General features: G+C 43.2%; 1 long non-coding RNA gene across 1 annotated transcript; it reads left to right on the top strand.

Moving 5' to 3' along the window:
- Positions 1–589: 589 nt before the first annotated feature.
- LOC143841855 (uncharacterized) lies at positions 590–93,441 on the top strand. Its single transcript, XR_013232899.1, has 3 exons — positions 590–733; positions 82,017–82,134; positions 93,367–93,441. It is a non-coding gene; the product is annotated as an uncharacterized LOC143841855 (long non-coding RNA).
- Positions 93,442–121,896: the final 28,455 nt, after the last annotated feature.

The following is a 121,896-nucleotide window of genomic DNA, read 5'->3' as shown; positions in this document are numbered from 1 at the left end:
TTAAACTAATTGGCCTTCATTGGCAGATTTGAACTGCTTGGCCCCCATTGCCAGTGTTCTCTCCCTATTGGCTGCACACTCCCAGGAAGGGCCAATCAGGTAGTTGTTTGCATGCAATTTGAACTGATAGTCCCTCATTGGCAGAGTGCAATTTGCATTGCTTGGCCCTAATTGGCAGAGTGTTCTCTCCCTATTGGCAGCACACCCCCAGGAAAAATCAGGTAGGGAGTGGGTTGACTGCATGCAACTTCAACTTTATAATATTTAGTGATGAACTTTTTTGTGCATGCACACTTCCTCAGATATAATTGTGTGTGCAAACAAAAGCTCATACTTTGAATAAAAATGTGTTGGTCTTAATTTGTTGGACTTTAAATTTGTTTGGCTGCTTCAGACCCACTTGAATCTAACCTCATGGAGGATGAAACTGCCATCTCCACATGGCTTCAATACAAATTGGGCCTTGTGTGGGTCTGCAGTTTGCTTTTTATTAGTGGGTGGGGATCTGTGAGCTGTTTTCTCTTTAAAAGTCGAAGTAAAGCCCTTACATGCATCAAAGCCATGGAAAGGAAGGGAACCCATGAACAGACATGTGATCAATACACAGGTGGTATGCAGTCTGATGGTTTTGTGCTCACTTTTTACCAAGACTTGATTCAGCTGTACTTTCTCTTTCCCTTTTAACCCCACTTATCTTCTCTGCAGCTTGAAGACTCCATACTGAGCACACAAGGTTTGTGCTATATAAAAATTTTATAAGCATGTGGTGACATGTCAGAATTAATGACATAGAATGACCATTTGAAGAAATGTAATAGCAGTGTCAGTTCGGAGGGAGCGAAGTCAAGTGTAGTTACATGGGTCCTATGTTGTAAGCTAGCATGAAATGTCTCCCTGAATAATGTCAGTGCTGCTCACTCAGCGTGGAAATTAAGGTGACGGGATTAACAGATTCACTTGTGCTTCAGAATACTGGGAAATTTTCTTAATTTGTCTGAAGGTGTTGTATCTTGATAATTTATTGGAGACATTTATATGGCCACTGTTTTTCTGAGCATCTCAGGAGACAAAGCAGGTTACAACAATACAAAAAGCATTTTATAAAACAAACATTAAAATAACATATATATTAAATTGAAATGATTTAAAAACACAATACCTAATCCCTCTGTGCTTGGGGAGGTCGTGGCAAGCTTTGTTCTCCCCATGACTCCATGCAAGCCAGGGTGGTGTATTAGCTGGAGGGTCGGTCTAGGAACTACAAGATCTTTGCTTTGCCCGTGAAACTGACCAAGTGACCTTCGTCTATCTGAGCTACCTCAATTGGTTGTTGGCAAATTACAATTAAGAAAAAAGGGACATTATGCTGAGGTTCTCACTTAGGAAGTGTGGTGGAAGTGTACAAAAAAAAAATAATGCTTGTATTTATACAGGCTATATGGCTCTTCCTCCTCTCTCCAGGGCATGCCTTTTGCTGCCACTTTTTCCATGTGCAGTATAGCACATATGGATCTGATGCTGTCAAATTAATTGAACAACAAGCAATTGGTTCCTCTTTAACGATGCCCCAGATATATCCTCTAATGCAGATGGTCCCCACTGCAGAAATTTTAGGGACAAGCCTGGTCCTTTTAAAACAAAGGCCAAAACAAATGGCTATACAAATAGCCATTCAGGCAAGCTCAAGGATTTGAATGCAACTGGTAGAATTTTTGAACAGCTCTCCATCCCATTCATTTCAAGTTGCAACTGCTTTGGAAGCGTTGCCATGTCAAAAATAGGCTTCCATGCAGCAGGCAGTGAAGTGGGGCTGAAAGGAAGTCTTACTGTATGCCTTTGGGTGTACCGAATGTGTTTTGCACTCACACACCGTGGAGGTTGGGTCACTCCCTGTCTGCTGACTGACTAGCAAAACACGGAGCTCATTCTGGGCAGGTGCATCATATGTGGGCACCCTCGCTGCGGCCACCTTAGACACAGACTTGCTCATGGCTTTGGATTTTATTTAGTTATTGAGGCCAAGTGTACATCTTAGGGACAGGGACCACCAGGTAATTGGAATTTGTTTGTATATTTGTTTATTAATTATTAAATGTATATCCTGCCTTCCTCCTTGGACTCAAGGCAGGTTACAAAGAATAAAAATCCCACCCTACAATAGTGTTTTCCCAAAAAGTTAAAATGGTAAGATCCCTCCTAGAATGCAATGCTCTATGGGGGCATAGTCAGCCAGGAAGTCCCTCAGTATGTGGGGCCCAAACAGCATTTGTCCCCCCAAGGTAAAAGGCATCCCCTGTGCAAGCACCGGGTCATGTCTGACCCTTGGGGTGATGCCCTCTAGCATTTTCATGGCAGACTCAATACGGGGTGGTTTGCCAGTGCCTTCCCCAGTCATTACCATTTGTCCCCCAAAACAAGGAGTCAATTGTCCCCACATAGTCGCTCATCTTTCCACTCCTGCCAAGCCATATTGTGATGGTGTCCTCTGTCCTAAGTCAAAATTCCATGAGTGCCTAAAGACTTAAGGTTATGCAGACACTCCCACAATACTTGGTTTTTTCTATTACCACTCTTTTGCTCTCTGAAATTCCTCAAGGATTGCACATAAGGAGGAATCCCCAAATTTATTCAGAATTTTGCTTTAGGTGAAATATTACCAAAAACTTCCCATAAATGCCACTATTCCTGTCACTTTTTAGATATGCAATTTATGAGATTGTAGCCTTAAGCCTCCCTTCGTTTCTTGTCCTCTATTAGAATCCTGACCTTTGAGAAGCCATTGAATATAAAAACAAGGTTATGTTGAATGGTAAGTTTGGATTTGTGGCAGAGATTGGGAGGGCTAGGAAAAAAAGAAGGTGACATACAAATTAAGACATGGCTTTGTTTTTATATTTTTAAGCCGTGTGGATATATGAAGAGCTCTGCAGTAAGAAGCATTGGGAAGCACTATGATCATGGCATATAAAATATTAAGCTTGCTGGAGGATGGAAATGATCGAGCAATCTGTCTTTTGATGTTGAATTGCATTTTGCTAACTCTCTCATATTTATTTCCTTTATCTATGGGGTCCAATAGAGATCCAAGGTGGTTTACATTGTTTTCCTCTCCTCCATGTTTTCCTTAGAATAACAGATATTTTAGGCTGAGTGTGTCTGATTGGCTCAACTTCCATGCCAGACTGGGGATTCGAACCTGGGTCTCCAAGGTCCTAGTCCAGTATAATAACCATTATACAATAATGGCTTTCATATGCTGCTGTTATTTTGAGGAGTTCCAGTAGCGTAGTACTGCCTTGACAGTAATTTAACTAGGAAATTAGCGAGGGAAGCAAGATGAAATCTGACTCATTGGGTCATCAGCTGGTATCTCAGGAGCAAGAGAGGCCTATAAAGGCAGTGATAGCAGTGGGCGTTTTTAGTGACGCTCTTTGGGAAATGATCTAAGACAGCCATCCCAAATCAATGGTTTAGATTGGTCCACCTGGAAAACCAGTTGCCAACCTAGACTGTTAATCTCAGAAGAAAGGACTTGGTAGAACTTTAACCTCACAGATACTGAGGCAAAATAATTCAAGTTACGCAAGAAACGAGGAACCATTTGAGGATCTGGGTTTTGAACCCCATTACAAGCAGCAGAGAATGATCTGACCCACAATCTATTTCCTTTCACCTTGATATTATCTTTTTTTTTTAAAGGCTTTTATTTCTGAAGCTGTTCTCTGTTGCATTCCTAAAATGGCCTTTTACTCTTAGATGAGTTCTGTAGCAAGCAGCGTCTTGTGCCTCTATCTTTTCAACCTAAATGAAAACCAAGAGCATGTGAGTGGTTGCAGTTTAGTCCTGAGAACTGACTTGTGTCCAAATTCCAATCATCTGCTCAGAAGAACACCTGTCATTTCTTAGAGCATCAGTTATCTAGAAAAAGCCAAGTATTTTATAGCACCCTAGCAGTAAGGGTTTTTTTCTGTGTGTGTGTGTGTGTTTTGTACCCAGTAAGCAAAAGAACTAGATGCCTTTCTCATCATTCAAGAGTGTTAAGAAGCATTAATGAGGCACTCCTGTTAAGTCGTGCAAATCCCAGGAATTGATTAGATGATTAATGAGCAGACACTGACCATGGGTGGAGAGTGTCTCTAAGCACCAGAGACCATTGATCCATAGCGGTGCTGACTTGCAAATTCTTATTGAGGTTCTATGATTGTTCATCCATATGCAGACACAGGGGTAGTCAAACTGCGGCCCTCCAGATGTCCGTGGACTACAATTCCCAGGAGCCCCTGCCAGCATTTGCTGGCAGGGGCTCCTGGGAATTGTAGTCCACGGCCATCTGGAGGGCCGCAGTTTGACTACCCCTGAGCATATCAAGAGGAAAGGCAGAACCTTTTTTTCCACTGACGGTTGTTTTTTCTATGTGAACGTTCTTGCATTGTTATGGGAAGCTACCAGCTGCAGAAAATAGTGCAGCCCTGACATAGGTAAGTGGGATGCAGTAAGAACTAAGCCTCCAAATACAAACTCACTGAAAGCCTGCTGTTTATTGGCAGGCAGCAGGAAGGGGTCACACTTCATTTGTTATGAGGGCTGGATCTGACATAAATATCGCTTTGTTGGGCTGGGCCATGTGCGCCATAAAATGTAATGCCAGGTACCAGAGATATAAACTTTATAAAGGACAGAGGCAAACCCAATTAATGATATTGTTTTTTGCTCAAAATATAAACAAAAGCAATTGATTCCTGGCAGGGAAAGCAATTAATTTATTGTGAAACCCACAAAAGCCACAATAAATGTATTTAATCATATGCAAGACTGGGTATTCACCCAAGAGATGCCATAAAAAGCGGCTGTATTACATTTTTGTACAAATTAGTTACTTTGTGTGTGTGTGTGTAGCACTTTTAGGAGATAAGTCATCTTCCCTGCAAGTAAATAAGGCAGTTTTTCTGCACCCCCATACATCCAGCCTCAGCAGCTAAGCTGATCAGTCTCTCATTCTTTGGGCCATTCCGCACAACTTAAATGTAGCTGAAGTCTTACCTTTTGTAAACTCTATTAATTTAACGTCTCGCATGACGTCGTTAACAAACCGCAAAAGTCCCGCCAAACTCCAGCAACAATTGGAATTTTATAGCACTTAGGGGGAAATCCAGAATATTGGATTCCCCCTGAAAAAACTGCTACACTTCTGAGTACAAGCCGCACCACATCAGCGAAAGACATGTGCATTCTCAAAATAGCTGTAGAAAGTATGTCCCTCCCTAGCTCTCGCCCCCAAACTTCCGGAGACGCGATCACCATTTCCCCCCCCCCCTTAATCCAGTGAAAGCAGGGAATAAGCGAGGCGTCTTCTGATGAAATCCCTCCACGAGCAATTTAGAAGTGCTTAACAGTAAAACAAAGCTCCCTTCTGCAATTGCCTTTAAAGTTTCCGAGCACAATACAGGCCCCTGTTCAACACTGCCCGTTATTTCAGCCAGAAATTGCACCTATTGGGGGGAAACAAATTGTTTTTACTTGAAGAGCTGTAAACGATTAAGCACCAGCTCCTAGGCCACCCAAAAAGGTCTTTCTGAGACACTGATTGAACAAATATTTGTTGCTACTGGTGTTTTCGGGTTTTTAAAAAACAGTTTTTAAAGAGAAAGGGGCTTTTGGGGAGCATGAACACAACAGTTCATTGGCTGTTCTGTTTGATTGATGGCCAGGGGAGGGAAGAAGTGCTGAAAAATATTGCTTCCTTTGTTGCAATTCCAGCGAGACTGGAAACCTGTGGGGAATGAATAGACCACTACTGGAACTTCAATATTCCGCTAGAATTGAAGGTGTGCAGAATTACGAAATTCCGCTATTACATATAGCGTTTCTGCATACTACAAACATTTTGCAATATTGGTCATTGTGTGGAATGGCCCTTTGTTTCCTCTTATCTCCTATGCTACTTCTGAGGATCTTGAGCAGACACACTTGTCTTCCCCCTCCATTTCCCCATCCCCAACAACTGTATGAGGTGGACCAGGCTGAGCAACTAGCCATGGGTACCCAGACAACAAGGTCCTGGATGAGGAGGGGGTGTCTGAACCTGGATCTCACAGATGTTCTCATCCCTCCTGTGTCTCCCCCAGAAGTAATTTTTTGGCCTCCCATGACCACTTTTGCTTCATGGGCTGAGAACAGATTGGGCGGTGGGGGGGGGGGGAGAGAAGCGAGGTTGAAATCCCCTATCTGCCCTGACACTTATTCTGCCTCCTGGCTCTGTGACTATTCAGATGTAAGGTAGCAACAGTGGTGCCTCTTTTTCCCTTTGTTCCTCCACTCACTTCCATGGCCAGAACATCATTGCCCTCAGAGTGGCATACACAAGACAGCCCAGGTGCCTGCCAGTCCACATGCTGGCCCTCCTCCTACTCCTCTCTACCACACTGCCCCCCTTCCTTCTTTGGCAAACTGCCTTTCTACATTCCCAGTCTTGCCAACCCCCCTCACAGCTACCATTTGAAAAAAACGCAATGCCAGTTGGTGTGAAACTGGCGATACTGGCCAACTGGCTCTGCCTCCCCATGTAGTGCCTTTGCCAATCCTTGCTGAGCTGCAGTCAGAGAAGGTGGGAGGGAAAAACATAATGCCTCCTCTTTCTCCTCCTTTGCTGCCATTTCCTCACAAGTATTTTACCTCAACTTCTTAGTCCTGCCCCCTGGCCTATTCCTTTCTATTTCTTGACAGCATAGACCACACACCTCAGCACATGTGCCTGCTTACCCCACTCCTCAAGTATCCTCTTGTGTTCCCTCCCTCCCACCAGTTACCTGAAGGCCAGAAAAGAGCCCTGGAGGGGTCAGTTCAGGGCTGGGTAACATTAATGGTTGGTTTATCTGTTCCAGACAGTTTTCCTGCCAGCATATGCTTTTGAAATAGTTTTTTTTTTTTATTAAATGCTTTTTTTGGAAAAAAAGATAAAAAATTATAATACTAAAGAAAGAAGAAAAAGGAAGTCTATCCTTATCCATTGTTGTTGTTGTTGTGCGAAGTCGTGTCCAATCCATCGCGACCCCATGAACAATGATCCTCCAGGCCTTCCTGTCCTCTACCATTCCCCAGAGTCCATTTAAGTTTGCACCTACTGCTTCAGTGACTCCATCCAGCCACCCCATTCTCTGTCGTCCCCTTCTTCTTTTGCCCTCGATCGCTCCCAGCATTAGCCTCTTCTCCAGGGAGTCCTTCCTTCTCATGAGGTGGCCAAAGTATCCATTGTTGCTCCTCTATATATTTCTGAAACAGCCTAGGGGGTGGGACGTGTCCGGCTGTCAAAGTTGGAATAGGGCCAATCAGGCTGCAGCCAGCTTTGCCCTGATTGGCCCTGCCCCTGCAGCTTCTGTCTTCCGGCACTGAACTCTTTGCTTTCAGACGCCTCAGTGCCTGGAGCCAGCAGCAGATGAGAAGGCCCTGGGCAAAGGGTTGTGGTGGAGGGCTGGCTACCAAGGGCCTCTTGACATGCTAGGCTGGGCCTGCTGATGAGGGCCTCCCGGCCTACTGACTGCCTGCTAAGGAGCTCTGTCTCGGCCCTGCTAACGAGCTGCCCAACCCCCACCCACCCCACTTGATTTGGCTGCGAGCTGCGGCCCAAAGGCACCTTAAGCTGCCTGGCCAGGGGAGGGGACCCTTTCAGTGTCTGTTTTTAGGAACGGGCTTTGAAGCTAGTACATATATAAAGCAATGTCAGAAACTTATCACTCACCCTACAATTATAAAGGGGAAAAAATCTTTTTTTAAATCATCAACGGCACAAGTCATAAGTTAATTTTTTGTCATGCAAGAAGTCTATAAAGATTTTCATTTAATAATGAATGTAGAAATTGCCTTTTCTCTAATCAAAGTAAGTTTATTCATTTCTGCAAGCTCCATCATCTTTACCAACCAATTCTCTCTTGTGGGGAATGTGAAACTTTCCCCTTTTTTAAGGCATATAAAAGTATTGCTGCTGTTATGATATATAAAAAATTAAGCTCCATGGCTTGTTTCTGATTGTCTGTCTATTAATTCTAAAAGAAAAGCCTCTGGTTTCATTTGTACATTAGTCTTTAGAATCTTAAGGATTAATAAATGCATTTTAGCCATTTTTTTAGCTTTCTTGTACATCCATGATAAAAGGTAAAATGTCCCAGCATGTTGTTCATATTTCCAATTTACATTTGAAATATTGTTATACATTTTAGCTAATGAATCTGCTGACATACACCAACAATACATCATTTTATTAGAATCTCTTTTAAAACTGGAGTTTTAATGTAAATTTAACACTGTTCAGCAACATAACCATTTCCACACGGAAGGGTAAAACACAAGTGGCTTCCTGCTTGCAAACACAGGATAGTCAATCTGTGTTTGCAGCCCTCCTCATGGGGAGACCCCTCCCACATTTTCCCTCTGCCCCATCACAGCTTTTTGCCTCTTTATGAGGTTGCAAGGGAAAGCAAGCCAAACTTCTCATTCCTTGGTTTATCGATCACTGCAGGTCACCAATCACAGCATAGCAGTTCTCTCATGGACTGAAACTTTCTCCCTCAGCCCATCCCTGTTACTTTGCACAATACCACAGCGCAGATGCATTATAAAATAAAAAATCAACACTGCCAGAACAATAACGCATTCCCTCCCCCTTTTTGGGGGGGGGGGTTCATGGTTGTTCAGAATTTATTTCTGTCTGGGTAGATTTCTGAGAAACTGAACATGGTCCCTGGAGCCCAAAAAGACATTTTGCGTAAATGGTTGGCTTTAAAACAAGGTACTCAGACCCCTGTATGATCAGGAGAAGGCAACCCAATTACCTGCCTCCCCCTCTTAAAGAAGATTTTATTTCACCTTTAACAATGTAGGTTTGCAGTCACACTGCAACATGGACCACACCATTTAAAAAATAAATTACCTGGATTCCCAAAATTGTGAGTTAAAAATGTCCAAATCGTGGCCCAGCTACTGGACAGCCTTGGGATGCAAGTGACGTCATGTGGAGGGGGCTCTAAAAGCCACCATCATTCAAAGGCTGTTCAAAAACGTTTTCTCTGTGCAGAAATGGTCCATAATTTCCTATTGTTCCATTTGTATTCTATATCCAAAGTTTTTAGCCCATGTTTTTATAGATTTTTTTGTTTGTTCTTTCTTTGTCTCAAGTTTATGCATTTTTGCAATAACTTGTTTTGTTCATAATTCTGTTTAAATTCAATCTGAGAGTGTTCAAAACTAGAATATCTTTTATCTGTTTTAAACCTTTGTAATAATTCTGCATAAAAGAACCATTAACAGATATATCCTTCTGTTATCAACTCTTCTCTTAATTTCATTTTACATTCCTCTTGGGAGAAATCTAATATGTCACGATATGTTAGCCCCTTAAAGTTATCGTTTTGTGTCTAAAAATGCTTCTTGTGTTGAGAGCCAAAAAGGGGGGTTTGGAAACACTCTAAGTTTGTACTTACTCCATATTCTCAAATGGCACATCTTACAGAATGTTTTTTTTATTATTCTCATTAACCTTAATTTGATCATGCCACAAAGAAACATGCCCTTCTAACTCCAATAATTTTTCATTTCTCAACAGTCATTTTATTATCCACTGACCTCACAGGGTGTCTGTTGTGGAGAGAGGAAAGGGAAGGCAACTGTAAGCCGCTTTGAGCCTCCTTCGGGTAGAGAAAAGCGACATATAAGAACCAATTCTTCTTATTCTTCTTCTTCCTCTTCTTCCTCCTCTTCCTCTTCTTCCTTTTCCTCTTCCTCCTCTTCCTCTTCCACTTGGAAGTAATATAGAGTAGGTATAGGAATCACCACAAACTATGGTAAAAAATAAAATAAAAAACAGAGTGTGTGGTGATTCCTAGAACTGCCCTATATCACTTCTGGGTTTCCTCTGGAAGTGACAGCGGTGCACATGATGTTGCCCCCCCCCAATGTCGTAACTCTGAATTTCCTGTCAGTTGCCAGGCATGAATTCTCAACCCTAGGGGTACTGACAAGTGGAGCTTTCTTTTGAATGCTCATCTTGCTTCCAGTATTCCACTTGTATCCTGCCCTTTAAAGTAATTCCTCCTCTTTTTTCCTTCAAAGGGTAGCTGTTGCAGTGTGGCTCACTAGAGAAAGGAAGGGGTAAGGGTGTTTGTTTTTTTCAGGACACAGGAGTTCTCAGAAATGGTCTCCCTGAGGAGGTCAGGAAGGCTCCCATCCCCTCGCTTCCTTCAAATTATACAACAATTAATTATTCAAGAGGGCTTTTCTGTGCAGGCAACAGGGTAGCACTGTACAAAAGACTTCACAAAATTTCTTGGATGAATCATTGGGGACTCTGATCTGTACTATTGCATCTATCTTGCTGTGGATTGGCTCTGGTTTAGTAACGTTGCATCATTTAATTTCATGTTAGCACTTATGCTTTGCTTCGATTTTGTACATTAGACTTCTGGTTGGTTCTAAAACCCAAATCCCATTTCACTCTTTATTGAATGTCCCATCGTGTTGATTGTCTTGACTCACTCTGTGTAATCCACCTCGAGCCACAGTGATAAAGATAGACTATAAAACACAAACCTTAATTGATACAGTGTAATTTTTCTGATCTAGGGATGCCAGCCTAAAGGTGGGACCCCGGGATCCTCCAGAATTACAGCTCGTCTTCAGGCAACAGAGATCAATTCCCCTGGAGAAAATGGCCACTTAGAATGGGACTATATGGCATTATAATCCAATGAAGTCCCTCCCCTCCCCAAACCTTGCCCTCTGCAGGCACCATCCCCAAAGGCTCCAGGTTTTTCTTAGCCCAGAGGTGGCAACTCTATTCTGGCTCCACATTTTCAATGTACTCAGAAGGCTTTTACTTGGCTTGGGATGACACTGTACGTTTCAAAAGCTTCTTGTTCACTGCAAATGCCCCAGGTTTACAACAAAATTGCAAGTTCTATTTTGGGCGCTGGTTTCATTTTCTTTTTCTTTTTGTCAGATTTCTTCCCCCCCCACCACCCTTTAAAATTAACATCACTTTTCCAAATGATATTTTTGCATCTGTGGCCCATAATAGCACCGAACACAGACCGCTGTCTATATAGCAAGACGATCGGACGACAGTGACAGCAACTAGGACAATATATGAAATTAAATCCTCTCTTTCAGCTCATCCCCATTCCTCGATGCGGAGATTCGGGGGCTTTGAAAATTGCTTGGCATCTAATGTCTTTTCTGCTTTAGATAAATTCCCCTGACAACGGTGACTGGCAGGCATTGATTGCAGCTTGGTAGATGAGACGAAGTAATGGATAAATCACGTTGCTGCGGCACGAGGACCATTGTGTTTAAAGAGATTGACCTGCAGCCGCACATTGCGTGGGTTATTCTGTTGGCAACAGCAATGAGAATGGCAATGGATGACCTCTGATGCTTCTATGCATGTTCGTGACTGTCTATTCCATTAATTCCTGAGAGATACGCCAGCATACCCTGAAGTCACACAAAACTCAAGAACTAAGAACCGTGAAGGGACTGGAATGATGCACTAGAATAGACATTCATCGGTTTGGCTTTTTTTTGTTCAAACCTTACCAGAACAATACTGTTCAATAAAAATGGCATGCTGCAAGTTCAACCCCCTCTCCTATTTGATCTTTCCCTTGGCTTACAGAGCTTTATAGTTAGTTGCCTCAGTGAGGGGACCTTTTAAGGACAAACTTTACAACATAACTGCATAACATTATTGTGACAGGAAAGCCATGTTACTGGAATATAATGCAAGGGGCTAGAAGCTACTGATATTCTGGAGGGCCACCATGAATCAGAGGCCACAGTACTATGTTGGACGGACAACGGAATGACTCCATGTGAGAAATCATTGGATGGTCAGATTTGTTGCTAATTGAAGATAACTTTCCCAGTAAGGTTTTGATCTTGCCCTTTCTCCCAAAAGCTACAGATGACTTGCTTAAAAAAAATCTTTTATCTAACTATCCGTCACATTTTAGACGATCAAGGTGGCATGCATGTTGGACCCCCTCCTGCTTGGCACCCTCACAAAAAACCCTGCAAAGTAGATTAGGTTGAAAGAAAGCAACTGTGGGTTTCATCACTGAGTTTTCTAAGAATGATCAGAGGAGAGAATGATAGCAATTTCCCATGAGAACTAGGGGTGTGCAGTCAGCATTAACCGACGAAGAGAATCTGATTGGCTCCCCATATAGCTGAGTCTGAATAAAGCCGATTGCCTCCTCACCCACCCAGCCATTTTTATTCAGGAATATTCAGCTATACTGAAGTTCAGCTGGGGTGGTAGAAGCGGAAAGCTCCATGCCGCCTTGGCTGCAGTTGGCTCCATTTACAGTTCTGTTTAAATCAGGGGTAGTCAAACTGCGGCGAATGCTGGCAGGGGCTCCTGGGAATTGTAGTCCATGGACATCTGGAGGGCCGCAGTTTGACTACCCCTGGTTTAAATCAAGCTGCAGGCCAGCCCAGGATCGGACAGGGTTCTATGACTGGCCTAAGGCCACCCAGCTAACTGCTTGTGGCAGAGTAGGGAATCAAAGCCAGTTCCCCAGATCAGAGGCCATCGCTTTTAGCCACATCACCAAATGGGCTCACCACCAAGAAAGCCCAGGGTTGCTATGCAGAGACAGGCAATGGCAAGCTGCCTCTGTTTACCTCTTGTTCTGTAAACTCCCCAGGGTCACCAGACATTGGCTGTGAGTTGATGTCCCTTTCCCCCACCCCCTGTTGGACCTGTGATTTGAATGAGATAGGCTCTCCTGAAAGATAATCACATCTCTGTGAGGGGCCTGCTGTCCTCCTTCCCCGTCTTCCTCAGTAATGCCCCTGACTAATTCTTCCCTGGAACACAACAGAAAGCTGTGGGCTGAATGCCGGGTCTGCTGGGAGCTGCCATCCTTCTTCTTTTCAATTAACGGCATCACTGGGTAGAAAAGTTGGGTTGAAATTGATTGCTTTTGAAAAATGCTATTACTTTTTTTTTTTGATTGAGATCATTAGCATGGAGCTCGACATGCCGAAAATCAGCTTAATACGCAGCTCTTGGATAGAAGCAAATAATCGCAAAAGGATAGCATTTTTAAAAAACTGCTTATTATGTATTGAATAACAGAATCCTGCAGTAATTTCCTCCAAACGTTCAGAAGCCAAATTTATTTTAATAAAGCTTGGGTTGGCATGCAGCCGAGCTTTCATTGTTGTCAACAATTGATTAGGAACAGCGTTTTTCTGGGGAAAGTTGACACTGGGAATTAAACTGACAGGGTGAGGAGAAAAAGGCATTTTTTTGGCTCTGTTCTGTGTAGGGGGTAGCAGGCCTTTCATATGTTGAAAATCTTCACTGCATGAAGCCCAGTTAGGGCTTTGTGTCATGACAGAGCGTTTAAAGTGAATAAGAATTTTCATAAATTTGACAAAAGGATATATTTGTAATTAGTTTTAGTTTACATCCTTCTGTTGGGATGCTCAGAACTTTAAATGGACCTTCCTTTTTAGGTACCAATGATGCACAGTGATGCTGCAGTACAGGTACTTTCTGACCCACCATCAATTCCATTTTGGGTTGAACAGAAATAACTGGTCCTGTTCTGTGGAGTTTTTCTGGTATGACTCCAATGCATGTTGAGGAAACTGAACAACATGGAAGCCAACAGTAGAACTTTCAAAAGGATTCTTCTGGCACGACACTGTTTCTGCTCACAATGGATTTGATCTCACCAGAACTTTTTTAAATAGATAAAAGTGCTGTTTTTTTTATACCCTGCTTTTCACTACCTGAAGGAGTCCCAAAGTGACTTACAAACACCTTTCTCTTCCTCTCCCCTCAGCAGACACCTTGTGAGGTAGATGAGGCTGAGAGAGCTCTGAGATAAATGTCACTTGTCCAAGGTAACCCCAGATGGCTGTATGTGGAGGAGTAGGGAATTAAACATAGTCTCCAGATTAGGGACTGCCACCCTCTAACCATTATTCCATGCTGGAACAAGATATGTCTTCCTGTCATATGTTGATAGTGATTATGGACACCTAAGAAACACATCTGCCCTGTAAAGTGTGAAGAAACTCATAGTGAAGTTTTCCAGCTAACAAAGACCATTACTTGCCCTGTTTTGCATGCCTAAACCATTTTGATTTATCCTGAGGCAGTTTCTGAACTTTCTTGGATTTGGCTTTGATTATTTCTAGTCAAAGGCCACCCTTTTCTGATACACTGTCCATCTTCTGTCATGAAAAACTTCCATTTAACCCAAACATGAACATTGCTGGTTTGTCAGGTCTGTACACTCTCTTCTCCCTCTTTGTGCACCTAAGAGAAACTTTTGAGAAACTTTTATTCAAGTTCCAGATAGCAATGGTATCTGATTGCATGTGTTTGGGGAAAGTATGACTTGTTTCCTCCCACAGACCAGGATTCTGAAGCATGGCTTACAATCCTGGCACCTGGGGAAGACAGACTTTGGTTTGCCCTCGTGTTTGGATGTCACCCAAACTGGAAACTGAAGGATTCACAAAACAAGGGGGTCTTTCAATCACACTCTGTATGTGAGGATGGAAGGAGGAAATAGCAATCAATCTCTGTTTGTGTACACTGCACACAAAGTTGGGTTTGTTTGGGGGTTTTTGGTCATGTCTGAATGTAGCCAACCTTAGCAAATTAACATGCGCTGCAATTATATATACTCTAGTCAAACCTTTTTGAAATCAGATTGGAGTTAACTCTGTCTAGGATTGCTAGTCTCTTCTGTGTAAGTGAACAAATTGGGCTGGAAACTAGATTCTAAATTGCACATAAACCATAATATACTTTCAAACTAACAAATACAGCAGTCAATATATATATAAATGTTATATACAGTGAGGTATATACACAATGAGGAACAAATTCAACTTCAGATTTCACCTGGAAATTTGGAGCAACAAAAGTTTGGATCTAGTCTCTCTCTCTCTCTCTCTCTCTCTCTCTCTCTCTCTCTCCCCCCCCCCCACTGTATGTGTGTGTCAAATACTGTCAAGTTCTTTCCAACTTTTCCTAGCATGATTGTTTTTTCCAGAGACGTCTTCTCAAAATGTGACCAAGTACAATAGCCTCAGTTTACCCATTTTAGCTTCTCGGGACATTCCATGCTGCTTAATTTAATCTTGATCCACATATTTGTTTTTTTGGCATCCATTCAGCTCTCGTCCAACTCCATATAATCTCAACCAGTGTCTCCAAAATGCATATTAATATTATGTCTTTAAGTAGATTAAAATGTGGAGTGATCTCCAGATGATCTCTTTCCCCAGGTGTACTTTAATTAATCATTCTGAAGGCTGGTTCATAAGTCTTTGAAGATGAATATTTATAATTGGAATATAAACAGGTTCCCGGCTCAGCAAACAGCGAATTGTATTATATAATTCTGAAATAAATTTCATTGTGTTCCATTAGTAAAACTGTACAGCATGATGAATGGTCGTACACTAGAAACCAAAAGTATTAATAAGAATTTAACCCTTTTGAAGTAAAGTCTCACCATCTTTGTATCAAATTAGTAAATACAGCTGCAATAAAATAAACTTAGTTGGGTAGCTGTGCTGGTCTGAAGCATCTGAACAATGGGTGTGAATTCAACTAATCTGAGCTAAACCCCACCCCCACCCCAGGTTTCAGCTGATTTTTTTTTTTGCTATTTTTCTAGCTATCCAAAATGGCCAGCCCCCCAAATCCTGAAAATTTTCAGGATTTTCCAGGACCGCTTGATAGCCAGAGTTAGAATGCATTTAAAGGGTTCCCAATGCCTTTATATGCCTTTGGAGTGAACTTTTTTTGGATAAGGCATTTAAAGAGACTATGAGCCCATTAAATGACTTTGGTGTTCAGGACTATTGCTGCTGCAGCTTGCAAAATGGAATTAAATTTTGAAGGGACTGTGATCCTTTTTTAAAGTTTAAATAACCCTTCTCTCTTCATTGGAAACAATGGAGTATTGGGGCAGCTTCTTTTGGGGCTCATGGAACTGGACCATCTGGTTCAATCTTTTCCAAACAGGGTGGTTTTTGAGGAGAGGTACCAGCAAATTTACCAAAAATGTGATACCTTTGTCTATAAAGGTAAAGGTAAAGGTATCCCCTGTGCAAGCACAGAGTCATATCTGACCCTTGGGGTGACGCCCTCTAGCGTTTTCATGGCAGACTCAATACGGGGTGGTTTGCCAGTGCCTTCCCCAGTCATTACCGTTTACCCCCCAGCAAGCTGGGTACTCATTTTACCGACCTCGGAAGGATGGAAGGCTGAGTCAACCTTGAGCCGGCTGCTGGGATTGAACTCCCAACCTCATGGGCAAAGCTTTCAGACGGCTGCCTTACCACTCTGCACCACAAGAGGCTCTTACCTTTGTCTATAGCGGTGCCCTATACTGGTTTAATCATTTAGCTCTAGAGTTGTGTGATTCAAATCGAATAGCCACAAATTGCTCCGAAGTAACCCCGCTTCAGAGATAGATTGCACAACCCATCAAAAACCCAGAGCAGCCTGCTTTGAAGCAATACAAATTGATTTGGAGTGCTTCTGCAGTAGCTGCTTAAAAGTTGAAGGGATGCTTACCTTTCCTTCCTGGGCCCTGGTCATTCCCACTCTGTTTTCCCACCCTTTGCCCAGGCTTGTTCACTGCCCCAGGCCCAGGAAAAGGGGGAAAAGCCAAAATTCCCATTAAATTAAATGGCACCTTTGACTTCCTGGGGCCCGGGAAAGAAAGGTAAGTGGCCATTTAAATTTTAAATGGCCGCTGCCGAAATACTTTGAAGCACTCTGAAGTGGGCTGCTCCAGCTCCATCTTTTGATGTATGGTGTGATTTGGACCACCTTGGAGCTTCAGAACAATTTTGACTCAATCATACAACCCTAGAAGGAAAGAGAAAAGGGGAAGAGGAAATTGTGGGAAAGGTAGAAATGAAATACCTCTTAGGTTCCTGCTTGTCCATGATGAAATGGAATGAGCTGGGAAAGAGTTGGGTGATCAAGTATCTTTCTCCCGATCATACATGGGTCTGAACACTTTGCTTTTAAGCCAGTTATTTACACAAAATGTCTTGTTAGGGCTTCAGTTACATGTCTACTCTAGAGGTGGAAAATGAGCTGGGAAAGGGGGGGGGGTGATTGGGCTGCCTTCTCCCAATCATACAGGGGACTGGGTGCTCTGTTTTAAAGCCAACCATTAGCACAATATACCCTTTTGGGCTCCAGGGACCATGTTCAGCATCTCAGAAATCCACCCAGACAGAAATAAACTGCAAAAGAACACAAATTCCAAAAAGAGGGGGAAATGTATTATTCTGTATTTCTTCATAGCAATGCAGCAGTGTTGATTTTTATTTTAAATTCTTCTTTGTTGTGGCATTACTGCATAGCAACGCGGAAGTGCCTTTGAAAAAATTTCGGAGCTGGTGCAGGGGAGAAAGTTTCAGTCCATGCGACAACTGCTGTGCTATGGTTGGTGGCTTCCTGTGATAGACAAGCCAAGGTGCAGAGGGTGAAGTTCGTCTTGTTTTCCCTTGCAGCCTTTTCAGGAGGCAAAAAACTATGATGGGGCAGAGGGAAAATGCAGGACGGGTCTCCCCATGAGGAGTGCTGCAAATGCAAGATTTACCATCCTGCGTTTGCAAGCAGGAAGCCCTTTGCATATTACCCCTCCATGTTGAAATGGTCTTAATATCAGATTTGGGTCCATTTATCCTTTGGCTTGGTGTTTGGGCTGTGTAGAGAATGGAAGGGCATTTTTAACATTTAATAGCATATATTAAGTTAGAAGATGAGCAAGCAAATGAGCCTGAGATGATGATGTTGATGTTAGGTTCAGTGGTTGCATTGTCTGGATGTATGTGGAAGCATGGTTGGCATCTGGGTTCATTGCAAGCTCTGGAAGCAAGGTCCATGTTCATGTTCAAGTTAGATATTGTATTATTGTGGGTGAGGAGTTGTTTAAAATGGGGGAGCTGTCTCTATGCAAGAAAAGGTTCCCCCCCCCAGTGCTTGTGAAAGAGAGTTGTCATTATTCAGCCGAAGTTACCAGTAAGTTATGATACATTGAATTGTTTTGAGTTGAAAGCTGTGTGTGATAACTAGTGGTGTTCAACCTTCCCAGACATTCAGTGGGTGAATATATATTTACTTCTTTCAGACAAATACAAGTTACAGCTAAATGCAAAGTGAAGTAAAGCTTCAATAACAGCTGTACCACAAGGGTAGAATCTGATTGACAGTTCTGCAAGTAGTATTTAGACAAGAAAAAAGCTGACCCCCAATTGGGACTGTTAGAAAAGTAAAATAATTCAGCAAAACAGGGGAAAGATGGGTGAACAACCCCTAGCATCTAAGTTGATAAACTCCTGTTCTAGTCTCCTCAGTCATTTTAAAACCTTCATTCTAACATTTCATATTTCAATAGTAGAGAAGGACGCATTAAATCCTAACAATTTATTCTCCATTAACTTACACTGCGATGATCTATGGGAGTCCATCTTAAAAGATCTGGTAAAGTCTCACAATCTAACAAGAATAATTTAAACTTTAAAGCAACTACCCAAACAATAAGTGAGGATATATGTCCCAATGAATGAATGAATGAATGAATGAATGAATGAATGAATGAATGAATAAGAATATCTGATTATGCCATTCTGTATATTTTCTAGGTGACTGAATTCTTTGGACCTGTCTTTGAAAGCTGGCATCCTAGTTCTGTGCTGTTGAGAATGATTGTATTAGGTCAACGACAAAGAGCAATGGTGATAGTGAGTTTCTTTAGAAAGTTCCTCTTTTGATATTAACTGTTCCAATTTCTTTTCCGTTCTCCATTAACCTGGTATTCCATTTCCTCATGGCAGTTCTGGTAAACTTTATTGCACTTCTGCTGATGCCTATAATTTCTAGCCTATAATTTTCAGGATCCATATCTGAGGGAGGGAATCAAATGCTTTCTTGTAATCAATCCAAGCAACATTCTGGTTGGTTATCTACTTTTTTACAATTTTTGAGGACCATTTCATTAATCAGTAACTGATCTTTAGTGCTTTTAGATTTTTGGAAAATTCCTTTTTGTTCAATTGAATTGTACAATTAAATTGAGCTGTAGATAATATTTTTGAATGGAATTGGCTGCAGTTCTTGTTAGTAGTTTAGAAGTTGTTGGGAAGCAAGTAATGGGGCAGAAATTGCTTGGCATTACTCCTTTCTCTTTGTTCTTCAGAATGAGAAATGCCCTGCCAGTTATTATCCAATAATCTCCTGCTTTAGATTAGAGCTCATCATTAAGCTGTTGCACTAGTTGTGGATAAAGACTTGTCAGCTCTTTCAGCCAAAAACTGAGAACTTTATTGCTGTCCAGTTTGTTTTTTTATACTTAAATTGTTTTTTTCAAGCTTTGCAGGGTTATCGTTAGATCCTCCATTTGATTTCCTTTCAGTTTGTTTTTCACATTTGTGATCCAAGTGGCTTTTGATTGTATTAATTTTGAATTTTCCAAAAGGTTGTTGTGTTGTTGTCTTGATCTTCTTGTCCATCTTCTTCTCAGTCTTTGTCTTCGCCATCTTCATTTATTCCTCTTTCCCTTCATCTTCCTGTCCTGTCCTTCTCTATCATCTTCCTCTTCTTCCTTTTTGTCTTTATCTTTCTCTTTTTCTTCAAAGATTGTGTTAACTCGGGGCAAAATAATAGCTTTTCAAGTGGGGTCCCCATTGACCATAGAAATTATTATGTAGGGAATCATGAGAAATGCATAGTCATGTGATATATAGGCTACAGTAAAGAGGGCAGTTAGGTAGGATTGAATGAAAAAGGTGGCTGGATCCAATCCTTTGGGGTTAAGCAACCATCTTTACAAGGAGTGCTGAATGACCTCTGAAAACAAATGGTAGTGCTTAAATACAGGGATGAACATACTTTCAAATTATAATCTGAATAATTCTGAGAGATAGGCAAATAAACTCCCCCAAGACCGAATAACCGTTTATGCACTGGGAATTTCACTGCCCCAGTGAATTTCACTGCCCCACTGCAGGAGTATCAGTCAAGGGCAGATGAGGCACACCAGGCCAAATGCTCCCCCATGTGGGCGCAGGAAGAGGTGAAGCAACCTGCCACAACTAAAACTCCTGCCTACAGCCTGGCATGAAACCTCAAGTGCATGAATGGTCATTGAGATCTGTCTCAGCAAACTGACAAGTGGCACAGGAGAACTCTCCAAAAGGTTTTTTTTTCTCCTGAGTCTAATCACACATAAAACCATGCACCCCTATCATTTCGTGACCACCCTGTCTCCCACTGCTCCATTCACCTGCAGGTACTGCTAAGGAAGTGGAGAAGTTCTATAGCCAAAGTCAGAGTTGTAATATTTATTTGCATATTGAAAGTGAGCATTGTGAGCTTCCAAGGTTCATAATCCAAGCCTAATAGGAACTTCAGTAGACTTCACTGGCATCACAGGTCAGTTTTGGTTCAGTTCTAAACTTGCCATTGTATCAAGGTGCTAAGAGTATTATCTCGATTCATCCCTAACTCCACCCTTGAATAGCAACTCTCCCGTTCAATTTGGTCCAACTCTCCTGCATAATTTGTGCTGGCTGGTAAATATGCCATCCTTTCCAATCTATTTCAAATATTTTTGCATTTAGTTTTGTTTTTAAGAGTGCCTCCTGCTCAGAGAGGAGTACCCCTCTCCCTCCTTTAGGCATTAATTACACAAGAAATCCTTGAAAGGGCTAATGAGGAAAAAAAATCAGCGTTTCCCATCTGAAAGGTATACAATGATTTATCTCTCCCATTACATTTAATACAAAGACCAAAACCTTTGCATTTAAATTATCCTCCTTTGCACACTCCAGATTTCATCAATTAGCAACTGCTGATAACACTCTCCAAAATGATAGTCTTAATAGTCTTGGTGAAAAAAAAGAACAATCAGTGTGGGGATTTACTTCCTTTGAGTAGTTCTGACCTGTCACCATTTCCACCTGTTAAAAAAGTAAAATATATGTTTCTACAGGACCCAGGAATAACTTTTTACTGATAATAACGTGCACACTTTAAAAAGAAAGGGTTATCTTTCTTCCGTGAGAAATGAGAATGGAATTGTTAAGATCCTCTACCTGAAGGAACAGTTATCAGTAGATCTATAGGCCTTAAAATTAGAGTAGCTTTTTCTTTGTTCATGCTTTTTGCATCCTGATTCTATCATGGATGTGTTTATGTTCAATGAGGCTTATTTACTTGTATTTAAACAATGGGACCTGGGGAAGGGGGCCGGCCATGTTAGGGTTGCTAGCTCCCCACTGAAGGTGGGGAATCCAGGCCCCACCCCTGCCAGTGATCAGCTGACCTTGCATGAAAGGACCCGACAGCTGCAGAAATCAAGAAGGAAGAAAATGTATCAAGCTGATGATAGCTGTGCTTTATACAATTTTCAAACAGATGTCAGTCTTTCAAATAAGTGTCAAAATGAGCTCCTAGGCATCCACTCGTTTTCGTAAGATTCTTCGGTGGCACTAAAATAATATAATATTTATAATAAATTAAATGTACATATCATGTATCATTAACATAATAAATAAAATCAAGTACAATGCAATAGTTTAAAATTCCACATTTGTACCTGTGTCAATTTCTCGGTGTTTACTGACCTTGATGAACGGCGGGTATGATTCAGCCTAAGGCACTTTCATGTGTTTAATTTCATTAAACTTATTTAAGCTTGGAATGGTTTTAAAAAGAGGATTTTTCATATACTGGCAATATGATCATTAATATTTTGTAATTCCTGCTTTACACAGGATTGTTGCTATGACACCTGTCCTTAGGAACTATGATTCCATACAGAAAGTGCCAGATGAAAATGTTTTTCAAAGTGCCGAGGAAATAGGAAGCAAGGCAATCATATCTTTTCCCATTACTTTCTTTCCCCTGGACTGAACAGGGCAAGGAAAGAAGTTTTGTGATTGGCATTCTGATTAATTTGCTTCTTTGTGTCATTATTCCACCATTTATGTGCAACTGGTATTGAAAATAATGTCATAAGCTTTGGTGGCTTGGATTTTACCTAGCTGTGAGTGCAAGGTGTCCCCACCCTTTTTTTCATGGTCCCTGAAAAAGTGGATCCTTGTGGACAAGATACAGAGGTGCACAGTCACCTGCAATATGAAGGAGAAGCTGAGTGAAATACTTCCCTTCCTCTTCCTTCACCAGAAGGCATCCTTTGCCAGCAGGAACTTAGGAAATGGAACAGATGAATTGAGCAGTAAGGCAGCACCAACACCATTTTTTAGTCTCTTCTGTGAGGCTGTGTGCTTTAGATCAGTGGTCCCCAACCTTTTTATCACCAGGGACCGGTCAACGCTTGACAATTTTACTGACGCCCGGGGAGGTAGTCTTTTGCTGAGGGAGGTCACTGCCGCCTGACCTCCTGCTCCCGCCAGTGCCCCTGACTTCCCGCCGCCCACTGGGGGGCGTTGCCAGCAGATGTGCAGTGCCACGCAGTGCCATGCCAAGGGGGAGCCCCAGCCATGGCGGCTGCTGGAGAACACCAAAGGTGAGCTGGCAGCAGAGTGGCAGGGCAGCCCCCAAGGCAGCAGCCAGGGAGGAGGACGAGGAGGAGCCGTGGCCCGGTACCAACTGATCTACGGACCGGTACCGGTCTCTGGACCAGGGGTTGGGGACCACTGTGGTATCTCTGCTGAAGCCTAGTCTTCACACTAGTCTTCTGTGTCCTTATCCATCATTAGCAGGGTAAACTGGGGGACACAGAGATACCCAGGGGGAGATAGGTCATGCTGGTGAGAAAGAGTGCTAAAGATAAAGTGAAAAGCATGGCTCATAGTGGCTTGTTCATTTCCCCCATTCCTGTAGCATGTCTGTCTCATTCATGTTTTTTAATAGCTTTTGTCAAAAATTTGCTACAAAACCTTCTGGTTTTGCTTTAAGTTGACTGGCATTCAGGTGCCTGATAATGATGGGATCTGAACATTAGCAGCGTGCCACCAAGTTGCATGGTACTTTTCAGTACAAAGGGAACAGGTTGTTGCAACGTAAAAATTACAGTCGTATTTTTGGCAGTTAGGCAGGAAATGAAATGGTGACATATGCTTAACTTTTTGGTTTTAACAGTATTTGCAACAAGCGTTAAGTATGTGCTATCTCACTTTGCTGACTGGCTGTTAAACAGAAGCACAATTAATCTTTGCTCTCTTGAGTCATATTTATGACTCATTTCAGTACCTAATAATGTGATACTCTGGCAAACATAAATAAATTTCACCTTACTAGCTAACGGAACCCGTGTAAAATCCTTTATTGTATTAGCTGGGATCTTTTTCTCAGTCAGGAATATCGAGATTGCTGATACTGCTTTTCCGTTGATATTAGATGGCAAATCAAATGGCCGTTCCATTTTTTACATTTTAATTTGTTTATTTAGATTTTAGAATTGTATTTGAACAAAATGCCTTAACAACTGATATAGAGATATGACGTATACCACCCTGAGCTGGCTTGATGGGTAGGGTGGTATTTAAATTAAATTAAATAATTAATAAGAGTGATGTAGTCTCTTACCAACTGCTCTTTGAGTCATTTGGAAAGTAAACTGAAAAAGAGTGTAGTTTACCAGTTCATTCCACAACAGTTCAGACAGGATCCCCAGTGTGGTGCCCATGGGTGTCATTGGGGCTGCAAACACCCTTTCCAGTGCCCACTAACTTTTTAAAAAGTCGGCAAGGCCAGGTGGGTCTTTTGCTCAGCGAGCCTCCTGATTGGGCAGTGGACATTTGATTGGCTGTGCATAGTTTTTCAAAGAAAATGTCCCATTGTCAGCAATTGTCACTACAGTGCAAGGATTTTCACTGTGTGACAACCATGGCAACCATCTTGTGGCTGGCTCTACCTCCTGTGGCAGCCATTTTGTGATTCATTTCACCAGTTGTGGCAGCCATTTTGTAGTTGCAGCCTGTCATGCTGTATTGGAATTCCAGAGGTACCTACAGACTCACAAACTTGGGGACCTCTAAGTTAGGAGAACATTCATGTACCCTGGCATACAAACATTGAAAATGCACCTACAACTCTTCTCAGTGCTTCTCTGTGCTTTGGGAAAGTCAGTGATCAGCTGCTTCATAGAGAGTTTGCTTGAAAAGGACATGGTGCTTCATAATAATGCCCAAGGATGGCAAAGAGAGTCTGTTTAGAGATTTCATCCTGTGCCTTCCTTTCACTATCTCTTTTGTCCACTGTCATAGACTTAAACCAGTGGAGACAGTGAGTTGGCTATAACCTTTCTGTTATAGGAAGTTAATTTGCAGTAAATGGCATTGACTCACTTACAAGTCATCCATTTGCATGGATTTAGGCTTGGGATGCCTTGGAACAGTTCTTTCTATGGCAGAAATTGCTTATGTGTCATCAACAGTTGCTGCAGATTAGCCTCCACAGGTGCTCCTTTCAAGAAAGGCTGTTCTCATGCTGTTCTGTAAGGCATTGAGAGGGATGACACTGAGTGACATGACACTGTGCAATGCATGTGCCTCTGTCTACAGACCTCTGGGAGATTTAAGCAGCCTAATTGGGAGCTGGATTGCAGTCCAAACTTCCAAGCTTTCAAGTCACAGGAAGGTGCTTCTGAGTTCCCTTCAGCTCACTCCTCTTTCCTAGCAATGGCTTTTAAGTTACTGGCAAAAATGAGAGAAACAGGCTAGGTTAGTTCAGATGGCCCTGGTTTCTTCCCCTTCTTATACCTTTGGACAAGCCCAGGCTTTAAACTACCTGCCAAAAATGTGAAGAGCAGGAAGAGAGGCTTCAGCTGGTTGAGTGTTTCCCATTTCCTCCTCTGTTCTTCTCAATTACCACTTTTTCTTCCTTGTTGTTGACTACTCAAAACTGCTTCCTTTCTGGAGAAAAAGACAGTTCTAGAGAATGGTAAAGTATCCCACCTCCCACCTGTGGGGACCCTGCTCCCTGCCTCTCCTGGAGTGAGCTGCAGGCTGGGATTGGGGGACGGGATGGAGCTGATATGTCAGCCCCACACTTCCCTCCCGAACCTTCAGAGGCCAGTTCAGCAGAGCCCAAGCCTGTCTGCTACCTTCCCTGAACAGTCTGGGTTGTGCAGGGAGGTCCATTTTAATGTTTCCAGAGCCACCAAATAACTGATATCCCCCCCCCCCAAAAAAAAAAGGCTTCTCTCTGGGGATCAGCTGTTTGTCGAGCTGAGAGTCTGCTATCCCAGCAGGATCCGTTGTCTTCAGCTGCTTCAGTCAAATCAGTTTAAATTTCCTGAACTGGCCAAACTTGAATTGATATACCAAATCAGTTATTCAGTTGATTCAAGTTGCACTGAATCAGGAAAACTTGAATGGAAAAAGTACCAATTTCTTTCCCGGTGTACATCCCAAGAAGCTAGTTCTCAGTTCACTGGGCTTCAGTTCTGATAACCACTAAAGATATACAATTTCGGGGAACCCAGTTACTAACACCATCATCAGCCTGAAGTTTGCCAAGAAATGACTGCAAATACTACTTTAATTCTCTCTGTAACTTCTTGCAATCTGTTTCCCAGCTCGAGGCAAAAGCAGCCACTACCAGAGAAGGAAAAAATGGAAGTCTATTGATCAATGACCCATTTTATTCACATATACCCCTCCCCCACAAGGTGAGTAGCCATTGGTGACACCTCTCCAATTCCTGTAGCACTCAAGTGGGAAGTAGACAAAATAGGGACCTCTGCAGCTGCGAGCATCCTAATTAGAAGGTGAAAGGATGAACCAGCCATTAGTAATGATAACAGACATGGGTTGAAGATCAAGATTACTATATTTTATGGCTCATTAATCTTAGCTAAGAAATGACTCCAGTTATCTACTGAAACAAGATAATTTTGGGTCAAGTTTGGTGCTGGGATTACAATTAAGAAAAACATAACTAATGAAATTGTGAAAATCCTGTTAGCACTATCAGCCTACTGTCATAGCTTCCTACGATCCCAATTTACAGCATAGCAGCTGTGGAAACAAGAAGTTCTCATGGAGGTCTCTGAATGAAACTTCTCTACCTCTCACTGACACAGAATTAAGCAAGGGTGATGTTCTAGGCACTGAGATATGTAGTTCTTCAGGCACATGATGCCATACAATAGAAAGCCCTGCCAAAGGGTCTTTCAAAGCAAGTGAGAAGCAGTATAGTTTGCCACTACTTTCCTCCACAGTGTCTTCATTTTTGGTCTGCCACCCAACTTTCAACCCTGTTTCGCTTCTGAGATCTGATGAGATTGGGATATAGCATGCCACCTTCCCTCCTGACATCCATTGTATAGACCAGGGGTAGTCAACCTGTGGTCCTCCAGATGTTCATGGACTATAATTCCCATGAAGGTGACTGTAAGCTGCTTTGAGCCTCCTTCGGGTAGGGAAAAGCGGTTAAGAACCAACTCTTCTTCTTCTTCTTCTTTTAGTCAACTTGTGGTCCTCCAGCAAATGCTGGCAGGGGCTCATGGGAATTGTAGTCCATGAACATCTGGAGGACCACAAGTTGATGACTACCCCTGGTATAGACCATACAGAATTCTAGGTACTAGCATGGGCTTATGGGAAGGATTTCTAGAGCTCTCTCACAAGCCTCTATGAACCTTCCTATAATGTCTGCTGTTACTACCTTACCAGTTAGTGTGGCAATGTTTAAAGGGCTGTTGGGGCAATGGGGTTCTCAGGGGCTTTGACCCTCAGCCTCATCAAGTCTGGGAAAGGGAGTTTCTTTTAGAAAGCGTCTAATTTTGAACTGAGACAATGGGAGTTTACCCATCACCAGGCAGATTTGATAGTCAGGTGTTTGGAAAATAATGGTTGTCTTGGAAACCTCCCTTTCCTTTATGTAATTATGGATCGCTCTCTGGTGTTGTGCCCTTCATGTCATCTGGAAGGGGAATTTAAACAGAATTCTTGAACCTGATGCTATAGCAATTACCAGCTAACCAATTACTTGGTTAATTGATTTGGACTTCGAGATGTGATAAGTAATGAGAGAGGCTGCTTTTGAGAAGCAATTTTTGAGAGATGGGAGCAACACACTCCAAAGAGTGAAAGCTTCCTGGGGAGGGCTTTCCTATGAATGCTGTGATACACAGCCCTAATTAAACAGGAGCTCATTTAATTAATTCTATTCAGAGTAATTGCTCTTGTAATTCTTTAGGGATTAATGCAGGAAGAAATTAATTGTTTATATTACCTTGCTGGTGGCAGCTACACTGTAATGTAAAACTGATTCGCTGTGAAATATTGTTAAGAATCAATTGAGGAAAGGAGGGGAAGAGCATTGATTTTGAGGTTTGTATTAGCTCTCTAAAGATAATGTTATGTACGTATGGGCCTTCACGTTGCAGCTGACTTACAGTGACCAGAGCAAGAGGCTTTCAAAGTACCTGAGATGGAAAAGTGGCTTGCTTTCCTCTGGAGAGTCTTCTTTGGTGGTCTCCCATCCAAGTACCGATCCTGCTTAGCTTCTGAGGTCTGATAAGTTCAGGCTATACCAGGCTGTCTTCTTGCCAAGGATGGCATTACATGCCTTGAAATCAACATGTGCAAAGCAGGAGCGGGCGTGAGCATGCCGACCAAGCCTCCCACCAGTTCATGAGTGCCATTTTGAGAGCATAGTGCCTATGAGCATAGGGTATACATTTGCATTTCTCTCAGCACATCAGGATGCAAAGCAGGTAGCAAGTGAAAGCAACAGGTGCAGGTATATTAAATAAGATATCAAATTGCATTCAAAATCACTTTTAGATAGCTTAGCACAGGCTTTCTTAACCAGGATTTCGTGAAACCCCTGGGGTTTCTTGACAGTCCTGGAAAGGTTTCCCGAATGGGTGGGTATATAAGTTTTTATATATATATTTAATTTGTTAAATGTTTATTGGGTGATATTGACCTTATATGGCCATGTCGACCCCCGAGTGGCCAATGATGGGCCTGGAGAGGATGGGAAGGTGGGCCTTGGTGGACCACAGGTGGGAATGGTCACACCAATTCTGGGGTTTCTCAAAGCCTGAAGAATGTTTCAGGGGTTTCTCAGTGGTAAAAAAGTTGAGAAAGACTGGGTTAGCAAGATTGTTGTTGTTGTTGTTGTTATGTGCGAAGTCGTGTCCGACCCATCGCGACCCCATGGACAATGATCCTCCAGGCCTTCCTGTCCTCTACCATTCCCCGGAGTCCATTTAAGTTTGCACCTACTGCTTCAGTGACTCCATCCATCCACCTCATTCTCTGTCGTCCCCTTCTTCTTTTGCCCTCGATCTCTCCCAGCATTAGGCTCTTCTCCAGGGAGTCCTTCCTTCTCATGAGGTGGCCAAAATATTTGAGTTTCATCTTCAGGATCTGGCCTTCTAAAGAGCAGTCAGGGCTGATCTCCTCTAGGACTGACTGGTTTGTTCGCCTTGCAGTCCAAGGGACTCGCAAGAGTCTTCTCCAGCACCAGCAAGATAGAAACAACCTATTTAACAGTCAGAAATGTTGCCTAACTGGTCACCAGAGATGTCTGCAATAACTGTGTTTTGTAGTCTTGCCGGAAAGTTAGGAGGACTGATACTCTCCAGACTTATTTCAGGAGGTGGGTCCAAAAACATGTTGGAACAACCAAGCAGGCCTGAGACTGAATGATTGCAGAAGTAACCCTGGAGTCATAACATTTTCTGTCATGTGTTGCTGTTGAAAGGAGCTCACACATCACATCCCTAAAGCACATCTCCAGCCAGCTGAGCATATGCATGAATTGGGTCATACTAACAATCCAGTGGCAGGAGAGATTGTTTGATACCTCAAATCTTTTAACAACAACAACAAATGTACAGTAAAGTGCAGCTCACAGTCCAATCCTTTTTCTTTATAAAAAGTATATGAAGGTGGTGGTATTAGCCAGTGGCATAACTAGCCTATTTAGCACCTGGGACAGATAATTTAATATCCCCCTCCTCTGTTGAGTGTGTGTGTTTTTTTTTGCCATCAACTCATGACTGATTTATGGTGACCTCATACAGTTTTCAAAGCAAGAGAAGATGGGAGGTGGTTTCCATGCCTGCCTCTGCATCAGCCCTGCTTAACTTCTGAGATCTTGGGGGAAGAGGCCGGCACAGTCAAATTAGGTGAAGGAAGAGAGTTTCCGGAGTGTCTTGAAGGTGTCTCAGAGGGACAGCGTGGTGCTTTGAAGAGCACAGCATCCAGATAGCATATTTTTAAATCCGAGAATGGACTGCAGTTAATCATCAGAAAGTGCAGAAAACAGCCGCTGCAATACAAAGCACATTTCTACTTCTTTAAACTGGCATATTTCCTGAGATCAATTTATTTACGAAACAGCTATTTAGGCAATACTATATATCTGCAGCACTCCAGAAGAAGAAAGGCAATTTATGGATCCTTGCTCTTTAGAAAATGCGGCTCACTTTATGCTTGGCAGTTTCACGCAGATCGGAAAGTATATACGGTACAAGATGATGCTCGGCAGCTGGCAGGCACTTTTAGAATGGAAGGCTTTTAGGCCCCTTCCATTTCTAGATGCAGGAGGGGGGGGGAATTGTGATGTTATATTTGTTCCATATCATGCTGTTTGGCAATTTGTCTTGAAGCTCTTTAGTAATCAGTTCTAAAAAATGGGTGGAACGGACCAGTTTCTGTAACCCCCACAAAATCCTAATCCTAATGATGAGGATGATGATGATCTTCATTCAGTCCTATGTTGTTACCTTTCAGATCTCCATTCAGTCCTATGTTGTGGCTCATTGCAAACTACCTGAACTTGAGAAGAAGTGGCAGGTTGAGCAGGGAAGATAGATGTTCAATATACAATTGACCTAGTGCGTTTAATGGGGTGGAGGAAAGATAGAATGAGTCTGTCTTGCTTTCCATGTAGGAATTGTGCCTGTGCAGAGATGTACAGGTTGTCATGCTACACCAAAAGAGATGGTGCAATTAACCACACCATGGTGCTAAAATGTATCATACTTTAGCTGGGAACTGGTCAGAGGCCTGATCCCTTAGAAGAATATGCTGTTCCCAGCACATTTACACACACACACACACACTCCGATGTGCTGATACCCTATTTCAGCCATTAGGGCTGTGGTGGACATCGTTGTAAGGAGAGGAAGATAGGCATTGCATATGATTAACCTTACCTTAATCTGGTCTATGTTAGCAACGATGCCTAGAATGCAAGCATAGTGGTTCAGTGGTCAACTCCCTCTCTGTTCTGTGAAGAACATAAGAAGAACATTGCTGTATCATCCTAGTGGTCCAGCATTTTGTTGCCCTGGTGGGCCGACACATAGAGTATAGAGACCAGGCCCATCCCATTCCTTCTAGCAATTTAATAAGATTTTTAAAATTTTGATCTCTCTCTCTCTCTCTCTCTCTCTCTCTGTTTGTGTGTGTGTGTGTTAACACATACACACTCTAATAAAAACAAAGATCTGAAATACAGACTACAAAACAATTAAAAAACTTCAATTTTACAAGCTCAACTTCTCATTCTAGTCTGAAAAGTATTCCGTTTTCCACCTTTATTAGCCATTTGGCCATATAGTGGACTAGTTAGTTTGTGTCGATGAATATATTCCACAATTTTTTCTAACCAGTTCTCTTTCTTCTGGATTATGTCCTTTTTGCAATTTTGAGCAAAATGTAGCCTTGCAGATATTATGGCATAAAGAACTTTTGTATTCCGAGTATAACTGCCTCTGGATGTGGAGATTCCCTTTAGTCACCATGGCTGTTAGATGGACCTATTGTCCCGGAATCTTGTCTAACCAATTTTAAAGCCATCTATGCTTGTGACCATTATTATAGCCCCAGGCAATGAGTCACACAATATAATTACTCACAATTAATAATACAAGTCTCTATTATCCAGCTCACCACTCTCTTTTCAATTTTGCTCTTTGGAAAATAGAAAATGCTTTTCTGGTTGAGTCGGGCTAGCCTGGGCTTGTGTGCCACGTTGAATTGTGTGTTTTTTGCTACTGATTTAAGATGTATAATAGTATGTGGTGTTGCAGCTTAAACAATACACAAACACACACATTACTGCAAATTCTCTTTAAGGTTTTACATTTACCAAAATGATGTTGTAGTTGTGTTCCCCCGTTCCCTGTTTTCTGGAAATGTGATACAGATTTTCCACTTCGAACCCCAGCTAACGATGAATGTGTGTGACAGTATTGTTCCCACAATGCTTTAGTTGTTTTAATGAGAGTTTGGTCAGGTCCAAATGAAACTGGGCCCTGTGCAACTTTGTTGGGGAAATCCATCAATTTGCATTTTCAATAAACACCCAGCCAGTGCATGATTTACTCATAATATTCGGGAGCCCCAGGCTGGGCAAAAGTTAAATGAAAAGCACTGTTGGTCTCACAGGGCAACAATATCCTTATCAGCAAGAATTGTACACACCTTGTCCCACGCTATTCCAATAACATTATGGTGTCAGAATAAGTTATAGATGATTGCTTTTTGTATATTGCTTGTATTATTTTGTAAGCCTTGTAGTTGCCCAAAGGCCAAAACAGAAATCTAATGGATTTTTAAAAAATGCTACCAGAATGGCGAGATGTAGCCATTAACAAGTAATAGAACCAAACCTGTATGTGTGTCCTCTGAGATATTTGTAGGTGATGTATCTGATGCTGTAAGCAGTTGGATGTAGGCCGAAAAGAAGGTGATCTTTTTAGCATCTCATAGAATGTACATCTGAGAGGAGTCAACATGTGCCTTAGCAGCTCAGTACTTTAATTCTGTGTAGGACCATCATGTAAAACAATGGCTGTAGTTGAAATTATCTACTCAAGTAGGGACCTGGGGATCCCCCAGTTATCAGCTAATCTCTAGGTGACAGATCTCCTGGAGAAAAATGGCTGTTTTGGAGTATGGACTGCATAGCATTATACTCCATTGAGGTCCCTCCCTGCCCCAAATCCCACCCACTCCTGGCTCCACCCCAAAATCTCCAGGTATTTCCCATCTCAGAGCTGGCAACTCCATACCAAAGTGACTTTGCTCCTTCCCTTCTTCTCTATGGTACTCTGTAAGTTGGAGAAGTTGCAAACACTTCTTTCAAATGTGAAACACATTCTGAGTTACTTGTAAACAGTAAGCATATTGGTGAAGTAGTATATAACCATGGCAGAATCTGGTGGGTGGGTTAGCAAGGAAGCAACAGAAGATCATCCTGTATAAGATTCTAACTTTTTGGTGTTTTCAATGTTTTTGTTTATTTTTAATCTAAAAAGGTTTTATTTGGTTGCCTGCCTTGGATCCCATTTGCTTAAGAGAAAGCAACTATTGTGATTAAAATCCTATATATTTTGGACTCCAGGGGTGTAGAAATGTTTTTTTACCCTTTGGAGTGTTCCAATCATTCTATTCCTCCACCACCACCTCACAGAAAGGCATCCTCCTCCAAATTCTCCCTTCCCTATTTCTCTTGTATAGCCTGTCTACGGAACTAAAGGGTGACTATGGCCTCTATGGTACAGAGGTTAAGCTGTACCTCAACTGTCCGATCATCTTGTTAAGATTTGAGGGGTATGAACTTTTGAGAACCAAAGATGTTGGTTCTGATGTTTGTTGTTGTAAGGTGCAAAGTCGTGTCCGACCCATCGTGACCCCATGGACAATGATCCTCCAGGCCTTCCTGTCCTCTACCATTCCCCGGAGTCCATTTAAGTTTGCACCTACTGCTTCAGTGACTCCATCCAGCCACCTCATTCTCTGTCCCCTTCTTCTTTTGCCCTCGATCGCTCCCAGCATTAGCCTCTTCTCCAGGGAGTCCTTCCTTCTCATGAGGTGGCCAAAGTATTTGAGTTTCATCTTCAGGATCTGGCCTTCTAAGGAGCAGTCAGGGCTGATCTCCTCTAGGACTGACCGGTTTGTTCGCCTTGCAGTCCAAGGGACTCGCAAGAGTCTTCTCCAGCACCAGAGTTCAAAAGCCTCAATTCTCTGATGTTACTGAATTTGAAATGAGCTTTGCTCCGTTTATAATCTGTGTTTCTTCTCTCATGAACATTGAGGCAGCTTATCCAGTGGCCCAGGCTTACATAGTTTCAGAAGGGCTGACGTACCTTGTGCTCTACAACTTAACTTTTGATAATATCCAAGGTTTGTGTGTCTGCAAAACAGAGCTCTTCTGCCAGGCTTATGGTTGAGGCCACCCAGGAACCACACTGTAGGCTAAATGGGACCCCCTTCGCTCATCTTCCCCTTCCTCCTCAATAGGCCAGCAGCAACTTTTAAATGTTTAACTATAATTTAATTTTATGCTGATTGATTATTACGTCTTGTTTTTACTGCTTGAGATGTCTGTACAGTAGCCAATTCAAGAGGGGTGGTATGCAAATCAAATGACAAATAAATACAATAAAAATGAAATAAACAGGGAGACTTGCAGCAAAGTTCTAAGCCTGTTGACTGTAGTGAATGGAGAAAAGTATGACTCGGCTTCTGCTGGCACCGTAGCAATGCCACCCCCACCCCTCACCCCGATTTCTAACGCGAGGAAGAAGTTTTGAGGACTTCCTTTTTAAAATTTCCAAAAGGGGCTTGCTAGGCAACGCAAGAGGCAGTTTGAAAACATCCAGTGTAAATTCTCACCCTTTTTTGACTTCCCAACTCTGAGCTGGGAAATTCCTTGTGGTTTGGGGGTGGAGCCTGGAGAGGATGGGGTTGGGGAGGGGGCCCAACAAAGTATAATGCAACAGAGTCTACCTTCCAAAGCAGCCGTTTTCAATAGAGAAAACGATAGATGAAAACTGGAGGTCAGTTGTCATTCTGGGAGATTGCCAGACATCACCTGGATGGTATCCAAAACAAAAAACGGGTCACTCTGTGTGAAGGCCACATCATATTCATTAGGCTTTCACACAGTGTTACCTGTTGCTTGATCTGGATAACTTCCAAGCACTATGTCCTTGTTTGTTGTTTTGTATTACCTGAATATTGGCATCCCTATTTGCAGTCCATAAGCTGGGATGCTCTTGTCATTCCCTTTTTCATTTCTTTTAGGCTTTGCATGTTGCCCTTCATTTTTGTCTGTTCATTTTTGCACCTGGAACTGATTTCTCTCTGTGTGTCTCTCTCTCACTGCATTCTATACATCATTACACATTTTGTACCATAAATTAAGATGCTGAGATGTGTTAAACATGTACAAATATTTACTGCTGATTTATTGAGGTACAAATAAATCATAAACTGAGCCAGATCTTATTCATCTGTCTATAGCCAGATAGCAGGAGCCTGCTTGGTGTAGCGGTTTAGAGCTTTGGCTTCTAATCTGGTGAGCCAGATTTGAGTCCCCGTCCTTCTTCCATATGCAGCCAGCTAGGTGACCTTGGGCTTGTCACAACTTTGATAGTGCTGTTCTGACCAAGAGGTCCTGTCTCAGTCTCACCTGCCTCATGAGGTGTCTGTTGTAGGAAGAGGAAGAGAAGGTGATTGTAAGCCATTTTGGGACTCTATTCAGTAGTGCAGGGGTAGTCAAACTGTGGCTCTCCAGATGTCCATGGACTACAATTCCCATGAGCCCCTGCCAGCATTCACTGGCAGGGGCTCATGGTAATTGTAGTCCATGGACATCTGTAGGGCCGCAGTTTGACTTCCCCTGCAGTAGTGAAAAGCACAGCATAAAACCCAACTCCTCCTTCTCTTCCTCCTTTTCACAGCTTCCTTAGGGTTAAATCTTGCATCTTGAAAAAAGTAATTGTATCTGAGTATAAATGGAAGAAAAAAGACATTTCTGACCACGGGTTCCATATATAGCAGAAAAGAAAAAATGTCTTTTAGAACATATTGCTTTTTCCCTACTGGGCAAGTGATGATTGTTAATTTATGGTGGAACTGCATACAATCAAAACTACAGGACGAACTTTGTGGTTTGTTATTGATTTCCTTGTTTCCGTCTGTTATGTAATTGCTTTCAATCACTTGATCCCTTGAGATAAATCGTAAATGGGATGCCTGCCATTTTTAGGCAGCCCGCAATGTTTAAAATCTATGTTAAAACCAGTTTGATTCATGAAAGACATTGTTGAAAATGACAACCTCCCATAAACGGAGAATGTTTGCATCGGATGTACTATAAAAGCTTTACAATGTGCCAGTAATGGAAAGTTTGCAAAGGCTGAAAAACATGGGGCAGTAGGTCAAACCATCAATCTGTGGAGCGCCATTATTTTACACACCAAATGCTTTGGAAATAACTTGTGGTCAGAAAGCCGTTTGATCAGCTTTGGGCTGTTGTGTTTTCCAATTGGAAGGCTTCCCGTTTTGGCTTCCTGTTCATAGAATCATAGAATCAGAGAGTTGGAAGGGGCCATATAGGCCATCTAGTCCAACCCCCTGTTCTACGCAGGATCTACGCCTAAGCATCCTAGAGCATCCAAGAAAAGTGTGCATCCAACCTTTGCTTGAAGACTGCCAGTCTTCCCAGCATGCCAAGGGGGTAACCTGATACTAGCCATATCCTGCATTAATTGAAGCCAGCAAAGCATTCTTCACAGGATGCTAACATTCATTTATGTCATTACATTTTTGCTACTCCTCCATAAGTACCGGGAGAATGAACTGCATATAGTTGCCCTGACACATGTGATTTTTGTGTGCAAATTGACCATTGCGCACATTTTTCAGCTTCAGTGTGCATTATCAGAAACTCAGGGTTTGCTGAGGATGCCTGTTCACCAACCAAAGCTTGTAAATACATGTATGATGACCTTATTCACGCACCCGAGGTCCTTAGCACCTCTGCCCTACAGGTTCAGGGTTACAGGTAGGTCAGGCAGTCACATTTCACCAACCATCTAACCCCCTTTAAAATATACAGAGAACCATGACCATTTTACATGCCAGCTCCTCCCTCATACTCACAAGGGCATCACCAGTCATAGTAGTTCAACCCCCTTTAAGAATCACTCCCACTCAGACACAGGAGAAACATATATATGTATTGTATAGTCCAAGAACTTAGTGGGGAGGATCTTAGTGGGAAGGGTGGAGACTATAAATATCCAGCCCACAGGGTTAGACAAGCACGGAATTAAATTGTATTTATAATTTGACCATAATATTGGAGAAAATCAGCTAGCATTTACAAAGTTTCTTTTCATTTGAACTTTCGGACTATTTCAGGCATTGGTGCTTCTTGGTTACAAGTTGTTCCTTTCCATCAAGGTTAAGCCCTGCTTCTCCCACAGCTTCGCCCAGCCAGACTCCCTTCCACTTCAAGTAACAGTAGTTCTCAACGATCTCTCTCATCCGCATTCTGTCAGCTACCGCTGGCTGTTTATTACAGTGTATGTTGCACTTATTCATACAACACGTTTTGTGAGTATCAGGAGGATCACATGGAACATACTTTCCTGGCCCTCAAGGAAAATGTTACACCTCAAAATGGCTGGAGATCATGGGCTGAACAATACTTTTCTCCCTTCATGCCTTTGCTGTTGTCTTTTATTTTAAAATCTGGACTGATCGCCTTCAGGAGAAGCCAAAAGCTTGCATGCGGAATTGCGTTACTTTGATCTTGAGGAAGGCTGTTGCCAGGGCTTCTACTATTATGTCAATGGAGGGGTGTATTGCCATTTATCTTCTACCTTTTCAAATCTAGAATGGCATGTTTAGGGCACTTATCCTTAAAGGCAGATGTAAGCATTTTTATTATGTTTTTTGCAATACCTGAATTGTTGGTGCCCATTGTCATCATACAACAGAGCCCGAGTGCCTTAAATTGGGGTATCATTCTCTTGCATGCTCTTCTACCTTGGTAAGAACAGATCTTTGAAATGTCAAGCTGCCTTATCATATGTTAGACTGTTTGGCAGCCCAATCTTACTCGCAGCCTGGTTTTTTCAACTATCACGGATGTGGCCAGAAATGTTGGAGACAAGTTGCTTGATCTGATAATAGAGAATGTTGCAGCACAGATGAACAGGACGAATCTGGCCTTCCAGAGAAGCCTGGCGAAAAGGGATTCTGGAGACTCAGAACAGAACAGCCTTGGAGAGCAGTAAAAAGAATCTAAGGTATTTTAAATAGTCTCGTATGGAGTTTGAAGTTATAAGATAACGAGTTAGCCAAGAATGTGAGTCTTTTTCAAGTGGTAAAGTGAGCTATCGTTAGGAGATGATTTTAAAATTCTGTAAATATGGGAAGTTGTATTGAAGGAGACTGTCTTCTCAGCAGGGGCTCCTTGCCTGTGATCCACTTACTTTCTGGGTAAGAAACTTTTATGGACTAATGCCATTGCTCTCCTTTAATGATGGCTAGATGGGACAATGCTTTGAGGGTTGAGTTTGTGCTAAGAATGCAATGGATGCATTTAAAAAAAACTCAGAATGGAAACAGGGATGCTGTAATAGTACCTGTGATGAGAAGTTAAATGATCTGATAGAGGAAAGCTAACTTGATGCCGAGGGTTTATTAGCACAAACCTGTATGACTGTTTGGGCACTGGAGGTTTCATGCTGGGCTGGAGTTTTAGTTGTGGCAGGTTGCCCCACCTCTTCCTGCACCCACATGGGGGAAAATTTGGGGCAGTGAACTTTCCAGTGCATAAACGGTCTGTCTGAATCAAGCCCAACCAGAGTAATCCAGAACCTCCAGGTAGGTTCTGAAGATCTCCTAGTATTACAATGAATCTCCCGACCAGGGGTAGTCAACCTGTGGTCCTCCAGCAAACGCTGGCAGGGGCTCATAGGAATTGTAGTCCATGAACATCTGGAGGACCACAGGTTGACTACCCCTGCTCTAGACCAAAGAGATCAGGTCTTCTGGAGAAAATGGCTAGACTGAAGTATGGAGTATATGGAATTATACCTCACTTAAAGTTGGTCCCCTTCCTGAAGCCTACCCTCTCCAACCTTTAACACCAAATCTTCTGGTTTTTCCTCAACTTGGAGCTGCCATTTCTACCAGCACTCCTTCAGAGTCTCAAGCTTACTGGTGATGCAGAGGATTAAATCGGGACACTTTTCTATGCAAGCTAGTTTCCATATCATGTGGGCCTTACCTTTTGTTTATTAAATTTTCTTGCTCTTCCTCCAAGTATACAGTGACCTGCATGGTTCTTGCCTTCAAACCCTGTGATACAGCTTTTGCTTAGAAAGGCTGATGAGTCTTGTGGTATTCTAGTGATTAATCTAGATTGTGGTAAATAAAGACTTCAACCTGGGTGTCTTCAGGCCTAGTCCAAAACTCTAGACAATATAACACACAACTACTCCAAAAAATCCTACATTCCACCATTTAGAAGCACACACTTGATGCTATTTTGCATCATTGGTAATTAGGAAACCGAATGTATGTGGTTTTGAATCATCAATGCAGAGTTTAATTAATTGTTCAGTGTCTTGTACATCCATTTTCTGGGCTCTTGTTTGCTTTTGCCTTGAAGGTTCTTTAATAAACTTCACGGATGAGCAGGGTCTTTGAATCCAGAGAATTGACTGGGGCCTGTCAACATAGGAAGCCAACATTGAATATTAACATTCAGCGCTCTGCACTACTCAGGAATTTTTCTTTCCCTCTGCATCAAATTTCGGCTTACTTTTTCTTGACATTGGCCTGTTTGATATGATGAACTTTGACAACTTTTCAATACACCAATCCAATAACTGATCTAGAGAAACCTGTGTCTTTCATGATCATTTTTCATGAACATTCATCCAGATGACCTCTGGAATCCAATATGTATGCTGTGGAGGTAATAACCACCTCTTGTGGTTTGTATCAGCATCTGAACACCATCTTCTTCCCACCCAACAGCCAACCTACATCTGTCTTCACCCCCCCTCCCAACAGCAGCCTCTGTCTTTATAAACTGTGTCATGCTGGTCACTAGGTCAAGTCCACTTGCATAGTAGGGAGCCCTCATGGACCTTTTCCCTGTATCCCTCTTCCCACACTATTTCCCCGTTCCCATCTCCTGGCAGCTCCCATATTCTCTCTCCTTTCCCTGCCTCATTCCCTCCTTCTCAGCCATTCACCAATCTTTGTTTCATCTCTTTCCTATTTTTAGCTATATTTACTTTCAAGTTAGGATGAAAGTATATAACAACCTGAAAATCAGCCAGTGTGATTCCACAGTGCAATGGGGACTCAAACCTGGGTCTTCCAGAGACCTCTCTGAAGTTCCACCATACCGGCTTTCATTGGGTGGCTGCTGTTGAATAGTAGCAAGAAGACAGTTCTATGCAAGTCATCCAAATCAGGCATTATCAAGTCACTCAGTAGTTGCTGCCAGGCTGGGCTCTGATAAAACCTCCCTCAATGGTCAAAATAGTCCTGGAAAGGAAGCTACCCCATCAGGCTGCCTCTTACTCTCTTGAGAGCCAGCATGGTATAGTTGTTAAGAGCCACAGGCTCTAACCTTGATTCTCCACTCCTCCACATGCGGCTAGCTGTGGGACCTTGGACTCATCACAGTCCCCTTACAGCTGTTCTTAGAAATCAGTTCTGTTAGAGTTCTCTTAGCCCCACCTACCTCACAAGGCTTTCTGTTGTGGGGAGAAGCAGAGAAAGGCGATTGTAAGCCATGTTTGGACTCCTTTGGGTAGTGAAAAGTGGGGTCATGAAAAACAACTCTTCTTCTTTTACTACAGCAACCAAACCTGGAATGTTGTGGGTACCTAGCTACTGAAGGAATCTGTGGGTGTGGGTGTGTGTTTAAGTTATAGGCACTCTTTTATTATTTGGGGATTTTAACACCCCTTCCCCAATATATTTTGTTTTTTCTTAATATTTCAGATTTTCCGCAAGCCTGGAATTCTTTCAGATTTGTAGAAAGATCTGTCATGTCTGTTAATGGCTCCAGTCACTAGCTTTAAGTAACCCCAGACTTGGCTGACTTCGCCTTAGAATATATGATAGGCTTGCTTTCTTTACTCTTCTCTAAGCTTTAAGTCTTCCATCCTTCCATTATTTAGACCAGAAAGGTCTGAGGAAATGAACCTCTGAGATCCTAAGGCAGGGGTAGACCTCTATCCTGATGGGTTTCAGATTGTGTTCTCGGAGACACTGGGATTCTCCTTGAATGGCTATCAGAAGTAAGGATGCAGGTCGGTAATTAGAGATGATGTCTGGTGTCGCATAACATTACATCAGCCCCCAAACCTGAATGTGACATAAGCATGTAAGGCAAGTACCATGGAGTTTTCAAGAATGGCCAAGAAATCACCAACATGCTTTTCACATGCAGATTCTCAGGTGATTGTGGTGTCTCAGCACCTGATATTATTTCTAGCATGGTCCCTTCTCCCACTTCTCAGAGAAACAAAAGCATAAGGAAGGGCTGAAATATCAGGAGACCTCCCCCTGTAAGTGTGGAAATAGTTATCATTGTAAAAAGTATCCATAGTGGGAGACAAAGTTCTCTAAAAGGCAGTCTTTGATCCACTGCTGTGGGCACTCACAGGGAAAGTTGTAGACTGATGGTGAGGCTCTTGGATCTGTACATCACACCCCCAAATCCATTTGGATCCTCTCTCTGTGAAATGGTAATTTTGCTACTGCCTCCTTGGGCTTCGAGACTGGTAATTATAGCTTTTCTCCAAACTCCTTTCCCCCTCTCATCCCTGATTTCCTCTTAGCTTGCCATGTGCTTTTCAGTGTGTGACAGTGTCTGTGTGCTCTATCCTTTTATTCTCTTTTAATAAATACCTTTGTAGCTGATCATCTGCCTGATTTATTTCGAGTTCTTTTGAAGGAGAAAAATCTTGGTAGGCATCGGTGGATAACCCCTCTTGCTTTGTCTCCTTTAAACAAATCTCTCCCCCCCCCAATTCATTAGGAAGCTGCCTTTTTGGGTAACAGAGGGGGCATTTGAACATGGGTTCTCCACCCTGGTCAACCCTGGCTACTCCCCAGGCAAGCTGTCCTCATTCTTTAGGCATACTTCCCCCTCTGGTTTGTTTTGGAGGAAGAGAGCTTCATTAGGAAAGACAGTTAGAATTCTGAAAGCTGAAGTTTTTATTTAAAAAGAAACAAAACAAAGGGGCTTTCCGCACCGGGATCTTTGTAGCAAATTGGTTGCTGAATGAAAAATCGCCATTTAAAATAGTGGAATTCGTCGTTATGCATACCTGCCTTTGTAGTGGAATCCAGTTGCGTTTTGTAGCGTTTCCCACAGGCTTCCGGTCTCGGCAAAAATCGCTAGAAAGGAAGCGCTCTTGCCAAGCTCGTCCCGCCCCTGGCCGTCAAGCAGCCAATGGGCAGCCGTTAGCATGCTCCCAAACAGCCCCTTTCCCTTTAAGAAAGTTAAAAAAAACACCCATTACAACGAATCTGTGTTGATTCGTTGCAACGGAGAGACCCATCCAACTGCCCAGTGTGTTTGAGCTGTCGTTTGATCGTTGCCACGCTCCCTACGAGTGAAAAAAAAAATCCCCCCCCCCCTCTCACGGGCCCAATTTTCGTGTAAAAAATAAAGGGAAAATACATCAGCAAACGGGCTTCTCTGTTGTTTGTGTCCAAAGTGTTGTTTGTGCTTAGTGACTCTGGGGAGGGACTGAAGCCGGGGAAGCCTCTAAACAGAAAGAGGCTCGCTGGTGCGTTTATCCCCGCTCGCTCGGAGAAAAAAAAAATGGCGATCGCTTCGCCGGAAGATCAGAGGAGAGAGCCAGGGGGAGGGACTTTGTAGAAACCGCAACAATGTTAACGCACAGGTCTTTTTCGCTAGTGTTGCAGATTGGTTGCAGGAGTGTATCGCTTTCCGGAGGGTGAATCCACTTTTGGGGATTTCCCTGAAAGCGCTACAAGGAAGCACTTTTTGCGGATCGGTTTCAGGTGTGTGGCAGATTGTCAACGACGTTGTGCATAATGGCAAATCAATAGCGTTTTCAATTGGCAACCATTGTACGATTTTGAAGGCGTGCGAAAAGCCCCAAAGACATGATAAAGTCCATAGAAAAGCTTTCTGCAGTTTTATGTGTTTAAAAGATTTGCCAAGGTTATACAATAGTCTAGCATGTTTAAAAACAGGAAAAGAAGATAGTGTTTACTGATGAATTGTCTCGCAGAAATGATGTTTCAAGCCTGTGTTAGGAAATGCATCAACAGTAAGTCTGTGTTGTATAACACACTATTTCTGTGTCCCTTCTGGAGAAGTAAGTGAGAGTTCATAAACTGCAAACCAGAAAATGGAAGAATCCCCGCCCCCCCCCCATTTAAATAGTCTTGTAATGAAAGGTTTATCTGTGGGGGTTGATGACATTATTGTCACTTATAGGCAGTATAATGAGCCAAACATTACATTATCATAATAGTCCATAATTCATCTTGGCAGACGTTCAAATCAGTGAATCTTCATAGTTTGCTAAATTATTCTGTAATCACAATATATTGATTTGGAACCTGATCGTCTAAGACATTATTAAATTTAGGTAATCAGAATGTCAGATATGAGGTAACCAGTTAGCCAAACCCTAATTTACCTGTTCTGCAGGCACCTTAATTTGAGAGATGAATACAGTGTTATGGGAATACTGTGCTGCTATCCTAAACACAGTTATGCCCTTCTTCAATTCACTGAAGTCAATGGATCGACAAGTGTAGAACTCTGTTTAGGATTGCACTTTTAGTCGGGAAATTTGGATAGACAGAAAACTCTGGTTACTGTAGGATCTGATAAGTGATTATGGATGGAAGACTCTGGGGTATGGAAGGAGATGCTGACAAAGAAATGGAACCCTTGTTCCATTAAACAAGGGTTTTAAAAAGATGCTCCAGCAAAAGTGAATAAATTCACATTTTAGTAATCTGGTGACAAATGCATCTCTTCATTTTGGCCATGACCCAAAGTCAAATGAAGCAGTTACAAATGTGTATGTACCTTTTGTTTTATGATATAGGTATATAAATCCTTTCTGATACATACATTTTAGTTCTAAATCAGTTTGGAGCCAATAAGTCCTGGACACAGAAATAATAGGACTAAACAAAGATCTCTCCAAAGGGTTAACTTTTAAGGTTGCCACGGAACTTCCCAGGAATGCTTCTGGATCTTAGGAAAAATAGCCTGGATTTTCTTCAGCCAAGGTTCAGGCTCTGCCCCCTCCCCCCTTTCTGTCTTAGCTTTGTTGTTGTTGTAAAGCCTTTAAAGCAAAAAAGTACTTCTCTGTTGAACTCTGCAAGATCTGGGGGCTTTACGCACCGGGATCTTTGTTGCAAATTGGTCACTGAATGAAAAATCGCCATTTAAAATAGTGGAATTCGTCGTTATGCATACCTGCCTTTGTAGTGGAATCCAGTTGTGTTTTGTAGCTTTTCCCACAGCTTCCGGTCTCGGCAGAAATCGCTAGAAAGGAAGCGCTATTGCCAAGCTCGTCCCGCTCCTGGCCGTCAAGCAGCCAATGGGCAGCCGTTAGCATGCTCCCAAACAGCCCCTTTCCCTTTAAGAAAGGTTTTAAAAAAAAAAAACAGACCCATTGTAACGAATCTGTGTAGATTCGTTGCAACGGAGAGACCCATCCAGCTGCCTAATGTGAGCTGTCGTTTGATCGTATGATCGTTGCCACGCTGCCTCGAGTGAAAAAAAAATTCCCCCCCCTCTCACGGGCCCGATTTTCGGCTGAATTAATGTGTAAAAAATAAAGGGACTTTATTTCAGCAAACGGGCTTTTCTGTGGTTTGTGCTTAGTGACTAAAGGTGAAGGACTGAAGCCAGGGAAGCCTCTAAACAGAAAGAGGCTCGCTGGTGCGTTTATCCCCGCTCGCTCGGAGAAAAAAAAATGGCGATCGCTTCGCCGGAAGTTTGGAGGACAGGCTGAGGAGGAGGGACTTTGAAGAAACCGCAACAATGTTAACGCACAGGTCTTTTTCGCTAGTGTTGCAGATTGGTTGCAAGAGTGTAGCGCTTTCCGGAGGGTGAATCCACTTTTTGGGATTCCCCTGAAAGCGCTACAAGGAAGCGCTTTTTGCAGATTGGTTTCAGGTGTGTGGCAGATTGTCTACGACATCGTGCGTTATGGCAAATCAATAGCGTTTCCAATTGGCAACCATTGTACGATTTTGAAGGCGTGCAAAAAGCCCCCTGGAGTGTGCTTGATTCAACAGCATAAGAAGAATATCCAACAGGGGGCATCAGAGATGTATATTTAGCATAGTTAGATTTGGAACTTGATATTTTGCAAGTTGTCTGTTCCTATGTCCTAATTGGGTCATTTGGAAACTTCCCATTCCTTTGAGCACACTTCCTCTCTGCTTGCCTCCAGAATGAACAGAACAGTCTGAATGAATGCAGAATGCAGTTAGACCGCTGGTTATGACTCTCATCTGTCTTTACAGAGTTTGTTTCTCTTCACAAGAAAACTATTTTATTCTTTTAAGTGGCAGGTGCTGTGTTCCTCTTTGCAAATTTAAACCCTGCCAGCACTCTTGCTGTTAGATGGGACCGGAAATACAGTGTGCAGCGTAGGTGGGTCAAAGTCTGCCAAGCCAGGTAATCCAGTGATTTCTCAAGCTTTATATGTGCATATTCCGGCCCACAATGCCTTTCTCTGTAGGAGATGACCTTGGACCCAAGCTTGAGTACGTTGTAATACATGAATCACACAGAAACATCATAAGCAGCATTTCTGACGTCTGTGTGGTATTACTTCCCCAGAGCTCCTTGGTGGTAGAAGTATCTGTATTTGGCCATCATGAATTATTGTGAATGCACCCGCTGAGCTTTTCTTTGTGCTTTGTCTACACGGCACAATGTAGGGCAGTAATTAGTAAGACAAATAGAGGCAGGATTTAAAACTTGTCTGAAGAGAGAGCATTTAAAGTGTCTTGTTTGGTATTTATTGCTGCAGATGATAATCCAAAAGCAGAGTTAAAATCTATAAAGTGTTTTTTAAAAAATTAACCAGGATTGCTGACCTCTTCATTTCCCCCTCCTACTTTGAGAAATAGACGAGAGATGTATTTGCTAATTAATATAAATATACTGCAGTAACATCTGTTGTATTAATTTTTGCTTATGTCTATATTTATTGGTTGTCAAGATGGAGAGAGAATTAGGGTTTTCTTAATAGACTACAAGAGAAACATTTAACATTCTGATTCATGTATTTCTCCCCCCCCCCCCAAGCTAAAAATCGAAAACCTTCCAGTTAATGCTTCCAGTGTGGAACATTTAAAGGATTGGCATTGACTGAGCACACAGAGACATCTGACGCATATTGATTTAGTGGAAATGAAAAGTTCCTGCAAGGAGAACAGAACAATGGAAGCCCGCCCTCCCTGATTTCCTAGATTCTGACATAAATATGAATGTTGAAAATTGTAGTTATTATGCTGTCAGCAGCTCAATGGCAAATTAAGAAAGGCTCGCAAAATATAGAAGGTCTTTATGCCACTGCATGGTGCGTGTGCTTATTAAGACTCAATTAGTAAGTAATGGTGGATGTCTACTGGGTTCTCAGATGGAGCGTGCTCTACTCTTGAAAGCCTTAATTCGTGAAGAACTCATGGCTGGAAAGTTAGCAAGTGGTTCTACCTTTGCAATCTCATTTTGAAGTTTCCTGAGAAGGTGGGGAGGGGCTGGAATGTCTGGCCCTTTGTGGTCTCTTCCAGCTCTGTGGGCTTCTGATTCATCTAATTGGTTTCCACTGTAAAGGCACAAAGGGACTTGAAAGGAGGATCACTTTGTTCTCCTCCTGATGGAATCCTAGACTGAACAATCTGCTCTGTTCATGTTGCAATTGGGATTTCTTGTGCCCCTAGGTACATTAACATTGTAACCCTTCTTCTGTTTGCCTGTCTGCCACTGAGGACTGTAGCTCCCGAGTGAGTTTATGCTATTTTGTAGGGGACTTCCTGTTCCCATTACATGGGGTAGCTGTTAAGAATCTGGGAGTCCCAGCCTGAAACTCCACTCTTTTCTAGAAGCCTTCTAAGTGCCTTTGAGATGGTCCCTCTCAGCCTGTAAATCTTAAACAAAAAGATGTAAATGAAAGAAAGATGTAAAGATGAGACTTCCTGTCAGCCAGGGTGTACATTTATAAACCCTTGATCAAGGGTGGCGAAACTGTGTCTCTTCAGATGTCCATAGAGCCCTTGCCATAATATGTTGGCTGGGATTTGTAGTCCATGGACATCTGGAGGGCTACAGTTTGGCCCCTCTGTCTTTGCTTTCATTTTAGTTTACATTTGCTTTCATTTTAGTTTACAGTGAAGGGGAAGAACGGTCCATTATATGCAGGAGAAAAATATATAGGTTTGATCTTAAGTGGTGGATCTCTGGCTTGGTGGTAGAACATCTGTTGTCATCCAGAAATTTCCAGACCCAATTCCTGGCATCTCCATTTAAAATGAGCTGGTAGTAGGGGTTGTATGCCACTTCCTGTCAAAGTAATCAATACTTCAATGGATCAATTCTTTGATTTGGTTGGAGGCAATTTCATGTGTTCAAAGAAGGGAGAAATGAACTGGAAATTAAACCAGCATGAAAAATTTAGAATAATCCCTATTAAGATATTTAAGATCATAGAATGTAGGGAAACAAGGACAGTTAGGTCCCTTTCTTCTTAAGATTTTCCATTCTGGAACCTGTTTAGTTCATCCATATTATTTTGGGAAATCCACTGCTTCCCTTGGTAAGGAATTGGCTAGAGTTTTGACCTTACTGTTGGGTAGTAGTGGTGTGTGTGTGGGGGGGGGGGGGAGAATTGATATTATTATGACTTCTGTTAATACTACTAGATTCAAGTGGGTAGCCATGTTGGTCTGGAATAGCAGAACAAAATTTGAGACCAATGACACTGAGTTTGTTAGCACTACTGAGGAGGAGCAACTACTCTGCAATAGTATTTTCATATCTATAATGATGCCCAGGTCTTATCATTGTGACCTGTGAGGCTGGGGTGGCGTCCCTGTCTGGCTTCGTGGGGTAAATGGTTGGGGGGTGCCTCCTGTTTCTCAGAAGACTAGACTATGCCTAGTGTTTGACCTTCTCGCCTCTCTCTTGCTCTCTTCCTTTGTTCAGCTGTACTTCACCTCCCCTCTCACTTCTTCCTTCTCCCTTCTTGTCAATTCCCTACCTCCACTGATGCTCATCTTTCTCCTTTCTCATCATGCAACCCCTCCAATGCATCCACTCCCCTTTTATCCTTCTGCTGGCCTCCCAGAACCCCCCCCCCCCAATCAGTTCCGTGTGGGGTTATTTAACCTCTCCCTCAGCCTCTTGCCCAGCTGTGCCTGCTTCCTCTGTGCTGGCAGCCAGGGCTATCGTCTCTGCTCCCAGTCCCTTGGCAACTTCAGCTTCTCTCCTGCCATCTCCTGCCACTGCTGCTTCTTGGCCCCATCTGGGGTATCTAGGTAAGGCTGGAAACTGATGGTCCACCTAGGTTGTTGGGCTGATCATTTTGGCCATGGGAAGGGGTCATTAGCCCAGCCACCATCTTCCCAGTCCCCCTTACCTGCCACTGAGGCTGCTGCAGGAGCGCTGTAGCTTGCTGCATCCGCACTGGTATTAGTTCATCTTCAGAGGCTCTGAGATCCACCTCCCCTTGAACCTCCTGGACTGCCCATAGTCTTGGTGGGAGAGGGCTGGGACATAGTGGGAAGTCCAGGCTACTGGCCTGGGGTCCTAGGAGGGTTGCCAGAGCTGGGTGGCCTGGATGGGCCCTTAAGCCAGGAATTCCCAACTAGGGGCCAGAAAACCCCTTGGTATCTGTGGATCTGTGGGAGTTCTCAAGGTGATCTGTAACCTTTCTCCTCCTGCCTTAATGTACTCAGCCACAAACTAGGGAACTGGCTACTTCCATTATTCCCCTTCTCCCTGTCGAGTATGGGTGAGTTCTCTCACGATTTTTGCACCTGGAAGGGGAGTGGAGCCTGTATGCTTACTCCTGGCTTAAACCACCTCTTGCTCCTCCCACAGTCCTCCTCGAGCCTTCCTGTTTACATGAGTGATGATGTCACTTCCAGAGGAGGTCACGGCAGGGAGGTGTGACCAGTTGACATCACTTCCGGAGCTCCTTATAACCTGAAAAATTATTCAGGGGCTCCTCCACAGTCAAAGGTTAAAAAAATGCCACTTTAAGCATTTAAAAATAAACATACAAATAGGCACAGTGGGCTTGATCCTACTGCAGATAGATGTTCTGTTTGCTGCCAGCATTGAAATCTGAGGCAAGCTTGGTTAACGTCAAATGTTGGATAAACAAATGTTTTGCAAAGGGATTTTTGACCCAAGTGACTATGAATACAAATTCTTCTAAGCTGAGTAGGAGATGGGGGCCTATGGTATTTTGTCACCCCCCTCTTTCACAGACCTTTAGCATGGAGTCTGTTAGTTGAGAGATCAAGCGGTAATGCCTGGCACTGACTCACACTGTGTAACGATGCCAGGAATGCTGAAAGAGGCTTAATGCTCTGCCATTAACGTGGCAAAAGAAGCTGTTTGAATAGCTGGTTGCCTGGGCTGTGACAAAATGGCTCCTACAGATGCCTCCATGCCACTCTAGAGGAGGCGGAATTTACCCAGCTGGTCCAGGGCACCAGTTGCTAGAGTGTAATGATGGGTTTCCCTCTCTAGTTTCATCCCACCTCCCCATGTGTTATCACCTCCTGCAGAAGCTTGTAGAGATATAGATTTTAGTCCTTTAAGTAACAGTATCATCACTGTTTGTTTATTTAAAGGCTGCTCCTCACATAAAGGGCTCACTGAAACACCCATTTTGTGGAAAGAAAGAAAAAGACATGACTAGTTTCTGAAGCTCTCAAAAAGACATGTCTAGGGCATTTCTGCACATCAGTTTTAAAAGTATTATGCTAGCTGAATGGCATCGTGCTAGATATTATGGTGCCTCCAAGCCCCTTCTCACCTTTTTGCTGTCTTGTTTTCTTCTGCTGCCTTTTTGCACTTCTCACCCTCCAGAACTGCTGCTGGAAATGGCGGAAGAGAGCAACATGCTTTACACGTGACTCTCTTCTGCCTGTCAATCAATCCAGGCAGCCAATCCCCTTTCCCCATGTTTTAAAATTCCCACAATGCCCGCTAATTTTTAAAAAATGCATAGTTCTCTGTTTAAATGCCTATGCACATAACTTTTAAAAATTAATCTCATTCTTGATTGGGGGGGGAGGGGACTGATTTAGAGAGGCATGCTTTGTGTTACAACTTTGGGGAAAAAATTATTTCTGGCATTGCCTGCACACTTGTCCGCCTATTTGTTGCTTGAGGATGTTTGACCTTTTAAAAAAGAAATTCCTGTCCCTGGGAACAAAGGAGAGGGAGGCACCTTTAGCATGTTTTAGCCTCCATAACTTCCCTCTGCTGGTTGCCTGCTGGTTGCCCGCTGGTAGCTAGCGCTAAATAGGTTGGTGAATTTACTTTATGCGATTCCCCAACTAGCGCTTTAAAATGGAGAATGTAGCCAGCTGGTTCCTGCCCAGACGCTGGATGTTGGCAATGTCATATGGAGGGGCCGCAATATAACCACTACATAAGGTAAGCATTTCACTTCATTTAAAGGGTGCGGAAATGCCCCTAGATTTTGAAGCTCTCACCCCATCTCTCTTAGTGCCAGGACATGTAGCAGATTTCAACTTGACAGTGTCCACCTGTGGAATTCACCTTGTTTGAACGCCCTTAACAGCAGGCCTCAGTGTCCCCTAGTGAAGTCTGCTTCATGCATAGCAACATGATGAGCAGCAGCTTTGCACCTGTGTCGTAGCTGGCAAATTTCATTTGCCAAAGAGGCAGCATTCATTCGTGTTGCGGTCATTCGAATCATTACATTGATCAACTTCTATCAAGTACGGTGTTCTCTCTGGTTCATCCACTCTTGGTGCTTTGTGCAGTCATATCGATTCTTCAAAAGACTGGCACGGGACTGACTCTTTTCCCCTCCACACAGGGCAATTTGAGAAGTGACTGCAAGAATTGATCACAAGATTAGATGTGTTCATTGGCAGACACCAAAGGAACACTGAGACAACTAAGTAATTCTTTTCCATGCCTTTTAGAATAGGTTGTGGTGGGCAAATGGGGAGGAGGACAGCTGCTGTGAGAAAGACATCTAATCATAGGGGGAAAAAGTGAAATTGTGAAAAGAGACCACTGGCTCCCTTTTCCCTAGTTTTCCAAGCTGGAAGTCAGCCCAACTAATGGGTGTTTATAGGCAGTGATGCAGTGATTAGTGTTTTGGATTTGGTCTTGGAAATTCTGGTTGAAATCAGCACTCAGCTCAAAACCTACCTGATAGCCCATTCACAATTGATTGCTTGATGAGATTATGAGCAATCAAAGCCAGTAGAGTATGATAGACAGTACTTCCTGGATTGGTCCCATCAGCTGCTGTAGCCAACTGGGGCTCATGTGGCAGATAAAAGGAATTATAACTCTGTGTAGTCAATCAGATTTAAACAGGAAATGCCACAGTTCAGCCCAAGTCTTCTTTGTTCTCACAGGCATTGCAGTGCAACACTCTTCCCTTCTCAGGCATTTAACTTTATAGTCTAGCACAGGGGTAGTCAACCTGTAGTCCTCCAAATGTTCATGGGCTACAATTCCCATGAGCCCCTGCCAGCAAACGCTGGCAGGGACTCATGGGAATTGCAGTCCATGGACATCTGGAAGACCACAGGTTGACTACCCCTGGTCTAGCAGATAGACCAGAGGGTGGGGAATGCACCAGAAGATACATCTACCCAATACAAGATGCAGCTAAAAGGTAGGCCCATAATAAGATAAAAACCTAATGGTTTATTATTTTCTTGAATGGTAATGGAACATATTCAGGTTAGAATCAGGAGGTGAAAGACCATAAATACCATGTGTGTATGAGAACACTTCACAACATGTTTGAATTTAAAATTTCATTTTATAGCTGCTTCTCCCATACCATTGAGAATCCACAAATGCAATTTGGATTTGGGCTTAAATCAGCTTGGCTCACAAGAGTGGTGCTATTCTTTGGCGCAAAGAACCTCTAGCCTCCACAGATGGCTTTTTTTACACTGGAGGAAATCACCACTATTAACAAAATGGAGCTGTGCTTTGGCATCCAAACTTATGGTTTGCTCAATGAAGAATATTCCTCTGGAAGGTGACTTTATTTTAAGAATAAGAGGCTTGCCTCTGGAGGAAGATTGGTAATTTAGCTGAAAGGTTTGTCCATAGTTTGTTGCCAAATAAAATGCTGCCCTACACTTGTGTATGGTTTGCAATAAGCAGCCTACCATGGTTTTGCAGTGTTTGGGGCAAACCCACCCTGACTCCAAATATAACCAGTTTACCTTACATGGCTTAGTTTATTTCCAGCTGCCCATCAACCTTTTCCAAGAGGTGCTAAGCCTCATTTCGCTCCCTCAGTGTGCTGTTCAAGCACCAAAGGGCTTGGTTGATTCTGTTCAGCATGAAGGGCATCCTCTCCCCAATCTGGACACTCAAGTCAATGAGGAGCTCATTTGGAATGGCCCTTCCTTCTCTGATGCATTAGGAGCTTGGCCATGACCCCGCCTCTATTGCATCAACCCACAGTATTCTCTCCAGCTGTCATTACAGCCAAACCAAACTGTGGACCAGGCAGGCAGAATCATTGGTCAAGCTAAACAATGTAGATCAGGGATTTTTTTTAAACCTTCCTATGCCAATCTGAAGAACAGCTTACCAAAATTCCTATAAAAGATAACCCACACATCCATATTAGCCTGTTGGCTGTATCATGTTTGTTTTTGTGTGTGTGCTTTTTCATTCTGTGCATTATAACATTTTGTGCGTTTTATATCTGAATGCTTTTAAAATCTGTAATCGGCGCATTTTTAAAATCTTGTTGATTAGACTCATATATTCTGTATCCTCTTAACCTGGAACTGAGGAGTTAAAGCAAGATAGAAATACACCAAATGAGTAGATAAACTTGTAGCAAAAGCCTGTCACAGGAAGGCAAAGTCAGCATGAAAAGCTTCTTTTAACTTTTGTGTCCATTGGCTGTACAACATGAGGACTGAATGGTCAGGCCCTTTAATCTCTATGAGCCTAGTGCTCCATTCAATATCAGGTCAGTCACAAGATAAACTGTGAACTGACTTAGAGAGATGTCAAAGTTCTATACCTTCATGCCTCATTGATTTCAAAGAGAGGAAGAGACACATGCTGTCGATTTCCCTTTATGCTCTGGTGGAATTCAGTTTTGTGCTCTGATCCTATGATTTTCAGTGGATGTAATACAAGGACGAGTACATTTCCTTGGGTCTGTTCCAGAATGCATGCTCACTTTGTTTTGCTCCTTTATCACTGGAGCACACAGAAGTGATTACAGCTTTAATTTGCTTTAATCTCTCCCCTGCATTACTGATAAATATGTTTGAATTGATAAAATAGCTGCAAAATAAATAAATAAAATTGGGATTTTTTTTGCGCCATGTTTGACCAATGAGCACATGTTCTGATGGGCTTGAGTTAAAACACTTCAGTCCGCTGAGGAAATGGATTGTACAGTCATGTCAAGATTGCTTTTGTTTTTTTGCAGTCTTGTTTCAATTCACAAATGTATCATGTGCAACAAAGAATCTCTCCCTATTTTGAAGGAGATAGAACATATAAGAGCTCCACAACAGATTGAGATTTGGGAGGGCTGTTCATTTCTGGAGTCTCATATGGTCTTATTTCATCCTGCAGCTATCAATACTATTTCAGGGTTTTGAATCATAGAATCATAGAATAATAAAGTTAGAAGGGACCTGTTGGGTCATCTAGTCTAACCCCCTACACTATGCAGGACACTCACAACCCTATCGCTCATCCACTGTAACTTACCAGCCCCTTGAACCTTCACAGAATCAGCCTCTCCATCAGATGGCTATCCAGCCTCTGTTTAAAAATTTCCAAAGATGGAGAACCCACCACCTCCCGAGGAAGCCTGTTCCACTGAGAAACCACTCTAACTGTCAGGAACTTCTTCTGGGTGTTCAGATGAAATTTCTTTTGAATTAATTTCATCCCATTGGTTCTGGTACATCCTTCCAGGGCAAGAGAGAACAACTCTGCTCCATTCTCTACATGGCAGCCTTTTAAATACTTGAAGATGGTTATCAAATCCCCTCTCAGTTGACTCCTCTCCAGGCTAAATCTTCCCCAACGTTTCCTCATTCTTGCTCTCCAAACCCCTCACCATCTTTGTAGCCCTCCTCTGGACACGCTCCAGTTTGTCTATATTCCTCTTCAACTGTGGTGCCCAAAACTGAACACAGTACTCCAAGTGAGGCCAAACCAGAGCAAAATAAAGTAAAGGTTAAGTTTAATTCATTGATGTACCACTTTCTACCCAAATAGGGTCCCATAAGGACCTTATATAACTCAGTAATCATTACATCTGTCTACTGCATTATTATCCTTCCTTTCTTTCCCAAAACACCTGTGAGGTCAATTAGGATGACAGAGAATGGCCCAAGACTACCTTGTGACATGGCAGAGTAAAGATTTGAAACTGGGTACACCTGGTCATACATGATCTGCCATCTTAACAATGATATCACACTGGCTCACTGGACTTTGAATTACAGGGGACCAGTGTATTCTCCCCATGGTGCAGGTTAGAAGTGACTAGTGAATTTTTGGCTGAGGTGAGGTGTTGTTCAGACTCTTAACCACTGTGCTGGCTGTCAGGCACATGATGGATACCCCACTTAGATTTGTTACACCAGATCTGTAATTGCCTTCTGTTAGAGCTTTGACAAGGTTTATATCTGGAAGCTTTCTGGAAGGGATAAAAACATATTTAAGTGGGTGTTTAAGGTTCAGGGATATGTCTGGGAGGAGTATATGTATGCCCACTATATATTTAAGTTGTGTGTGTGTGTGTTTGTGTTTATGTGTGTATGTTATAGCTTTCAAACACTGCTGGAACACTACATATGCCTGTGAAATATGAGTAGGTGTAGGCATCAAACTAAATAGGAAAGTGTCAGTGATTCTTCCAAAGTTCTCCTTGCCTGAATTCCTGCCCAGACAATGTGGTTTTGAATTACCTGGCATAAAGTGAAATAAAAAAGTTATTAGCAGTTCTCCATTGTACCTTTTTTTTTTTTTTAAAGAAAGAATCCCAAACCTTTTTGGAATATTGATCAGACTACTAAGGAAGAGAACCCATCTTCAAGTATTTAAAAGGCTGCCATATAGAGACGGAGCAGAGTTGTTCTCTCTTGCCCCGGAGGGATGGACCAGAACCAATGGGATGAAATTAATTCAAAAGAAATTCCGTCTCAACATCCGGAAGAAGTTCCTGACAGTTAGAGTGGTTTCTCAGTGGGACAGGCTTCCTCGGGAGGTGGTGGGTTCTCCATCTTTGGAAATTTTTAAACAGAGGCTGGATAGCCATCTGATGGAGAGGCTGATTCTGTGAAGGTAAGTTACAGTGGATGAGCAATAGGGTTGTGAGTGTCCTGCATAGTGCAGGGGGTTGGACTAGATGACCCATGAGGTCCCTTCCAACTCTATTATTCTATCATTCTATGAAACTAGTTACCATTTTGAGCTAACCTGAAGATTAGCTGTATCTGTCTTCCTTTTACAAGGAAGATGCTTGCACATTCATAGAATCATAGAATCTATTAATAAGCATCGCAGAATAGGAGTTGGATATGTAGTTCTGTTTGTGTGGTATTTAACCGACCTGCATCAGTTTGCACATGTGCTCAGTAAGGCCCTGATTAAATAAGGATCTTGATGCGATCAGGTGTACCATCACATTCAGACTGACTCGTTTTTAATGTCTCATATTAATATGAATGAGGAAAAGATGCATATTGAACAAAGGAACTCAGCAGTGAAAACAGCTTTATATGTTCCCAACATGCATATACAAATATTAACAATCTTGCTTCTTAAACCAGAATTCAGGAGGAATAAGCACATGTAATGAAATAGAATTATGAATATATGGATTAAAATAGGGTATAATGGACTAGAATAGGGAAGGTACCTCCAGCCTCAAAATATATAGATCAAAAGCAAAGTTCATATTCATATCTCTGTATACAACATTTTACATTATTCTGGATGTCTGTTATATACCAGTTCATGGACTTCAGAAGGTTGGTTCATGACTGCATGGACATGATTTGATTAATTTGACCTCAGTGACTATACACTCACAACTAGGGTTGTGTGCTTTGGACTGCTTCAATTGAAAAAATCAATGATTGAAGACTAGTGATAATTTCGTATCAATAGACTCATGTTGCTTGTCAAGAAATTTTAAAAGTTTAAAATAAGGGAGCTTGTACACTGATGAAGGGGGGAGGATGGCAGAAGGTGCAGGGTGAGCAGAATGAACGTGATGTGGGTGGGGGAGTGACCTTTGAGGTGTGGCAAAAGGGTGGAGGAAATCTGCTTTTTAATTACCTTTAGCTTGGAAATATAATAAGGGAAAACCAGTTAAAAGCACGCTCAGAAAACCCAGAGAAAGAGTCACCAGAAAGCAAACTGAGCAATGAAGGATGGAAAATCAATGCAGAATGGTAAAGAAAAATTGATAGGCATATAGAGTAAAAGCAAGGGGGAAATACCAATACATAATAGGCCTTAGATGAGCCTACTTTTAAAAGGACACATTGTTCATTTATGATTGTTTGCCATGATCTGTGTGGTTGAACTGTCTATTTAAGGAATTGTGAGCTGAACAAGATAGAGGTGCAGCACAGACAGGAGAAGAATAACTTGTCTCTGTGAAAATGTGCATGAGTGAAAAGCCATTCAAACTGTACTGCTCTATTAAGAATGAGAAGGGTGAAGAAAACCTGCTGAGCAGCCAGAAATGAGCAGATACAACATGAACAATGCTAAAAAAACACATCAGCTCTGAACCCACAGGTGCTCCTACCTGAATGTCATCCACTCAGTCATGCTGCTTCTCATCTTTGAGATGATTTTACTGCTTAAAAATATTTAGACAACAGTTCCCAGAGCACTTTAGCTAATGCAAGGGTTATTATTTCATGTGATGATGAGTTCCTAGGGCTTGATAATTACTATTTTTCTTTTCTTTTTAAAGGCGGTTCGATACAGGCTCTCAATTTATAATGAGGTAAACTTAGTATGTTGTTGGATTGGCTTTATACAGTCCCTTTGTTTTATCCTTTCTTTTAAAGCATGTAAATGAAACTCTCTGATGTGTTTCCCTCTGGTGCAGCAATGTGATTTTAATGAAGTTCTGCAACAATAGGGGAGCTTTCCTGTAGCTAATTTAATACATGAATATTTCTGTAGATTAAATGCAGTCTGTGTAGCCACCTGTATAATGGTATCTGACATGCATTGCAGTAGTAGGAGTTTCAAGTACTGTTAAGGTGAATGTGTTTTAATAAACTTTTTAAATTTCCTTCCCTGCGATTGTACACTGCTATTAACTCCGACAATAGAGCCATAAATGTTAGCTGAATGTTAAACCATTTTATATTTTAGAAGGAGAAATTGGGTGGGGGGGCATAGCTTTCGTAGGTTATGCTGCTGGTGTGAAAATGAATGAGGGAGTCTGAGAGAGAATGGCTTAAGACAACTTTGTAATGTGAATGTCACAGCCAATTTAAGGGGACCATGTAGGATTTTCAAGGCAAGAGATGTACAAAGTTGGTTTGACATTGCCTAGACTTTCTTGGTGGTCTCACATCCAAGTACTCACCTGGGCCAGCCCTGTTTATCTTCTGAGATCTGATAAGATTGGGCTAGCCTGGCTGATCCAGGTCAGGACCATTGTAATTTAGTCCAGTGCTATTATCTCCACACTAGGCATGGACAATTCGACTTGGATAAGCTGAAAAGTACCTGAATCAATACTGATTGGAGCACATTTTGAACTGAATCAAAAATCCCAACAGTTCAAATCAGTTGAATCATAAATGCCCAAATCAATTTGGGCTTGATTTGGCTGATTTGATTTGGTATCACCAAGGTCCTGTCAAACAGCTGATCCTGGTGATCAGCTGTTTGGTAGCTCTTTAAATGCCTCTTTCCGCCACCCAGACAGTGGGTGGTTCAATCTCACTGCCTGGGAAGGGACTTGGGGGAGGGGAGTGGCAAAACAGCTGATCTGTCAGTTCTGGGTGAACTGCTTGGCATGTTCTTTCAGGAGACTGTGTGGAGGAAAGGATTAATGAGGCTGCCATACAGATCTTCCATTGGGAGAGCTCCTGGGTGGGCTGTTTACTTCTGCACAGCCCTCTGAGGCTGCAGAGTACCTTCTCCCTACAGCTTCAGGGGGCTATGTAGGGAAAGGTTTAAGCTGTTTGGAGAGGCTGACTGGAGGCATTTAAAGGGACCTAGATCACTTTAAATGACCCCAAAACTGCCAACAGCTGATCCCAGAGAGGTTTCTCTCAACTGCAGGATGAGCTGTTTGGCAGCTGATTTGACCAAATCAGTTTGAGTTTCCCCAAATCAGATGAACTCAAATTGGTCAACCGAATCATTGGTTCAGCTGATTTCAGTGTTATTGAATCAGGCAAACTGGAATCCAAAAAGTACCAATTTCCCCCCAGTACACATCCCTACTGCAGATGTGCTTGAAGGAGGGGCCAATTGGCTATGAAACTAATTATACTGGTTAATCAAAGTGACTAATCAAAGTGCTATTTATTACCTTTAAACCCCTTCATCACCATAAGCTCTTTTCTTCATCAAACTACATATCCTAGTATATTTTTACATGCCCACTACACTGTTGAAACATCGCTTTCTTTGTGAGCTTCTTTCTTAGATTTGCCCATACTTTTCCGGTAGGTTGATTTGAGATGGTCTACCAGAGTGGTAGTCAACCTGTGGTCCTCCAGATGTCCATGGACTACAATTCCCATGAGCCCCTGCCAGCAGTCGCTGGCAGGGGCTCATGGGAATTGTAGTCCATGGACATCTGGAGGACCACAGGTTGACTACCCCTGGTCTACCAGATTGGCACTTTTACTATCTGCATTCAGAAAGACATGAGAGGGATTTTGATGGGTTAACTTAATTCACTGATCTGACAGACCTCTTGCTGAAGGTCTGTTTTGCGCCTTTGCAATTTATTGATGCTTCGTTAACCATCTACAGTCTTAAGGATATAAAGAGAATATAAATATTACATAAATAAGTAAGATACGGTGACTGGCAACAATCCGTTAATGTATTTCATGACCATTACTTTCATTTTCGGAGAGAGATAATTGCTTTCAACAACCGTGCAAAGCTATCTGATATTATTGTTCCCTGCAGATTTGGGGAGAGCTGTCCATGGTCTGATTGTGATAAATTAATCTAGTCTAGTTTGCTCTGTGTTTCTCTGTGGAATTGTTTGCTAATTCTGAAAGTTGAGCAACTCCCCAGTCATGGTTCCAGCCCATCATTCCAGCCCTGTTCTGTAAATATTCACTAACTGCTCCAAAATCTCTTTCAAAGTTGTGGGTTGGATGGGTTTTTCTGTTTCTTCAAGCTTGTAATTCTCAAGGATGAGCTTGAATCCAGCATATTTTCATTGCATCCTAATGAGACGACAAAGGCCACTGCAAACTTTACTAGCCTAGTAAAAGTTCTCCATTTCATCTGGGACTCTTTGTGACCAATAAAAGATGAGTGATGGAATCTACCTTAAGGCGTCAGAGAAAAACCCTTTATTGCATTCCATAAAAGTGTATAATTAGTGAAATAAAAGTCTTCATAAACTTTCCAATTAGCCAGAAAATAATTAACTTTATTGTTCTTGTCTTATGCCTGAGAAGTTCTTCCTCCATTAAACTTAGCCACTGAAAAAGCTAGAAAGGGTGTGGATGATTTGAAAGCCTCGCGTTATTTACCATACAGTCCATGAAATACTGCTGATTTAATGTGTTGACGGCTGAAACGCAGACACAAACTTTGTAAAAAGGTTTAATATTTTTCTCCCTAGAAAAAACAATGCAATTTTTATTTTCCGATTACTTCTTTTATTTATTCAAAGTAAACTCAGAGGATCAATGATGCTTCAGGGTATGGCTTTGCAATACAAGAAAACAATATCAAAGCACTCAGAAAAGTCCATTTTATATGCGGCAGGCCTGTTTCTCCAGGGCCCTTCCCCTACTATGATGTCTACAAACTAGGGAGGCTCCAAAGGACTTGGGAATGCTCAGTGGCATGTGTTACTTTTTTTTCTCCTCTGAACAGCTGACCCCATCCTTTCTTACTCCCTGTTTTTAAAGGTCTCCTCTGGCTCAGAGCTATTTGCTCCGTAGCACAGAGGGCTGACGTTCAAGGAACTCGGAAACCTAAAACTGTGTCGGGCTTATGGAACTAGCTGAAAACTTTGGATCCACGATACTGCATTGAACTTTATCAGAACACACTTTTGTTCAGCTTGTTCAATAAACTCTTGGCCTGCAGCTGGCTCCGCCAACATGGCTGCATGTTCTGAAGTGACGCCATACAGACATAGAATCCTAGAATCATAGAGTTGGAAGGGGCCATTCAGGCCATCTAGTCCAACCCCCTGCTCACTGCAGGATCAGCCCAAAGCATCCTAAAGCATCCAAGAAAAGTGTGTATCCAACCTTTGCTTGAAGACTGCCAGTGAGGGGGAGCTCACCACCTCCTTAGGCAGCCTATTCCACTGCTGAACTACTCTGACTGAAATTTTTTTTCCTGATATCTAGCCTATATCGTTGTACTTGAAGTTTAAACCCATTACTGTGTATCCTCTCCTCTGCAGACAATGGGAGCAGCATCCTGCCCTCCTCCAAGTGACAACCTTTCAAATACTTAAAGAGGGCTCCTCTTCCTTTCCTGCTGTGACTTTATTCAAGTATTTCTATCCTGCTTTTCCTCCCATTGACAACTCAACGCATGGGAACAGGAGTTGACATTCGTCCACACTCCCTGTAAAAGGATGGCTGCAAGGCACGCTTGATGCGCCTGGCCATATGCACTTCATGCATTTTCAACAGGGAATGGCTAATAGTGCCTCTGTTTAATGCAGCTCTTCTTTCTGGTACACCATTCTTCCTTGGTGGCTGCTCACCCACCTACTATGGATTAGTTGATAATGCATGGGCTAAGGAGGATTTTTTTTGGGGGGGGGTAGATTCTGCATGATTGGCTATGGTAGGACTCTTCTTTGGCTGCTTCACACTGCCTTATTAGGAGTGATTGTTTAGTTAAATAAATCTGGCCTTAGGCTTGATTAGATGACAGGAAACTGTTAGAGGAGAACTGGTGATGGGTCACTGTTGTGGGACAACTGGCAAAATCCCTGAGGTATATTGTTGTGTCTGTGGACCTGCCAAGGACTGTGCTTGAGACCTGAGGCAGGATCACATCCTGTGCTGCAGCCAGTCAATGTGCGGCTTGATCCCAACTGCCAGATCTAGTCAGTTTAAACTGAAACTGACCAATAGTGTGCACGGGCAAGAAGATCCATTGTGTTGTATTGTATATAAGTTAGGGATTTTGGAGGCGTTCTCAGTTCAGTTTTTGCCTGTTGTACCATCATGCTGGGGTCCCAATAAAGAACTGACATGAACTCCCAGTATCCTGGTCTCTGAACCCATGGATCTAATATGTATAATGATGATGGGTGCTCATCCATTCTAGCTAATTTTTGGCTGGTATGATCTGGGTTTTTTTGAGAGGGCAGGTTCCCTGATACTGCGTAGCATCAGCTGAATGTCACTCTGCTGCAGTATGAAAGGGGGGAGGGGAGCTCATTGAAAGTGCATTATCCAATGTGTATGGAATGAACCCAGGACTTTGTGCACACAATATAAGGCAGTTCTCAGCCATATTAGCTAGGCTCCCTAGTCAGGGTAGGGAGGCCAGTCCCCTGTTAGGACCTGGGGATCCCCTGGACTTATATCCCATCTCCAGACTAAAGATATCAGAAAATGGCTGCTTTGGAGGGTGGACTCCCTAGTATTATACTTCACTGAGGTCCCTCCCTGGCCCAAATCCAGCCCACTCCCAGCTCCACCCTCAAAGTCTCCAGATATTTTCCAACCCAGAGCTGTGGTTGTGAAGTTGTCATATGCAGACATTTTCTGCAGATCCATCTTTAAAAAGTGTGTTTTATAAAAGTGTATTAAGCTATATTAAATTTATATTTATTAGCAAATCTGGTTTTATTATTATTTATTCCTCAGTATCTCACATCTTCATCATGGGGTAAGGTCTGGTCAGTTTGGTGTAGTGGTCAGGAGTGAAGACTTCTAATCTGGTGAGCCGGGTTCGATTCCCCACTCCCCCACATGCAGCCAGCTGGGTGACCTTGGGCTCGCCACAGCACTGATAAAGCTGTTCTGACCGAGCAGTGATATCAGGGCTCTCTCAGCCTCATCCCCCTCACAGGGTCTCTGTTGTGGGGAGAGGAAAGGGAAGGCGACTGTAAGCCGCTTTAAGACTCCTTCGGGTAGAAAAAAGCGGCATATGAGAACCAACTCTTCTTCTTCTTCTTCTAAGGTGTAAATTGTGTGTTAGGGCAGTGAGGAAGAGCCTCTTGTGGCGCAGAGTGGTAAGGCAGCCGTCTGAAAGCTTTGCCCATAAGGCTGGGAGTTCAATCCCAGCAGCCGGCTCAAGGTTGACTCAGCCTTCCATCCTTCCAAGGTCGGTAAAATGAGTACCCAGCTTGCTGGGGGGTAAACGGTCATGACTGGGGAAGGCACTGGCAAACCACCCCGTATTGAGTCTGCCATGAAAACGCTAGAGGGCGTCACCCGAAGGGTCAGACATGACTCGGTGCTTGCACAGGGGATACCTTTACCTTTACCTAGGGCAGTGAGATGATGCTCAAGCATCAATAAAGGGTGTGAATTTAGGCAGCAGATCAAAAAAGGAGAGACATGCAGGCAGAAGAATATCCCTGCAACCCTGTTTCTAATCTAATCTAAACTGCTGAATATAACCCTGTTTTTCTTGTTTCATTCACTTCATCTGTTCACTGACACTAAACCAGGCACAGTCAAGTGGATGCAGCTAATCTCTGTGTATCTAAAGTTTACATCTAAAGGTCTCTCTATGTACAAGAGCTTATCCACCTGGAAAGAAGAGTTACCTCAGGCCAGAAGGCAGAGCAAACATAGCTCAAGGGAGATTCTAAAAGTGTGATGTATGAATTCTGCTCCAAGAGGAAGCTAGTGATCCTGACCCAGATACTCTCAAGGGCATTGTCTTGAACTTCCACCTCTTGCTACCTCTGATTTTGGAACTATCACGGAGGCCCAGATGCATTCGTTTTGCTTGCTGATCTACTTTTTTGAAGTTGGTGACCAGAGAGACCACCAGTTCATGCTGGTGTAAACTACAGTAGATACTGAAAGGGAGCAATTATGAAATTGTAGATAGATGTGCAGGCATTGCATGTGATTTTCAGTAACTTTAAGCATCCATTGCATATTGGTAGGCCAGAGTATACAAGCATGGACAGAAAGCCAGCAGCAGATGGTTGACTGGGCAGGGTCTGTTGTTGTCTAAATGTGGGGAAGTATCGGTGTCCTTTTCTTAATGGCTGCCATCTGGAGATGGAGGTATTCCAAGTGCCAACATCAACAGAGACGTAGTGCTCATTTGTGGTGCTAAACAAATATGGTAACATCGAGACAAAACATGGTACGTTTCTGTTCATCAAAACCTTCTCGCTGGTAACACATTTTCTGTTTGTAAGCAATTTCCTATGAGTAGGGATAATCAAACATAGAAGCTCACGCCTGCATTCTCCCAGCAACAGAGGTAATATTGTCGGTAACTTGAGATGGTAACCAATAGTTTTTTTTTTTTCCCCAGCGGCAGTGACATCGTGTTGGGACATCCTTTTCAGTGGTTGAAATGAAGGTCTTTTTCTGTTGTTCAGGACTTATATGTTGATTTAGGTCTGCAATTCTCCTGTGTCATTGTTCGGCTCCTACTCTGTGATTGATGTGGCAGTCTGGGTTTTGTTGTTCTTTATTCCCCTGCTTCTAAAATTATATCCAGTGCTATTATTTTGCTTAGATGTAAGCCGTAATGAATGACTAATTTGGAAAAGTGAGATAGAAGGTTTTCAAGAGCTAAAATAGCTGTAATCAAATGGGTCTATTCAGTAGAGTGACTTGTGTTTTATTTTCAAGGCATGAGTGCAGCTTGGAAGTTTCTGTTCTCCGCTCATGTATACATAACAAAACAAAACAAAAAGCAAGAGGCTTTTGTAAAAGATGCACTGCAAATATCAGAGTTTATAATGAAGAGATCTGACAGTTTTCATTATAGCATTCTCTTTACCCTGAGGAATTGGAGATCGTATGTCGGTTATCAGTCCCTTCCTTGGCATGCATTCTATATCCTGACTCAACTTTGAAGCCACAAATGGAAAATGAAGAAATTAAAGCAAACGCAAAGAGTAGTTAGGAGGAAATGAGAAATAATTTTATCAGCACTGGTAATGGAGCCGCACAAAATAAACAAACAGCGATAGGTTCACCATGAACTGATCCGAGTGTAACATCACACTGTGACTTAATATGAGGAACTGAAGGAAAACTAATGAGAAGATAGATATTGGTATGAGAGGAAGGAGAAGTTGTGCAAAAAGCAATCGCAGAAAGAAATCCTGTCTCGCCATTCAGTCACACTGGGTAAATATAGCAAATAGCTATGGCCCAGAATTTTATGATGCCTTGAATGTGATTGGCCGCAAGATGAGAAAACACCTGTACCTTGATTAAAGTTTCTATGATTTGACAATCCAACGCAGAGTTGAACGCCCAAGAGAGGGTGCTACGTATTGTTTTTTTCTTCTCAGGATCTCTGAATGCAATTAAGCTTGAATTAAGCTCATGCGGGGGTTGCATCTCATTTGTACCCACCAAATATATTTGTCTGATAAATGTTGTACTGAAGCATCCTTGGGGGGCGAGGATAATTTACAGCAGGGATAGTCAAACTGCGGCCCACCAGATGTCCATGGGCTACAATTCCCATGAGCCCCTGCCAGCATTGCTGGCAGGGACTCATGGGAATTGTAGTCCATGGACATCTGGAGGGCCGCAGTTTGACTACCCCTGATTTACAGTCTGCAGTACACAATTGCCTCTGGATTTACTTCTACATGGCTGTAAGTAGTGCTGTTGCAAATTGCACCCCAAACATTTTTGACAGTCAAACTTATTGTGTGCAGCTGAGCTGATCGACTGGTCAGTTTGGTTCTCACTGAATGGCTCATTGAACAGGATGGCGTTCGTCCACCCACCTGCCCCCCCCCCAAAAAAAAGCCTGGGAAATGCATGGAAATGCTTCTAATCCAAACAGATCAGCCACTGTGAATGACACTGACAACTTAAACAATCCCTGGATGGTAGAGGGTTTGGAAGGGTTTTTTTTTTTTTTAAGACTACAACATTTAATTATTTGTGACTGTTTTAATTGCATGTTTAAACAATTTCACGCTGACCATAGCAGTGAGGGGAACAACAGAGCACAGATGACATGTCTGAGAAGCACAATAGATTCCCCGAACATCATGCTTGTATGAGCCAGTATTTATTAACAGGAAAAGCAGGTTTAGACAGGGAATAATGTGTACATTAGGAAACTCATCTGCCTCATGGGGATAGTATTTATTTCTAAGGGGAGAGTCTATCACTCCGTAGGAAACTGTTAGAATAGACAAGATCTGTAGTGTGCATGACTCGAGAGGAAATGAAGAATTTCCCACCGGGGGGGGGGGCATTGGGTGAGATGTATCGTTAGCATATTTAGATCAGGAACTTCGTGGCATTTTCCCAATAATCTCCTCTGGAGTTCTGATAGGCTCAATGGGAGCCTTCCTGTCCCTTTGTGCATATTTCTTTCCAGCTTGCCTTCAGAACAGAGAGAAAGAAATAAGAATGGTTAGACAGGACTCTCTCTCTCTCTCTCTCTTCTTTCTATGCAAAAGTTGTTTCTCTTCGTAATAAAACTATTTTATTATTTTCAGCAGCTTGGGGCCTTGCCCCAGTTTGCATATTTAAGCTCTGCCGACAGAAACCGCATGATTCTTGCCCTGTTTCATGACAAAGAGCTGCTTGGCTATGGCGCCTTCATATGCTTGTGACCCTGTGGCACCCGCAGCAAATTATTTGGGAAAGATCATGCAAGGCGTGAGCTACTATGCAGGCATACGATTGCATCAAATGGCATTGCATTCCAACTTAGAACAAAAACATCAAGGCAATCTCTTGAGGAGCTCTACTGAACAGGAAGGTTAAATGTCAGCCATATTTGTTTTGAAAACCTTAGCGTTCTTGATCTCAAGTGTGCAGACCTCTGTCCATGCACATGATTGTGCACAGGCATACCCATTATCTCTGCAGTGACCCAAGGACAATACTATCCTTGACTTAAGCTGGAAGGCCCCAACTCTGGAATAAATAATTGGCTGAATAATTCCAGTGTAGCCTTTTTTCATGTCTGCTTCGTCCAAAGTGTCTTGCGTCAGCAGAAGTCAAGATGCTGAGTAGGTTGTATTTGTTTCGGCATGCAAATGACCCCTATTCGTCACTGGCTGGGATGCAGATGAAGCACAGTTTTTATCCCGCCCGGCACTTTGTATGAATGGCTGTGGCTTGATTTAGTATAGATTGTTGAGGATAAGCTTATTTCAAAGTAATGGTTTGTATAGATCAGTACATAGATCAGTCCCAGACTGTTTGCTGGACTACACTAGTGAGGTTGTCGGAGTGCGCAGGACTTGCCTTTCTTCCACACTGCGCTCTGTGTGATTTGTTGCTTTGGCCCCACTTGCCCTTGTGGGAACTGGACACTTCTGCCTCATATCTACCCAGTGATGTCTCTCAACTCCATAATTTCAAATTTTAGAATCTGAATTTTCATCATTTACAAGAGAGAGAGAGATGCTTAACTTTTTACACACTGGTGGATGTAGGGGTTAGCCAGCCTCCAGGTGGTGGTCAGAGGTCTACTGAGATGACAGTTGAACTCCAGAGAGAGCAGTGTACCTGGAGGAAATGGATGGTTTAAAGCAGGGGTCAACAACCCCTGGTCTGCGGTCCGGTGACAGGCTGCAAAGGCCACGGTACCGGGACACTGGCATCTGCGCCTGCCTCCCCCCGCCCGCAGCGAAAAGGAAGGGAAGAGGCAGGTGCAGCCTCTGGCATGCCCCCTGGCGGCAAAAACGTGCACCTGCAGTTGCGGCGTATGCACGTTAGCGCCAAATGGTGGCAAAAACACACATGCGCGACAACTGTGAGTGCACGTTTTTGCAGCACCCGGGCTGTCGGCTCTCCCCTCACCCGGAGGCGGTCCCTGACCTGATAAAGGTTGGGGACCGCTAGTTTAAAGGCATCCTCTATGGCAGGAGTAGTCAACCTGTGGTCCTCCAGATGTTCATGGACTACAATTCCCATGAGCCCCAGCCAGCAAATGCCATGAACATCTGGAGAACCACAGGTTGACTACCCCTGCTCTATGGCATTGTATGCCATTGAAGCCCTTCCCTTCCCCTGTTACTGGATGTTATGACCACCTGGTGAAAGTCTGCCCCTGGAAGATGGAAGACCCTTGGGACTGGCATTTTGTGAGGGCCAAAAGGCAGTTGACAGAAAGACAGATTGGTCACCCTTTCTCTGTGTATGATCTGAGGCACCGAGCTGAAGTGTGTGAGTTAAGGCCTGTGAATGAGTTTTTTCTTTCCCCCCCCCCACCTTCATGCGTCCACTTCCCTTCAGCATCTCCCCCCCTCCTCAGTGCTTTGGCTATAAATTACTGACATTTTATGAGAATAGGTTTCATTCATCCACTAGACAGAAAACAGTTGAAACACCTGAAGGGAAACAGCCATTATTTTACAAGGAATGTTTTAACTACTTAACAGTCTATGAGCAGCATGGTTTGGAGTTGTGATTCACACAGTGAGATTGGTGTGAGGTGAAGGCACAATCCATCTTCGTATAGAGTTGTCAATAATGAAACATTGTATTTGTTTGGAGAGTACTAAGGAGACCAGAAGCAAGGCATCTGCAATGCAGCTGGAAAGAACTGGACTCTGCATTCTTCATCATGTCTTCTGTGTACATCAAACCACTCCAGTCTGTTCAGAGTTACAGATGGCACAAACCCAGATAAAGGTATCTGCAAAATCAAAGGGATCACTATCTGTTACATTCGTCTTTGTAATGCCACATTCCTTCAGGTGCCACGTCATTGTGCCTGAATTTAAAACTTTTTAATAGAGAAAAAAAGACAGGCACTCATGTTGTACATGCCCCCCCCCCCATGAATCTAATAACAGCTGAGGGTAGAACCAGTTCCTAAAGTGGTGAGAGTGTTAGGGGCTTTACGCACCGGGATCTTTGTAGCAAATTGGTCACTGAATGAAAAATCGCCATTTAAAATAGTGGAATTCGTCGTTATGCATACCTGCCTTTGTAGTGGAATCCAGTTGCGTTTTGTAGCGTTTCCCTCAGGCTTCCGGTCTCGGCAGAAATCGCTAGAAAGGAAGCGCTATTGCCAAGCTCGTCCCGCCCCTGGCCATCAAGCAGCCAATGGGCAGCCGTTAGCATGCTCCCAAACAGCCCCTTTCCCTTTAAGAAAGGTTTTTTTTTTTTTAAACAGACCCATTGCAACGAATCTGTGTAGATTTGTTGCAACGGAGAGACCCATCCAGCTGCCTAATGTGTTTGAGCTGTCGTTTGATCGTTGCCACGCTTCCTCCGAGTGAAAAAAAAAAATCCCCCCCCCCCTCACGGGCCCGATTTTCGGCTGAATGAATGTGTAAAAATTAAAGGGAAAATACATCAGCAAACGGGCTTTTCTGTGGTTTGTGCTTAGTGACTAAAGGGGAGGGACTGAAGCCAGGGAAGCCTCTAAACAGAAAGAGGCTCGCTGGTGCGTTTATCCCCGCTCGCTCGGAGAAAAAAAAATGGCGATCGCTTCGCCGGAAGATCAGAGAAGAGAGCCAGGGGGAGGGACTTTGTAGAAACCGCAACAATGTTAACGCACAGGTCTTTTTCGCTAGTGTTGCAGATTGGTTGCAGGAGTGTATCGCTTTCCGGAGGGTGAATCCACTTTTGGGGATTTCCCTGAAAGCGCTACAAGGAAGCGCTTTTTGCAGATTGGTTTCAGGTGTGTGGCAGATTGTCGACGACGTTGTGCAAAACAGCAAATCAGTAGCGTTTTCAATTGGCAACCATTGTGCTATTTTGAAGGCGTACAAAAAGCCCCTTAAATTTTCTTGTGACGCTCCATTGAAAACCTTTACTTACCATAAACAATGTCAGGAGTCCCAGTCACAGAACTCTCATGTAACACGATGAGAATGAAATTTTCTAAAAACCAAACAATCATTGAACCAAACAATCATTGAATGGCCATTATTAGATTGCCCTGTTCAAGTTTCTCTTCATAAGTCCAGCTTATCTTCACATATGCTTTGTGCTGAATTTGTGTGTGAATGAGCATTGAATTCAGTGTACACTGAAGTAGTGGTGCTGCAAAATAATCTGTTCCCCTATCTGACAGAATGAGTTTTGACCTACGAAAGCCCATGAAGATTGTATTGCTTTTTAAGGTGCTCCTTTCATCCCATTTGTTCTGGTCTGTCCCTCTGGGGCAAGAGATAACAACTCTGCTCCATCCTCTATATGGCACCCTTTTAAATACTTAAAGATGGTTATCAGATCCCCTCTCAGTTGTCTCCTCTCTAGGCTAAACAGTACCATAACTTTACTAACATTTCCCCCCCTTGGGAACACGAGGTTCTCTGCTGGACCTCACACACTGTGGTCAAGCTGTTGTTATGAAAGGCCAGTGAGCAGAACACAGAGTCCAAGGCCTTCCCCAATGCTGCCTCTTAACTTTCTGCCTCTGAATATAAAGATTCCCATCAGTCACCATGGCTAGTCATTGGCAGACTTGTCCTCCATGAATGTCTCTAGCCCCTTTTTAAAGCCATCTATGATCATGGTCTTCAATAAGGACTACCAGATCTTGGCTGGGAGATTCCTGGAGATTTGGTGGTCTGGTGAGGGTGGAATCCTGCGTTGAGCAGGGGGTTGGACTAGATGGCCTGTATGGTCCCTTCCAACTCTATGATTCTATGAATTTGAGGGCTTGGAGGGAGCTCAGCATGGTATAATGTCACTGATTCCAGTCTCTGAGCTGTTGTTTTCTTCAGGGGGATCTGATTCATGTAGTCTGGAGGAAACGTAATACTGGAAGAACTCCAGGCTCCATCTGGGGATTAATAACCCAATCCACAATATATTTATTGGCAGTAAATTTTTAAACTATATTACTAACTATGTGAGGAAATACTTCCGTCAATGAGTAAGTAAACTGTGTGCCAACCCATGCCTTGCAAAGCTACAGTAGTCTTTTGCAGAACTACTAAGAAGCATGCCAGAGTTTTGGCCATTGTGGGCTGAGTCACAAGACTGGGTACATCTTATAGCCACAAAAGGGAGTCTGCATGTCTGAATCTCTGTATTTCACTTATTCACTTATTATATCTGTTTGATTGTGTGATGGTCAGTGCTGGAAAATCCACTTGTGACTTTTGCTCTCTCACGCAGCTTCTGTTTATGGTGTCTTCTAATAGAATTGTCCACTCCGCTTCTGCTCCAGCGGAGTTTTCTTCATGAACAGACATGTCTTTGAAATGACCTTGGGTCAGTCACGGTTCTCTCAGCCTCACTTACCTCACAGGTGGTGGGGAGAGGAAGGGTTGGCAGTTGTAAGCTGCTTTGAGACTCCTTCGGGTAGTAAAAAGCAGGTTACAATCCCGCCCCCCCCCCAAAAAAATCTTTTCCTCCTGAAGGAAATTCAGAACTTGCCTTCACTGCTTATATTTAGAAAGGCTTGCAAGATGGATCCTCTTGTAGAAAGATTAGTGTTGATGTGGAGCCTCTGATGGTGTTGATTATTTTGAAATATTCTACTGGCAGATGATTTGGGATCATTTCTGGGTTTACGCTTCCCCCCTGCCTCCCATATTGTCATTTGTTAACCAGCTTGTACCTCTGAAGAAAATCAAGATATAAATATTTTCCTAACTAGCGAACGCATATCTAAATATGGATTCCCCACGCCCAGTGGAAAAATGTGTTAAATTCTATAAGGTATACTTCTGTTACCAGGTATGGTGTTTATACACATTGTTTACTGGGGATGATTGATCACCTGCAGGTTTAGCTCGCTGCCCGACTACAGGTTGCACTCCATCATCTGTTCATTTGGATTTGAGTGCTTTTCATGGGTGTGATTGTCTGCTATTGGTTGTACGCGCATGCCGTTTGTACACACCTGCAGTTGCACTGCCTCACTGGAACTGTAGTTACTTCTGGAGAGAGCATTCCTTAGGCAGCCACGTGACATGCACAGTGCTTCTCTGATTGGCTGCCACATACCACTTACGAACATAGCCCATTTACCAATGTCCAGCATGCCTGTGGCCCTGTATCATTTATTAACAGCATATATAGGAAAACCTGTCGCAACAGCCGTTGAATCAGCTGCCAGGATGAATGCAGTGAATGGCACAAACACGAAGCTGAACAACACAACATTTTTACGCCAAAGCACAATTTGGCTCTCATGTCAATGAACAATTCACACAGGGTTGGGCAACTGCTTCCTCTTGCACTGTCCAGCCGGGCAGTTAAGATCTTCTTTCCAAGTCTGATTCAGGGGTAGTCAAACTGCGGCCCTCCAGATGTCCATGGACTACAATTTCCATGAGCTCCTGCCAGCGAACGCTGGCAGGGGCTCATGGGAATTGTAGTCCATGGACATCTGGGCAGAGCCTGCACTTACTTTCTTTATTCCATTGTCAATCCTGTTGAATTCAGATTGCTTTGAACTCGGGTCTTCCTCTCCCCCCCTCCCCATTGAAACAGGATAGTGTTCTGCACGTAGTTAGGGTAGTTCAGAAGGGGGGGAGCCAAGCCTCTTTCTTTCTTTTCTTGAAGGGGGGAAAGAGGAGCCAATCAGGGAGCCTCTTTCTTTTCTTGGAGGGGGTGGGGGAGAGGATTGAAAAAGGCACAGAAGGGAGAAAAAATCCAGGACCGACAAGTTGAGAGAAATTAGGGGCTTCTCCTTTAAGGCAAGCGTGTCACATGACCAGGTGTAGCCTATCAGAGGTTCTCTACCACGGAGCTTTCTTTCCCAATCCGGATAGTGAGGATTAAAAGCAGTCTGAGATATCACACAATAAAGGGAGGGTCACTCTGGATCAATCCTTCTTGCTGCAGAAGGAAAATTAAAATCGCCCAAAATACAAATGGAAATCGCATTCTGTGTAGAGGGCAGGGACTGAATTGATCAGGGGTTGGAATAAAAGCTCCGTGCAGTTTACACCCTGGAGGGCCACAGTTTGACTACCCCTGCTGTTTACATAAATAAGGTGTATGGCAAGTAAAAATCAACTGCAAGCAGGGGTTTTCATTGGCAGTACCTTGCCCATGGAATACCCTCCTCTAGGAGACTTGTCTGTCACCTGTTTCCTGTGCCAGACCATACCATTTCTTTTTACCCTGACTTTTTACTAAGGGGGTTGATCTTTAATCACCTGTGGTCTGCTTTTTTAGACTGTTAGATGTTTTATGGTGGTTTTGAGCTGTGGCCGAGTTATAATGGTTGGATTTCAAATAGCTGATTGTATACTATTTGGTGGTTTTATCATGTTTTACTTTGTGAACCATCAGAAGTTGGTTCTTTGGAGGTGTGGCATCTAAAATATTTACCCTTATTTCAAGGACCTACCACATCTTGGGCAGCAACTGAATGAATCACACCCCGATGTGCCTAGTGAGTGAGGATGAAACTAAATGGTCTGTAGAAAACTCCCAACCTCATGAATGTGCCAAGTAATGGCAGAGAATTTGCAGAAAAGGAGCAGTAGACAAAGAATCATGAGTTGGAAGGAGGGAGGGCCAAGTCTTGTGGTTGGGCAGAACACCACCCACCCCTGCAACTGTAGCCACTGTAGTTAAGCTAGACAACTGTCATGTTCACCTCTGGCTTATGCTATGGCTGCCTTGACCAGTGTCTCAGGATCCTCTCTGAACAGTGGAGGGCTTCCTCCCTCATGTCTCCCTTCCCTGTTTCCTAGGCTTGCAGGCAAGTTGGGCTTCTGTCATGTTCTGAATGTTATGGCTACCCTTTCTTGTCTTTGGGTGCCAAACTGAAAATCATGCATACCTTTGATAATAAGAGGTGCATCCTGTAAGATCACAAGCTGTGGGAACAAATAATGCAGGGGTGATGTGGGGCATTTATATCTGTTCCAGATTTTTGTATGTCTACAGCTTTAGCAACAAAGTGTCTCATGTAGCCATTTGTAGTCTCCTTAGTAAACTACTGACTCTGAGTTTGCCTTGCTGACAGTACCGCCACAGAACATGTCAACAACAAAGGGACAATAGAGGACATGGAGGGGATTGACATTGTGCTAACCTCCTGTTCCATGGTTGGTCACCATGGTTGGTCTTACAAGTTCTCTCCTAATATTCAGCCAATTGTACTTTCCCTCTTCTTATTACATCCCCTTTGCAACACCTCACAGTGGCTACTCGCCTCCATTTTTCCAAGAAACATTGTTTGGGAGTCCCAGCTTGAGGCCACAGTGGCAGTGAAGTTGCAATAGGGGTTGAAATGCATTGCTCACCATTTCTCAGCTATCTCTGTCCTACCTCCATTGCTGCTTTGCATATATGCAGAAAACTTGTATGTAGTCATGGTGGTTTGCTGTGACACCTTCTAAGCCAGTTTGGTGTAGTGGTTAGGAGTGTGGACTTCTAATCTTGCACGCTAGGTTCGATTCTGCACTCCCCCACATGCAGCCAGCTGGGTGACCTTGGGCTCGCCACAGCACTGATAAAACTGTTCTGACCGAGCAGTGATATCAGGGCTCTCTCAGCCTCACCCTCCTCACAGGGTGTCTGTTGTGGGGAGAGGAAAGGGAAGGCAACTGTAAGCCGCTTTGAGCCTCTTTTGGGTAGAGAAAAGTGGCATATAAGAAACAACTCTCCTTCTTTTAAACTAACTACAATTAGGGGTTGAACCCATGTATGGCAGGTCCCTTCAACACTGTACAATACTGGCAAGTCTCTACCTAACCATAAAAGCGAAAAGAGTATGTGTATGTCCAGTATGACTTTTCTGGCAAACGTTAATGGATACTATTTATGTATCCATCACACAATTTGCTAAAGTATATTTGATCATTTTGCCCACTATTCTTTTAAATACTATTTATGTGTATTTATTTTTATATTCTACTGTAATGAGTGAAACAATTTCTTTTCCACTGAAGACATTTAAAGGCAATCACGAAGTACCAAATCGCTTAATGAGAAAGTCATTATATGAATGGATTTAATCGGCACTGCCGATTCCATGTGGAAAATGAACAAAATATTAATGCTAGCTATTTTTAACTTAAAGCTCTGGAGAGCGTTTAGTGTTCCGCTATCAACAACACACCATGGTGGGGGGGGGGGGGAGGCAAAATAAACTCAATGTTTAACAAATGTTAATTTAGTAGCTGTCTTTCATGGTACAGATGCTGAATCTGCTTCCAAGTATAGATGTTCATTGATGGTTCTAGGAAACATTGTTCCATAATCTCCAAACTGTATGAGTAAAGTATGTACATAGCAGTTCAAAACTGGACTGGGTTCCTATGAAGTTATAGCTGAGGCAGAGGGTGAGAAAGGCAACAGCTCTCTGTGACTAATAGCACAAACTCTCCTAGTTGCTTGGGCCAATGAGAGCTTGACTTGGATGTTCTTGTAGGAGCCAGGAAGTTCTACCTGGCTGCGTGTTCTTGGTGTAAATGGGTTGACTTGACTGCTGTGGGTTGTTTTCCATAGTTCTGTCTTGTATTTATATATTTATGCATTTATACCCCACTTTTCTTTCCAATGGAGGGTTCAAAGTGGCTTACAAAACCACTGCAAAAATGCAACCTAAACAAAAACATAAACAGCGATGTTCCAACAGCCTGAACTGGTGCTGATTGCTCAGTCAGGACCACTGGCTCCAAGCCATGGGTTAAGAGCCAAAGGTCCAACAGCCCTTCGGTTCACAAAAGCACAGCCTAGATCTTCATAAGCCAGCAAATGATATTCCCAACGCTCCTGCTTCACTAGGCTTAGAATCTGAAACAGAGGAAGAACAATTTCAGCTCAGTTCTTCTACTGGCAAAAGATGTTCTGAACTTCCTATTGTACTAGGACTAAATGTAGAGCTGAATGGCTGACATTAGGGACAAAGAAATCTTTTTCCAGTTCTATCTTTGACATTCAGGGATGTCATTCTGGGCTGTGCTTTACCCCTAATTTCAGGTTTTTAAATTGGATTTCTGAGGAACGGGAAAGAGATGCGGGCAGTGGCAGAGGAAGTGGCCAAGGAGCCCTGCAAAGAGAGACGGGGAGAGCTCCGTCCTGAATGGTCTAGACCAGGGGTAGTCAACCTGTGGTTCTCCAGATGTCCATGGACTACAATTCCCATGCGCCCCTGCCAGTGTTTGCTGGCAGAGGCACATGGGAATTGTAGTCCATGGACATCTGGAGGACCACAAGTTGACTACCCCTGGTCTAGACTAACCTGATCTCTCCAGAGATCTAGGAAGCTAAGCAGGTCAGTTACAGGCAGGTGGGGATAAGATTTCAGCCCTGTGCAGCTCTTTGCAGTGCTTCTTGGCCGCTTCCTCGGCTACTGACACTGCCTGCATCCCTGTCCCTGGCTCCCCCCCCTCCCAATCCATTACAAGGCTGGTGAGTGAGAGGACTACAGCTGGAGCCACCCCCTTCTTTCTGCCTTCTACACCTACAGGGAGCATTTTATTTATGAAATAGTGTAATTGCGTTATTATGGTGATGTGTTATTATTGTATAAATTTAAAAAGTAAAATAATTTTTTAACAAGCTCCCCACAGCTCAACAGCTGTGCTGAGGATGCTGGGAAGAAAAAAGCAGAGAGTTTGCAAGAGGAGGGGGGGGAGTTGCAAGAAAGAGAATCGGCTGCAACCCCCCCCACACACACACACACATACTTCAGGGATGGGAGGAGGAGCCATGACGTGGAGGTTGGGGGAGGGGCACAAGCATTTAAAAAAAAAATTCATTAAATTGCAATTTATTTCTTTTTTAAAATATGAAGAAAGATTTAGGACTTGGAGTGGGGGAAGCTCAAATGTTGCTGGAAGGTGATTGGGAAGTTCTTGCCACATCACAATGATTCACAAGTTAAATCAAAAGTGGGAAGCCCTGGCTTCTGGTTTGTTTAGCTGTCCCAGCACAAGGGGATTCAGCACATCAAAGGCTTCTAGTAGGAAGTGGGAAACCTCGAAGCAACAAGAACCTGATCAAAAACCAGGAAGCATCTTGGCTTTGTATCTTTCGTGCAGAAAAGGTCCTAGTCTAGGCTGATCCCCCCCCCCCCCATATACCAGGGAAGCTGCTGACCACCCTCCTTGGCTCCTTCTAAGTTACAAAAAACTGCCAGCCCTTCTCACCCCCAGTACTGCAGGGAAGTGGGGGTCCACCACATGACTTCCTTGTCCAGTGCTGTGATAAAAGTAGCCCAAAGGCTGCCTGCCTGCAAGAGGTGGTGGGAGGAGGATTCCCACTCTCCTCATTGCACTGTAGGCAGGGGAATTCGAGGTGGGAGGCCACCGTGTGCCTTCTTAGTTGTCCTGTGCTCCAGGACGGTGGGAGATGGAAGGAGGTAGATGGAGAGAGGGAGGGAAGGAGCACCAACTGGGCCAGGTGGGTCTCCTGGGGCTATTGGATGCTGCATGTAGATGGGGTGGCATCAGGGCTGGTTGGCATCCCTCTGGCTCTTCATACCCTTGGCAATATCCAAGATCTGCCTGCAGGATGAGCCTGTCCTTGTATTCATTTATTTACTTTCTTATTTATTTATCTATTTGTTGATTTTTATGCCACCCCTACCCACAAGTGGGCTTGGGGTGATTTACAGAACACTGTTAAAACATTGTGAAAAACTCATCAAGCATTGCTCCGATATGTAATTGCTGGTGCAGAGCACAATGAATGTGTCAAGTGTACACATGGAGGTTCCATCCCTGCTATCAGGAACACTGCTTTTCCAATGTCCCAAATACAGCACACTTAGTCTGTGTGTTGGCACCATACTCATAATACAATGGTTATGCATAGGCGGAGGAAATGAGCTAATTTTCCTTATTTTTGATACCTTTTCTCCTTCCCCTTCATAGGTATTGAATATCAGGGATATTGAATATCAAACCATCTTGCCATCCTTCCGATGACATGCTGAGCCTCTGATTGGCCCTCACTGGTGGACATTCCCCCAATAGGGTGATGGCAGTCCCTGACTGAGAGCCAACGATAGGCTCTTCCCCACCCCCCTGCTCCTCCTCCTCTATACCATTTCCTGGCACTTGGCGTGAGGAGGAAGAGGTCGGGAGGAAAGCCCAGGATCTGGGGGAGGCTGTCCAGCTGTATTTCACCATGTTCCACAGCCTCCTTGCCACTTGGGGGCAGGGAGGTCCATCTAGGTATGCTTCCCCATGGCAACCCTGCGCTGCCTGCACTCCGGGTTGCAGGGAGAGCTGAGGGGTGCTACCTGGCCCTTCCCCCTCTGTAGAAGCAAGGGTAGGAGGGGGCGGGGTCCTGCAGAGCACAGTGGCCCAACCGGGGAGCTCAGCCACCCTGCTCTGCAGGGAACCTCCTGCCTTCCACCCTCCTGCCCGTCTAAAGCCCATTTTAAAAACCGACTTTGCTACTAGTCCCAAGTATAAGGGATAAGCTGATTGTGTTCGTTCTGCAGAGATAACAGTGGTAACAACTATCTGTTTTCCTTTAAGTGTTATTATAATCGTGCTTTCAATCTGCACATATTGCTTCTTTCTTACCCCCATCATCAGTTGAACGGCTTCCTTCTAGACCATAATCATTTCCCTCCACATACTTTGTGCATTTTATCATGGGAGAATGTTGTTACGCAAGATAAATGACAAAATCAGAGATTTCTGCAGTATGGATGTCAAGAATTTAATAGGAGACTCGTAGAACTGAGTATAAATGATGACACTAAAATGATAGCAATAAAAGCCCAAGTACATGGCAAATCACCTTCTGCTGCATTGTATGGTGGAGCCTGGAAGGTAAAGTGGATTCCAGGACTTCATTTCTATAAGTGAGCTGAACCCTTTTGATATGGGTGGAATAAAAGAGTCGTAAGCTAAGGCTGCACTCCTAAGAATGCTTTCCGAGGAGTAAGCCCCATTAAACAAAATGAAACTTTCCAAGCAGACCTGTTTAGGATTGTGCTGTAATTTGCATTCTCTCCTCCCCAACTGGGGTCTTGGAATGTGGTGCAATTTGAGTATCAGCACAGTCTGCCCATGTAGGCACCTGTGCCATGGTGATGGTGGAAAGGGCCGTTTATATATTTATTAGATTTTTATACCGCCCTCCCATACGGCTCAGGGCGGTTTACATATAATGTTGTGGGGTAATACATGGAATGACCTAGGTATATTATAACATAGTCAGAAATAACATCAACAATAATCCAACAGTGGTTTTAAATTAACATTATATCAATAGTTTTGATTAACAATAATATAACAGGATTAACAACTTAGATTTAAAAAACCCAGAGGTCACACTGGTGTAGGCCATGGAGGAGGTGTCTGAGAGGGGACCTGTAGATTTCCCAGGTCAACCTCAAGGAAATGCCTGGTGGAGGAGCTGCCCTTTGCTCTGTGGAATTGTGGGAGTTTGGGCAGGGCCCTGGTCTCTTCAGAGAGCTCGTTCCCCCAGGTGGGGACCAGGACAGAAAAAGCTCTGGCCCTTGTTGAGGACGAACATGCTTTGGGGGCAGGGATCACCAGACAGCTGGTAGTGGCAGAGGGTAATGCTCTTTTGGGGACATAGAGAGATGGTCTCTCAGGTACACTGGGCTAAGACCACGTATGGCCTTGAAGGTAAGAACCAAAACCCAAACCTTAAACCTGATCTGGAATTCAATTGGGAGCCAGCTGAGTTGATGAAGTATAGGCTGGATGTGGGATCTCCATGGTGTATTGGTGAGAATCCTGGCCGCAGCATTCTGAATGAATTGTAGTTTCTGGATAAGGGTAGGCCTGCGTAGAGTGAGTTACAGAAGTCTAGTGTAGAGGTGGTAGCTGCATGGATCACTGTGACTAGGTGTTCTGGGGCCAAATAGGGTGTTAGTGGCTTGGCTTAGTGAAGGTGGTAGAAGGCCTGCTGCACTACTCTCATGACCTGTGCCTCCATGGAGAAGGAGGTGTCGAGGATCGCACCCAGATTTCTGCTGGACTACTGCTAGACACACTACTTCCAGGTTTGGTAAGCATGCTTCCTCACTTGGTCCCTTCCTATCCAGCCACAGGAGCTCCATCTTTGAAGGGCTGAGCTTCAGATGACTCTGCTTGAGCCACCTCATCACTGCTTTCAGGCAGCTGGCTTAAAGTTCTGGGTGGGGGAAGGCAAACAAGATATAGCAACACCTGATGGGACATTCAAGGCAAGAGATGTTCAGAAGTGGTTTGCCATTGCCTACTTCTGCATAGCGACCATGGATTTCTTTGTGGTCTCCTGTCCAAATGCTAACCATGGCTGACCCTACTTAGCTTCTGAGATCTGATGAGATTAGGCTAACCTGGTCTACCTAGGTCAGGTCACCTTTGTAATTCACAGAGTTATTGGCTAAAGGGTGACAGCATGCCCCACCTACCTCCCAAGGTGCTTGTTGTGGGGAGAGGAAGGGAAAGCTACTACAAGCTGCTTTGAGACTCCTTAGTGTAGTGGAAAACGGAGTAGAAAAACAATCTTCTTCTGAATCTCGAAAATGCGTATCTGATCTGACTGTCATCCACCATATCAAAAGGTCCTGCCCAACTGTGTTAGGAAATATCAATGGCACTATAAGAGTTAATTCCTTATTGCCAGATTGTTATTAAATGTTTAAATAGCACAATGTCATGGAAATGTTTGAGAAAAATTAATAGCCAGTGTCGTTTCACATGTTAATTCTTCTCTGAAGTACCTACGCATGAGCCATTAGGGATGAACCATGTTTTTTGTGAACACCTTTAATTAATTAATTAATCAATCAATCAACTAATTAATTACTATACCACCATCCGCTGAGGCTCAGGGCTGTTTGATAGTGGTTAAAAAGCAGCAACCCTTCTTCCCATTTCCAATGATTTGCTTTTCTCCCTTTTGCTTTCTTGAAGTCATCTCATCACTCTGTGATTGCTGATTGGCCTAGTTCTTGCAGGTACTTAATCCAAGAAAGAGAAGGAAGCAGAGACCAGCCCCCACCCCTAATCAAGGAAACAATGGCATAAAACAGCAACTGAAAAAGATGAATGCTTGCAAGATCAATTTTGTTTCAGGGAATATTGTTTAGCCTTGCTTCTCCCCCCCCTCCCCCTCAAGTTTTAACTGTCTAATTATTAGGGTGTATAATAAATCACAGAGCCTCTTGTGGCGCAGATTGGTTAGCGGCAGAAATTGGTAAGCGGCAGTCTGAAGCTGTCTGCCCATGAGGCTGGGAGTTCGATCCCAACAGCCGACTCAAGGTTGACTCAGCCTTCCATCCTTCTGAGGTCAGTAAAATGAGTACCCAGCTTGCTGGGGGGTAAAACAGTAATGACTGGGGAAGGCACTGGCAAGGCCACCCCGTATTGAGTCTGCCATGAAAACGCTGGAGGGCGTCACCCCAAGGGTCAGACATGACTCGGTGCTTGCACAGGGGATACCTGTACCTTTACCTTATAATAAATCACAATAAAAATATTATGCACCACCATTCTATCGGCGATACTCCATTATAGCCTCAACTATGCTTTGAGCCACATGGATTTCAGGAGGATTTCAGCACACGCAACTGCATTGCACTGCAGCAATCACCGAAGCCTCCTAAGGAGACCCTCCAGCACTTCTTCTTTTTTCCATTAAGAGTATTCTGAGCTTTGAATGGAAGCTGAGATTTAAATAAATGTACTTTGCTAACATGTAATTTTGCTGTTAGGTTCGGGAACAAAATGACTGGCTATCCCATAATCAATTTTAATATTCATTCACTTTGGCATTCATTGTGTCTCCAGAGGGAAAGGATGATTTGAGAGCTAATTTTACCACGCGCAATCTTCTTGTCTGGCTGAGATATCTGATATTAATTGCCCTAATTTGAGAGCTACAACAAAAATTTATTAGATGTTTCTTGTTAAATTAAAGCTCCTTGAGAATACTTGATTAATGCCATATTGCATTAATTAAAGGGTTTTTTTTGCATTTTGGAGCAAGAGCCAGGCATAGTTCTTTGCAGAAAGAACCGAGACATGTTCATGGCAAAGTGACCGTATGCGTCTAACAATGCAATTGTCAGCTGAGTTACACCCTGTGAAACCCATTGAGTCAATGGGCTCGTTTTGACTTTGAGTCAATTTTCTTAGTCACAGATAAATTCCTTAGGATCCCACTGTCGCTGAGTTGACCCTTATGCTCTGTTAATCAGTGGGGTGACACCAATATCTGACTGATGTCACCTTTTAATGGGTTCTAAACGATGGGCCAGTTTGCCAGCGGCCTTTTGAGTATTTGGGGGTGACACAGGCTATGATCATGGTTTATCAACCCACCATAAAATAGATTAGGTTGTGTGTGTGTGACAATTTGCCCATGATTAGTCCTTTGAAAGAAGACAAAGGGGTTTCTGGAGAGGATCCAAATTCACCGCATATTTTGAAGGCATGTTAGATTCAAGATTAAACTACAATACAAACAAAACCCCTAAAGGAACAATCAGTATACTGTTAGAAGTCCCACATGCATGCAAGGAGTTATTTGCATATGTATTGTGCCATTCTAGGCAGAGTTATACTCTTCTAAGCCCATGGATTTCGATGGATGTAGACAGCACTGATGATTTCCCAGCTCTAAAATTAGCTGCAATTGCACCAATCAGCTCTTTGGAAGGGTGACAGTGGGTGGGTGGGGGGTAGATTTTCACAGTGCAGAACTAGGCAGAGTTACTATAGGCTATTAATTTCACTGGACTTAGACTGTACAGCTTTTGATCTTCCACAAGGTCACCTTTGGGTGGGGGCCAATTTGTTTTTCAGAGCATGTATTAAATGTATTGCATTTATTAGTCACCTTGTTCCAAAAATGGGTCTTGATTATAGGTTTAAGTTATAGCTCTTCACATACCTCCAATATCTCTTTCAAAGGGGGCTGTGGAGGATGCCTCATTCTTTCCTGTACTTTTTGGAAGGTAAAATTTGAGTCTCTCATGTAGAAAAGGAGCAAAGGAGCATCCTCCTGTAGAATAAACTGGCATAAAACAAATGAGCAGAGTATGTATTTGATCTGTGTGTATACAAAAGATGAATGGTCCCAATCAGAGCACCCATGTGCAGGCCAAGATGCACAGCTCCTACATAGGTCATTCCCACTCATGATGGTGGAACTAGAATTGCACAGTATACACAGAACCCCAGTTTCTGTATAGAAGTAAATGGAAATTCTAGCAAGTGACTGAGCTCAACAATGCAAGCGAAAAGTGACAGATCTTGGCATGTTCCTCAGACTTCCCATACCTTCAAGGTACTGCATTGCATGGTCAACCAAATAAATGTGCTTAATTTGACTGATGTGGAACACAGCTACTGCTGTGCACCCTATAACAGAAATGATAACAGATGTGATGTATGTTGTCCTGCCTTAGAGAGCACCACAGTAGATGGTGATGATGGTAGCAGAGCATCAAAGCTCAGAGCTGGGCCTTACTGGGTGCTCTGCCTCCATGGCGCCCATCTTCCCAGGCTGATCCTGCCCTCAGGAGAGCTGGACTGGCCTTGGAAGAGGGGAGCTGCAGCCAGCAGCAGCAGAGCAGTGATGTAGCAGAGAGGGTGGTGGTCACCACCAGGGTGTCCCAGAGCAGGTATGTGTTCCACATACCCTGTGATTGTCGGACTCTCATTAGATTTTTAAATTCTATTTACTTCATTTGTTTTTCATAGTGACACCTATAATACCCTAGGCTAGCCTGATCTCATCAGATCCCAAAAGGCAAGGAAGATTGGCCTTGGTTCGTATTTGGACTGGAGACCATCAAGGAAGTCCAGGAAATACTTGGAGGTAAGCAATGGCAAATCACCTCTGAACATCTCTTCCTTTGAAAGCCCTACATACGTTGGCTGTGACTTGATGATACTTTCCACCCTCACTGCATTTATACTCCATAGAAATAGTGCTAAATGTGTTAGTTCTCCATAGTAACAGGCCTATATTTGTTAGAGTCTTGCAGGCACTAATGCTCTTCATGGACATTCTGCCTGTAGAAATCGTAACTGTTGTTAGTCAAAATGTAATATGAAATATTTATTTGCTGGATTTTATCATTCCTTTTGTGTGTTTGTATGTGTGTATGTGTGAGAGAGCCTCTTGTGGCGCAGAGTGGTAAGGCGGCAGACATGCAGCCTGAAAGCTCTGCCCATGAGGCTGGGAGTTCAATCCCAGCAGCCGGCTCAAGGTTGACTCAGCCTTCCATCCTTCCGAGGTCGGTAAAATGAGTACCCAGCTTGCTGGGGGATAAATGGTAATGACTGGGGAAGGCACTGGCAAACCACCCCGTATTGAGTCTGCCATGAAAACACTAGAGGGCGTCACCCCAAGGGTCAGACATGACCCGGTGCTTGCACAGGGGAAACCTTTATCTTTACCTATGTGTGTGTATTCCAAGTGGGGGTTCAAACTTGGCTCTCCTAGATCCTAGTCAAACCCTCTCTCTAACCACTATATCACATTGGGTCTCAGACAAACAATGCCTGCCTCAGAGGTCGATGGAGTCTCCTTTGATGGAAATTTTTAGGAGGAGATTGGATGAGCACCTGTCAGGAATGCGTGAATTTAAGTCCCCAAGAAGGTGGGGAGCTAGACAGGATGGCCCTTTGTGGTCTTTTCCAGCTCTGTGTGAGTCTGATTCTGTCAACTTTCATGATATGCACAGTTATTTTTGCAAGGGAAATAGAGAAACCATGAAGCCAGTGGGATGGGATGATTGAAAGACTGTCTTCTGACTTTATTTTTATACCTGTGAAAACAGTTAAGGAAAGTGACATGATGTCTGCAGACACGGTACAGCATTTTTCTTCAGATAAAAATAAATCTAGTAAGAGTCTGACTATCACAGGGTATGTGGAACACAGAGACCTGCTCTTGGACTCCATTCACACACCCAGGCAGACTCCATCCCCCCACTCCTCCTTCCCTTCCCCCTCTTTACCTCTTGCAGAGGCCCTTTGCCCACAGTGGGCAGCTGCGGGGCTCCTTTGGGGATCTGGCGGTGGTGCAGCAGAGCACCCAGCGAGGATCAGAACTAGGCCTTGCTGTTCTGCTGCTGCCTGCTGTGACTCCCCTCTTCGAAGGCTGGTCAGGACTCCTGAGATGTATCCGAGAAGATTTACCTGTCTACTTCTACAGGAAGGTTTTTCCACTCTTCATTGTATTCCTTAGTGGGGCCTGAAGATAAAGGCCTGTGGAAAGTGGTGCTGGGAAGTTGTTTCTTAGCTTCCATTGACAATAATGGGCTTATTCAGATGTGAACCAGGGGCATGCCAATCCCATATAGTGGGAGCAGCTGTCACTGTGTTGGACACCTGCTCCATGAAGTCTCCAGTTCAAGCCAATTGAGAAACACAAGAACAGGGGTAGTCAAACTGCGGCCCTCCAGATGTCCATGGACTACAATTCCCATGAGCTGGCAGGGGCTCATGGGAATTGTAGTCATGGACATCTGGAGGGCCGCAGTTTGACTAACCCTGCAAGAATTTCCCATGTGCAGCTTCTGTATATGCAAAGGCATGGGAAATGCATGCCTTGCCTTGGGTACTTTCTGGGGAGAGAGCGCTGCCAGAATGTGGGCTCCTGCACTGCATGGACCATCATAAGAGGTTTAATAGTAGTGTTGTCTTGGAGATTGCACATGACACTGCTAAGTGTATGGGGTGATAACGTTTCTTGTCTGCACATGACTCCAGGCTCTTTGTGAATATCCAGCCTTGGGTTCCTTCTGTTTGGAGGAGTCCATGAAGGGTATTTCTTCCTAAGGTGCTGAAGAGATAACTACCGTAGGTTCAGCAGTGTGTTGGAAGTACTGCTTCAGTCAGGAAGCGTGGAAATAATCCTCCAGGTTTCAGAATGGTGTCATTTGGATGCATCTGGTGAGGCAGAAGGAGAGTCCCAGACTCTTCTGCCTGCTTCTTTTTGGGACTGGAGAGATAGAGAGTATCAGTTATGGTGGCTTCTTGCACTGATGAGTTTTGAAAGTTTGGTGTTTTTCCTTTTCTGTAGAAAGACAAAGTTCCAGCTAAAGATGGATTTCCATATCTTTTAAGTCTTTCCAAGTGCAAGGCTAGTTTCTTATCAGAGCATCTAATTGTAAGAAATGCTTCTTAATCCCTGCCTGTTTCCCCTGCTGATCCAAGGGTTACATAACTTCCATAAGAACATATCACATTAGCTCTCCACGTACAGCACAGACTACAATGGGCTTTCCCCCTCTCCTTGAGCCTATATGGCACAATATCCAAGTATTTACTCTTGGATAAAAAGAGGATATCCCTCTGTGTTTGCGCCAATTTCTTCATGAGCTTGACACGTCAGGTTAGCGACATTTCTCAAGGGCATTTGCACATCTCTGATCCTCCCACACGTTGTCCTGAAAATGAAATTCAAGGGTTATACTTGGGGGAGATCTCTGGAGGCGTGAGGAGGAAATTAAATGAGTTTTGATAAGATATGGGTTAGTCACTGCATTCTGCATAAGTAACTCCCTTAAGACTCAATGATGGTTACTTTCCAAGTAAAACGTCAATCTGAAGAACACTTTCCTGGGAGTAAGCCCCACTGAGTAGCCCTAAGTTGGATTCTGAGTACACCTGTTTAGGATGGCTGTGTAACAACCCTACTCCATGCAGAGTTGCATCTTCCAAGCCCATTAACGTTAGTCGCCTTAGATATAGGTGTAACTGCACAGGTGTAACTGCATAGGAAGGGCACTGCAAGCCCCTCAGATTGACATTCAATGACAAGGTTTCTGGGAAACCTTCATTGGTTTAGGTACAAAGCTGCAGAAATCAATCACCTTGGCTGATTTATGTGTACAATAACCTTGGTAATAAAGAGTCCACTTACACGCTGAGTTGGAACGGGAAGACGAGAAGCTCATTTTCACTTAAAAGGTTATAAGCTTTCAGACAGAATGATTTGGAGCCACTTCAGAGTTTCTCAATGTATGTAATCACGGATATTCATCTTGCAAGGAATTGTCAAGAGGCCGTACGTCTGGTAAACACGGATTGCCGTTACTTTAAATTATGTGGAATTTATTGTGAGAACAATGAATTGGAGAGGGAAGGCTTCTTAAACACCTAAATAAAGCATCCAACAAGGCACTAATTGCACAAACGAGGGTTCCCTTGCAGCTTGGAAAAACAGAAGATTAGAAATAATGCTTGCAGCCCCCAAATAATAAGAAGGTTCGGTACCACACCTTACAAGGAGGTCAAGTCTCCTGAGTCAGGGCTAAGGGCTTGACCAGGTTGTAGGGAAGTCTTACGGTGCCAGGCAGATAATTGCATCTAATATATTGGAAGCATGGGTTAGGGTAGGGTTTCCACTCTCTCCAGCCTATGCATAATTTTATAAACCTCTATCATTTTACAGATTATTTATTAAATTTCTGTACCGTCCTCCTGGAACCAGCCCAGCGTGGAGTACATCAGTTACAAATACTTAAATCTAGGTCTTCCCGATCGTAGTCCAACATTCTCACCACCACCCAATGGTGGTTTGTTCCATTGGAGTGCTGCAATGATTCCATGTAGGGCATGAATTACTTTTCTTAAAACTCCCATGCCAAAAGTATCCCCATCAGAATGGGTCTTACCGAATATAGATGCTATCCAACTGTAGCAATGTCTTTCAAATGGCGTCCCCGCCAAGGCAAGTATTGAGTCGCCACATTGTAATGTGATATGCGTGCTCTCAACTTCCGTTCTGGTTGGGTGACAGTATAAATGCAATGTTGGAGGGGGCGGTGAAGTGGCAAAATGCCTTTGTTATTCAGCTGCCTCTCAGCAGGTTCTGGGAGATGAAAAAGTTGAAAGCTGTGAGGGGTCCCTGTGTTGTGAACTTTAAGGCAAGGGACTGGGGGGTTTGGATGTCGTCGTAAATGAAAAATTGCAAAAGCTTCCCTTGGTTCCACATAACTCAAGCAGCTTGAAAACCATATAGTCACAAATGTGGTCCTGGGACCTGCAGAACTTATTGGGCTTGTCTGTGGTTGATGTTATGAAAAGGGAAATGCTGCCTTGTATGAAGAAAAAGAACAGCCAAACAATTTGAAGAAGCCAGCTTTATGCAAGTGCTAAATCATGATTTCTTTTAATATAAGTGAATTGTTCAGCCTTCATAGACTACAATTTCGTAGGAAGTGTTTCAGTCACTTTCTTTAGCACACACATTTATTTATTTACTAGAGGCGATGCCTGTTGCACCCAGGAACACAACGGGCGCTAGCACATACACCTGCACTGTGACCTTCCAGGGTTCTGGCTCTCCCCCCCCCCCACTCTCCGCTTGAGCTTGAGATCCAGTGTGGTGAAGTGCTTAAAGAGTAGCAGACCCTCATCTCAAGAGCTGGGTTTGATTCCTCACTCCTCCTCCATATGCAGCCAGCTGGGTTGCCAACTTCCAGGTGGGGGCCTGGAGACCTTCAGGAAGATGAAAGGCAGGATGAAAGAGAGAAAGATGCACGGAAAAAGAGAAAGAAAGAGGGGGGAGGGAAGGAAGGCATCAGTTCTCCTGGAGAAAACAGCTGCTTTGGAGGGGAACTGGCCCTCCTATCCCCACTTTCAGACAACAGTGTCTACACAGGTCACCACTGTCCCCACCTTCCCATCCAGCCCCACATTTTCCAAAGGCCAGGCCAGTCAGGCTGTGAAGGAGTGGGCTGCCACCTTTCTCCCCCCCCCCCCCATTTCCCAAAGGCTAGGGCTGCCCCCTTCCTGCCCTGTTCTCCATATCTCCCAAAGGCCTCCCAAAGGCCAGGCTGGGTGGGGAAAATCACTGAAGGCTAGCATCCCTGGCAGTGTTAAGAGATGACAGCCTACAGGTGGGACCTGGAGAACCCCTAGAATGAAAGCTCCTCTCCAGACTGCAGACATCAGTTACCCTGGAGGAAAGGGCTGCTTAGGAAAGGGACAGAGGGCACTCCCCTCCTACACAGACAGACAGACAGACAGACAGAAACACAGGCACACAGACAGACAAAGGACAGAAGTGTTCTTCTTTTCTCAAATTGCAAACCTTAAAAACCACACAATCACCTGCATATCTGTCTCCCTCCTTGGATTGCTCAGATCAGCCACTGGCCAGAAGGTCCAAATTTAAAGGGAAAGAATCCCATAATAGTCCATGAGCAAGTAAAAAAAGACTTATACCATCCTGGCGCAACAGCTGCTTGTGCCTGTCCTCTAGCTACATCTCTTTAAGGCAATGGCAATTTGTATAGCTGGGTGTAGTGGCTTCTAATGTGGCGAGCTGGATTTGATTCCCTGCTTCTGTACATGCTGGGTGACTTTGGGCTAGTCACAGTCCTGTTAGAAACTGTTCTCACTGAGCAGGTTTCCTTAGAGTTCTCTCAGCCCCACCTTCCTCACAGGTTGTCAGTTGTGGGGAGAGGAAGCTATTATAAGCTACTCTGAGACCTTTGGTGGTGATTGGCAGGATAGAAAAAACAATTCTTCTTCTACTGGGAAGTTGCTACTGGGAAACACTCCCAACCCCCCGCTCCACATGTCCCCAAGGCCTCATAGTGCTTTTGTGCTCCATCGACAGTTTCCCCATCTTCCCTGCCTTTCATCTCAAATTTGCTTTGTTATGATGGTCTGGGAAAGATTGTAGCAAGATCAGGGTGGTATCCATATGGAAAAGGAAAGTTTACATTTTCTCAGTCCCACCCACATCAGCATTATTTTTCATGCTGCCATTGCCTGTGATAAAAGGTAAAGGTATCCCCTGTGCAAGCACCGGGTCATTTCTGACCCTTGGGGTGATGCCCACTAGCGTTTTCATGGCAGACTCAATATGGGGTGGTTTGCCAGTGCCTTCCCCAGTCATTACCATTTACCCCCCAGCAAGCTGGGTACTCATTTTACCGACCTCGGAAGGATGGAAGACTGAGTCAACCTTGAGCCAGCTGCTGGGATTGAACTCCCAGCCTCATGGGCAGAGCTTCAGACTGCATATCTGCTGCCTTACCACTCTACGCCACAAGAGGCCCTTCTGCCTTTAATGGCTACCCCCAAAACATCCCTCCCTTTTCAGGCTGCAAATTGCAAACCTCACGTGACTTACTCGCAAGTAAACTTTCAAGGGTTGTTTTTCAGCAGCAACAATAAAACTATTTCCAATGTCTTTAAATGTTCACTGGGGAGATGTAGAGTTCTAGTTCAAAATGCAGACTTATACTGCAATCCTAAACAGACTAACCCCTTCTAATTCCATTGAAGTCAATGGGCTTTGTAGGATATAATGCCAATTAGAACTGCACAGATATAAAAATCCAATTAGCAAGTATTAACAAGAACTCTTTCAGGGAAGAATGGAGTATTACAAGACATTGTTGATTATGGCCAGGTTATCAGCTCTCCAGCCATGTTTTCTAAGAGATTATTGTTGTTATTATTCCAAGTACTATTAGATCAGCCCTGCTGGAATAGATACAAAGTCCAAATAGATAAAAGGGCCATCATGCCGAGGGCTTCCGACTGATCACAGCAGACAGCCTTCAGGCAAAGCAAGGCAATAGCCCTCTCCCCACTATTCCACTGCCAGAAGCATTATTCAGAAATATACTGCCTCTTAATATGAGTTTCATTGTGGTCAGCTGAGTTATAGAAGAAGAGCCCTACTGAATCAGATCAGTGGTCCATCTAATCCAGCATCCTGTCGCACAGTGGCCAGCCAGTTCCTCTGAGCCTCTATGCCCTGTGGCCATCCAAAAGGCATAGAGGCCAAGGCTTTCTCCTGATATTGCCTTCTTGCTCTGGGATTCAGGGGATTAGTGTCTCTGAATGTGGAGGTTCCCCTTAGCCACCATGGCTAGTAGGCATTGATAGATTTATCCTCCGTGAATCTGCCTAATCCCCTAATGGTTCAATGACTGGACATTCAGAGTGTATGCAGAAGACCTCTGCTGAAGAGCTTTGCCAGTAAGACAAGTCAAAGTTGACCTTGATAGGCCAAGACTATCGGACTAAGTGAAAGACAGCTTCATGTGCATCTTCCATATCAGCTACAGCATGTTAAAATTAAAGGCATTCAAGCTGACAGAATTCAGCAGATCATGAAGTGATGGGTAATGATATGCTGAAGAATGAAGTGATGTACAAGCCTGTATAAACTGCTCCCAAAATTAGAACAACGTGTTACTGGGGGAAATGGCAGTGTCAAGTGTTGATTGATTGCTCCTCTATGCTCTCCAATAACTAGAGTAAAACTTAGCTATGTCCTGGTAACAACAGAAAATACATTTTCCTGTCCTCTTTGAGCATGGCCTTGGACCACACGCAGATGATGTTACGACACCAGCTTTACTGTGTGACGAGGAAAAGTGGATACTATGTAAATGTATGGTACAACCACATTGGAGGGAAGATGGTGTGTTGTAACCTGATGCCAGATCTTGTAAGCTAAACAGGGTCTGTATTTGGAAGGGAAATCAAATCTCTGCAGAGGAAGGCAATACCAAACCATCTCTGCTTCTCACTTGCCTTGAAAGACCCTTGCTGGGGGAGAGGTCTTCAAAGGAGATCTTTTGTATCACCTACCTTTAACTGAAGGTTAAAGGGATCTTCTGCATGCATATGTTCAGTAACTGAGACATGACCTCTCCCCAAGTTCTGGGTGTTTGAACGGTGGTCGCTCGCCAACTCTTGCACTTGACGCGTTAATGATCAAGTGATGAATGTACATGTGGAACTCGGCCTGCACCAAATGTTCAGAAGAAAATATTTTCAAGATGAAACAAGGGGCTTGGTTAGAAAAGTGGTTTCCTAACTCCTCACATCAGCCTGTTCAGTGCTGTCTGGTGCTCTTGTCTGCTGCCACATACAGAAAACTACATTCTTCTGGATCCCAGCACTGTGACTGCAGTCAATAAGCCATTACTTCACAAACATGGGATTCACAATACCATACAGCTGATCCAATTGGAGGACATGCTGGTATCAGAAATCCAATTAAGAGTGAGGATAATGCTCCCTGCCAGATTCTGAATGACTGCTATTTTTAACATTCATTTGCAACATTGGTATTATGCTGCTGTTCAGATAAAAATGCACCCAAGACATTTTTTTACTGTTGTTTACATCCTGGGATTTACGCAGAAAAGGGTTGCCTGAGGAAATATTATGCTATCAGAGTTTCACCGAGCCTTTAGGATTCTGAAAGATTGATAATTTCAGTACCTTTGAACAGATCCCTTCAGATAACCCCATTACACTGCTAAGCCATGTGTTTTGACTACAAATGTTGTATCACAATACAGGGAAAAAAACCTGAATTATCTCAATCAATCGACACAGTGCTTTGATTACCAGCCTGGCAGATATTTGACTTTGAGGAGTCGCGGTTAGAGTGGCAGAGTGAATTTGAGAGAAGAGGGTGTGTTCTTTGCTGTTTCCTTTGAGATGATCTCTCAGAAAGAGAGAGAGAGAGAGATCTCCCAGTGCCCCCATCCCCTGCCAACAGTACCCATGGACCTGGCAATCCTACTTATCTCTCCTGCAAGGTAGATTACAATTGGGTGTAGTGGTCCCAGAAACATAAAGACTGTCTTTCTTGCCCTATGGCATCAGTTTTCAGCTTATATGCAAATTAGATTTTTTTGTTTAATTCTCACATGCTGGAAAAGGTTGCTGTACCATGCCATGAGAGGTGAGGTTCAAATCGAAGGAAGGAAGGAAGGAAGGAAGGAAGGAAGGAAGGAAGGAAGGAAGGAAGGAAGGAAGGAAGGAAGGAAGGAAGGAAGGAAGGAAGGAAGGATCATCTACTTCTCCACTGGAACTGTTGCATCCTGTTATTATTTTATTTATATACAGAATTGATACCCTACATTTCTGCCTCATCAGGACCACCAAGTAGGTATAGCCTTCTTTTCCATATATAATCTTCAGAGTGGCTTACAATTCTCAATCCTCAAATAGTGTAACAATGGGCCAAAAGCCTGTCAGTCAAGGAGGCCCCTCCTTTCAAGACAGGGCATTGGAGGAACCTGTGGAATTCTGTCCCCTAAAGCAGGGGTAGTCAACCTGTGGTCCTCCAGATGTCCATGGACTACAATTCCCATGAACCCCTGCCAGAAAACGCTGGAGAAATACGCAGTGCTGTCTAGGAAATTAAAGCACAACATGACAATAGAGGATTCTGTGGGAATCATTTTGACTTTGGATGCAAAACCGGGTCATTTAGAACAGGGGTAGTCTACCTGTGGTCCTCCAGATGTTAATGGACTGCAATTCCCATGAACGCTGGCAGGGGCTCATGGAAATTGTAGTCCATGAACATCTGGAGGACCACAGGTTGACTACCCCTGCCCTAAAGGGGTTTTAAAAGGCAAGCTGTGGAAGAGCTAGGAAAGAAGGGGCGGATCCATCCCCAGGTATAACTGGGAAGGGTTGAAAATGTTGCCCTTTGATTTACTGAGGCTCTTCTGAAGGACTGACTGACTGCAGCCCGACTCTACCGCTAGGCCCTCAAATGGATAGTGGTATTGCTGGGCTTCACAAAAGTTTGCTTTTCTAGAAATTCCTCTGACAATTTTGACCAAAGACAAAAGTTTACATTTACTTTGAATTTCTCTTCATCTGTCCGAGCTGCTTGTGGCCTGTTTGAAGGCAAGCGATTAGCAGAGCCTAAGGTTCAGCTATACTCAGAGAACAAAGATGACTGTTCATGACGGCGCATACATGATCACTTACTGCCTCCTCACAGCCACAATCCCTATGTATTCTGCTGCTGTCAGTTATGAAACAGCGAACAATACTGAAGTGACCCAGTGAGGGAATTTGACTTGTGTTTAAGGACTTTAAACAAAGTGTGATTGGCTGGCGACTGTATTCCCATTAAAGTTCTTAACATCCCGATTTTAAGTGCCATCCAGAGAAAACGGAGTGCTGTGTTGGACTCCCTAAGAAATTTGACTGGCTTTCTCCAAAACCGGGGTCCTGCCTTGTAGTTCCTCAGAAGTTTGAATCCCGGTGGCTTCTGTGAGCTATTTATGTCTTATAGTCCATTTTAAAACTTACTTTCTCAGAAATAACCCCTGTTAAGATCTAGTCTGATTGACACATATACAGACCGGTATCCCCATACCTATGTGAGCCTATAGCCAGTATTATATTAGTATTATATATAAGGTTTAAATTCTTGATACCTATAAAATTGATAAAAATATTGAAGACTCAGAGGCCTTGCTACTGATGAAAGAATCTCACTGAAAACGGATATTTCCTGGATTCCGTTTTGACAGAAGGCCTACAGAATAAACAGAGAAGGAAAATTACAAAAAAAGAGGAGACTTTTCTTTCTTTTATGAATATATTTATTGTATTGCCATTGGATAGGCCTGTTTCTCTCTGTTTGGCACCTTTAAGACCAACAAAGATTTATTCAGGGCGTGAGCTTTCGAGTGCAAGCACTCTTCCTCAGACCACGGTCATGTAAGGAGTTTGGTCTCTGATTTTATTGTGCTGCTTCGGACCAACATTGCTACTCATTTGAATCCCAGGTATATCCGTGTTACATATGAGTTCATTATAAAAGTAGTCATGTGCCTCTAGAATACTGAGTTGGTAGCACCTCAACAATTCTGCAATGATTTCACATTATCATTTCTGGCTGATGGGGAAGATTTTATAGTATCAGCTGGCCATGGATTCATCTTTAAGAATGGAGATTATCTAGCAGTCTGTGTGCTTATGGTTCTCTTTTACACATCCTGACTTCTACAACTTCCTTTAGGAAGCTTAGAGTGGCTTCTGGGATATGGAACTCCTGGAGCTCTGAAAGAGACAAAAAGTGCAATAAGGAATATGTTTTGCTTATTTAATTTTATATCTATGAAAAAAAAGATCTTTGCATCGTCCAACACAGAGTAAGGTTTGCAAGCAGCAGTGCTCATGAAAGTTACTTCCAAGTATGCGCGCATGTCGGACTGCAACCTTAGATGGACATGAATAACTAGACACCTCCCCACTTTTGCTTTTCATTTTTTAAACATCAATCTACTTCTTATGCATTCAGGTAGCGATGAAGTCGTGGCCGCTCTTCTCCCTCTCCTCTCCCGCAGACATTCTCACGACAAGATGGAGATACAGGTAAAACATGACGCCAACATCAGTATTCCAGTACATTCTCTTCTGCATGCTGCTGCATAAGCTTTTCATTCATGATTGCCCAGTTTATCATACAAGGGGGGAAATGACAGATGTTCGCCGAGCTCTGCTAATCAACTTGCCTAAGGAAATGCGTTTCCCTTATAATATGTATGTATTTAGAGTAATCCAGATTTACGATGTTCCTGCTTCTATGACCACTTGAGGTGTTCTCCCCCCTACGAGCATTTAATTATATGACAGGATTGTCTTTATGAAAATGACTATTTATATATTGTAATTAGCATATGTATCTTGAAAAGCAGTGTTTTTTCTCGACGTTAATGCTGGCCTGTTGGGGATTATGTTTGATTTAAATAACCACTTAGACAGTGTACTTTGTGTCGCTAATAAGAGTATGCAACCGATGACATAGCATGCATACCCAATGGGCCATTATCCTATAAATATTACAAAAGAAAACTCACCCATTCTCATGCTTAAGTTTTGGTTCTGTGTAAGCGGTCAGGCATCAGAGAGGCATGTCTTTATGCGCTTGCCTTGCTGCTGTAGTGCTTTTATAACGCTTTCCCAAAGTGGAGTGGGATTGAACATCAAACTATTTAAAACAATAAACCGGAAAGGTTAAAAACCATCCGATGATGGTTTTGGTCTGTATTTGAGATTTAGGACTATGCCCAAAAAATTCAGACTGAAACAGCAATGGAAATATCCCAAATCACGGTTACAGTTTTATCTAAAGAGTTTGCCTTCTGTCAAGAGGTTAACCTCCCCCAAGCAAAACTTCTATATTTCCTTTAAATTTTCAGCTTTAAATGAAACTTGATGGAGGGTGAGGCTTTAAACTTTATAGAGCTTTACCAAGAATGGTCATTAGTCTTCTTGACACTCTTTTTTCAAGCTTACTTTGATTTTTTTTCAGATGCTTTCAATTAAATGCTCTAATTATAGATGGATATGCAGGCCTCCACAACCACCTGCTAAATAACCTGAGGACCTTGGAGGAGGTGACTGCTCCATCTAAAGAGCAAGATATTTGTGTGTAATTGCTGATTAACACAAAGGTCATGTTTAAAAGGAATTAGAAATTTATATCTAAAATAAGAAAAAGATACAAATTACATGCAAATAATCATTCACTGTGGAAAGGACACAGGAGAGGGCAAAACCTTAAAAATATAAATACATTTTAAGACTCATTGATTTCTAAAGTAATTATTGATAGTGTACTCCTGAAAAGTTTTATCCTTCTAAGATTGTTGAAGGCAATAGGGTAAAAGTTAGGGTCTAACTCCATTTAGGCTTGCACTGTAAGTTCCTTTCTGGTTGGCCATAGGAACCAACCAACACCAGCCAGTTTTCACTTTGAGGGAGTAGAAATGTTGCTGTAAATGAAGAGGCTAAAAAAAAAAGATGTTAAAAGCAAATATTAGAAGTTACAAAGAAATGTCTAGCATCTAGATTTTTTGGGAAAGGATGGGATTAAGCACAACTCATTGAATAATCAAATGTTGGAACTTTTGGACTAGATTTGTCCTGAGTCTCTCCAGAAAAAATAGAGCTGTGGAGTAAAAGAGCATTTGAAAGTATGCAGTTATTAGTTACCTTTATAGATGAGGCAAAGATCCAGACTCTCAGTCCGTGGAAGTTTAAAAGAGAGTAATTGCTACCAGGAAAATTTATTTATCAATACGTATCATATTCATCTGCTTCAGTCCCCTTATGCCTTCCAAAAGCTTAGAGTAATAACAAAAGAAACACATTGCAAGCCTCTGTGGATAGACAGCAGACTGGACTACATTCCTTACATAAGTAGATGGAGAGAGCTGTGAGCCTAAATGGCTGCTTGATTCCTTCTCTTTTTCTACCCGAACAAAGAGGAAGTGGCCAGGAGCCCACCTTAAACAAAGGAATCACCAGAGTATGTGCTCAGTGTTTTTCTATGGCATCCTCACCAGTGACCACTTGATGTCACTAGTGAGCCCATAGTTACAGCTCAGCTCCTTAAACAGTTTAACAATAGCCTTTCAAGGCTGACTTCACCAAATTAATTGCTAACTGCAATTACAACATTAAATACCCCATGTCAGGCAAAGAAAATCCAGTATCTCTTCCTAAAGGTTAATGTGTGCTATATTGAGTTGGTTCCAACTTACAAGTGTTCCTAATTGGAGCCTGGCTGTGTCAGATTCTCTTATCATATTCAAGGACAGACCATTGCCTGGGATAATTAGTTATGTGAGAAGAAATCTGGCATCCCAGGATAGAAAGGGGAGAGTTAAAGAGACAAGGGAATTTTCTAGAGGATTATAACAAGGATGGATTCTAATTGGTTCAGAGTCATCACCTATAACCTGGAGATTGAAGAAATGTAAGCTAACTTAGCTTTCCAGAGGTCCATATCTATGAGCTGCTGCAGGGATGTAGGAAGAATGCTTGAATTGTGGCCTGCAACTGCAAGAAAGTAAGAATATGGCTCCTAATGCTGACCTTTAAGCGTTAGATAGTAAGATAGCTGTTATTTTTTTCCCCTGGGTTGCTTGTTTCAGGGTGTTATGCTGTACCTAATATATTTGTTAAATTAATATTTCTAGATATAATAAAATGTTTGGTTATTTGCTCATTCTTGCTCTGGGAACCCACAGGGTTCCTTCTGGAATTCTGTGACATGGTGGCAGTTTAATGGGATCAAAACCTTGTGTGCAAATAGCATCAAGTACATCCCATTCTCTGAATCTGCAGTGTGTTTATTGCTTTGGTGGGTTCGGAGGGGTCAGTTAGACCAGATGGCAACAGAAGAGTGTTGTGGAGGTGAGAATTACCCTGGAACAGAAATCAAGCATGCACGCAGGTAGTAAACAACACGGCAATCCCTGAGAGACAGAGCTCAAGCCCTCCAGTGGGATGGAAGGTGAAGCCTGTGGGAAGGACTTAGAAGGGCTAATGGCATGTGAGGTCACTGAGCACTTTCAGCCTCCATAAAGTTGAGAGACTGGTGTGCTGCTCTGAGGGTGCAAAGGGTGAAAGCAGGAATGTATTCCTCTGGAGTTCAGCCAAGGGGCTCTCATCCAGTGACTGAAATGGGGCTTATACTGAAGCCTCCTGAAGGCCAGCAGCCTATTCAACAGTCCAGCATATAGCTGGAGGGTGATGGAGGAGGAAGCTTGGTCTGTTTAAAGCCTTTATGGACATGCAAGCTCAACACATGAACTTGCTGCTTAGTGATTGCAGTAAGTCAGGGTAGAAGAAGTCGTTCCTTATTTACCAAGGAGGCCAGAATATATTATTGTACTTCTCATCCTTTGAAGCGTCTTGAATAGATTTTTCAGTTCCACAGCAGCATAGTCGTGTGTAGACTTTTCAGTTCCACAGCAGGAATATCTTGGGGTCCTGCAGACTCATGTAAGGAGGCCTCTGAGCGATTTGATGGGGAAGTTTCCCCTGGGAAGTCAGGACTTGTCAAGGCAGTGCTTGGGCTTGTCAGAGGACCATTTAAGATTAAGGTTCCAGAGAGCAAACCATAAACCCAAAGAGCATTCATGGCATCCATAAGGAAGCTTTTGAGTTCATGGACGAAAGTTGCCCAAGCCAACATGTATGCCCAACTGAGTGAATTTTTGATGTAAGAGGAGTTTCCCCCAGCTGTCCCACATGATTTGACTGCCTTGATTCAAGCCCGTAACTCAGCCTGCTGGATGACATGGTGCTCTTTGCAGATCAGCTGGTAACTCAGCCAAGAGATGACCTGAAGGGGCCCAGAGCATGGAGACCAGTGCAGAGAAGAGGGGCAAAGGAAGATGAAGCAGTCTTTTGCCTGCTTGTGCAATCTATCACACACACACACACCATCACTATGAAGACATGAGACAACCATGTTTGGATTGAACTGCATTAATTTATTTTTATTTATTATATTTATACTAGCTTCAAAGCCCATTCATAAGAACAGGCTTTGAAAGGGTCCTCCCTGTCAGCTTCCTGGCAGCTTTGCAGGCCGCCAGGAAGTGCTGAGGGTGAGGGGGGGTGCGGGAGAGGGAGAGGGAGCGCTCCCCGGGGGCTTGGCAAGCACACCCTGTGCAAGACCCTGGGTGTGTTTGCCAGGCTCCCGGGAAGATTACCTACACGTACTAATCATATGGATCCAGAAATCCTGCTTTGTCCTCAGGCAACTAGCTGATGCCATGTTGCCTAGCTAAATGGATAGTCAACAGCACATAACCAATGCCTATGGCTTTATGTGTGTGTCAAGCACAATCAAATTGTACCCAACTTATTGCGCCCTGTTGGATTTACAACAGAAGAGCTACTCAGAAGTGGTTTGCCATTGCCTGCCTCTGTGTAGCAACCCTGGTATTATTGGTGGTCTCCCATCCAAATACTGGTCAGGGCCAACCCTGCTTGCCTTCTGAGACCAGATGGGAAAAGGCTAGTAGGTCCATTTCCCTTCGCTGTTGGCCGGATTCAGATCTGTCCTGCCAATAGCCTCTCATGCTTCCTTTGAAAAAAGAACAGCTGGCTCAATAGTACCCATGACCCTGAAACAGTGGTTCTCAACCTTGGGGTCCCGACCCCAATTGGGGTCACCTGGCCCCTTCTGCGGGGTCGCCAGGTTGGGAGCTGCAGCGGTAGCAGGCGGTGCAGGTGGCGGAGGCGGGCGGAGCCATAGCACTGGCTGCCTCCGCACTGCCTTCAGATTGTTTTGCGCCTGTGCTGCCCCCACCACTGCAGTTTGGGTCGCGGCGTCACGGCGCTTGAGAACTGCTGCCCTAAAGCCAGGAGTGAATTAACCTTCAAGTTAAAACAACAACAATGAATCCTCTGCGCATATATTCAGGATATATTTCTAACCACAACTTAATCCCAATGATTTTTGGTGTAGAAAATGCCCCACACTGCCCAAAATCTTTGTGATGGCCAAAGCAACCAGAGTCTGAAAATACACTTCCACGCAGGGCAGGACATTTTTTGGGAGTGTTAGGTGCCCCCCCCCTTTTGCATAACAAAAGCTCCCACCGGTTCTGCTCCTTTGGAAAGCTTCAGTTTTTATTTTCATTTTGAACGAACAAAACATATGTTTCGAATCTATTAGAAAACCAATGTTAACTGTCCTAAACGTTTAATAATCACATTTAAACGAAGGTTTTGACACAAAGTGGAGTGTGCTGGTGACAGCTTCCTCAAAGCCTGCCGGCGGTGCTTGGATCTAGCCTAATTGAGCGGCTGCCGTGACACCCTCTACTTTGAAGCTGTTTGAATGAGCACTTCGCAATGACTATGCATGAGAGTCCCCAAGCTGCTCTGCTTCCCTGAAACATCTGGCGTTGGTAAATGACAATCAAGGAAGTCTGGCTCCTTATGCCAAAACTGGTGGTTGACAGTGGAATTAATTAGAGCAGTGAACCTAGGGGAAAGAAAAGCCAGTTATCGTATAATGCAATCCTAAGGAGACTTTTCTGAGTGTAAACCCCACTGAACAGACCTTAGAAAGGTTTGGAAGAGGCAGGCTTAGAAGTCTCAGTATTCCTGGTACCTGGTGACTTCAGTTCATTTGCGTCTTGTTTGCCAGCCACAAACAAGGAGCTAATTTTTCAGTCACCAGTCTGACTGTTTATGGACTCATTTTCTGCTTCTTTGGTGGTTTGCTTCACTGGGGGGGGGGGGTGTTCTTTCCAAACCATGCAATGTAGCACAGCTGACTTTATCTTCCTTCCTGCCTAACTGCTCCCCTCAGCAGCCAGTCATCTCAACAGGCAATTAGATAAGTCAAGAGCCACATCAACCAAGGTTGTGTGTTAATGAAATCCGATCGTTCGGTATTCGCCGAAGTAGCCTCTAGTGATGCTTACAGCTGCTGATCGGTTGGAAGCAGCTGCCCCTTTGTGCATGTCCAGCTTTGCAAAATCCTGATGCTCACCTGTTCAGCAGGCAATAACAACGGTTCAGTATGAACGGAACAGGCTGGCTGATCAGCAAGGGAGGCTTGGCCATTCGTGATGAAATCCACGACATCCCTGCTTTTATCCATGGCTGTGGGCACCTAACAGTCCCATTTGGGTGCCAAGAAAAGCCCGATTCTGTCACAGAGAATAACCTGTCATTTATTATGAGGGAGCAGAAGGAAGATCACGTCATTATATTGGATGTAGGGACCAACGTTCCCTTCTCTGTAAAGGTCGGTGCCCACGTGTGCCTGTGCTTCTTGCAGAAGGGCAAAGGCAGGGGAGAAGATTCACTGGGCCTAACAGAAATAATTGGACCACCAAGGGCCCTGCATGGACAAGACACCTTTGGACTAGGAATGAATGTAATTTCCCTATTCTTGTAGATTTCTGTGACTCACTGTGCCTTGCAGTCTAATCTTTAATTTGCTTTAACGAGAACATTAATTCAGAAACGAGAGCGTGCATACCTTGCTGTCGTTCTCAGATCCCTCCATTCATTTGCATTTGCTCCTCTATTTTGCTAATTAGCGCATACATATCGAAAGGCACTGGGGTAAAAAAGCACTCTCCGTGTGATCATGTGTAAAGTTGCAACAAGATCGTTTTGTGTGGGATTTTACTGACACACACACACACACACACACACACATGCTCCTGAGGTTTGATTCAGTGCTCCATAGAAGAATTGTTGGCGGTCACAATGTTTGTGGGATTTTTTTTTGCACTGTTTTATGCACATAACAAAAGGCACATCATAGCAAGGTGAGGGGGGGTGGGTGAATGAGTTGATGGAAATGGAAACTGGAGAACTACGCAGTGCCGTCTAGGAAATTAAAGCACAACATGACAATAGAAGGTTCTGTGGGAATCAGTTTGACTTTGGATGCAAAACTGGGCCATTTAGATCAGGGGTAGTCAACCTGTGGTCCTCCAGATGTTCATGGACTACAATTCCCATGAGCCCCTGCCAGCAAACGCTGGCAGGGGCTCATGGGAATTGTAGTCCATGAACATCTGGAGGACCACAGATTGACTACCCCTGATTTAGAACTATGGCAGAAATCTTCTCTCTGGATAACCAGCTGTTGTCATCAGTCATCACCAGGATATACTTGCATAGGCAGGAAACTCTAGGAGACGAATGAGTATTACAGCACAGTGTCTAAACACGTGGATCCAAGATAGAAGAACTTTGCATGAAAAGGTTTCCACAAGCATATGTAGACGGTGGCCTTCAGGGATGATTCATAATTAGGCAGTTAAGTTTTGGATGTCTATGTGACCGATGGAGAAAGTTGTAGGGCTAATGCACGGAGCATCATCAACATCCACAATCTATATTGACACCCAATGACTTCCTCAGTGGTCAACTCAATGAGATTGCAACATGGCTCCATGAGATAGTAGTATACCATCCGTTCATCCTAACTGGCCGCAATGCAGGTATTCTTGGAGGAGAGAAGGAAAAAAATATAAACTTTTTTTTGGTAAGCATGAAAAAATGATAAATTTTAAAAAATTGGAGGCAGGGATGGGGTTTTTAAAATATATTTTAGCATTGTTTTAATTGGATTTTTTTTTTTACTATTGTAATATTACAACATGGTACCTGACACTATACTACTACTACTACTACTACTACTACTACTACTACTACTACTACTACTACTACTACTACTACTACTACTAGGAGTAGGAGTAGGAGTAGAATTATACCAATAGTATTACAATATGGTTCCTGACATAATAATGTACCCTGTTTTTTAAAAAAATAAAATTATCTTTAAGTGCATAACTGATTAAATTATTGTCACCTTGCCAGGATTAAGTGCACCTTACCATGACTGCGTATTCTTAAGAATGAGGAATTTTTAAATTGAGCAACAGTATTATTTGGCCTGTATGTTGTTTCCTTAATCTTTAGGCATTTAATTCATTATACTCAGGTTTCATATGAGCCCCTTGTGGCGCAGAGTGGTAAGGCAGCCGTCTGAAAGCTTTGCCCATGAGGCTGGGAGTTCAATCCCAGCAGCCGGCTCAAGGTCGACTCAGCCTTCCATCCTTCCGAGGTCGGTAAAATGAGTACCCAGCTTGCTGCTGGGGGGTAAACGGTAATGACTGGGGAAGGCACTGGCAAACCACCCCGTATTGAGTCTGCCATGAAAACGCTAGAGGGCGTCACCCCAAGGGTCAGACATGACTCGGTGCTTGCACAGGGGATACCTTTACCTTTACCTTTACTCAGGTTTCAGTCCTTCCACCCCGTTTTTCTCAATGTGTGCATCACGGTGGTTTTAGGCAGAAGGGCTGGGAAAGAACTCCATATTCCAAGCAGTCAACCTCTGAGTCCCAGTGCCAGGAGACAGTATCAGGCAAAGGTCTTGGGCTCATTAGGGCATAGAGGCCTAATTGGCTCTCCAGGGGAACTGGCTGGCCTCACTGTAAGAGATGATGCTGGACTAGATGGAACGCTGGTCTGATCCATCTCTTATGTTGCTAACTCTGCCTGACATGCTGGAGCCTAGAGCTTTGCAAGGGACCAAGGTTTTGGCCTTAATAAAGAGGCAGCTGCCTGACGTTCTCTTTTGCTGATTTCAGCTGCCTACTCCTCTCTGAGATACTGTGCTGTTTGAACATGTGTCCGGTGGATACGATGAAGCACAAGATTTTATAGGAATTAGATTGATGTTCTTTCCCTGGACTCTAAAGATAGCACATAATATAATAGTGGCATTAAATGCTGCACATTTGCAAGTGGTAATGCTCAGAAATATCCAATTTTCTGTTTGTTACTGAGTGCTGACCTGGGACCTTTTCAGGCAGTATTTGTCATAAAGCTTGTTTTCTGTCCTTTGGTGAAATTAGAATGTTTCTGAAATACTATAGTACTTCAGGAGCCTCTTAAGAGCAAGCAGGTAAGGCAGACAATGATAAATGGTGTTAGGAAAACATTTTCCTTCCTCAGCACCTTGAGAGATGATAGATTTGCCAGCCTTTCAGTTACCTAAACATTTATGGAGCTGCATTAATTTCTTGCTGCTGTACTTATTATGTTTTTGACATGTCTCTGAAGCAACATTTTAGAACCTTGCAGGTCTTGGGGACTTTTGTCAGAAAACATTTATTTTTGTCTAAGAGGAGGATACTCTTTTTAAAGGGGGAAAAAGTTTTACAGATTGGCCTAAATAAAAGCTCTGTAGTTTGTGTTGACAGGGTTTAAATGTGCCAAGAGGGCGAATCACCAGGCTGCTTAAAGGAATAAAACTTGTGACTAGAGAAACAACTTTGTATAGAAAGAGAGGAGAAAGAATTGGTCCTAGCTGTTTAACTGTCTCTTCTGTTCATTTTGTTTGTTGTGGAGATAAGCAGGGAGGAAGTGTTCTAGGAGGAGCAAGAAGTCTCCATTTGAGCCAATCGGGGCATAAGAGGAGACTACTTGAAAAGTTTCAGGAAGATCCTGACCTATAAATGTTACCAACAAATCTCCTCCATGCCCCCTGCAAGACATTCCCCATATTCTATTCAATCATGTACACTACAGATTTTGCATATTCCAGCAGTTAGCACAGAGACATTAGTCCTCTAAGACTGCTAACTTGTAATTGTCCTGATCTCCTTGAGCCTAACTGAGTTGATATCATCACCCCACCCAAGGAAGTATTTTTGGATGGTGCCAATAATCATCTCATAACATTTGAATTAATACTGGGTTCCTTAAATGTATACCCTATAATACCCCTGTGTAGAGTTCTTACCTCCCCATGTGGTATATAAGAAATGGGATTATGTTGACATTAACATGATATTTCTTTTATATTTTAGAGAGACATCCATGTGCATGAAAAATGTAGGTGCATAATACTTTTCGTCTTTGCAATTGAATATTAGCAATAGTTCTGTGAGTAAATTGTGTATCTGCAGCAAGATGACCCATCCCTCTGACCTGTACCCTTGATAGTTTCATTGTGCCCCAAGGTGAAGTCTTTCCAAATGGAAATCTGAAACAGAAGTCATTAATTTTATATGTGGTTCTGGAATTAAAAAAGGGGGAAAAAAGCCAATCTAGGGATTCAGTTAGGAAAGCTTTATTTGTTAATTTATTAAAATATGTATAGCCTTTCTGTAATAATTAGCATGTGCCTCTGATTGTATATTTAATTACTCAATATCCCAACTCACCATTTTAATGAATACATGTTTGGCATTGGAAGAACAATTCATATACAGAAGGAAAAATGATCTTCATGTTTTGTTTTCTTATCCCTAAAATGCTTGGTAAAATGTGGAAATAGGGTTGCCAACCTCTTGGGGGTAGCTGGAGATCTCTTGGGGTTACAGCTGATCTCCAGGCCACAGAGATCAGTTTCCCTGGAGAAAATGGCCACCTGTGGCATTATTCCCCACTGAAGTCCCTCCCTCCCCAAACTCCACCCTCCTCTGGCTCCACCCCCCAAACCACTAGTCATTTCCTAGCCCAAATCTGGCAACCTTATAAATCGAACAGAGAGAATAGAGATGTGTTGATCATTCCTTTATTAGAATCCCTGTGTTGTCCACCCAAGTCTGTGTTATATGAAAAAAAAACTATCAATTATAATTGTGTTGGTGATTACTAGCCAAGGGACCAGAAGGCATGAGAGAGGCTTGCTTCCTGTTGTTTTGCATTGCTGCTCCTGTCTTGTACCTCTCTCATTTAAGTTCAGATTTCTCACAAAATGTTTCACCACAGAGTTTGTCTGCCACATTTAATCCATCTACCTACTCCATCCATCAGGGTTATTGAAATAGACTGGATTCTGCTTTTTTGCTCTTTCCATTTTACTGCCTCTTTGTTTGGCACCCCCAAGGCCATTGCTTCCATGTGGAGGTAATTCTCAGTGTAGCCTTTGCTGCAGCAGCAGAGGCAGCCACCGTGGCAACTGAGCACCCACAAAGATGTTTTGATTGCATTTTCCTTGCCTCAGATCTCCATGGCTGCATCTTCCCTACTGCTGGAGTGACTGGGGTACGTGTTTTAAGCAACAAGAGGGCAAGGGCAGCCCAGGTTAGGGAAAGGCTTCAGAAGCTGAGGAAAATGCAAAAACTGGGTGGCTAGACAGCAAGACCATGTGGATACATCATTGTTGTAAGGAAGCCTATTGTTTGGTGTAGGTTATTAGGAAACTGCCTATATTCTCTTCTGGCTGGTTGAACTGTGGTACTCTAACTCAGTTTTTATGTTCATTTACTTGGATTTTGGTCTGTATAGACTCCCTTAAAATTATTTCTAAGTAGCACTGGCATGAATGGTTGTTATTTAGCAACTGGATACACAGGGGGTCTTCAGGATCACTAGAGACAACTCCTGCCTCTTGTGGATTTTCATGGTACATCAGGCTGTTTATTTAAGAGTGGCAGGGTGCCACTTGGACATGAAAGACTCCACACATGAGCTGCAGAACAAACAACATGGGGAAGGAATGGAGCAACCCAAACTTACAGCTCAAAAGGGGGAAATTCCACTTATTATTGTTATTAATTTTTCAGTTACAACCAGAAGCCGTACATAGTCTCAAGCCTGTCATCTAACAGAATAGGTTAGAGGATTGTCATTAAACACACATAAAGGGTGAAAAGGGAAACAGAGAACTGAATGTAGGAAAAAAGCCAAGCCAGAATTAGTTTTCCGACCTTTATGTCAATTATTCAGGTGATGGCAGGATCCCCTGGAGAAGCCCGAAAGGCTCAGGAAGAAGCTTCTCGGTGGCCAACAGCTGGAAACAGGAAATGTATCCCTGCTCTCACTGCAAAACAGAGCTATGGGATTTCAGTGACTGGATTGGCTTCAGATATGAAACAAATGGAAAGGCAATAGCACATTTGATTTGTGGGTGGATGCCTTCTCTCCTGAGCTTGGCGATATGACAGCTCGGCAACTGTGCAAAAGCGGTTCTAGTCAGCTGCCTAAAAGAAACAACAGGTAGGAAAAGCCAGGGGGACAGTGAGCCAAAAGACATGCATGATGTACTATAATAACTTGAGGCCCTTGGGTTCCCAACTTTTGACATTGTTGAAAGTTGGACTGAGGTAAATTAATACCTGTGAACTTTTGCAGGGTGAAAAGGGTGATGCTGTTGTGTATGGAAAACTCCCACACGTATCACTCTCCCCACCCCAGTTTTTCATGATTGTAGCCATGATGTTCTGCTTTTCTTGTACTTCTTTGCTCTTTTTTACCCCCTCTCACTATGCGAGCCTAACCAATCAGGGATCTCATAGTCTGATTGGCTATGCAGTGGTGTCTCTTTCCTAGGGTCCTTTTCCAGATGAAACTATTGCCATTCAAAATAAGATAAGAGCAAGCATTCTGGGATACTTCCCTCTCAACCTGTACTGCACCAAAATTATTTCATTTCTCCCTAATAGCACGCTACTGGAAGAAGGGTGGTTTGAGAGTTGTCTAGACCAGGGGTAGTCAACCTGTGGTCTTCCAGACGTTCATGGACTACAATTCCCCTGAGCCGGGGCTCATGGGAATTGTAGTCCATGAACGTCTGGAGGACCACAGGTTGACTATCCCTAGTCTAGACAATGAGGAAGTCGTACCTGTCCTGCTTCATAGGGGGCCAAGCAGCTTCTGCTTGCAACCTCCCCCCTGAAACCCCACAAGGTTCTCCTTTTCTGTCAATAGGTAGAGCCAAAAAGTCAATGGATGACTGAGCTCAGCCCTCATAAATGGATGTCAGCTGGGTTTATGAACAGGCCCAAGGCTGATGTGACTAGGAGGTACACAGTGGTGGCCACCTCAGTGTATTGTAGTGGTTAAAATACTGGAGTAGGATCCAGAAGACTAGAGTTCAGATCCCTACTCTGTCACATATTCTTGATGGGAGACTTGGGTTGCTCACCTTCTGTCAGACTAACTTCCCCCACAGCAGGGTCGTTGGGTGGATAAAATGGAGGAGCACAAAACCGTGAGCACCTTGGAGAAAGGAAGAGTTAAGACGTTTGGAAAAACAAAATCTTGGACAGCACCGAAGAGTGACGGATTGCCAACAATGTCTTGGGTGTTTCCCGAATGTCCCTGTACGTCCTTTCTGAGCATAGCTCTCTCATCACAGCAGCACCTCACTCTGTCTGGCTATCAGTATTCCTGTTCAAGCAGACAAGGGGGGAGGTGGGTCTTTCCTGTCTGCCTTTCTTGCCTGCTGTCAGGAGAAAAAGATGTTGCCTGTTTCATAGCTCCGGGAAGAATGAAGGAGTCGTTGAAACTGCTTGCGGGGGCAGGGGGGGGGGCTGACTGTGTCAGGAGAGACGTGTGAGGGAAAACAAGTCACACGATTGATCTATAGCAGGGGTAGTCAAACTGCGGCCCTCCAGATGTCCATGGACTACAATTCCCAGAAGCCCCTGCCAGCGAATGCTGGCAGGGGCTTCTGGGAATTGTAGTTCATGGACATCTGGAGGGCCGCAGTTTGACTACCCCTGATCTATAACCATTGACAGCTGTACTGACTACCAGGCGAATGAACCTTCCACAGTTTGCACAAGCTCCCAACATCTTGCACAATGTTTCCCGCATTAAAAAAGATACATTTGAACCTAGTTTCTGTGCGCCATTTGCATGTACTGCTATAAGGGGCATTCCTCTGTAATTCATCGGGATTGCCTGATGAGCAAACACGTGTAAGCTTACAATTACAAACTTGCAAGCCTTATTTCATGAGGTTAGCAGTTAAAGCTAAATTGAATGTTCCGAGACGTACTGGAATTAAACTGATGATTCAAGGGTTGTATATTGTCTAAATTTGTATTGTTCATGGATTTTACCCCAAAGCCATATTAAGTCCCCAGTGTAAATGAAAAGCTGAATATTATAATTAAACAAACATTACAAATTGAAACATAGAGCTGGAAGGGATACTAAGGGTCATCTAATACAACCCAATGAAGGGAATTCATGGCTACCCCTCCCTACTTTCCCACTGACCCCTGCTCTATGTCCAAAGACCCTCTCTTGGATTTTTAAAATAAGAACAAAGTTTGAGTCCAGTTAAGAACAACAAAGTCTTATTCAAGGTATAAGCTTTTGTGTGTATGCACGCTGCATCAGATAACAAATGCAATATGCAAGTGCCGCTATTTTTTTGCCGTGCCATGCCTGAATGTGATTGACCATTTATAGTGCTACACTTAGAGGCATTACTCCTGTGTACGCCTGTGTTCACTGAAGGCTTAGGAGGGTATTCCTCTGTTTTGGATTGCACTGTTGAGTTTTTTCATCTGTATAGCTCCAGCTTTATGGTGGAGCCTTTGTGCTCATGAGGGGACTAAGTTTCTGTGGACTTGGATTTAACTGACACACTCGCCCATAATTCAGCTACTGTTTTGGATACGGCAAGCTTTAGAACTGACATTCATCAGACTGTTCTACTAAGGAGATATACAAATGCTGATTCAGGCAAGCCATCACATTTTCAAGCTTTTGAGATTTGTTCCCGAGATATCAAAAGAAGGCCATGTTTTGCATTTTTCTCTTTTCTCTGTTCTGTAGACTTGAGTACTTAATTCAATGTGCACAGGATATCGTAAGGGTTGATCTCTTCATTCTGAGATTCTCCTACGAGCTGGTGGTGATGCCTGCAATGGAATCTAAGAAGGATAGATCCTTAGGACAATCTCTGAGCTACTGGTAATTCTTGGAACTCTGCCAGTTCCTGCAAATACAAAAATTGCAATGTCCTTTCTGTCAAAAGAAGACACCCCTCCCTGCATTTGCGCACTGTTCTCTTTTCCCAACTGGCTGCGACAATTGTACCAAGGGAGACAATTGCACCAGCTAAGTGCAATTAAAAATGCAAGGACCTTTTAACATTTTGTATGGCACAACAGTGATCGTCTGAGAACATCCTGATATCTTTGAATTCATATACTGGTCAACTGTAGCAACCTTGCTATGTCACCTGCCACATTCGGTATCACAAAAACGGGAAAAGTTTTCAAAGTGTGGCTATCAAACAAGCCATTCCCACCACTAACACACATGGCTGTTACCTCTAGTTATACTATTACAATACAGGTTGTCAAATTAAGATGATCTAGATGATATTTTAGATGCTACAATAGGAAAGTGTCAGTTTCCAATTATAATTGCAAACGTCTAGCAAATAATTCATTATATATTATTTCTGATGAAATGATTCACTTGGAAAAAACATAAGGAAGTTCCCATGGTGGGTTTTAAGGGTCTCAGGCTGTTTCCTTTCATTGAAAAACGCAGCTTCCCCATCATATTTTATATTCAAATAAAAAAGTTGTAAAACACTATATATTTTGTTTATTTATTTGTGATGCCGTGAATGAGGTGGAGATACGGATTTGAATTCTATCATCAGTGCTTTTTTCTATGGAGCACTCAGAATAGTAAAGAAATCCCTTAAGAATGAGAAAGGAGTAGACAGTAATCAAATTCAGGCACATTACAATACTGAACCTTACATTCCCCACAAATAAATGTAAAATATATTGGTACATGTAACTGTACATCTTCTGTAGCCTACTGCAGATTCAATAAATATTTGTGAATACATATTCAAAGTATTTTATGACATCCCTGGAGCACATAGCAATATAGGGGTAAAAATTGCAAAGCCAATTCCAAATGGACTGGTTTGGAATGCCTTTCTAGGGACCAGTAAAGAACTTAAGAGGAGCCATGCTGGATCAGACCAATGGCCCATCTAGTCCAGCATTCTGTTCACACAGTAGCCAATCACTTACCTGTTGAAAGCCCACTAAGACGATGCTGTGATCGCTTCCTCTTTTCTGTGCTCCCCAGCAACTGATACAAAGAGGCATGCTTCCTCTGGGACTGGAGGGAGCAGATATCAATCATGATTAGTAGCCATGGATACCCTAGTCCTTTTTCTATGAATTTGTCTGTGTCCCTTTTAAAACCAAGTTGGCAGCCATGCCCAGATCCTGTGACAGTGACTTTTGCCAATTAACTATATACCTTGTGAAGAAATACTTCCTTTTGTCGGTCCTGAATCTCCTGCCCTTTGGCTTTGCTGGATGACTCCCAGTTTTAGTATTAAGGGAGAAGGCTTTTCTCCCTGTCCACTCTCACCATGCCATGCATAATTTTATAAATCTCTATGAGTTTTCCCTCACTTGCCCCTTTTCTAGGATAAGCAACCCTCTGTATTTTAACCTATCCTCATAGGGCAGCTGTGCTTTATTCAGGTGCAATGATGAGAACTGTATACAGTATTCCAAGTGTGATTTCACCATAGGTTGGCATAAGGACAGAAGAAGAAGAAGAGTTGGTTCTTATATGCCGCTTTTCCCTACCCGAAGGAGGCTCAAAGCGGCTTACGGTCACGTTCCCATTCCTCTCCCTACAAAAGACACCCTGTGGGGTGGCTGAGAGAGCCCTGATGTCACTGCCCGGTCAGAACAGTTTTATCAGTGCCGTGGCGAGCCCAAGGTCACCCAGCTGGTTGCATGTGGGGGAGCGCAGAATCGAACCTGGCATGCCAGATTAGAAGTCCGCACTCCTAACCACTACACCAAACTGGCTCTCTATGAAAATGGTAGTTTTATTCTCTTACTGTTCTAGAAGCCAGGTTGATGAAATGGTTAAGAGTAGTGGTTTTTAATCTGGTGAGCAGGGTTTGATTCCCCGCTCACCCACATGCAACCAACTGGGTGACCTTGGGCCTGTCATAGTCCTGTTCTTGCTATTTTCACAGAGCAGCCTCTCTCAGAGCTCTCTCAGCCTCACCTACCTCACAGAGTGTCTGTTGTGGAAAGAGGAAGGGAAGGTGATTGTAAACCACTTTGAGACTCCTTCAGGTAGTGAAAAGTGGAGCATAAAAAACAACTATTATTCCTATTATTATTATGGCCAGAATTAAATTTACCTTGTTCACGGCAGCTGCACAATGGGTCAACATTTTCATTGACACATTCTGCTACCATCCCATGACTCTGACATTTGCACAGGAATCTTTGGTGAGGGACTTCATCAAAAACCTTCTGACAATCCAAATAAACAATGTTTATTGACACTTCCAAAGAATTCTAAAAGACCAGTGCAGCAGGATTTGACTGGGAAGATGCCATCTTGCTTTTGTTGAGCAGGTCTTGTCCTTCTATCTGCTTGACAATATTATCTTGAGTAACGGTGTTATGTTAACCAAGGCTGATCTTAGGGACACACTTGCATATCTGAATGCATATCTTACTCTAGGATGGACTCCATCTGGTTCTGGTGATATGTCACCACTGTCTAAGCTCTTCATTCTTCCCTCCTGAAGACATCTGTTCGCAAACAGGTATCTGACTTTTATAATTGACAATGAAGTCAGATGAGAAAAATTCATTCAGCTCCTGGTTGATCTTTTCATTCTCCTTTGATAGTCCATGAATTCCATTGTCATCCAGTTCTTTAGCCATTTTCCTGTTCCTCATTCATTTAAAGAATTCTTTATTTGGAACTGGATGTTTGTTAGTTTGCCATGTGGTCCTGGGGGCAGACATTCAAGCAATACAAGATGAAAGCTCTTTTTTTTTTTAAGTGGGAAAATCCACGTTTTCAAAAGCAGTTGAGAAACACAGGTCTGCCACTCAACATGAAAAGTATGAATTTCCCTGGAGTGGGATATTAGAATATGCCTTTTCCAGTTCTTTAATGGTACATTTTTTCTCTACCATTCATCCAAGTAACTCACATTGTTCCCTTCTTCCCTTTTATCTTCAAAATGACCTTATGAGGTAATTTAAAGAAGGAGTGACTGGACAAAGGCCATGCTTGACTAGGGCCTATTATGCACGGCCGCTGAAATGGTGGCATGGAGAACGAGGAGGAGGAAGAAGCGAAGCAAACCGATTATGCACGGGATGGAACACAACGGCGGCAAAACCCAGAGTATCCGATTATGCACGCAAATACTCCGGAGCCGCTTCTGGTTGCGCCCTGGTCCCAGGAAGCTCCACTTTCTTCTGCATCTCGCTAATGTGGCTTTTTCGGCGGCATACGTTGACTCTGCCCCCGGTTGCCGCCTGCAGCATGCATAATTGGTGATTTTAGCCACCGCCATTCCACCCCGAATGCAGACTTCCCACTCCGTGCATAATGGGCCAAAAGGAGGACTCATTGAGCCTTCCAGACCCTAGTTCAGGATTCAAACCTCTAAGCTGTGCTGGTGTTTGCTTCTTCTCACAGTGAGCCTTTTTGTTCTGTCTGTTGCTATTGTTGGCCTTCCCAATTCTTTTTATCATTTTGTACCTATTATAGTTCTATTTTATATGTTGTTTGCATGACATAATTGGAGAGATTAAAAATAAATGTGTCAGGTTGGAAAAAAATCCACATGGGGAAACAAAAAATGAGCATGGATTCAGTTTGCACAAAACAGAAATAAAACTGAGAGGGAGAGTTTTGACTCAAACCATCAGGAACCATCCTCAGCACTCACCCTATTCAACCAGCATGAAGTAGCTCTTTAGATTCTGATCTGTACGACAGAAGTTAATAGCTTCCACCTCGCAGAACAGGCTCCCTGACCAGGCAATGAGGGCAGTGCCTTGCTGGGGCCATAGGTCAGTTTTATGCAAGGACTTTTAATAGGGTTTAATCTGCAGATGTTTTCATGGGGAGGGGAGGGTCAATGGGGTTTGATTTGATTTTATACAGTTATAATCTCAGAATAGCAAGTCACACTGAACCACAGAGCAAAGGCAGTTTCATTAGAACCTATTCTAAATATTTACGATGTTATCAATGAGCAAATCGTAAAAATAAGAGGTTTCCGATACTTGTTGAGTGTTAGGGCCTACGCTGCAAAGAGTTTCATGCTGGTAGAATGTTGCTTGGCTTTTGATAGCTGGTAGTATATTTTCTTGTTAAAACACTAAGGATTGATGCCCACATCCACATTCAGGCTTGTTTCCACACCTGTTCGAAGCTGTCTATTTTGAAAGTGGCTCAATTATATGTCAAGCTTAAGCCTTGGATGCCTGCGCCAGAATGGCAGCAGCATACTTAGTTGGTATCCCACGGAAGAGTAAATGGAGGCGAAAGGGAGAGAGCAAATTCCCAGGAATGGAGCGTTGGAAGGTGTACTGACACCCACAATTCATGGAGTGTCAAGCTATTAATGCTTACAAGCCAGCCATACATAGAAGCAGTCAATCGGTAAATGACCGTATGGGTACATGTCCTTGTGAAAGAGGACGAGAAACAATATCCATCAGGGGAAAGGGGTAAAGCATTTCCCATGAATTACTGGAATCCTGCTTTTCTCGGAAATTGTTGGGGGAACAGTGATAGCTATAGGGTCTTTCTTGCCTTGGGCAAAGTGGGAGATAGCCATGTCATAGAGCCTGTGGCCAATCTTCAATGCAACTGTTTAAAACGTTTGCTGCCCTTTCTGTTCTCCTTGCTTCAGGCAGCTCAGCTAAGTTCCTTGAAGAGATGATGGATCCAAAATATGGAATGTCCCTGGAAGGGGAGGGATATGTGCTAAGGAAGCCAGGTGGAAATTGGGGGTGGAGGGAGAGAGAGAAATAGCACTGAGCAGTAGGAAAATACATGTGTATGTATATCCATGCCAAACAGAACTGAAGGGAGAGAGAGAGAGAGAGAGAGAGAGAGCAAATTCCCAGGAATGGAGCGTTGGAAGGTGTATCTACCATTCATGGAGTGTCAAGCTATTAATGCTCGCTGGTCAGCTATACATAGAAGAAAGGGGAGGCTAGAATGGATGCAGAGCCTGGCACCACTGATGCAACCAGGCCTGGCAGCAGAGTCATATTTCACTATGTTTCTCCTGATACCTAACTAGGATTATGCAGGCTATTTCCTCCATTAACTTTGGTGAAATTCTGCCAGGTAAACGTTCCACCCTAAGGATCCTGAGTAAATGGTATCCTGTCTGGAGTTTTGATAGCTGTAATCTGAATTCCTTCAGGTTTTGGATCTAATTGCTTTATTTTTTTAAAAAAATCCTGCCTAGTCAGTTTTCACTGACTTCTGGAGCCTACCCAAGAAAAATCCTGAGTTTTAGCTAATAAACTAGAGAACAGGAATGAGAACATAATGCTGTCAGGCAGTTGTGTTATTCAGCAGCATGCAAACATGAAGCGTTAAGTCCCTGCTGGCAATTATCCAGGTATTTGGTGAACATGAAGTATTTTATTGGTCTAATAATTTTCTGCAGTGTCTCCTGACAGATAGGCTTCCTGATGAAATAAAAATTTCTTGATGGTAACTGCCCACAAAATCCAACATTTTAGACAAATGAGTGAGCCAGCCTTTCTCTTTTGTGCTCCCAGGGTAACAAGAGAAAGCGAATTAATCTCATTTATCTCTCCGGAAAAATAAAGGCACAAAATACCCATTAAACAAGCCTACACACACACACACACGGCGTGTGCCAAACTTCTGCTTCTTCTCCTGGCACTTCCCAATAATGCATAAATCCAACCAGACTATCAAAGTTTGTCGGCTCTGATTAAACACTCAACCCACAATTAATCTGTTCTTTGCTCTTTTCCTTTTTCCTTTTTTCTTTCTTTTGTTTCTATGAAAAAATTTATTTAACCCCTCCCCCAATTAATCAAATTCAGGGCTCAGCTATAGGTGATACAGACTTCCATGTCCAGAGCTGCTAAGCAGGTGTGTTTTAAAAGCAAAAATTTGAGCTGCCCCCCCCTCCCCCTGGGTCAGGGCATGTGAGCAGAAGGGGGTTGAAGCATTTCCCCCAAGCAGTGGTTCTGCTCTGAAATTGCCTCTAAAGCTAGGATTGCCAGACTCAGCCTGGCAATCAGTGGGAAGGTTGATGGTGAGTTGTGGTGCATCACTGCTGATGTTACTATGTCATTGGTAGCCCTAGGAATTTTCAGAAACACTGTGGTAAGACTCTAAGACAGTTTACACACTGGAGGTATCATGCCAGGCTGCAGGCTGGAGTTTTAGTCATTGCAACAGAAAACAGAACCTATCCTGGGCTATATTAAACAATTTCACAATGAATACAAATAAACATTTCTTATCTCTTCTTTTTTTATATATATATGTATATAAGCACAACCAGAACGGCCTCCAGATTGAACCGTTTTCAATTGGCTTTTCCTCAGTGGTTGTTTTTCAAGTTTTCCTTTTAAATTATATATATGTGGCCTTTGGCTCCCAGGTTTGGGGAGGTCTAGTCAAAACGGTTCAATCTGGAGGCCGTTCTGGTTGTGCTTATATACATATATATATAAAAAAGAAGAGATAAGAAATGTTTATTTGTATTCATTGTGAAATTGTTTAATATAGCCCGGGATAGGTTCTGTTTTCTTTTGCAATAATTTTGAACCGTCCCCTTTTTTTCGTGGAGTTTTAGTCATGGCAGGTCACTCCACCTCTTCCTGCACCTACATGGGGGGGGGGCATTTGGCCCAGTGCGCCTCATCTGCCCCTGATTTGTGCTCCTGCACGGGAGCTGGGACAGTGAAGTTCCCAGTGCATAAACGGTCTAAGGGATGTAGTAAGTGCAGAGGACATTGCAGTGGTGTCAGGCAATATCAGCAATCAGCAGGCGGCCATTTGCTCTTAGGATTGCCAACATCCAGAGTCGCTAAATGATACAAATAACAAGTAATAAGAGCCATTTTGTTCTGAAGTTTTATTATTCAGCTGTCTGATTCATTTGTCCCCGTTTTGCACTTCATTTATGTCTTTTGTTCAGTAAATACTCATGTGACTCTTTTTAAAGCTCACACAATCAAGGGAGGTTGTCAGGTTCTCGAGGTCGTCAGATTTAAAGACGTTTCAGTTTGAAAATGCCGGCGCTGGGCACCGCTAATTGTTATCGCAAAATTTGTTTGCTGTGTGGAATAATTAGCTTCAGCACTAGCGTTCTGAAATGTTCTGTTAAAGAGGCATTCAAACAATGCCATCCATTACAAATCCTTAAAAAAAAACAACCTTATTATTCTGTTTAAAAGCTAAATGCCTAGGCTTAAACTTTTTCAGAAAACAGCAATGTTTTTTCCAGATGAAAATTAAAACTTGAAGGTCTTGAGTGGGGGAAATTTCTTGAGTAGTATGAAAACCCAGATTGGTCCATGCAAAAGCCATTTAATTTCCCTGGCCTTTAAAAGGTTCATTTATGCATGAATCATCTAGTATGGAATTTGATGGGCTAGAATAATCCCCTTTTTACCTCTTATGTAGCCTGATCTTTTTCTTAACCTTTTCTTGAGATTCAGGTTACTGTTATCCACTCTGAAGTTCAATTGATTACAAGGAGTTCAATTGATTACAATTTTTTTACAACAACAACCTTTATTGGCATAAAAATAAAACAGAGAATCCAGTCAATTAATTCTTAAATTCACGCAGCTTAATTGCCATTTGTAAAAATTTGGCCACTTTATCAATTGTATCTGGATCCTGATTGGAGAGAAGGAACTGTACCTTACATTTATCAGAGTAGGCAATACAGTTAACTAGGAGTGGGTCTAGAGCTTTAGCCCGAATGGCATTGTATATAGGGCAGTAAAAAAAAACGTGCTGTATGGTTTCTATAGAGCCTTGTTTACATGGGCAGTGTCTCTGTGTGTAAGGGATCTTCTGAAATCTCCCCGCCATGACTGCTGATGGGAGAATGTTAAACCTAGCAAGCATAAAAGCCCTGCGTTGTTGGGGAATAACAAGATGGGAAAAATAGAATGCTAATTTATCAGGTGCTGGAGAGATACCCAGGAAAAGTGGGGAGCACGTTTTTCTAGCTGCTTCATTCAGTGTTTGAAGTTCGACATCTAATATTCTGCGTTTTATAGTTTTATATATTGATGTTGCAGGTGCTAGGGCCAGTGAATCCAAAGAGATGCCAAGCATTTGGATTTTCCGCTCAATATAATTAAACCAGTTGGAAGTCTGTAGTTCTGAAAGCATTAGAGAAGTGAAACTGGCGGAATCAGAGTTAAAGACTAATCGCAGCCAAAACTTAATAGTAAGCAGCCAAGCCCTGGTCTCCAACAGTCTTAAGTTTGTTTCCAAACAGAGAGCAGCATAAGGTACACAATTTGGGATGCCCAGAATTCCTCGCAAAAAGGAAGATTGAATGCTTTCAACTGCATTGTTGAAAGCACTTATCCATAGAGGGATTCCATAGAGGAGCTGAGAGCATGACTTGAAATAAAGGTCAGGTAAATTTTGGCAATTTTCTGATTGTTACCATTCTGCTGGAATATGAATAAGAAACACGTTATCTAGGGGGGTTTCAAAAAGGATCTATGCTCTCTCCTGCAAAGTCCCAAAAGTCTTCTAGTGCAACGATGTTTGTTGCCAATTTTCCTGCCAGTTCATGAACATCAGCAATTAAAGCGAGGTGCATTTTTTCATTATGTCAAGTAGCATGCTGTGTACACTTCCCGATATAGAAAATTCAAGGGAATCACATGTTGCAATTTCAGTAGAAGCCTTTGGGGACTTTGCTGCAGAGAGCATAGGTCCAATTTGCAGTGCCTTAGAAATATGCTGATTATCCATTTAACCCATAACTTGTCTCTTTCACAGTGAAAAGAACACAGACATTTCCAGTTGGTTCTTCTCTACATCTGTGCATTTCTTTTTTGATGTGGAACACATTTTCTGGCATGCCCTGTCAAACAGAAATGAATATGGATATGAGAAAGAGAAAGGAGGAGGGGGGTAGGGAGTGTGTGTATGTGTGTGCATGTGTTTGCTTGGGAGGGAGATTGGGAAACTAACAGGTAAGGGGAGAAATGGGGGGGGGAAGAGAAGGGCATCTCTATATGTCTGTTTGTGTGTGTGTCTGTGTGTGTGTGTTTGTTAGTGAGGGAGGAGGGAGAAACCAAGGAGGGGTTTGAGAAGCCAACAGGTAAGTGGGGAGGGGGAAGGGAGTCTGTGTGTGTATGTGTGTTTACAAGGGAGGGAGAGAGCCCTGACCAAGTAACCCCAGAGCAGGGATGTGTCCCAAATACCCTCTGAGAGTCAGGCTGTCAGTAGATTTATTTTAATTCCAGGTTTAAGATGCACGTTGAATGCTTCACTTATCTTTAAGCTCCATTGAGACCATCACCAGTGCCTGCATCAGGGGATGGGTTGCCTATTTCACTTGTTAGCCCACTAAGATGCCCATTGATCTTTTGCTTCTTCTTCAAAGCATTGCTTACTCAAAAAAAAAGAGACTGTCTTGACTAAATAGTCTCACCTTTCACACACCTCTTGGGTGCTTCGGAAGAACCCAGGAGGTATCGTCCTTATGCCTGCAGGATGCATCTATTCAGAAAGAGCTGCCTCTGTTGTAGGAAGATGTTCAGCTTCCATGGTCCCAGCACTTTGTGACTGGCCCTTGTCCCCATGGCAACCATTTTGTGATTGCTCCCTGAGGCCTATTTTGTGGTGGCCCACCTTTTCTCAAAATCCACAAAGTGTCCACTGGCTCAAGAAGATTGTTTACCCCTGGAATCAAACCTAGCTCACCAGATTAGAAGTCCACACTCCTAACCACTATACCAAGCTAGCTCTGGCAGATCATCTAAAGAAGTGAGCAGTGACTCTCAAAAGATTCTTACAATATGTCAGAAAAGAGCAGGAGTCCAATAGCACTGTAAAGACTAACCAAATGCATGGCATGGCATGAACTTTTGAGAGTTACCGCTCACTTCTCCAGATAATTTGCCAGAGCCAGCTTGGTATAGTGGTTAGGAGTGTGAACTTCTGATCTGGAGAGCTAGGTTTGATTCCCCGCTCCTCCCCCACATGCAGCCAGCTGGGTGACCTTGGGCTTGCCACAGCACTGATAAAGCTGTTCTGACCAAGCAGTAATATCAAGGCTCTCACAGCCTCACCCACCTCACAGGGTGTCTGTTGTGGGGAGAGGAAAGGGAAGGTGATTGTAAGCCGCTTTAGAGAAAAGCGTATCTTCTTCTTTATGTAATCCAGGAGTACACAATCTTGTTGAGCTAGTGGGCAATTTGGGGATTTTGAGAAAGGGTCTGCCACTACAAAATGGACTGCAGGGGCCTTTCCAAAATACTAGTTCAGTCTGACAATGGACCCATTGCTTGTATAACTTGCTCAGTTTCTGCCTCAGTTTATCATCTCTAAAACGGAAGCAGTGGCATGTCTCACAAAGACAATGAAGACTCCTTTTAATCATGCCTGTTCATGAATGCTTTCCAAAACCTTTGCCTTTTTGAGCTAGAAAAGAAATCAGGATAACTTTTGAAAAGGTGTTTTTAGCAGTAGTGACAACACCAATTAATGAACACATAAAAAGAAGGCACAAACCAAAAGAGAAAAACTGACATAAGACGAATGGTTCGGAAATCAGGATAGACCACAGTCGCTGAAGTCGACATATCCGTTTGTCTGGTTCTCACACTTCCTCTAAGATGGAGATTCTCTTCATAGTCCAGGAGAAGAATGGATATTGATCAAACACAGGAGTGCAGTGATGCTGATTATTCATGCTGTATAAAGATTTTGCAGTTTCCAATAAATCAAGGGTGTGTGCAGAATCTGGTCCCTCTGCATCCTGCCACATATTATATAAATTATATAATCCACCCACCCTCCTCTCCAGCAAGGAATGAAGACACATTGATCTATGTTCTGCAGTCCTACTGAATTTAACTGCCAAAGTAGAACAGCTGTGGGGTTATTGTTCAGCCTATGACAGTTCAACTGATACATAAAGGATTGGTTATTATCACATGCACTATAGTTATTTATGTTAACTTAGAAAAAATCTTCAACCTTAATGACTAGGCTTGTTTGACTGATTTGTTGAAGATTCTGTTATAGTCAGTGATCTGTCAGTAGAAGACACTGGTGGAAATGTTTTTATTTATCATTTTTCTCCTACTACCCAGCAATCCCTTCAAATTCTGGGAATATTGATTCCTGATGGCCCACCCTTAGGCTAATGTCTACAAGGATTGTTAGAGAAGGATGGGGTTGAAATTCTTCCCTGCATCTTGCATTAGTGAGGGTGTTTCTGCACAAGGACCAATGTTGCCAATTGGTCCTGCAAAGCGGAAACGCTATTTTAAATAGTGCAATTTCGGTGTTACATATACCTGCTTTTTTAGTGGAATCCAGTAGCATTTCATTCATTTCCCACAGGTTTCCGGTCTTGCAAAATTTTTTCCTGTGCTTTGTTCCGCCCCTGGCTGTCAGTCAAACAAACAGCCAATGGGTGGTTGTTATCATGCTCCGGGAAAGCCCCTTTCCCTTTAAGAAAAGTTAAAAAAAAACACGTTGCAACGAATATGCCTTGATTCTCCCTAACGAACTGACCCATCTAGCTGGCAGCTGGCGTGTGAGCTGGCGAGTCATCGTTGCCACGCTCCCCCGAGTGAAATAAAAATCCCTCCCCTGCATGGGCGCAATTTTCGGCCGAAAATAAAGGGAACTTGGGGACGGGAATGGGGCTGTGTTGTGCTTAGGGACTTAGGGGAGCTTTAAAGCACTTCTGTGGAGGGACTGTAGCCGGAGAAGCCTCGCTGGGTGAATGAAGGCTCGCTGGTTTGTTGCTTTCTGCTCGCTCTGAGAAAAAAATGGTGATCGCTTTGCCGGAAGTTCGGAGGAGAGAGCCGGGGGAGGGACTTTGTTGGAACCGCAACAATGGGAACGCACAGGTCCTTTTCACTAGTGTTGCAGATTGTTTGCAAGAGTGTAGCGCTTTTCGGAGGGTGAATCCACTTTTCCCGATTTCCCTTTAAGCGCTACAACGAATTGCTTTTTGCAGGACTGTTTCAGGAGTGTGGCAGATTGTGTGCGAACTGCAAATTAGTAGCGTTTACAATTTTCAAGCCTTCTGCTACATTGAAGTCGTGCGGAATAGACCTGAGTATTGCACAAATTGAAGAGGGAAGAAATGGTTGATGGAGGGAAGGAAACCCTATGAAGATCTGAAAATCTTGTGACAATGGATCGCTGGATCCAATTTACTTGTATCTTATTTCTCTGAAAAGATCCCCAGGTGGCTCAGGACAATTAAAAGGAGGGAGAAAGCACAGAGACTGCAACCCAAAGATGACTATGTTAAATGTAAATAATATAAAATATAATTTGGAGCATCAAAAAAGATATAAATAAGAGAAAATTGGTATAGTTGTCTTCAGTTCATGTGCTACTTACAGCACAGTGAACCCACTGAATGGACAAGCTGTGACTCAGAGGAGAAATTTTCCCTTGACATGTAGAAGGTTGCAGCATCTCCTCAGCATCTCCAGGTAAAAGGATCAGGCAGCAGGTGATGTGAAAGACCTCCATGGGAGACCCTGGAGAGCTGCTGCCAGTCTGAGTGAACAATACTATGATGGTCTGATTCAGTACAAGGCAGCTTCATGTATGTTCATAGATATGTTCAAGTGCAAGGCTGTTCTTGTAGCAGGATCAGGTAACTGCTACAAGGCAGATTCAGGGCAGCTAATTATTTATTGTGTATTTATTATTTTTACCACAGCAAAAGGCTTTGAATTTTTGGCATCAGTCACCAAAAGACCAGGACTCTTGATGAATGAACTCTAAGGACTTGCGCAGCGAGCCTTGCTCAATTCTTTTCAGGTATCAACCAGAGGATGACAGACCTTCCAAGAGCTCAATCAGAGCCCTGAATGTTGATCCATGATACCTCCTTGGACCCATTTAGCTTTACTTTTTGCTTCCATCCACATCTACGGAGTGAAATTCTGAAATTGTACAGAACCTCCCATCCTGCCTCTCCTCTCTAGAATGTCTTTTGGATCAACATGGAATTGATTAGAAACAGAGTCCAAATTCCTTTTTAAAAGGAAAGAATTTGTTGAGTCTTAGAAATAAATTAGGTAATAGGGAATTAAGAGAATTTACCTTAACAATATGTTGGCTATTTAAAAAAATCTCACACATTCAGTTCACAATAACAATATCTCTACTTTTTTCTACACTTATCACCCCATCAGTCCTAGAGATGGGCATGAACCAGGAAAATGTGATTTGATTTACAGTTCGTTAGTATGCCTGGTTTATGAACCACAAACTGTCACAAGTTTTTAAGAGTGAAACAAACCTGTTTGGTTCATATCAAATTAGAGAACCCCAGTAGTTACAATTGGCAGAAAGCCCAGCAGAACCCAGTGCCACTGTCATTGCAAGCTTGAAAGAACTGCTCTCAAAGCACAGAATCACAAGAAATACAAAAGAAGCTAGAATTTTGCAAGCTCTGTGCAAAATAAAATTGGGAAGAGAACATAAGAAAGTGGGCAAATTGTTCATGTCTCTTGTCCATGTAAATTACCTTTTGGAAACTGACTGCAGTGTGCTTATCTGGGTTAATGGATTTGCCTGTTCTAGGCTTAAACATCCTAAACTGTTTTAAATGACATTCCACCCTTTCAGAGATCTGGCTGTCCTAAGATAGTTTGCTCTCAGTGGTAGGGTGGCCACATATATATAATCCCCCCCTCAAAAAAAAGCCTCCAGAGAAGGCAAAAAAGGGGGCAAT

This window comes from Paroedura picta, chromosome 7 (genome assembly GCF_049243985.1).
Source record: "Paroedura picta isolate Pp20150507F chromosome 7, Ppicta_v3.0, whole genome shotgun sequence".
Classification (NCBI taxonomy): domain Eukaryota; kingdom Metazoa; phylum Chordata; class Lepidosauria; order Squamata; family Gekkonidae; genus Paroedura; species Paroedura picta.
This window is presented reverse-complemented; position numbering and strand designations above follow the sequence as displayed.